The sequence below is a fragment of the Mirounga leonina genome, unplaced genomic scaffold, assembly GCF_011800145.1.
Source record: "Mirounga leonina isolate KUSES-001 unplaced genomic scaffold, KU_Mleo_1.0 Mir_125, whole genome shotgun sequence".
NCBI lineage: Eukaryota > Metazoa > Chordata > Mammalia > Carnivora > Phocidae > Mirounga > Mirounga leonina.
The window spans coordinates 112242-244125 of NW_023270305.1; the positions used below are offsets into that span (position 1 = coordinate 112242).

The window sequence follows — 131884 nt, forward strand, 5'->3', positions numbered from 1 at the left end:
AATGGCTCCTCAGCAACCAGTTCTGGGAGAATGAATAGAATTTTTCCAGGAAAAGGAGGGGGAAAGGTGCTTGGACAGTCCTTGTAAAGTGGTAGGAGTGAGCCCCGCTGGGTGGCCCAAAGGAGGGGGCTGGATGGGATCTGAGATGTGGCTCTGGATGCCAACCCCTGCCTCTAGAAGCTCCTCTCCTCACTCAGAGCAAGGCCACCCGCAGGGGACACCATGTCTCAGCTGCACGAGAGTCACCCAGCTGGTCACCGCAGGTTGGGAGTGGGGGTGGGAGGTGGGGAAGGCAGTGTTGTGTGAAAACAGGGGCCATGTTGGCAGATGGGGTGACCAGAGCAGCTCCCACCCCTGGCCCACAGCGGGGGCCCCAGCTCCCCTCTGGAGAGGACAGTTGGGAGATCTACTTCACCGCTGATTTCAACATGTCCCCCAGGAGTGGTACCCTCTGTGGCCTGCCCCCAAGCCACAGAGGTGTCCTTGCTGCTTGAAGATCAGAATGGGTTGGTGCGCAGGGGGCCCAGCACAGCTCTCTGTTCTAGGAGTACGAGACGGGGAGTCGAGGCCGAGAGAACCCTGTGCAGCAGACCCCGGGAGGACGGCTGCCTGCCTTTAGTGTCCTCATATACCTTCGCTCCTTTTCCATACTTGCCTCACTTTACTCAACAGGTAAGTACTTTTTTTGCCTCCTCTTTGGGCCTTCATTTTCCTATGGGGTTCCCATGTACCTACAAAGATCTGTATGCTTTTCTTCCATTAATCCTTCTAGGTGAATTTAATTTTCAGGCCCCGCTGAAGACCTAAGAGGGGAGAGGTAAAATCTTGCCCCCCCCCAACAAGGGCACAGCCCAACCACAGGGGCTGCATGGGGCCCTTGCAGAAGTCCAGGCCCCTCAGGACCAGGACAGACCTCAGGCCCTGGCTGAGCTGGGAGAGAGCCAGGCTCTGACCTCATTCAGGCTGAGCAGGGATGGGCAGGGGTGGCGCTAGAGGACAGAGAAGCCTGCCAGCCAGCCCCACGCAGCCCAGTGCACTCAGTTCCGTCCTCTGACCGAACTCTGTGGACTCCAGGTTGCCGGCAGCTGGTGGACGGTTGGCAGACAAGGGAAGGAGAGGTTGGGAGCCAGGAGAATGGGGAGGATGTCTCAGGCAGCCCCAGACTGATCTCCACGGCTAATAAAGTCCACAAACAAGCCTGTGCCCATCCATCAGGAGGATGGTTCCCACGAAGCGCCGTCAGCAAGCCAGATCTGCAGTAATGCCAACCCCATAAAAGGCAGCCAGTTCAAGTCCTACACTGCCAATAAATGATGTGGACTTCAGGCACATCAGCTCTCCCGTGGGGCTTTAATTTCCTCCTCTGTGCAATGAGGGGAAGCAGGTTTTCCTCCAGATCTGTGAACATCCCATTTTTAGGCTCTCGGTCTCATACTGCTGTTAAAAATAAGCCATTTCCTCAAATGGCGAAATTCTCTCCATTAAGTCCTTACAGAATATAAAAAGAAAATTAGTCAACAAGCACGGAAATCCTGTTTCTCGGGCATATTTCCTTTGGGTTATAATAAGCAGACCTCAGCGAAAGGGAGCCTGCACGCTGGGGCTGGGAGGCCCACACCGCTTTGCCCCATACATGGGTGCAACCCTTCTGGTGGGAAGGACCCCAGGGCCCAGGGGAGACAATGTTTCTGTTGCCCAGCTGTCGCCAAGGTAACATCAGGCCAGGCTGCAAACAGGTAGAAAAAGCCGGCTCTTCTTACTCACCTTGGAAATCACCCAGAAGCTGATTAAATTTTCTTAGCATCACAGCTGGGAGCCGAGAAGCCCAGAAACTGTCTCCTCCTCAGGCAGCTCGCAGCTGGCTGGAAGCGAGCACGCCTGGTTTCTCATCTCTGTGCTGCCACGGACGTGGCTCAGTCTCCCCACCTGCAGCACAAGGGGTCAGATGCATCTGTGGAAAAGTCCTCAGGCTTTCGGGATGCCCCTCAAAAGGCACTGAAGTCATGAAGCTGACTTGCATCCATTTTCCCCCCAAGGGCGGGGGAAAACCTTTTATTTTGACTGCATAAAATGTAGAAGCCCTTAAGCAGCAAAGAAAACCTTAAATAGAATAAGGAAGGCTGAAAGAAAGTCAAACCCAAGAACCCGATGATGGTAAAATGTTAACTCCCCTCAGTCAGTCTGTGAATTTACAGCGAAACCGTTAAAATGATTGACAGGTTTAGCTGGGGGTGTCATTGTTTGGGGTTTGGGGGGAGTCCCATTGCTTTTAAAGCTCATCAGAATCTACTGAGGTGCCTACATACTTCTTCTAACAGCTCATAGTGAATCGAAACAGTGTTTATTGTTTTATGCGTCTCCATCTGGGCATGTCCAAGTTCCATTATGGTTTAAGTAATAGTGGATCTTTTGTTTCTTTGTTTCTTTCTTTTTTTTCTTTAAAGGAGACAGAAGTTATTGAGTACACGGCAAGGGGGCAGTGGGCAGAACAGCAAAGGGGAGGCTGTCTGCTGGACCTTTGGTTTTAATCAAAATATAATCCTTATCCCATCTAATTGCAGAGGGTCCAATGAAGTAGAAATAACACATTCATAATAATTATATTAGAATCATCTATATTTGAAGAACGCTATCTTAGGAAATATAATTCTATCGGCCTTCATAAGAGCAAGTGTGGCATCAGTTAAATCGCAGCAATTAAACTAAAAATACTGATCAAGATTACTTTTTCTAAAGATTCATTTACTTATTTTAGAGAGAGAAAGAGAGAGTGTGTCGGGGGCGGGGGGGAACCGGGGGGGAGGGACAAGGAGATTCTGGGCTGAGCATGGAGCCCGAATCACATCTTGATCATGACCTGAGCTGAAATCAAGAGTCAGATGCTCAACCGACTGAGCCACCCAGGTGCCCCAATCAAAATTGCTTTTAAGAGAGAACCGGGTCGGGGCGCCTGGGTGGCTCAGTTGGTTAAGCAACTGCCTTCGGCTCAGGTCATGATCCTGGAGTCCCTGGATCGAGTCCCGCATCGGGCTCCCTGCTCGGCAGGGAGTCTGCTTCTCCCTCTGACCCTCCTCCCTCTCATGCTGTCTCTCATTCTCTCTCGCAAATAAATAAAATCTTAAAAAAAAAAAAAAGAACCGGGTCAAACATTCTGCTGTGTGGATGTGCAGTGCCTGCTGCTGTGAATTGCACCCACACGTGGCCTGGGACCCTGAGGAGCCCCCGGAACCTTTGGTCCCCCAGCCTCTGTCCTGGGCTGAGTGGGGGCGAGAGACCACAAGGGAAAAGCTGGACCTTAAATCTGCCTTTGCCAACTTGTATCTGTATGACCAGCTCCATCTCTTACCGTTGAGCTGCGCAGGGCTGCTCACCACCTTTCTGGAGCTTTCTTCTCCTTTGTGAGAACAACGGGCTGTAATAGAAGGAGGTGGTTCTTTCCAGGTCTCCCTCAAGGTCTTCGGCCGTCTTCCCATGGGGATCCCCCTTCTGAGTGGTGCTGACGTTGCCACGCAGGGTGGAAGTATCTTCTCCCTTGCTGAGCAGTTAATTCCCTCCTCAATTGCGGTTCTACTGAGTTCCCTGATGCGTTCTTGGTGAAGTTCAGGCAGGATTTGAATTTTTGGCTGTTTGAAATGCTCACTCTGTTTGGAGACTCTGCGGAGCTGTAAGCACTTTGTTCAGAGAACTTCCCCCACATTTGTCTTCCCAAGCCTTTGGGAGGAAGCTGTCAAGCTGACAGCATCCATGAGTTTCTGCAAACCGACTTCTGACGGAGAGTCTGGTCTCCTTTTCCCAATTCACTCTTTCTGTCTGGTTCCAGGTTAGCAGCATTGGTGTGACGTTCTCTAAAGTGAGCGGGAAAGCATGTCCTCAGCCTGCGTCCCCTCAGAGACCCTGTCTCCCTGCATGCCTTCTCTTCTAGAACCTTCTCCTGCCATCCCATGGCTTTCCCGAAGATGAGCGTTTTCATCCAAACCTCCAATATTTGTCTCTGAAGTTGTTCTACATTCTGAGAGGCTTTCAGGATGCTTTTGGCATCAGGCACTTGGGATGGGAGGGATTTCAACGCATCGTCTGTGTGTGAAGGCAGCAAGCATCAGTCCCTGCAACAAAGGCTCAGGGGCTCACTTTTCTGCTCTTTTTCCAGAAGGTTGACTGTCAGGTGAAGACATGGGTCTGTTAGCATCTTTGCGAAGTGCTCCCCGGCACAATGTATGTGGCTTCCGGGGCCCCCTTGACTCACCACAGCTTTCAACTCAGGCAGAAAGCCTCTTGGCTGGCTGTTTTCCCTCCTTAAAGTATGTTGGCTCTTTTACTATAAAATCAATCATAGCGCTGCATACCAGAAGCTCCCAGGGAAACCCAGAGTCTTGGGCCCTGTCTCAAGTTTTTGAACAAAACCAGCAGAGCACGGCACAGTGTCTCCAGGACCAGTGGGAAGGGGCTTTGGGGGCTGTCCTCAGGCCCCCCTCGGCTCCAGAGGGCCCCACAACTCTGCCTGTGTTTGCCGTGTCCCTCTCTGCCACAACTGACCACAAGGAACCCTGAGGAATGTTCCAGAACTCTGACCCAGACAGGCACCCCCAACCAGGACAGAGCCCTGGTGGGCTAGGGGAGGGGAGGCCAGGTTCTACAAGAGAGGGCCCTCTGCCTTTGCCCTGGCCACGGCCCAAACAGGCCAGCACTGTGTCCAGTGTGTGAGGGCAGTGGATGGGATGCTGCAGCTCGGCCACCTCCAGCCCCACTGGCCCTCCAGGGAACCTAGGGACCAAAGCAGGGCTGCTGGAGAGCACGTCGGGGTGTGTGGTGTGTGCGCCGCAGAGAGGACAAATGTACCACATCCCCTCCTGAGGCTCCTTCTCCCGACCTAGAGCTTCCTTTGGCAGCTGGAAGCCCGGCCTGCCTACCGAGGTGACGGGCCTCCTTCTCCTTCCCTGCAGGCCCTTCCCTTGTTCATGTCTGCCACCTGCTCTGGGCAGAGGACTAAAGGACCTGACCCATGGATTCACTCTCGACCTGCTTCCCACTCAGAGGAAGTCAGGAGAGATTCATCCAAATGGGCAAAGTCTTAACATTTCACGAATGTTCAATGGAGCCCGTTTGCCCTGTTTGGGCCAAACATTCCTGGATGGGGCTCCCAGGTGGGAGGGGGGTGATCCGTGGCCAGGTTCCTTCCCTCACTGGCCTGCATCTTGAGCTCACCGCCCAGCCCCCATGAGGCCCAGTTGTCACAGAGGCGCACCTCTGTGGGGCCCTGCCAGGCAGCAATCCTTCTCACTGAATGGGCTGCCCCTCGATGCTTCAGAAGCATCTCACGGTCTGGTTTCCTCTCTGGTAGGCTCAAGCCTAGTCCCTTCTTGTCCATCACCCAAATCCGCCATAAGTCACTATCCAAAGTGCATTTACCTGTGGCTGGAGATCCCCAAGTGGATACAGGGTTCGAGGGTGGGACCAGGCCTGGAGGGCAGGGGATGAGGGGGTCAAATGTCTGATGGGGGGCAGCCTTCACCCTCCTTTCCCTGCTCTTCTCCCTGTCCCTCCCTGCCCGAGGAGGGGCTGCTGGTCCTTGCAGCCTGGCTCTGGCACTCAGCCCTCCACTGGGCAGCCTTCTGCTTATGATTTCATTTGCATAAATGTTACCTTAGCTATAGAAACCAATCACCACTGAACAGTACACTTAAACATGGTTAAAAGGGTAAATCCCATTTATATTTTACCATAATAAAAGGTCTCATCAATTGCCGGTCCGATCATCTCTAAGGCCCCTCCTGGCACCAGGTTCTACACCCTGTCTGCTCTGCTCTGCTCCTTCTCCCGTCCTCCCAGAGGCCCCCCGCTTCTGCTGAGCACTTTGGAGCAATGTGGGTATTCTGTGGTTAGACAGGGGAGGAGGGCCTGCCAAAGTCCTGGGTACCTGGTAAGCATCGCAGCCTGAGTGGAAAATTGGTGGGGAGAGAGGGGAAGGGGGACGTGTTTGCTAAAAACTAGAGAGCAGCCCTTCCCCTAGGTTTTGTTGTCTCCAAACGTAGTCTCCCAAATAGGATAGAAGGCAAAGGAGTAAATACATACAAATTAAATTCAATTATTACATAACAAGGCAAAAAGGATTTTTTAACATCATTTTAGCAACTGGTATCATAATGCCTCTTGGTGGAGGGGGAAGGACTGTCTTTGTTGAGTGGGGGGAATACCTCAAGTGACCCCTAGGCCCCAGGGCGTCCAGGAGGGTGGAAGCTGTTGTGAGTAGGACAAAGGGGAGATTTGAGATTTTAGTTCCAAAAGGGGAGAAGGGAGTCCAGTGAGGTAGAGGAGAGGAGAGAGGGCAGCCCCCTGAGGTGGGGAAGGGGTGAACAGAGGAGACACAGAAGCCGGAAAGGTGGAAGGGGCCAGGTGGTGAGAGGAAGGGCTCTAGGCAGAAGCTGTCTGAGCTGCTCAGGAAGACTTCTCACCAGGCAGAAGCACAGAGAAGGGCCGAGACTCACTTGGAGGGTCAGGAGCCCCAAGGCTCTTGGGAATCAGTCAGATGGGCAGCACCATGAGCTGGGAGAACCCAGAGGATGTGCCCCAGGCTTCTAGGGCCTGGGAGGCCCAACTGGCATCTGAATCACACCTCAACAAAAGGTGGTGTCCCAGTGCCCTTGGCTTGGCAAGGCGAATGGACCCTCCGCTGCTTCATGGGCCCCGCTGGACACTTTAACATGATTTCAGATGTAAAAGCTCGGGGGGGGGGGGTGGAAGTGAGGGCCCTCCCCAAGAGGGGAAATCCTGCCCCACCCTGACACCCCCTGGATGGCTCTGTTGTTTCCAGAGAGGAAAAGAGGGGACCAGTGGGAAATAGGGGGTTTTCCCAGGCCCTTTCGGGCTTCCTCCTCAAAAACAAGCCAACAGACCTGCACAGCTGTGGCTGGACCCCAAATAACGTCACCACAAGGGCTGGCAGAGCCTCCCAGTTAAAAATAACCTGCAGCCACCGCATCAGGACAGAGCCAAGGTGTCCCCACCCAGAGAAGTCCTCCCAGCCCCCTGGTGCCTGTAGGAGCCTTTGGAAGTCAGTGAGCCTAACAGCTGATGCATATTGGGCTTACAGGGCTAGGAGCCACTCCCAGTTAAACCCTACAACAGCCCATTATTATCATCCCTTAACAAAAGAGGAGGCATCTGCACAGAGAGGTTGATGAAGCAGCCCAAGGTTACACAGCTGGGGAGTGGCAGAACCAGGACTCAGACATGGAAAGCCTGGCCAGATGTTGCCTTTTCCTCCTTCAGAGCCAGGAAAGCAGCGAGGTGTTGAACATTGTTCCCCCTTCTACTTGGGCAAGTTACCTCTCAATCTTATTCTCCTTACCAGAAAAGTCAGGTAAGAGGCTGAGGAGATGGAAGCCTAGGCCCAGAGCGGGCACAGCGTCCCTTCTCCTGTACCCTCCTGGTCAAAGCAGTCACAGGCCAATCCAAACTCAAGGAGAGGAGAGAGATCACACCTCTCAAGGTTGGTGTACTTGCCTCCATCGTACGGATTAGTAGATCAAGGCTCAGAGCGGTGAAGTGTCCAGGGTTATAGAACTTGTGAAACAGAACCAAGGTTCACACCCAGGATGGCAGCCTGGTCTGTGTGGGTCTAAAGTCTGGACTCCTCTGCCCGGCCACCTGCCTGTCTCACTGGGCATGCGCCTTAACAGAGCAATGGGTCAGGACTGACGGCTGACTTCAACATCTAACCCAGTGGTTCCCAGCCCGGGCTGCAGCCTTGCCTGTGCACTTAAAAATCACAGATACCGGGCCCCGCTTCCTGGAGTTCGGCTTGAAATGGTCTGACATTGGACATTGGGAATTTTCAAATCACTCAAGTGATTTTCATTGCAGCCAAGGGCGGAGGACACTTTAAACCAAAGAGGTTCCCTCCCTGCCTGTAGCCTGCATGGAGAACTATCCCCTGGATAATCCTTCCCTGACCCTGAGCATCTGGCTCCAGCCCTGTCCCTGTTCCTCCGTCCAGGTCAGTGGGGAAGAGGAGACTGTCACCTGGCCAGTCAGCTTCCCCCACAGAGGGACGCAGGAGAGATGTCCTGTCCCCGAGCAGGAAGGGGCTGGAACAAGCGGCCACCACCAGAGCAAGTCCAGGCCCAGCTCTGCTGGGGGACTGGGGGACGCAGGTTCAAATCTCAGATCTGCCACTGACTAGTCAAGGCTTCTTTCATCTACAAAATGGAGTTAATAATGACCACCAAGCCTACCTCACAGAGGTTGTTCAAGGCTCCAAAGAGGAAATGAATATGAAAACACTTTGTAAAGAAGAGCAAGGCTTTTACTTGGAAAACTACAAAACATCTTTTAATGAAATTAAAGACCTAAATAAATGAAAAGACAGCCCATGTTCATGGATTGGAAGACTTAATATTGTTAAGATTTAAAATTGTCAATATTGTTAATGCTATGCAATTGACCTACAGGTTCAATGCAACGTTCGGTTTAAACAAATTCTCATGGGCAGAGAATCGGAAGACAGCTGGGTGTTGAATAGAAGATGCGTGTTTTTTCCCACTTTAACATCCCTGAAATCAGTCTATCTGATAAGTGAGGGTGTGTCACAGCCTAATTGTCACAGGGCCTCTCCAGCTGGGGCCCTCCTCAGGGGGTTATGATGAGTCTTCCCAGACCACCCCCCATTTCCAGGGACTCCGTGGGCTCCCCACCCCACCCCACGGGTCTGTCATCCTGGGGCCTGCCCATCCTTTTGCATATACCAAGGGGAGCTGTGGGGGGGGGGAGCTGTGTGTAATGGGCAGGCTGGGCCTACCACGTGTGTGCCTGTCTGCACGTGTCCTCCAGGTGAGATGCAGTGGGGGTGGGGGCAGGAAGAGGGCGGGCAGGGGCTGGCTCACCCCATACCATCGTGTTTTGGCACATAACTCCAAGGAGGCCAAAAATTCTGAACGTGAACCTGGACTTCTAGGTCCCCGTGAAGCTTATTTGTCAAGGTAAGAGGCTGGAACATAGTCTAATAGTTTGTGAGCTTGATTTATAACTTTTGAATGTGTAGACATTGAGTACGTGGACCTCCAATGGCCCTGGGCCCTGTGCCCTGTCCTCTGAAAACACCAGCTCGGGAATTGGTACAGGCTAGAGAACTCTCCCCCATGGGTCTGCCTGGCCAATTCCAATTTTCCCCTCAAGAGTCAGCTCAGATTCCTGACTCCCCAGGGCAGATTGAGGCTCATAGGGAATCAGGGCCTTCTTCCATCTCAGCACTCACTCGCCAGTGCTGTGGGAACTGTGGGGAGGCCCCAACCTTGGCCAACACCCCTAGAATTTCCAGATCCTGGCACAGTTGCTGCCCAGGGAAGGCACATGCATCATCACCCTGCAGGTCGTCGCCCACCTTAGTCCAGGTGCTCAAGACACTCCCACTCCTCCATCTGTAATGTGCACACCGATCAGCCAGACTCTCGGTCAAGTGCAGATTCTGACTCTGGGGGTCTGCTCTCGGGCTCCGGGGTGGGCACGCCATGGCTTGCACGGTGTCCTCAGGTGAGACTCCTCCTCCTCCCGGGCCTCTGCCCTCGTGGGTACCATCTGCTGTGACAATGACAGAGCAAACACTCACAAAAGAAAGAAGGGCCGCTGTAAACGGCACTCACCACGTGCCAAACACAGTTCCACACACCTCTCTTATGCCAGTGCCTTTAACCCTTATGGCAACCCTCAGAGTGGGCACGAGTCTTCTTAGCATCTTACTGATGGGGACAATGAAGTCCCAAGAGAACGGCTCGAGGTCACAGGACACTAAAAGGCCCCAAGCAGCCTGGCTCCAAAGCCCAAGCAAGCACTTAACCAACTTGTCTTGGCCTCTCCAGCGTGGGCCTGGGTTAAGACAGTGGGAAGGGGCGGGACCCAGCCCACTTACCCCGCGGCCCCTGAGGCTCCTTTGCAGACACAGCTGAAAACCTCTCTCAGATGTCCCCTCTGACTCTGCGGCTCTGGAACCCACTCCTGGGCCCTTCCCACCCATGATGGCAGCCTAGGGCCTCCAGAGTGGGGGCTGGCAAAACGCTCCTGGATCTGGTGGGGCCTTCCGCTGGGGAAAGGCTCCTACTCATAGATCTGGGGCTACGTTGTTTAAAAACGGTCCTATTACGGCTCCCCCCAGCCGAGTCCCTTCTTCGTTGTATTGTCAGGGTCTGTTTCTCCTCTAAATCATGTGCTCTCACACACAAGGCCACATTCCTCTTTCTCTGATCTCCAGCTCAGTGCTGGCACAAGGAAGGTGCTAAACTGACCTGCATCCAGTTTCCATCAGACACACAGGCCACTGTGCAGTGGTGACAGTTCCAGATCCTGCCACCAGAGGGCAGGGGCACACAACAGCTGGAGCGCGGTAGAGCCACGGGGACTAGGTGGGGCGAGATGGGTGCCTCAGACCCCAGGGTCCAGGCCTCAGGCCTCCAGAGGGAGGAGGGCCAGGTGGAGCCAGTCTGGGGCGGGGAGCATCTCTGCACTTCCCGTGCTGATTCCAGCCTGAGCTCCAGAGGCCTCCCCTTCCCTTCCTCCCCTCCTCACTCCCCTCCTTCCCTCCTCTCTTGCGTCTCTGCCCTCCAGGTTCCTGGCTCAATCTTGACCTTGTGGGACTTTGGGCCAGACACCTTTCTCTCTTAGTTTTCTCATCTGTAGAATGGGAAAATAATGTGCATTTCTCCCCCTGGGGATCTGGGACCCTCAGCCCTGGCCTCCCACTCCACCCCTGGTGGATGATGTCTCAAGCCTGGCTGAACTGGGGGCTGCATCAGCCACTCAAGGGCATCAGCTGGGTCTGCTCTGTTCACGGACAGTTGAGCAAGAGGAATAAATGGATGGATAAAGTATAAATGAGAGAAAAATTCATGAAATGTCCAGAGCATTGGTAGCAAAGGGATTTTCATACCCCCTGCCTGCAGAACCCTGAAGGCTTCTTAAACTTCTCAGAGCTTGGCTTCAGTAGGAGTCAACTGAGGGCCTGTCCCCCTTTTGAAGCTCCTTGTCTCTTTGGGATTCTCCACGGGCAGGGGTCCTAGGGGACCTTTGGCCTTGGTCTAGACTGTCCCAGGGAGGCTGGGGATAAGGATTTTGAGACCCATGAGAGTTTACTTGTTCTGCTGTAGGATGAGCTGGCCAGATTCAGAGGAAGTCACTGGCCAAAGGGCCAGCCAGAGAGGACCCTAAGATGTTCCGATCCAAGCCCCAGGGGATGGAGGACTATGTGACAAAGTCAGACCTCCAAGCCGGGTCCGGAATCTGGGTGATTCCTAAACTCCTGTCCTCTCCTCGTGCTGCCTCCACAGAAAGAGTTTCTGGGCGGGCACGGAAATGAGATGTGTCATACCAGTGGGTCTGGGTCCCCAGCTGAGCTCACAGCTTTCCTAGAGCCAGGCCTCTCTCTCCTGGCACCGGGGGCCCACCTGTAGGGACTTGCCCGTTGCTGACCCAGATTTCCAGGCCACTCTGTCAACACCTCTGGGGCAGGGCAAAGCCTGGCTTCTCAGAGGCCCAGACAGAACCCATGACCAACATCACAGAGAACCAACCCGCCATGGGAGCACATCCACCTGTCCCGGAGGAGTCCAGCTTCACACGGGGCACAGAGGGCTGCCGTGGGCTTCCTGGTATCTGCCTGGCTCAGCCTCTCGCCCCAGAGCTGTCCTCGGGTCAGCGAATGAAGAACTCTGTGTTAGGTGCTTCTCAGTGAGTAGGGAGTGGGCAGCACCCAACAGAGACATTGGGGGGCATGGAAAATGTCAGAACCTGGGACGGAGGGTGTGAAGTTTGTGTCTGGGGCCAGTTCTTCTTTGTGACTCTTCCAGTCCCAGCACCCCCCCCCCCAGCTCTCTTGCTGCCCTGGGATGACTCAGAGCCTTCCCACTTCTGTTGCACCCCCACCCCCAACTTTGGCATAGCCAATTCTCTCAGGATGGCTGATCTTGTTGCCACACAGCTTAGAAAATTCTGCCTCTGGCTTGGGGCTCCTGTAGCTGAGCCAGGATGAGACGTGACTCATAGGGTTGTGTCAGAGAAGCCACATGCTCAGGAGCTGCCAGAGGCTGTTGGGAACCCACAGGCCTCCGAGCCCGCAGAGCCCCAGCGCCTGCCCCCCCTCCGTCAGGGCTGTGCCCCGCCCTTGCCCTCCCTGCTGGCCTCCCTCGGGCCATGACATCATCCGGCTTCTCTCAGTTCTTGTCAGCCTGCAGCAGGTCCAACAGCCTCAAAGCAAGGTGGGGGCCCTGACAGGCCATGGCGGTCACCCCCCAAGCCCCCCATTATAAGAGCTTTGTCAGGATGGTCCAGAACATGCAAATGATATTCTTTTTAGATTTTTCTCGGATTACAAGTGCCTAATTAAAATTCTTTGTAAAGAGTTCCTCAACTCCTGGGGCACCTGGGTGGCTCAGTCGTTAAGCGTCTGCCTTCGGCTCAGGTCATGATCCCAGGGTCCTGGGATCGAGCCCCGCGTCGGGCTCCCTGCTCGGCAGGAAACCTGCTTCTCCCTCTCCCATCCCCCCCTGCTTGTGTTCCTGCTCTCGCTGTGTCTCTCTCGGTCAAATAAATAAATAAAATCTTAAAAAAAAAAAAAAAAAAAAAGAATTCCTGGACTCCTAAATGGACTCAGGAGGATCGCATTTGAAAAACATTCAGAGAGCAGAAGTCGGTGACTAGGGACAAGCCTAGCTTCTGCTTTGCTGCCCGTTGTCCAAGTGCCTACCCTTCTCTGAGCCTCGAAGTCTCCTCCAACTCAGACATCTTTGCCTCTGTGATTCCTCTGACGTGTCCCAAGCCCTGCGGCCCATCAGACACTGAGCTTCAGGCTTGTGGCTGTGCCCGGAGGGGCTGCATGGCGGGCTGGTCACAGGTAGAGTCCTCTTTGAGCAAAAGCTGGGCTGTGGGGGTGGGGACATGGTCGTGCCTGGGGCGGGGGGGCTCTGCCTTACCTCTCTGCTGTGAAGTCAGGGCAGCACAGAGTGCTGGCCTCCGCTGGAGGCCTGGCCTGGGCCAGCAGGTGGAGAGTCTGTGCACCCAGGAGGGATGCCCACTGGGTCCTCCTGAGTCCTGGCAGAGAAGTCCTGACAGCCTGCTGCATTTATGGTGCCAGACCACCCTGAAATATGGCCTCAGCTTCCTCCCTGACACCAGAATGGGTGTGCATTTGTTTTTTAGGAGATTAGAAAAGGGGGGCTCATCAGCTAGAGCAACGGCCCAGGAGGCCCAGCCCAGAGGTTTCTCCACACACCCTGCAAGTATCAATACTCAGACCAGAAGGTGTTGAGAGCTCACCTGGCCCAAATGTTCCCTGTAAGAGAGGCCTGGCCCCAGCCCAGGGCTTGACCCAAGGCCGTCCGGTCCACCTGGGCCTGCTGGCTCCCAGCCAGGCCTCTGGCTGCTCAAACCTCTGAGCCTCAGAGTCCACATCTGTGAAACCTCTCTGAGAACCAGGCTATGAAGTCAACACACACGGACCTCGGTGGAGGGGTGACAGCCTCTTGAGGGAGACAGGGCTGGATGTAGTTGCTATCTGCCTCCATTCCCTCTTCCTCACAGCTCCCAGTGTACAAGACGGGAATGGCCTCTCCCCCACGGGACACATGCTGGTGGCCCCACCACCGAGACGGCCACTCCTCACCTCCCCACTGCCTCCTGCCTGGCTAAGGGACAGGCTCATGCCTCAAGCAGGCCAGCCACCTGTTCCCTCCTAGAATGTGAATTTTGAATGAGGAACAGAACTGCTGGACACAGTGGGCCAGCCCTCCCAGGAAGCTAAGAGGCAGCTGCTGGCCCAGTCAGAGGGGAGGCCCGCTCCAAAGCCTCTAGAACCACCGTGGCTATCGGCTGTGCCCAAGCCTGGTCCTCTACTCTCCTCTGAATTTATCTCTGTGATGGGTTGAATTGTGTTCCCCCAAATTCATATACTGAAGTCCTAACCCCCAGGACATCAGAATGTGAGCTTATTTGGAAATGGGATAATGGCAGATAGAATAAGTTAAGATGAGGTCCTGCAGGCGGGTGGGACCCTCATCCAGTATGACTGGTATCTCTGCAAAAGGGGAAATGTGGACCCAGGCACACGTATCGGGAGAAGACCCTGAGAAAACATGAAGACAGTTTTCTCTATGAGCCAAGGAGAGACACCTGGGGCACACCCTCCCTCACAGCCCTCTGAAGAAACTAACCCTGCTGACACCTTCACCTTGGACTTCTGGCCTCCAGAACTTAAAATGTGAGAACGAGACAGACTGAAGGAGTTCTCCTCAACTGTCACTGAGAGGGGCGCCTGGGTGGCTCAGTCATTAAGCAGCTGCCTTTGGCTCAGGTCATGATCCGAGGTCCTGGGATCAAACCCCACATCAGGCTCCCTGCTCCCCGGGGAGTCTGCTTCTCCTTCTCCCTCTGTCCCTCCCCCTGTTCTCTATCTCAAATAAATAAATAAAATCTTAAAAAAAAAAAAAGAAAAAGACTGCCACAGAGAAATCCTGCCTGAGTTTCCAGGCTGCCAGCCTGCTGCAAAATCTGAACTTGCTAACCCCCACAACCTTGTGAGACAATTGCTTAAAATAAATCTCTCTCTCTCTCTCAGCCTCAGTCTGTTTCTCTGGAGAACCCAAATACAGTCTCTCACATATCCTTCCAATAAATTAACTTTTGCTTACATTAACCAAAGTTTCACCTCTTGCCATCAAAAAACCCTGATAGGACAGAATGAAAGACTTTTTCTCTTTTGATTGAATTTTTAAAAAATGCTATTTCTTAAAAAGTGTTCATTGGTAGGGCTAAGAGCTTGTTCAAGCATGGAAATAGGAAAAAGAGAAACAACAGGGGCCAAAGCTGGCCACACCCCTCAAACACCAACCAAGGAGCTTAGTTAAGCCAACTCGAGACTATCTGGCTGACCGGCTGGCAAAGTCAACCCCGTCAAGGAACTGACTCCATAGGCTGGAACAGTCTGATGCCATTAAATATCCAAGTGGTCCAACTCCCACATTCTGATTCCATTTTCATCAAGTGAACTTCTGCTTCCTAGAAATAAAAATGCACTAATCACGCCTAGGCAAAAAAGTTGGTCTTTAGGACATTCATTTCTCATTAGAAAAGGATGTGTTGACATTTTATACATCAGTCATGTGAACTGGGTCAGTATGACTCTCTGAGAGAAGGATCCGTCTTGGCAAGTTGACAAATCTGGTTCTGAGCCTGCAAGACTGGCATCCAGAAGCTCTGGTGGGTAAGTCCTTTAAGGTTGAGAGGGCCAGGCCCTGCAGCAGCCTTTCTAGGAGGGAGCATGCCTGTCTGTTCCGGCGGCGCACTGCCCCTCCCTGACCTGCCCGCATTGGCTGTTCACTCAATGTTCCTTCACACCAGAGGATGAGTTTAAGGATGGGCTTTGTAGAGGGTCCCGGCGTGGGCTCTGTGGCTACACCCACAGGCTGCCTCTCCCCACCGTGGTGGTCAAAGATGAATCTTAATGGAACTCTGAATAAATGGGCTCTCCTCTGAGAGTCTCCCACAAGGGGCAGAGCCCTCTGGTCTCTAGGCTTCCCCAAGGAGAGTCTGCCATGCTTTTTTACCCCCCTGCCACTGGGTGGCTTCCTCCACAGGGACACTCCCTTGAGCCCTTGGACGATCTGTCTCATTTTCTTCCTGTTATGTGACCTGTGCTCACTGGTCTCTTCTCCCCAACCCACGGCCTTTGCTTAGCCTCCCCTCGGGCTGCAGTGCCGACGGCCCACCTTGACCAGGAGCCATCATGGAGGGCTGTGGACCAACAGCTTCTGCTCCAAAGCAGAGCTCACCCTCAGTCCCGACCACAGGAGGTACTGCTTCTGCTGCCTCAGCTCCAGGACACCGCCTGCCATGCCTACCAAGCCCCTCACACACCCCCATCTCTCCTGAGGTGCTTGGAGCTCCACGGCTGACCCCCTCCCTCCAGCTTCCTCAGGCCTGCTCATCTAGGGTGTGTCCTGACCCTACAGCCTGAGGCCTGGCCTCCGAGGGCAGCCCTGCCCCACCACCCTGCCCCATCTTCTGTGTGCTCTGTGCTGGCCAGGCTGGCCTGCCCACTTCTCAGGCCGGCCTGGCAGTCACGTGGAGCCTCGGCCCTCCACCCTGACTTCTCACTCAAGCCCTGTCTCTGCTTGACTCAGAACCTTGGCTCCAAACCCCAGCTCCGCTTCTGCCTCTGACCCTGGGATGGCATCGGTCCCAGGCGGGCTGATGGGAGAAGAGTTAGGGCACTGGCTCCCCGCGCGGCAGTGGATTGGGCCACGTGTGTATCACCCACGGTTCCCCCAGCCCCTGGAGGATGGCGGAGACACAAAGACAAAGAGACAACAGTGAGTGAGCGTTCACAGACTGTTTGGAAGCAAACGAAGGCAAAGGGACCGACGTGAAACCAAAGTTTGGCATAAGGGCCCGCAGAGCAGGACGGCAGCCCGGACAGAGACTATCCCCTCCCTTCCACGGGAGTCCACGGTAAGAGTCCCTGGAGAAAACAGCGCAAGAGGCCCAGGCTTGGAGATGGGCTGGCAGGGCATGGGAATAAAGTCAGAGTGGGCGCACACTGAGGTCCGAGGATCAACCTGGCCGGCCCTTGGCCCCTTCCTCAGCTTGCTCCCTGTAATAGACACCGTCCGGGTTCCACCCAGATGCCCCTGGGCCCCCTGGACTCCTCCTGGGTACCCTTCCTTGGCACCTGCTGCTTGTGCTTCTCCTGGCTTGCCCCTGCAGCTCAGCTGGGGGCACTGGCCTTGGGCTCCAGAAGCCACTTGGTGGGCACTCACTCGGTCCCCAGGGTGGCCGCTGGCTAGTGGTTGAGCTCTCCCAGGGCAGGACCAAGGAGCTGAAATCGCCAAGAGGCCACAGGGTGTAGCAGGCAGCCCTGCTCCGCCACTCCCTGGCTGGGGGACCCGGAGCAAGTTACCCAACCTCTCTGCAAAACCAAACAGCTAATTCCTGCCTTGCGCTTCCTGTTGAGTGGATTAGCAACAGTGTCCGTCGTGGGCGCTCCCGTGCCTCACACAGATACTCAGAAATAGTAGTAGATGTTACCTCACCCAGTGAGATAGTGTAACTGAGAAACAAAAGCCTCCCACACAAGCCAGACTCACCCTGATCCACCCAGAATGGGCGCCGCCTTAACCATCTCCTTCCTCTAGCAAATCCCGCCTAGGGACCCCTTGGGATCTGTGGGTGAAAACCAGGGGCTCACACAACCCCCAGACAAAGTCGCTGGCTTCGGGGAGCAAAAAGGGACACAGGCTGCTTGGGCCCAGCCTGGCAACGCGGAGGAAGGTGGGACTAGGCTGCGCACACCCCCAGGGCGGGGACAGGGTGTCCAGGTGTCCCAGCCCGGATTCCCCTGGGGGCTGGCTTGGGAAAGGCGCAGGGCAACCCGGCAGGTGCTCGCGTCGGCAGCAGGTGTCCTGGCGTCACCCTCCCTACGGAGGCAGATTATGGGCGGGGCCTGGCACGACGGGCAATTACGGGGCTGATGGGCGGGGGGAGGGGGCACGCCCACTCAGATGCGCATGCGCGCACCCGCACACTCAGCCGCGCCCACACGCTGACAGCGCGGGTTACCCTGCGCCTCCCCCCACCACGTGCTTGAGGGTTTGCTCCTCTTTAGGGTACGAGGACACTTGCTTCTCCGTGTGTGACTTCCTACCCGGCCAGGGGTGTATGTCCTTCAGTGGCAAATCTCCTGGTGCAGCCAGGTGTCCAGGGGAGGCTTGCTGCTTGGATGGGGGGGGCGGGGGGTTAAGGTAGTGGTGACGCCGCTCTAACAAGGAGCTTCACTTAGAGACGCCCTTGTAGTGACCGGAAACCACTCTAAAGAGAGCCCGCTTCATGATCTTTTAAGCAACCTCCAAATAACAAGCAGAACTAGTAACAGTGCTCCCCCTCCTTCTCACACGGACACTCTGAAGGGCGTTTCTAACCTGAATATTTGGGAATATAATATTTGAAAGTGGTGTGAGTGGGTTTTCTTTTCTATCTTAATGAAAATGCTATGGGTTTTGCCATGCAGAAAACTGTTCATGTTTCGGAGTTCATGGAATTGATTTTCTCCACAAGTATTAAAATCCCTCTCCTCAATGTGGGAATGTTGGGAGGGCACACATGCTCTGTCTCCTCTCATCTCCCCTTGGTCGGATGTGTATAGTAGAAAAGCTGATCGGGCAGCCAGAGAATTGAGTTCTGATCCTGGCCCCTGATCAGTTAGGATGTGACTTCAGCAGCTCATTAACCGCTATGAACCAGTTTCCTCTTCAGTTAAATATACCGACCTCGCTGGGTTCTTAGGGGAACTAAGTGAATTTATGTTGGCTTATACTTTTCCAATTGGGCTATAAATTCACTTGAAAAAGTTCGGAAATGCACTGAAGGCTCATGAAGCCATAGGATAAACATATCCCTTCACCAAAGTGTCAAAGATCTGAAGAGATATTATTTCATACTAAAACAAACATGAACTTACAATAGAGAATGGTGTTAAAAATATAGGAATGTTTAAGATTAAAAACTGAGACTTCAAAGAAACATCAAATCTGGAACTCACAGCTCCGTCCTCTGTGCCTGATCTCCCCACAGCTTAGTTTCTTCCCTATTATGGGTCGGACTGTGCCCCTCGCTCCCGAAAGATATGTTCTTCTCCTGTGAATGTGACTTTATTTGGAATAGGGTCTTTGCAGATGTAGTCCAAGTTAAGATAAGGCCGTGAAAGTGGGCCCTTAATCTAGTGTGACTGGTGTCCTTATAAGAGGAAACGCCGTATGAGACAGAGACACACAGGGAGAGTGGTGGCAGAGACCAGAGTGAAAGCAGGAGGCCACAGAGGGCCGAGGATTGAGAACCAGAAGCTGGCTAGAGGCGAGGACGGATTCTGCTCAGAGTCTCAGAGGAAGCATGGCGGGCCGACACCTTGATTTTGGTCTTTCAGCCTCCAGGACATCGAGGGAATACATTTCTGTTGCTTTAAGCGTCCTGGTCTGTGGAACTTTATTACAGCAGCCCCAAGAAACTAACATACCCCTGACTTCAAAAAGGGTGGGCAGCCCTGAGCTTGGCCAGAGGGAGCAGGCAGACCTATTACCAAACCAGGCATCTGTTCCCATCGGCTGTGTGACCTTGGGCAAGTCACTTCACCACTCTGAGCTCAGTTTCGGTCTCATTTGTGTCTGGCCCTGGGGGGGCGAGCACCTCTTTGCTTGGATCCTGTGGTGCAGTGCTCTGGTCTCGTGGTTGGCGTCTCAACTCTCAGGTTCTCCTGGGAGAAACTTCGGGAGTGCCGGCCACCCCACTTCTCTCACCGACCATCTCTTAGGAGACCTGTGGGCAAACTTCTCATCCATTATATGCTGGTCTCCCAGCTCCTGTGTCAGGACTTGCCTCTGACCTGAGATAGGTGCCAGGCCCTGTGGAAGATAATCTTGTACTTGTCACTGACCACCTCCCAGGCTGGGGGTGGGCGTGGGGGCTACAAGTGGGCCGCAACACAGCACAGCACAACCCAGGTGTGTGTATGACGAGAGCACCCAGGGGTCCTGGCAGGGACTGCGCTCCTGGAGATGTACGGCTGCCATTCAAGTTCATGATGTTAACAGCTGTCATTTTTAGCACCTATTAGGTGCCAAGAGTTTACATCCATGTCTCCAATTCTTAGGGAACCTCCAGGGCATAAGTAATTATCTTCTTTTAAAGATGGAAACCTGGGGCGCCTGGGTGGCTTAGTCGTTAAGCGTCTGCCTTCGGCTCAGGTCATGATCCCAGGGTCCTGGGATCGAGCCCCGCATCAGGCTCCCTGCTCGGCGGGAAGCCTGCTTCTCCCTCTCCCGCTCCCCCTGCTTGTGTTCCCTCTCTCGCTGTGTCTCTCTCTGTCAAATAAATAAATAAAATCTTTAAAAAAAAAATAAAGATGGAAACCTGAGGCCCCAAGAGATGGCAGAGCTGATCACCCCAGGCCTCCCTGCCTCCCAAGCTCACCCTCATCTCCCACCCCACACTGCACTCCCACCCACATTGCACCCTACTTGGTGGCCTCAGAGTTGGTGCAACCCTGGGGTGGGGGGAGGAGGAGGAGGAGGAGAGGCATCATGACCTGTAGGACAAGGACCAACAAACGAGATCTTCCCCTTCCAAGGGCTAAAACCTTCTTTCCCTGGAAGGAGGCCCTGTGCACCCCCAGTGGCCTGTCCTGGCAGGGGTGGGGTGTCAGGACAGGCGGGCTGGCAGAACGGGTCCTCCCAGCCCCCAAGCTTTAGGATCCGCGGATTGGTGAGTCAAGGGTCTGCATTTGGTGCAATGATGGCGAGCGGCCACGAGATGGCACCCTCATCCCTCCGCCAGGGCCAACTGAGCCCACCTGCATTCTGCGAGGAGCCTGGGGGCTGGGTCCCAGGCTGAGACTGCAGGGGCATCCTGGAGCCTTTCAGAATGCTGGGGCTCAGCGAGCCCGGTGATGGGGAAAGGGTCCTCAAAGCCAAGGAAGCCCTGTGAGAACCTGGGGGTCAGAAAGTGTGTCTTGCAGACCGTTCCCAGCCCTGATGGGCCTGAGCCCGGATTTGTGAGAAAGGTCTTAGTTTAAAATCACAGTACCCCAGTCATCGTGATACCGTGTCCTTGTCATTTCACGCGCCTTGATGTTGTTCAGAGAATATTTCTAGGTCTGTAGGCAAAACGGGGGGGCGGGGGGGGACAAGATCCTCGAGAGACAGGCCTTAAAAGCCAGGGTATGGAGTTTGTTCAAGAAGACCCGGGGAGCCTCGGAAAGGCTACATGTGAAGGAAGGATGGGAACAAAAGGCAGGCGACTAGGGAAGAAGCTGTGTCCTGAACTGGGGCACTGGACGAGGAAGGGGGGCAGAGAGGAAGTCAGCAGAGATTGTACCCATCACCCCCTTTCCCAAAGCCCTTTGGTCCCCTCCTCTGAAACTGCTGCCCCATGTCTTCACTAGCTCCACATCCTTCTCTGGGTGGCCACACAAGGACACATCCTCCCCATCAGTGCCCCGATCATTGCCTCTCCAGCCCTGAGCCCAGGTTCAGTCTTCCCATCCAAGTGTGTCCTCTGTACATCCCATTCCTTCAAATCTCTGCTAAGAGCGAGCCGACGAGCCCTCCCGTCAGTCTGTGCCACTGTGTTAACAGGCTATGCGCGCATACAGCACGATCTGGTGATGGTGGCCATTTTAACAGGAACCTCCCTCATGCAGTGTCCTAGTCCAAAGCTGTGACCCATAGTGAAATCTCAGAAAGAATCGCAGGCCCATATTTGGGGATGACCAACTGCAGAAGATAGAAGCCTTCTGAAGGGCCTCAAATCCTATCAGAGAAATAGGTCCCTGGAATAACCAGTAAAAACAGCTTCCTTTGACCCCAGGACTCTTCTCTGCTTCCCAAGGCCATCTCCTGCTTAATGCACAGGGACAGCATGTTGACCAGCTGGCCCCGTGTTAGCATTCAGGTCTGCCCTGCCCCAGATCCCTGTCCTGAAACTGGAAGGTGGTTACACTTTGAACCCAGAGCGAGGGACCATTTTGTGGCTCAGTGTGATGAAGTCACTTACTCAAGTTTCTGTGATAAATCTTCATCACGGCCAGCTCAGAATTGTGTCTCTGTAGCTCTAAGACTGATGATATTTGCCTCCTACAAAGGCAAATATAAATAGGATGAAGTCTTGTTGTTCATTATTTGCCATAATAGTTTCAGACAGAGGAGCATATTAACTCAGGCCAGAATTATTGGCATTTGACAAAATCTAGTGAAGCCAGTGTTATGTTTGCAAAGGATTTAACCAGGATGCTCTTAATGCTTAGCCAGCTAACACTTGAAATATAACCCAGATGAAGTCTTAAAAACCGATAAATCCAACTACATAAATGTTAAAAAAGAAAGAAAAGAAACTTTTACGTGGCAAGTATAAGGAAAGTCAAAATGACACACCAGGAGAAAGTATAATATATATCAAAGATAAAAGACTAATATGGTTAATATTTAAAGAATTCTTTAAAATTTGAAAGAGGAGCACCTGGGTGAGTCAGTTGGTTAAGCATCTGACTCTTGATCTCAGCTCAGGCCTTGATCTTATGGTTGTGAGTTCAAGCTCCACATTGGGCTCCACACCCAGCATGGAGTCTACTTAAAAAAAAAAAAAAGTTTAAAATTTGAAAGAAAGACCAAAATTCCAATAGCAAACAGGGCAAAAAAAAAAAAAAATGAACATATAATTCACAAAAAAATGAAATAAAATGGCCCTTGAAACGTATGAAAAAATGTTCAACTTTACTCATCATGAAAGAAATACAAATTGTAACTACGCTAAAATGGCATCTTTACCCATCAGATTGGCAAAATTCAAAAGCTTGACAATGCACCGTATTGGAGAGGACGTGGAGAAGTTGGAATTCTCATACATTGTTGGTGGAAATCAAAATGGTAAAGACTTCTGGGGATAATTTGACAATATCGAACAAAATTAGATATATATTTAACCCTTGCCCTAGCAATCCCATTTTTAGGGATTTATCCTGAAGATATGTTTCCAACAACATGAAAATACATATGCACATGGTTATTCATTGCAACATTATATGTAGCAGCAAATTCTTGGAAACTGCCTCAATGCCCATAATCTGAGACAGAATGAATTAAATGTGGTACATCCACAAAATGAAGTACTAGGCAGCTGTAAAAAAAAAAAAAAAAAATGAGAAAGAGCTCTAAAAACCATCATGGAATGATTTCCAAAATCTATTAAGTAGAAAAAAATAAAATGCATATGCGATATGCTATCTTTTGTGTAAGAAAGAGAAATAAGAAGATATCCATATAAATCTGCTTATTTTTGCCAAAAAGAAACAGAGGAAGGGTAAACTAGAAACTAAATAAAACAAATAACCTAATGGGGTGGGTCAAAATGTTTTCATTGTGGGAGAAGAGAGATAGAAGTAAGGAATGGAGAAAGGCCAGTGGATTGTTTCCCAGGTGGCCAGAATGAAGTACCACAGAGTGGTGGTTAAACAACAGGCATCTACTGTCTCGCGGTTCTGGAGGCTGGAAGTCCAAGATCAAGGTTGGGTTGGTTCCTTCCAGGGCTGAGAGAGGGAATCTCTTCTGGCCTCTAGCCCAGCTTCTGGTGATTTGCTGGTCATCGTGGCATATCCTGCTTGTAGAAGCATTTCCCTCATTTCTGCCTTCATCCTCACAGGGTTTTCTCTTCTGGGTCTGTGTCTAAATTTCCTCTTTTTATAAGGATGCCAACCATATTGGACTGGAGTCCACCCTAACGACTTCATATGAACTTGATCATCTGCAAAGACCCTCTTCTGAAATCATGTCACATTCACTACTGGGGGATTAGGACCTCAACATCTTTTGGGGGGGAAATAGTTAAAGCCATAATGGTAATGAAAAACCTTGTGATGTTGGATTGGGAGGAGAGGTATCGTAATGAACTCATGCTTTAAAAAAAAAAAAAAATCAATTTCCAAGCTCAGCCTCTAAGTCTCCTCAGCAGTGGCAAGCACAACAACATCCAGATCTTGGTTCCTAAGTACCATTCTCCATTAAAAGGGACAAGGATTTCTTAGAGAAATAAATGATTTCAGGGCTGAGAAAAGAAAAGTACAAGATGAGACCAGACTTTTTGCTACACCTGAGAGTAGAGGAAGTGATATATAAATGGTGGGGGCATGTCAACAGCATGGTCCGCTTAGAGAGGATGATCCTGGCCAAAGCTGGGACAATCTGATCATCCAGAAGGATGACAGCAACGGGTGATAACACATGGAATCAACAAGAATGCACGAGTCCATGCTGATCCTAAAAATGAAACAAACATACAAGTAAGTTGGGGGAGACGGGAAAGCTTTTCTTTATAGCAGAAAGACAACAAATGTAGAAAGATGAGAGCTTGAAAAACAGTTCACAACCATCATCAAACAACGGATTCAAACAAGAATTCTGAAACCATTGAGTGAATGTTGGGTAACCAGATTTTTAGTCTCAAAGTATCTCCCCAGAGACTACTTAGTAATTATAAATAGAAAAAGGGGGTCTTGGCTGGCTCAGCCAGTTAAGTGTCTGACTCTCGATTTCCATTCCGGTGGTGATCTCAGGGTTGTGGGATCGAGCCCCACCTCAGGCTCCACGCTCAGTGTGGAGTCTGCTTCTCCCTCTCCCTCTCCTCCTCCCCCTGCTTGTGCTCTCTCTCTCTCTCAAATAAATAAATAAATAAGAGAAACAACCGATATCTTTGCCATGGAGAAATCTAGAGGGCACCACCTTTGCCAAGTGCTCAAAGTAAACATGAACGTAACAGTCTGACGTCACATGCCTCCTAGGTGTAATGCGTGGAGAAGAACAGGAGGTCAGTCAGGTAGCATTCCTGCCAAAATAACGCAATCTGAATCAAATCATGAGGAAATAATCCAACAAATGCAAATTGAGAGACGCTCTCAAAATAACAGGTTTGTATTCTTCAAATACGTCGGTGTCATGAAACACAAAGAAAGGCTGAGAAAATTCTCCAGATTAAAGAATGAGATATTTTTTACAGACGCTTATAAATTTACCCTAAAATTTACATAGAGGTATAAAAGATCCTTGATTAGGTAAATCAACTTTTTTTTTTTTTAAGATTTTTATTTATTTATTTGACAGAGAGAGCTAGAGAGCACAAGCAGGGGGAGAGGCAGAGGCAGAGGGAGAAGCAGGCTCCCCACTGAGCAGGGAGCCCGATGTGGGACTCAATCCCAGGACCCTGGGATCATGACCTGAGCAGAAGGCAGACCTTAACAGACTAAGCCACCCAGGCACCCCGTAAGTCAATTTACAAAACCGAAAGGAAAGAAGATTGACTTTAAGATTGACCTAAATTAAGACAGACTACAAAGCCATTTTAATAAAAATAGCACTAAAACAGATAGACCAAGGCAAAAGAATGGAGCACTCAGACCCATTAATATTTGGCAACCTAGTACAAGAATTTGGCATCACTATCAATAGGGAAGAGATTATATATGTAAATATGTATTTAGGTAAATGGTATTGGGAAAACTGGTTCCTTATAGAAAAACCAAACAAACAAACTTGTTCCTTACCTAACACCATATAATCTATTCCAAAGATACACTGGCACTTTACAAGAAAGAAACCTGAAAGGCAAGCAAGCATACTGTGTTAAATTCATCAGTAATCAGAGAAAAGTAAACAAGAAAAACAAAATTTTGGTTTCCCACACCAAAGGGCCAAATAAACCAGGCGCTGGGGAGGGGCAGGAAGTGGGTAAAGGCTCCTTATGCTGTGTGGTCAGAGTGTGAATTTTGTGCAGCCATCCTCTGGAGTGATCTGGAAAATTTTTTAAAAAGATTTTATTTATTTATTTATTTATTTATTTATTTATTTATTTATTTATTTGAGGGAGAGAGAGCAAACACGAACAGCAGGGGGCAGGAGCAGAGGGAGAGGGAGACGCAGACTCCCCGCTGAGCAGAGAGCCGATAGGGGACTCGATCCCAGGACCCTGAGATCATGACCTGAGCCGAAGGCAGACGCTAAGCCTCCCAAGTGCCCCTCACCTGGAAACTTTTAATCGAATCGCTTAACCTAATTCTAAATGAGGTTAATCCAGTATACGACCCAGCGATTCCACCTCTCCACTTTTGGACAAGGATGTTCTTTGCGGCCTTGTCTGTGGTCCCGTCCTCAGGGAAGGTTGTGACTGATTCCAGGTCTAGGTAGGTCAGATCAGATTCACAAGCAATCGAAGACATCAGTCAGGTTAAAGGACAACACCCAACCTGAAGAAACCCCTACAGGCCAAAGATAAGACAATTTGCACATTAATAAGGTTGATCACTGCAACCGATGAAAACAATCAAATGTATTTATATTCATGAATTTATAATCATACCAAAAGAACAAACAAGCAAAAACAGTACTGATTACCCCTTAGACAATACTAGGAAACCGCTTCATTATTTTGAAAATGGATAAATAAGGGTAAAGAATTAAGTATTTTTCCTGCTTTCCTGATATGAATTGTACCTGAGTTAAACCAAACAGGTAATGAAAAAATGTTTCTCTTTATTTACATATTCCAACTAATAAACAAACAAGGAATGATAGAAATTAAAATATCACTGTTATGGCTTGAATTTTGCTCCCCCCCACCCCCAAATTCACATACTGGAGCCCTAGCCCTCAGTGTGGAGGTAGGGCCTTTATGGAGGTGATTAGGGTTAGATGAAGGCCTTAAGGTGAGGCTCTAATCTAATAGGACTAGTGTCCTTATAAGGAGAGGAAGAGACACCAGAGATCTCTTTTATCATGCTCACAGAGGGAAGGCCTCATGAGGATACCACAAGCAGGGGGAGCGGGAGAGGGAGAAGCAGGCTTCCCGCGGAGCAGGGAGCCCGATGCGGGGCTCGATCCCAGGACCCTGGGATCATGACCTGAGCCGAAGGCAGACGCTTAACGACTGAGCCACCCAGGCGCCCCAAGAGTCTGTTTCTTGATTTATCTCTCTCTCTTTTTCCCCTTTGCTCATTTGTTTTGTTTCTTAAATCCCACATGAGTAAAATCATATGGTATTTGTCTTCCGCTGACTGACTTATTTCACCTAGCATTCTACCCTCTAGATCCAACCTAAATGAAGCTCCAGAAGGGTTTTTTAAAGACCGATGATGACTGTCTACCACGGACCGAGGAGTGGATCAACATCATCCTCTGCACCTGAAGTCCAAGGAAAGAGAAAAGATGGGAGATGGAAAAGCCTGAGGATGCACAGAAATTCCTGTGGCCCCACCGCTCAGGAAAAAGCATTGTTGACACTTTGGTGTTTCCTTCTAGTGTTTTCTCTACACTTACAGAAATTGACCCTTTCCTTTTCACTCATTCCCAGACTTCAGAGATACATAGAAATTCCTTCAAATTCTGGATTACCCATTTTATTAATGGTGTTATTTGGGGCAAGATGCTTCCTCTTGTCCAGTGTTAGATTTCTCATTCTGAAAAATAGGAACGATCATAACCAGCCTCTTAAGATTGCATGATGATGAAGTAAAATGATCGCTGTGAAAAGCATCGGACATCACTGGGAACCCAGCAGGGACTCGGTAATTCCAGCTGCTTTTCTTCCTAGAGGTTCACTGGGGTAGCTCCACCAGGTACTTGGCACAGAGTCGTGCAGACAGAGGCTGATGATCAGTATTTGTCAAACTGAAGGGAACTGAGTTGTGACAGAGCCAGACCTCACATTTGGTTTTTCATCTCCAAGCATCTCCCTTTTCTGCCAGGATGTAGATACAAAAAAAAAAGGGGGGGATGGCATGCACTCTGCATTTTTTCCTGTGTTCCATTCTCCGGGTTCTATGTGCAGGGAAAAGGAGCTCATTTATTGGGCCCCCCAATTCTCATGGCGGTGGTAAGACACCCCAAAAATGTTTTTGTTTTTGTTTTTGTTTTGTCATCTGCAGTGTTTTCCAGGGAAGAGTTCAAAGATGTGGAAATCGACAGAAATGCTGTGAGAAATCTTGAAAAAGGCTTCCTGGCTGCAAGGAATATGCAGGTTCACTCTTGAGGACGCAAAGGCTCCCAGAGGTGTCCTGTCAGAGTCTCTGTTTCACATGAGCTCTCCTGGAAGCCACCACACGTTGGTAACGTGTCGTTTTCCTGACACACTATGGGGTGGCCGGGGTTAGAGCTGGGGACAGGCGCCCAAACAGTCATGACCCCAGCGTGGCTGGCTGTGGGGCTCCCAGGCCTCTGCATCAAAGCTGTGCTCACCAAGGGGCCAACGGGTCCTGTGAATGTTTTCAGTTCGTGTTTTGCCTTTGTTGTTAGGAGAAGTTGTAGGCTCTGTTGGCATTTGTGAATCGCAGACTTTTTAGAAATTTCTAGAACATGGGCCTTGTGGGTCTCAAGGGCCTGCTTGACATTTGGCTATGAGGTGACGGCACTAGGTCACATAGGCAGGACCCCCACAGCAGGGTACAGGTTAGAGCACCAGAAAGCTGAGGCGGGGGTCAAGGATTCTTTCCTTCCCTCCCAGAAATATCAGAATGGGCCATGAAAGGAGTTCATGGGCATCTATTTCTTCAGTCCTATTTACTTTTATTTTATTATTATTATTTTTTAGTCCTGTTTACTTTTTTTTTTAAGATTTTATTTATTTATTTGAGAGAGAGACAGCACGAGAGAGCACAAGCTGGGTGAGGGGCAGAGGGAGAAGCAGACTCCCCTATGAGCAGGGAACCCGACACGGGGCTCAATCCCAGGACCTGGAGATCACGACCTGAGCCGAAGACAGACGCTTCACCGACTGATCCCCCAGGGGGTGCCCCTGGAGTCTTCTTGTCTCTGTTGAGCAGGTCTTCCTTCTTTGGTGTGTCTGCTCTGCTTGGTTCTCATCATCATGGTGCTCATGGTTGCTTCTACCTGTAATAGAGCCATGACAGCCAATGTTTGTAAATCACTCCAGAGCTTAGAGAGCTTTGGTCCCAGACAGGTGGCTTGGTCTTTCTTAGTCTGGAAAGAATCTTTGCTGAGGGCTGTAGTTGGATCTCAAGGAAAGAGGAGTGCTGACTCGCGCATAGCTGTGTCCACAGACATTCACGGAGGACCAGCTAGGACCAGGCTCTGCCTGATGCGGAGGGGGACAGAGTCCAGTGGGAATTCCTGCTTCCTTAGAGCAACCCCAGCTGACCCAAATAACAAGCTCTAGTTCCAGTGCTAACTAGTTGTTACTAACTAGCATGTGCCCTTGGCAAGCCGCATCCCCTCTTGGGGCTTCAGGAACCCTCCGAGGAGCGAGAAGCTGGACTGGACAACAAGGGTGGCTCCCCTCCGTCTCTCCCGAAGTCCACCCAGTTAATAAAGGCCATGGCCGGGCCAGCCTGGAGGCTGGCTCTATTCTAGGTCATCTCTTTTCAAGAAGTAGACAAGGAATAGACTTTGCCCAGGGCTGCAGAGTGTCTTCAGGGTAAGTGTTGCTCTAGTCTTGTTTCGGATTTTTAATAAACACTGAAGAGCAACCCTCCCCCCACCCCGGGGGCTGTGCCAGAGCCCGTTGATTGCTAACCCAGTGCTTGCTTGCTTATTAAGGCCACAAGTGGTGGGAACAGCAAAGGAAAATCAAATCTCGATAAAAATCATGGGCTCTCTGGAGCACAGACCTTTATCAAATCCTACTCTACTGGTAACATCTCAGGACACAGAGAGGCTTTTGCTCTATTTTTGGAACTGCAGGGAGATTTAAATCAATGGCCATTTGTTGAGTGTCACCTGTGGCAGATAGTTTGGGGTGACTGAGCCTCAGCCTCGTATGGGAATCAGACGTGGCCTACACTTGAATAGCACTTTCCAGTTTACAGAGCATATTCACAGGGTCTCAGTTAATCCTTACTACAACACTGGGAGGAGCTAGAAACTCAGAGAGGTGAGGTGATTTCAGTAAGGAGAGGCCAGTGTTAAACAGGAGGGCCTCTGCCTCTAGAGTCAGGGTGTTTTGGACTGTATCATGCGACACTGATACAATTAGATTGTTTGGGGACACAGCCTGGAGAGTTCAAAAATGTATTCTTATTGTTCTTTATGAAAGGTTCTTGGAGGTGTTAACCTTTGATATAGGTCTTAAGATGAGTATGATTTTTTTTTCCTTTTTTACTATTTGGATAGGTCATCATAGATTTGGAAAGCGTAGTAAAATGCAAGAACCAAACTAACAAACAAAACAAAAGACTTATAATCCCAATACACAGGTGTTGCCACTATACATGATGTACATTGTTCCTTCCAGTTTTTTCTTTGCATTTTTTTCTTTAGTTGAAATCACACTCTTTTTTCTTTTTTTAAAAGATTTTATTTATTTATTTGACAAAGAGAGACACAGCGAGAGAGGGACAACAAGCAGGGGGAGTGGGAGAGGGAGAAGCAGGCTTCCAGCTGAGCAGCGAGCCCGATGTGGGGCTCGATCCCAGGACCCTGGGATCATGACCTGAGCCGAAGGCAGATGCTTAACGACTGAGCCACCTGGGCACCCCTGAAATCACACTCTTGACATAGTTTTAAACTGTTTTTCTCTTTACCTTACATTTTATCACATATAGTTTGAATGGGTTGAACTCCAGTAGGAAGTGATGGTGTGTGATTAGGGAATGCTGTGCTAAGAACTAAGCTGGAGAAAAGGTGTGGGGACAGGGAAAGGCAAGGCATATTCAGGAAACGGTGAGTAATTCTTTGAGGGGACAGGGAAAGGCAAGGCATATTCAGGAAACGGTGAGTAATTCTTTGAGGCTAACCTTGTGGGTCAGTGAGGAATTGCATCGTAGCAGGGAGTCTGGAAAGACATTCAGTGTCAGATGGTGGAGAGACTTGAATGGCCCCTCAAGGAATTTGTATTCTCATTAAAGAACACTACACTATACATTGTACACATTTAGAAACATACAAACAAGAGCGTTTAGAAATAATTCACAATCTGCACAAATAGAATTGCTATTAATGTTTGATACATGTAAAAACTTCCAATGTCTTTCTGTACACAATTATCTTCTTTTTTCCCCAAAGACACAACACACTGATTCTTTTCTAATCTGATTATAATTCCACAGATGTCTTTCTTGGTCATTAAAAATTCTGTTGCAATAATGGTTTTTAAACATTTGATGCACTGGGAACTCTGTGTTTAAACAAAATCCTACCAGGAACCACAAAAGCCAAAAAGGATAAAAATAAGGCTACTGTGATCAGAGCATGAGTGAAGGTCCTGATGCCTGCTTGACCCTGGAAGACACCCTGACCCCATTCTGAAAACCACTGTTCCATCACGTCATTTTTATGGCTGCATGGTAAGAATATAGCACCATCTAGTTAATCAGTCAGCTTGGTTGTTTCCAATTTTCTGCTTTGTAAATTGATACTACATTCTTTGAGCACATCCCGTAATTATTTCCCAATGAAGGTTTTTGAACATGGGCATGACATAATCAGAGCTATTAGTGTGAATGCCAAATACAGTAAAATCTGACTTAACTGGAATTCAGCTAACCACAATCCTTAACTAGCCAATTTTCTTTTACTCAACTTTGGGAAACATAGAGGAAACTCCCTCTCTTCCTCCCTTCCTCTTTTTCTCTCTCTCAAACACACACACACACACACACACAGAGGGAAAGAGAGAAAGAAAATTATGAAATAGGGATAAATTTAACAAATCTGTAAATGTACTCTGAAAACTATAAAACATTACTGAGAGAAATTAAAGATAAGTATAAATGGTGACATATACCATATTCATGGACTGGAAGATTCAATATTGTTAAAATACCAATTCTTACCTCCTTCCTCCCCCAAATGCCAGTTCTCCTACAAACTCATCTATAGATTAAACACGATGACATTCAAAATTTAGCAGGGTTATTTTAAAATTCAGTAAGCAGAATTTAAAATGTATGTGGAAATCCAAAATAATACTGAAGAAGAGCAGAGTTAGAGGACGTACACTATCTAGTTTCCAGATCTACTATAAAGCTAAGAGTAATCAAGATAGTATGGTACTGAACTAAAGGTGACATATAATATAGACCAATGGAATAGACTAGAAAGTCCAGAAAGAGACCCCCACAAAAATATGGTCAATTGATTTTCTAGCAAGATGCCAAGACAGTTAAATGGGGAAAGGATGATCTTTTCAATAAAAGGTGCTGGAATAATTGGTTGGTTACATGCACAAAAATGAACTAAAACTATAAAACTTATTTAAAAAAAAACAGCAGAGAATATTTTCTTTTTATATTGTAGCAATTAAAATTTTTTTTATTAACATATAATGTATTATTTGTTTCAGGGGTACAGTTCTGTGATTCGTCAGTCTTACACAATTCACAGCACTCACCATAGTACTTACCCTCCCCAATGTCCATCACCCAGCCACATCCCTCCCACCGCCCTCCACTCCAGCAACCCTCAGTTTGTTTCATGAGATTAAGAGTCTCTTCTGGTTTGTCTCCCTCTCTGGTTTCATCTTGTTTCATTTTTCTCTCCCTTCCCCTATGATCCTCTGTCTTGTTTCTCCAATTCCTCATATCGGTGAGATCATATGATGCTTGTCTTTCTCTGATTGACTTATTTCGCTTAGCATAATACCCTCTAGTTCCATCCACATCATTGCAAATGGCAAGATTTCATTTTTTGATGGCTGCATAATATTCCAGTGTGTGTGTGTGTGTGTGTGTGTGTGTGTGTGTGTGTGTATCACATCTTCTTTATCCATTCATCTGTTGATGGACATCTAGGCTCTTTCCATAGTTTGGCTATTGTGGACATAAACAGCAGAAAGTCTTAATGACCTTGAATTAGGCAAAAAATTTTTAAGTAGGACACATAAAAAAATCAATACTTTGGACCATCAAAATAAAAAATATGTGTTGTTTTTTTTTTTTTTTTTAATATGTGTTTTTTGAAAGCACAATTAGGAAAATGAAAAAGCAAGCCACAGACTGGGAGACTATGTTAGCAAAACATACATAAAATAAAGGATTTGTTTTCACAAGGTATAAAGAACTCTCACAACTCAATAACAAGAGTTATTGAGTTAAAATTAGGCAAAAGATTTGAGTAGACATTTTATTTTAAAAATATAGATGCCAAATAAGCACATGAAAAGATGTTCAACATCATTAGTCATTAGGGAAGTGTAAATTTAAACCAAAAGGAGATACTACTACATACCCATTGAAGTAGATAAAGCTTAAAAGATTGATAATGCCAAGGTTTGGCTACAATGTGAAACAACAGTTTACATTTACTTACCAAGTTAAACATTCACTTACCATATGACTTAGAAATTCTACTCTCGGGTATTTTTCAAGTGAAATGAAAACATTATGTCCACACAAAGATTTATACATGAAGACTCATAACAGCTTTGTTTGGAGTAGCCCCAAACTGGAAGCAATCCAAAAGTCCATCAGTTGATAAGTAGATAAAGAAAAATCTATATCTTAATGTAATACTGCTTAGCAATTAATAGGTATGAACTACTCATACATACACCCAATACGATGGATGAATCACAAAAGCATTACTAAGTGAAAAAAGCCAGATGCAAAATGAATACACAGTATGTGTTTTTTTAAAGATTTTATTTATTTATTTGAGAGAAAGAGTGAGCGATTGGGGGTGGAGGAGAAGAGGGAGAGGGACAAGCAGACTCTGCACTAAGCACAGGGCTTAGTGATGCAGGGCTAATGCAGGGCTCAGTCCCACGACCCTGAGATCATGACCTGAGCCGAAACCAAGAGTCAGATGCTTAACCATCTGAGCCACCCAGGCGCCCCTACACACTGTATGTATTTATATGAAGTTCTAGAAAAGTTCTAGAAAAGGCAAGTCTAGAGGTGCTGGGTGGCTGAGTTGGTTAAGTGCCTTCAGCTCAGGTCATGATCCCAGGGGTCCTGGGATTGAACCCTGCATCCTCAGGCTCCTCCTCAGTGGGGAGTCTGCTTCTCCCTCTCCTTCTGCCTCCTCCTGCCCCCTGCTCATGCTCTCGCTCACTCTCTTTGTCTCTCTCTCAAATAAATAAATAAAATCTTAAAAAAATAAAAGAAAAGGCAAGTCTATGGTGATGATAGCAGATCAGTGTTTGCTAGGGGTTTGGGGCTTAGAGATAGGAACTGACTGCAATGTTCTAAATCATTTTTTGGTAGTGGATATATACATATATATGCCAAAACTCATCATGTACACTTAAAATTGTGAATTTTATTGTAAATAAATTATACTTCTACTGGCATTTGGGTTCATCTTTGTTCACTTTTTTTTTGTCATTTGTCATTCTTCTAGCCACTTAGCTTCACATGTAATGGTTCAGAATTGCAGTGTCTTCTAATGTCAAGGATAGAGTTTGTGTTTCTGTTTGTTATTTTCTTCGTTGTTTTGAGGTAATTTTTGAGAGAAAAAGAAGTAGGAATGTCTTCTCACCTTCTTAAACTTGGAAGTCTTATAGATGATATTTAAAACCATGGGACTGGAGCTATCCATATTTAATGCATTATTTTACATTTTGAGATACTATACTGAGTTTCTACAATGATAAATAAGGACTGAGTCTCCTATACCTCCCTATTTCCCATTCCCTACCCCCCGACATAGTTATAAAACAATTTTAGTTATATCAATAATCAGTATATATACTTGCTCATGACTGCACGAATGGCATTTACTGGAGAACCACATTAACACTATGCTCATACCAAATTTCTTATTCAGTCTTTCACTTTTACTGGAGTCACTCATTTCCTCCTTTTCTTCCCATGTGCCTGATTTTCTATGCATCATTAATTTTTCCTAATGTTCTAACAAAGTCTACCTCAATTCTATCAATGTTTTCCATAATCTCCAATATGTCATATGCATCTTACTCCTAGAGACCTTCCTTTCAGAGCCTTCCTTCCATGTTCTTCAATTTAGACTGGACATTATAGAGATGTTGTCTGGAAATTTCCATTCACCATCATCATGGGGACTCACATTGCCTCTTATGCTGTAGATCCCTTGCTTCCTCGATTCTGTGGGTTCCCATCTTGGTTTACTCCCTTCTTTTTTGGATCATCACCTCTAGTAGTCCACTAAACGTACAAGGAAAGGGTACAAGGGAAGGAAATGATATTAGTTCTTGCAGGCCTGAAATATTTTACCCTTATCTGATGGATGGTTTGGCTGAATATAGAGGTGTAGGGTGCAGATTAGAACATTGAAGTCATTGGTCTCTTGTCCACTAGATTACAGTGTGGAGAGGTCAATGGATTCTGATTTTCTTTTCCTCCCTAGAAGTTTACAGCATCTTCTCTGTATCCCTCGTATTTGAAAAGTTCACAATGATGTACCTGACTCTGGGTCTTTTTCATTCCTTATGCTAGCCCTTTTGAGTTGGAAACATATGCTTTAGTTCTGAGAAATTTCCTTATGTTATTTCCTTGGTAATTTTTTCCCCTTAGCTCTCTATCTGGCATTTCTAGCAGATAGCTTTCAACCCTGTAGACTTCTTTTCTTGCTTTATCTTTTCTCTGCTATTTTCCATCTTTTTCATCTTTTTGTTCTGGAATGTTCTCTGAATTTATTTTTTATATTAAATTTTTATTTTGAAGCTGTCTGATTTCTCCCAATTCTTTTTTCCACTTGTTTTCTGCCTTTCAAGTTAGAAGCCTTTTCCCATGTCTGGAGGTGCTTGGCCATCAGCTCTCAGGAGCCTAGAAAGCTCTTTGCACATAAGCCAGATGTGGGCCCTAGGGCTTCCACCTAATAGGACAGAGTTCAAACCCACTATGAAGAATCCCAAATGGTAGTTTCTGGAATTTATACCAGAGAAGACTCTCATCTCCTGCCTGGGGAGATGTAAAACTTGCTACCGACATTCTGGAAAGGAAGTTAAGAGCAGTATTCAGATTTTCACTCAGTTATCCAGTTCCCAGACTGTGCTTCCTCCTGCCCCACCCACCCACTCTCCAGCCTCTTCAATTGCCATCACCTCCTCCTTCCATTTCCTTGGTCCTTGTGGACTTGGCCCTTTTATGTGATTGTTATTTTGGTGGAAATAGGAAATAATGCATTATTCAGCCTGCCCTGTGTTGTTTCAGTGATAAGGAGACTGAGATTCAGAGAGGGGTTGCCTTCTTTGTGGGACCCCATGACACCCCAAGTCACTGCTTCTGTCTGCTTCTGTCTGGATCTCAACTTCCTCAGACATAAAATGGAAGAATAGTTCTAGGTGAATTTCAGAAACTTTATATCCTGGAATTGTATGTTTCAAGAGATCAGAACCTGATCTCCATGGCTATTTTTTAAAAAGCCTTATTTATTCATTTTTAGAGAGAGGGTGTGTGCACAAGTGGGGGGAGGGGCAGAGGGAGAAAGAGAGAGGGGAAGCAGACTCCCTGCTGAGCAGGGAGCCCAACTTGGGGCTCGATCTCAGGACCCTGAGGTCATGACCTGAACTGAAACCAAGAGTCAGAAGCTTAACGGACTGAGCCACCCAGATGTCCCTCCGTAACTATTTAATTTGTCCTATTTTTGGTGCTTTCATGATGTCCCACCAATCCCTGTCTTTTTTGGGGGGTGGGGAGGGGTAGAGGGAGAGAGAGGATCTTAAGTAGGCTCCACAGCCAGTGTGGAGCCCAGACATGGTGTTCGATCTCACAACCCTGAGATCATGACCTGAGCCAAAAGCAAGAGTCTGACACTGAACCCACTGAGCCACCCAGGAGCCCCCTCCATCCAACGCCCTTCTAAGACTTCTTCTCCCCTTCTCCCAAATCAAGGGCTACAGGTAAAGGCTGGCTTCATGGGTGTGGAGCCTATACAGTCACATTTGTTTAATGGTCTGCTGTTCTGGCCTGAAAATTTTTATTAATTTTTGAACCAGGGGTGCCACTTTCATTTTGTGCAGGGCCCCATGAATTATGTAGGTAGTCCTGGCCCCAGGATGGTCACCAGCCAGGACTCCTCTTTCAAGGATTTTATAGCCCATAACCAGAGCTACAAGTCCTGTGGCTCTGCTGAGCCTGCTTCCCAAAAGGGAGGGAGGAGCATGGAGAGGAGCGCCTCCCCACTAGAAATGGAGAAACCAGCCCCCAACAGGTTCTGCAACTTGCCTGAGATCTTATCACTCAAGGGTCTGGGAAACGCCTGAGTTATTTAAGGCAAACTCAGAGTACCTCACACAATCTTAGAAGGTTGTTTTGCTTCTGTTTAATTGGGGCCATGCCTTCTGGCGGTTGATGTCCTTTGACAAGGCAATTTTGGATTCAGAGGACTTTATTCATCCATCTACTCATTCACTAAAGAAACCTTTACGAAGCAGGGAGAGTAAGCAGGGAGAGCAGGCTCCTTGGAGTCCTCTTCCCCCTCGTCCTCCTGCTGGCCGCACCACCTAACTTGACCTGCCGAGGCTCAGTTTTTCTTCCTGTTTGATGAGAAGAGAATAATTACCTCCCAGTTCAATGATGAGATGACCTGTGTAATGGGCCTGGTGCCGCGCCTGACACACAATGTGCCCAGCAAGTACTCATTCCTCCAGCCTTCTTCCCAGCACTAGGCAAACCATAAAAGATTTCAGCTTCAGCTGTGGACAGGCCAGGCCACAAGCAGGCTTGGGAACACCCAGAAGGTCCATTCATTGGTGGGGGACATACTAGAGTCTCTCTTCCCTTCAGCAGAAATGTTGATGGGAGCCCAAGGAGGAAGGCTCATGCATCTGAGAAGTGTCCGGACGGCATTTGCTTTCAGGAACATCCCTGTGCTTTGTGATTAACATTTAATAGGTTCCAAGAAAGCTTTGAAGTTAATAATATGTCTCCCCTCCCTTTCAACCTATGATGATCTTTCAACCAATGATCTTCAAGTGATACACTTATGTCTGTAATGAAATTTGGAGGCTCTGGCAAGGAGCAAGCCAAAGACTTGCTCTTATCTTTATTGAAAAAAAAAAAAAAACCTTAAAAGTCTAGTTATGAAAATTAAGCCCACAGAGAGACATGGCCCAGGAATGTGTCCTGAGAAATGCCTCTTCCCCAGGCTGTTCCTGTTCAGTAAGATAGATGGGGGAATGATCTAGTAAATTTAGCCTCATGACAATTTATGGCATTCGTTCTCACTTCCCAGTTTACAGATGTTTGACAAAGTCTTTGCACATCCATCACCTCATTTGTACCTTACAATCTCAGAAGGTGTTTTGTGAAAGTTATTATCCCCACACTGCAGATGAGAAAACTGGGCCCTGGAGAAGTGACCTGTCCAGGTCATGTAGCTACCCCAAACGTATCAGGGCCAGGATTCAAATCTACTCTCTTTATTGCAGAGTCTCTGCTCTGTTGCCTCCTTGAAATAGTATTTAGTTATTCCCACACTTAGTAGAACCTCCTTTACTAAACTTTTAGCTGAGGTGTGCTGGGTTCCAAGCCTGGGGATGCTGGCAGCATCAGGAAGTCGGGAGAAGGCAGTGGGACCAGCTCTAATGTGGCCACCAGGGCCCCCGACCAGGGCCCCTGCCTGGTGGAGTGGTGGTCACATTCCTGGAATTCCCATGGCCTGGTCAGGACAGAATAATGCAGCCCCTCAGGCTCATCAGGGGCCAGATCTGTCCCTCTCACCCACTCAAGGGCTTTGCTTGGACTTTGCCTGTAATCTCCCCTCTCTTTCCTACTAGCCAATATTTCTTTTCCATGAGCACACAAACATGCTACAACTTCCCTGTTTAACCCCACTGTGTCTCCCTATAGGGTTGACCAATTCTTTACTCTTCCTTTCAGCAAAATTCCCATGGGCCTTGTCTTTACTGTCTACTGTTTCCTCCCGTTCTGCCTTGAACCCATGCCAATCAAACTTCCACCCTTCCTACTTGACCAAAATCATCTTGTCTATGACAATTATCTTGCTGGATCCTGGGCTAAGCTCACCCGACTCTTAATAGCATTTGACATTTTTTCTTTCTTGAAACACTATTCACGTGGCTCTGGTCACTGCCCTTCACTGGTTCTCTCCTTCTACCATCTTTGCTGGATTGTTCTGTTCTGCCTGACTTCTACCTGTTACAGTGCCCTCATCTCAGCCCTGGTCCCTTTCCCCTCATCTACGATCTACACTCCCTAGGTATCTGCATTTAGTCCTGGGCTTTAAATCTCATGTTTACACCACAGCTCCCAAATTCACATCTCCAGCCAGAACACTTTTCCTGAATTCGAGACTCATTTGTGCAACTTCCTATTCAGTATCTCCTCTTGCATTTCTTACAGTCATATCAAACTTAACATGTCCCAAATCTAGATCTCACCCCCCAACCTGCCCATAACCATCCCAGTGAAGGACTCCACCATGACCTTACTATGCCATCTTCGATTCCTCTCTTTTTCTCACAACTACACCCAATCCATTGTTGGCTCCACCTTCAAAGTATATCTATTTTCTCCTTGGCCACAAAACCAAGTACTGGTCTGGTCCTCCCAGTGAGTCATTTTCATTCCTTCTTCTCCTCCTTGGTCCATTCCCCACAGAGACCTGAACAATACTTCAAAGTCCAGAGTGCTGACCATTACACCATGGGGCCTGAACAATACTTCAAAGTGTAAATTAGACCATGCTGCTCTTGTGCTCAAAATCCTTCAATGACTTCTCAGCACACTTAGAATTAAATTGAGGGGCGCCTGGGTGGCTCAGTCGTTAAGCGTCTGCCTTGGGCTCAGGTCATGATCCCAGGGTCCTGGGATAGAGCCCCGCATCGGGCTCCCTGCTCCACAGGAAGCCTGTTTCTCCCTCTTCCTCTCCCCCTGCTTGTGATCCTGCTCTCACTGTGTCTCTCTCTGTCAAATAAATAAATAAAATCTTTAAAAAAAAAAAAAAGAATTAAATTGAAATGCCTAACCGTGGCCTCAGAAGGAATATTCAAAACACCCATATTCAGTAATATATTCATGTATAAGAGTCTATATAAGTGGAAATTTAAAATGTATTCCCTTTTATTTTCTAAATAACCCAAACTAAATCTGTTGATAGAATAAAACTGCGGGGCACCTGGGTAGCTCAGTGGGTTAAGTAATCAACTCTTGATTTCGGCTCAGGTCATGATCTCAGGGTTATGAGATCAAGCCCCGTGTGGGGCTCTGTGCTGGGTGTGGAGTCTAATTGAGATTCTGTCTCTCCCTCTCCCTCTGCCCCTTCCCCACCACCCCTGAAATAAATAAATAAATCTTATTTTATTTTATTTTATTTATTTGAGAGAGAGAGTGAGAGAGAGAGAGCACAAGAGGGGGTAGGGTCAGAGGGAGAAGCAGACTCCCCCCTGAGCAGGGAGCCCGATGCGGGACTCGATCCTGGGACTCCAGGATCATGACCTGAGCCGAAGGCAGTCGCTTAACCAACTGAGCCACCCAGGCACCCAAATAAGTAAATCTTTTAAAAAAGAATAAAACTGCCAACAAAATAAGTTATAACAGAGCATTCACCAAATCAGTCTAATAATTTCTAAGTCATTTGTTGGTTTTCAGAAATTACTGGTGTGATCTTTTGATATGTTCTTATAAATTAAATAATGCCCCTATTGACAGAGGGAAATGCATCCAACTTTTCCAATAACTTCCCCAATAAATCAGTAGCTACTAGGTAAGTTGTAGTCTCAAAATAAAGAATTTCTCTCAATAACAATATTATTTGTGGTAATGAATTGTTTCTCAACTGCTATTCAACCAAGAACAATTATATTAAAATATTTTCTGATCCTTACAGTATCATCTGAGATTCTTCCATATTCAACATCTTATTATTGGCTTAGTCACAAAAACCTTTTGTGGAGCACCATGTCTAATGATGTTGAGCCTGATCCTTCCTGAGAGGCTCAGAGAATGGCTGCCAAAACTGCGTGCCCCACTAGGCTACTCAGTTTTGACTCCTGGCTCAGACGCTTACACAAATTTTAGACAACCTTTGTTTTAGTTTTCTTGTATAGAAAATGGGTGAGTTAACAAATTTAGAATGGTGCCTGGCTCAGAAAATGCTAGATATGCATTAGCTCTCACTTTACTAAGAAAACCCTGTTGTTAATGCCCTTGACTAGAAGGCCTGTGGTGGGTTTTGACAAAGGGATGCCCTTCATTGGAAGTAAAATTGAGTATGAATGGTGAAAAGTGGGAGCTGCACTCTGGAATCCTCGGGCTCTTCCTTCCTCGCTGCCTCCCTCCTGTGGAGGGAGTACTGCTATTCCAACAAAGCCCCAAATGCCTGGCTAGTACTTGTGTGGGCCCCCCACTTGTCTGCTCCCCCAGGCTCCCCCAGCCCTCTCTGAGCCAAAATTCTATGAAGGCTATCATCTTTACAGGCTGGCATGGGTTAAGTGGGCAGTACAAGGCAGCCATGGCCTGCTGACTGGCCCCCCCCACTGATCCATGGGGTGCCCCTTCTCCCTTCCCTCTTCCCCAGTTGGAGCCAATGATGGTAGCCAGGAGGTGGGATCTACCAGGGACATCTGGTACAATGCATGGGACAGACTATGGATGTACTGGCTGATATCAGTCCTGTGGGGCCAGGGGACCTCCGGGCAGTCAGGGCCCTGCCCAGTGCTTTCACCCTGAGGCCCACAGCTCTACCTCTTACCCATTATCCTGGCCACACTGGCTTCCTTTTGTTTCTCAAACACACCAAGCCTAGTGTAGCCTCAGGGCCTTTTCACTCTCCCTGGGATACATTTCCCCACATTCCTGCATGGCTCTCGCATTCCCATCTTGGCTCCACTGGCCCTTCTTCAGGGAAGTCTTCCTCATGACCCTATACAAATTCTGTTCACTCCACCCCACCCCAGTCACCCTATAAACCTACCTGGCTTGAAAGCATGAATCACTCCCTAAAGTTATATTTTATATTTATCTGTTTTCTATCATTCTGCCATGATATGGCTGAAACAGGAGATGACAAATACTGCTGCAAATACTGTTAAGAGATGCAGAAACTGCCAAAAATTTAGAAGAAAACGAGTGTTATAATGTCACAGGTTTGCAGTGTGAAGGTTTGCTATCTGGCAGGATAAAATATAGATATTTCTAACAAGTCCCTTCTTGTGGTAGTCACTGGATTCCATTTCAGTCATGGAACATGGGAAGGACTGCTTCTGAGGGGCCATTCCTGGGAAGATGCATCAGAGAACATATATTCTCCACAGTAAATCGTTATCTTTTACACAAGAGCTACTTGGAGGGGCACCTGGGTGGCTCAGTGGGTTAAGCTTCTGCCTTTGGCTCAGGTCATGATCTTGGGGTCCTGGGATCAAGCCCCGCCTTGGACTCTCTGCTCAGCGGGGAGCCTGCTTCTCCCTCTCCCTCCACTGGTTCGCCTGCTTGTGCTCTCTCTCTCTGTCAAATAAATAAATAAATAAAATCTTAAAAAAAAAAAAAGACAGAGATAAACCTGGAAACTGCTTAAAAAAAAACAAAAGAGCCACTTGGAGATACCATGTTCATGGAATCACTGACTAGACCCACTTTGACTAGAATGGCGGAAGAGCTCTGGGATGAGGCTACAGACGGCCGGGGAGATCCACCCGCCGCCTCCTTCCCCAGCAGCTAATGGCAGCGGAGACCGCAGGCAGAGGGGCACGCGTGACTGTGGAATGCCCTGGACGCAGCTGATTTTATAAACACGGGACCTTCCAGATGTCATGGGATCCTTACCGTAACCTGTAATGAGCCGAATACCCATAAACATCTTTGGCTCCACATAGAAGGCTGTCGTCTATCTCGTGGCAAAATACTTAAAAGACCTGTCAGACTTACAGAAGAGTTCTCTTTTTTCTCGTGAAACAAAAAGGCAAGTATTCCTGCAATGACGAGTGGTTGTCAGTAATGGTGCCTGGCAGGTCTTCTTGAAACTGTGAATATACTTAATTTGTCCCTTCGGGGCAAAGGGACTGTTTCAACAAAGTGAGCAGCTGAATGGCTGGGTGTGTTGACTGGCCTTATCTTTGGATTTACGATCTCAGATGTCCAGGGGGGCCCTAAAGGTGCCTGACAATTTAGTAGATTTCTGACTTAACTCTCCCATTCCCCAGAGGTATTACACCTCTGACCTCTCCTTGGACCTCGAGCAACCCTCCCGACTCTCACACTCAGCTCATGACCTCCTTCCCATTTCACCAGAAGCAGTCAGAAGGGCCCTTTCCTCACATCCCCACCATGTCTGTACCACAGGCCCTCCCTTCCTGGTCCTGTCACAGCTGAATTGTCTATGCTCCGGCCAATCCCTCTGCCTGAGCTGCAGACCCATCCCCTCTTCCCAGCTCAGTGATAGCCCCTGAAATCATTCCCTTTCTTCCCACATCTGAAACAAGCAAGCAAAGAAACAAAACCAGACAAACAAAAATCTGCCTTGACTTTACGTTGTCTCCCAGCGATGGCACCCCTGCTTCTGTCTATGATGAAATCCCTCACAAGAGTGGTCTACACTCTTCTGCCCTTCATCCCCAACACTGAAAGCACTCTTGTCAAGGGCAGTGATGACCCCATGTCCAAATCTGACATTCACACCCTGGTCTTCATCTTGCAATTCTCAGGAGCTTTTGAGGAAGCTGATGGCCCCACCTTTTGGACACACTTTCTTTGCTTGGCTTCCAGGATACCACATTCTCCTGGTTCTCTTCTGCTTCTCGGGCATTCATTCTCATCTTCCTTCTTGCTCCCTACTTAAGTATGTTGGAGTGGCCGGGTCTCGGTCCTTGGACCTTTCTGTCCACACACCCTTGATGATTTTATCCAGCCTCTGATTCCCAGATTCCTAATTCCAATCATTAGCTTTCCACCAAACATCAAGCTCACCTATTCAACAGCATCGTCAACGTCCCCACTTGGATACTGGGTAGGCATCATTAACTTTTGAACATCCCAGCAAACTCTTGATTCTTTCCTCCACTCTATCATAAGCCCACACATGTCTCCCTGGCCTCCACAAATGACAACTGCATTCTCATGAGCATTCAGACCCAGAACTTTGCAGTCATCTTCAATGCCTTCTCTCTCACCCCCCACATCCGATCCATCAGGAAGACTGTGACTTTGAAATCTGTCCAGAGGTTGACTGCTTCTCCTCAGTGTCTACACCCTCGCCCTGCCCTCAGCCCACATGTGGGCCACTTCAGTGGCCCCCTAAGTGATCTCCCTGCTCCCCCCTGCTCCCTACATCCCCCTACTCCTTCCTGATCCCCCCTACTCTACACATCCCCAGAGGGACCCTTCTAAAATATGAGTCAGCTGCTGTCACTCTTCTGCCTTCCATCTCACTGAGAATAAAACCTGATGTCCTTCCTATAATCCCCAAGACCTTATCCCTCATCTGGCCTGGCTGCCTCTCTGACCTCATGGCCTCTATCACACAGCTCCTTGCTTTCTCAGGGCCACCTCACTGTCTCAAGGTCTTTGCACCTGCAGTGCTGATCCCCCACCTATCTGCATGGCTCAGTCCCCTGCTTCCTTTAAATCTCCTCTCAAATGTCACTTTTATTTGAGAAGCCTTCCCAGACCAGTCTGTCTAAAACAGCAACTCCCAGCGTGCCTGTGTGGCTCAGTCAGATGGGTGTCTGACTCTTGATTTCGGCTCAGGTCGTGATCTCGGGGTCCTAGGATCGAGCCCCGTGTCAGCCTCCGCACTCAGCAGGGAGTCTGCTTGGGGATTTCTCTCCCTCTCCCTCTGCCCCTCCCCTCTCTAAAATAAATAAACAAATCTTAAAATAAAATAAAATAGCAACTCCCACCTCCAACCTTTCCTCCTGTCTATTCTATTTTTATATTCTGCTTTCTTTTTCCTCATGGAAGTTTTTTGCCACCTGACATATTTTATGACTTACTTATGTATTCATTATGTGACTCTGCCAGCTAGAATGTAAGCTTCACGAGGTAGAGATTGTTTTTGTTTGTTGCTTTATTCCCTGTGCCTAAAACAGTGTCTGGCACCTGCTCAGCACTCCTTTGTCTAAGGAATGAAAAAGTAATCACTTTTTTGGAAGACATATGTGCTATGGAGACTACATTTTGAGAATGAATGTTTACAAATGTTTCCATTGGTATGAAAATACTTGGTTTTCTTTATCTTTGTGGGGTATCTTTTTCTGTTATGGTCACCATAAAAAGGAGTATTAAAGTAAACTAAATTTAGGACAAGAACTACAAATCTCTGTATCACACAGTGTTAAGACAAGATTACTCTAATTACAATAGTACTAATATTTTCATTGAAAGGGAGGTTATTTAATTAATAATTTATATTTTTAGCTTGTTTTGATATTTATGAGTGTCCTATAATATACATCATTAGAACAGTCCTGCATGTGTATAATTTATACAAAAATACGTATCTGTATAATGGGATATATGTTCAAAATTCTTTTCTGAAAGTTTACTGTCTAAAGGAAGAGGCATTTGGATAGGATTAGCTCTGGGGACATATTTTAGGGTTTTGTTACATAACATTCTACTCCGATAACCAATTTCTGTGGCTTACCTATTACTTTGTAACAAACTACTATTATAATAACAAAGTATGTCAGAATTTAGTGTGGCTTAGAAACAATAACCATTTTGTTGACTTGGAATTCTGTCAGTCATGACAGACTTGGGCAGGACTTGGCTGGGTGGTTTTCTGTTCTACCTGGCATGGGGAGAGGGCTGCATGTAGCTAGTGACCGGGCTAGGCTGGGAGATCCAAGAAGGCTTCACTCACGTGTCTGACACCTCAGTCCTCTGCGTTGCCTCGTTAGTACACGTGGCATGCTTGGGCTTCCTCGCAGCATGGCTGTCTCAGGGAAGTTGGACTTCTTGCTGCTGGCTTTCAGGACAGCACATCTGAGGAAAAGCAAAAGCTGCAAAGACACGGCTTAGAAGTTATATAACACCATTGACTCAGAATTCTGCTGCTGAAAGCTGGCCACAAGACCACGGCGATGCAAGGGGCAGGGAGATGGATCACATCTTTCAACGGCAAGAGTGGCAAAGAACGTAAGTCTACTTTAAATCCACCACAGGCTTCTTTTGCACGTCATGATTTTGTGAGATTCATCTATGTTGTTGCCTATATCAGGTATTCATTCTTTCTCATTACTGTATAGGATTCCATGGTATGACTATCGCAACTTGCTATTGATTCTCCCATTGATGGACATTTGGTTGGTTGTAATTTGGGGCTGTTATAAAGAAAGTTTAATGAAAATACTTGTACATATCTTTTGGTGAACATATGTACTAATTTCTCTTGGGTATATATCTAAGGGTAGAATTGCTGAGTCATAATTAGCCTACAGTTAGCATTACTTCCAATTTTCCAAAATATTTCTGCCAATCTTCACTCCCATCAGCAACGTAGAAGACACTGAGTGTATCCATGTTTTTGCCAAACCTCAATATCGTCTTTTTAACTTTAGCCATCCCAGTGGATGTGTTGTAGCATCTCATTGTGGGTTTAATTTGTATTTTTCTGATGAGTCATGATGTTGAGCAGCTTTTCATGTATTCATTGATCTTTTAACTATCCTCTTTTGTGAAATAGTTGTTAAAGTCTTTTGCTTACTTTTTAATTTTTTTTATTGATTTGTAGTGGATATAAATATCTTATAAATACCTTTTCTCAGTCTTTGGGTTGCCTTAACAATTCTGATGAAGTAAAGTTCTTAATTTTAATGAAGTCCAATGTAACAATCTTTTCTTTCATGAATAGTGCTTTTAGGATTGTGCTTTTCGGGAAATCTGTCCCATCTCAAGTCAGAAAGATATTTTCTGATTTTTTTTTCCTAGAAGCTCTATGGCTTTACTTACTATATGTGGGATTGTGATCCATTTCAAATTAATTTTTGTATATGGTGTGATGTAGGGGTCAATATTTTTTCATATGAATGTCCAACTGATCCAGAATCATTTATTGAAACACTATACTTTCCCCACTGAATTTTAGTAGCACCTTTGTTGTAAATCAGTTTATCTTACATGTTTTTGGACTTTCTATTCTGTTCCATTGATCTTTTGGTCCATTCTTGCACTACTGTTTGACTTATATATTTTCTAACGTTAAACCAACTTTACATTTCTAGAATAAACCCAACTTGGTTTTGATTTATTAACCTATTTATATATATTGCTCAATATAACAAAGGACTTGCATTCAATTTGCTGATATTTTGTTTGGAATTTTTGCATCTCTTTCTGAGACAGAACGGACTTTAATTTTTACTTTTCTTCAAATATCCTTGCCATGATTTGACGTCAAGGTTATGCTAGCCTCGTAAGATGTGCTGGTAAATGCACTCACTTTTCCCATTATTTAGAAGTCTGTGTACAGGGGCCCCTGGGTGGCTCAGTCATTGGGTGTCTGCCTTCAGCTCAGGTCATGATCCCAGGGTCCTGGGATCAAGCCCCGCATTGGGCTCCCTGCTCAGCAGGAAGCCTGCTTCTCCCTCCCCCAGTCCCCCTGCTTGTGTTCCCTCTCTTGCTGTCTCTGTCAAAAAATAAATAAAATCTTAAAAAAAAAAAAAAGAATGTGTACGATGTGTACTATTTCTTTCCCAAACATTTGGTAGAATTTACCATCTTTAACTCATGAAATTGGGGTTTTCTTAGTGAGGTTTTTTTATACATAGAATCTATTTCTTAAATATAGAATTGTTCAGATTTTCTATTTCTTCTATATACCTTTCAGTAACTTGTATTTTTCTAGGAATTTGTCCATCTCATCAAAATTTCAAATTTATTGGCCTAGAGTTACTGGCTCTATTACAGAATTGAGCAATGGTTAGTGTTGACTTCTGTGTCTGTCACTTACGTGGAAACTTGGGTATAGTACCTGCTTGTGCATAATAGCAGAGCTGGGGTCCTTGCTAGGATTTAAGTCCACCCTTATTAGGCTAGAAGGGCTAAACATATCTCTTTCTGATGTACACATTCTTTCTTTAGATATGTTAATATGTTCAATTAAGGTGTTCAATAAAATATTGGCCCAGACTCCTCAATCCCTTTAAAGGTTTATTATCTCTGTTCTAATTTTATTTCCCTGTTTCCTCTTCTTGGGGTTACCTCAATGTTGCTCCACCATACCACCTCTATGTAGCTCAACTGTTTTCCAGAAATTTACCCACAGGGCGCCTGGGTGGCTCAGATGGTTAAGCGTCTGCTTTTGACTCAGGTCTTGATCTCCGGGTCCTGGAGCCCCCTGCTCAGTGGGGGGGTCTGCTTCTCCCTCTCCCTCTGCCCTCCCCCGCTCATGCTCTCTCTCTCTCTCAAATGGATAAATAAAATTTAAAAGAAAGAAATATACCCACGTTCAAGCTCACCTGCAGCATAAGGCAGAATCCAGCTCACTGAGCACTTCCACCACTGATCATTTCCATCAGACAAAAAAAAATCTGTGCCAATCTGATAACCAAAAATGGCACCTGAGCCAGAGTTTTAAGACCTGCATATTAAAGCTTCTCTGTTAAAACCCTCCTCTAAGGGTTTTAACAGAGAAGTCTTATAGTCTAAGAAAACATTTTCTTCCAAAGGGCTGACTTTGCTCAAAACACTCAATTTCCTGTGAAAGAATGGCTGGAAAAATCTGTGACTCATTTCTGCGTAACCACACGTCCAAAGTCTCAAATCAAGGTCCGTCAACTGTTTCAACTATTTTGCATATACATGAAAATCTTACAAAGTCATTCATCTATTCAGCAAATATTTATTGATCACATCCTGTGAGCTAAGAACTGATCCAGGCCCTGGACATATAGCAAGAAACAAAAAGACAAAGACAAACTTTCCTGATCTCGTATTTTAGTTCAGTACATTAACTCTTCAGTTGCGCACTCAGTACCGCCCCTTCCTGTTCTAATATTTCAACATCTGAAATCAGGGCTGATCTAGAAAATAAAAGGCTTATGATCAAGCTTTTCTTAGGACAATCCTTAATGCTGTAACGATAGGGAAGGTTTTTCAGTAAGAGTCTGAAGTTGCACAGAGCCAAGCCTGGCAAATGACATGGGCGACACAAATGGACAGAACATTTGTCTAGTGCCATGATAAAATAATGAGACTGACTGCTCCACTGGACTGGAGGGGGGGGGGTCTCTTGAAGGCTGGGACTCTTTATCTCTCATTTCCCAACTGCTGGCACAGTGCTTGGCATACAGTGGGTGTTTAATAACTTTGTGAAATAAATGAATTGACAAGTAAATAAGGAGTAAGTGAATAGAGAGCCAGTCGTTCCCTATTCTCATCTAGTCCGTGACTTTAAATACCATCCAGACAGAGAGAACTTCCAAGTGTGTTATCTCCAGTCCAGAATTCACCTGAGAACGCTAGACTCCAGTATCAAATTGTCTTCTCATCCTACCTGGAGGGTTTTTTTTTTTTTTTTTTTAAGATTTTATTTATTTATTTGACAGAGAGAGAGACAGCGAGAGCAGGAACACAAGCAGGGGGAGTGGGAGAGGGAGAAGCAGGCTTCCTGCCGAGCAGGGAGCCCGACGCGGGGCTCGATCCCAGGACCCTGGGATCATGACCTGAGCCGAAGGCAGACGCTTAACCATCTGAGCCACCCAGGCGCCCCCTACCTGGAGGTCTTACCAGCATCTCCAACAGGTCCAAAATCGAACTCTTGGTTCCTCCTCTGCCCGACTCCCAAACTGTTCCACCCACAGCCCGCCCCTGCTCAGTGATAACTTCACTCTTCCAGAGCTCGGGTCAAAAATCTTGGAAGTCACCCTGGACTCTTTTCTTTCTCCTACCGCCCATTTCCTGTCCATCAAGTTACCCTTATGGCCCTACGTTCACAACGTGTATTTCTAGAACCTCTGTATTTCTCACCGTCTCCAGTGCTTTTACCTGGTTCAAGCTACCACTGGATCTTGTCTGGATTATTTTACTAGTCTCCTGACTCGTCTCCTGCCCTCGCCCCGCTCAGTCCCTTCTCCCCACAAGGGTCAGACTGGTCTGCCAAACATAAGTCAGATCGTGTAACTCACCCAATAGCTTCCAAGTAAAATCCTCACCTAACACTAGTAGTATCCGACTCGTACAGAGGAGGAAACTGAGGCACAGGGCGCAGAATGCACCCGGCTCTACCTCAACAACCGTGTGCTTTCCTCCAGAACCCCATGCCTCGGCCGTGCCAGTAAAAGCCAGACTGGAGCGGACCCGGGGGGCGGTCGCGGCCACGCTGGGGAGGGGGCCGCCCCCGCCTCCCTGGCAGCTCGCAGGAGGAAGACGGTCCTGCAGCGAGCCGAGCCGGACCGAATCAGCGCAGCAGCAGGCGCGCCCAGTTTCTTCCCGAGTCGGCTCCGGTCACCTCGACTGGGGAAGCAATGGAGTCTGGGAGGGGGCTGCAGGGGGTGCGGAGCTTCCCTCCCGGAGCGAGCGGAGACGAACCCGCGGCCCCAGGCGCCCGGAAGCCAAAGCCGCGGTTTCCGTTTCCGCCCGGCCGGCTCCTCCGGCGCTCCCGGAAGCTGCCCTCGCCGCCCGGGTAACGGGCCCGGCAGCGGCGGCGGCGGCGGTGGCGGCGCCGTCGTCATGGACCTGGAGGAGGCGGTGAGGGACCCGGGCGCCCTCCGGGCCCGGCGGCGGGGCGGGAGGGGAGTGAGGCCGAGCGCGGGGGCCGGAGGACGCCGACTGGCTGTGGGGGCGCCACTGGCCCGAGGAGGGCGGGCAGAAGGCTGCGGGGCGGGGAAAGGGAGGGGGCTGGCGGGCCGGTGCGCGAGCATTTTGGGGAGAGACACTGGAGTTTCTGGCTGGGCGAGGCTGTGGGTGAGGGAGGGCGGGGCGTTAGTCCCTGTGGGTGTGTTTCGGGAGGGGTATGGAGTTGTGGGTTTTATGGGGTGGCCACCCACATGGCCCATCCCCTCGCGGCCGGGCCACCCACAAGTTCCCTTTGTTTTTTTTTTTTAATTTTATTTATTTATTTGAGAGAGAGAGAATGAGAGAGAGCACATGAGAGGGGGGAGGGTCAGAGGGAGAAGCAGACTCCCCGCCGAGCAGGGAGCCCCATGCGGGACTCGATCCAGGGACTCCAGGATCATGACTTGAGCAGAAGGCAGTCGCTTAACCAACTGAGCCACCCAGGCGCCCCACAAGTTCCCTTTGTTTTTTTTTTTAAATTTTATTTATTTATTTGAGAGAGAGAGAATGAGAGAGAACACATGAGAGGGGATAGAGTCAGAGGGCAAAGCAGACTTCCTGCCGAGCAGGGAGCCCCATGCAGGACTCGATCCAGGGACTCCAGAATCATGACCTGAGCTGAAGGCAGTCGCTTAACCGACTGAGCCACCCAGGCGCCCCACAAGTTCCCTTTGATGCGGGGGTGGGCGTGGGAGGTCCGGGGTTGGAACCCGCTGGCTCCGGAGCACCCACCCCGCCTCCCCGCCCGTCTCGCTGGGATCCTCGCCGCGGTGGGGTTTGGGCCACTCCGGGGTGATGCTAGTATGCAGTACGGGGTCACTGCAAACGTTACCGACTTGTTGAAATAAACACGGCGTTCATTTTTGACATGCTACATAAAATGCCGCATTCTTTGGCCGTATTAAAGGAATATTGGGCAATTAGATCAACAATAAGGTCAAAGACCCGAGAGTTCGGGACGAGTAGTTTAGTGCCCATCAAGGTAGGGTGATAGAAGGCCTTGCTCATGATAGATGCTCAATAAATGTCTATCGAATGGTGGATGGCTAACGTCTGTACCTGCTAAGTTAATGAAATTAATAATTATATCTCACCATTAACCTGCATTTGCTGTGAGTAGGGATCATGTCTGTTTTGCCCACCACTGAATCCCTGGCACCTAGTTAAATGCCTAATGCATACATAGGTGATTCTCCTTATATTGCTGAATGAATAAATCGAAACTTGGAACAGCCCCCATAAAAATCTGATTCTTTTGTGGTATGTGTTTTTAGTGTCATTGAGAAAGTTCCAAATGGCATGCAATTTTTATTTTTATTTTTATTTTTATTTTTTAAAGATTTTATTTATTTATTTGACAGAGACACAGCGAGAGAGGGAACACAAGCAGGGGGAGTGGGAGAGGGAGAAGCAGCCTTCCCGCTGAGCAGGGAGCCCGATGCGGGGCTCGATCCCAGGACCCTGGGACCATGACCTGAGCCGAAGGCAAATGCTCAACGACTGAGCCACCCAGGCGTCCCCCAATTTTTATTTTTAAAGTCTTTACTTAAATCTTGTCCTCTTTTTTCCTCAGGGCACTTTCCAGGAGTTTTATTAACTCATCCATTTTTTTCCATTTTACCCCTACCACCTTTTCTTCTTTTTTTCCCCCTCACACACAGCGTATTTTAGAAACTTTTTTAATCATTTAATTCCACTTCCAACTATTCAGAAGACTGAACCGTTCTTCTCTTTGTTTATAGTTAATCTCTCTGAACCATTTTTTATTTTCTATGGTTTTTTTTACCTGTAAGGTAAATTGCAGGGAACCCTTTAGGTAGAACTTCAGGGTTTAGGTGCAATGTATTGAATATGGCTTGATGGTAACACCTTTTCTATCTTCTCCGATAGAGAGAGTTTAAAGAAAGATGCACTCAGTGTGCTGCCATCTCTTGGGGTCTTACTGATGAAGGCAAATATTACTGTACTTCTTGCCACAACGTCACAGAAGTAAGTAACATATATCACTTAGGAATCTGCTAGTGTTTTTAAAAATTACAGTTTTAGCCTGGTATGTGGCATAGTTCCCAAATAATGTACTTCTGTCGCCCCTGCAATGCCCAAATTCCAAGAATGTAAGCAGTCTTCAAGTGCTTACACTTGAAGAGTAATTTAGATTTAGGATGGGTTTTTGAAATGATGTTGGGCCGCATTTGTAAATAATTTCATGATTCAGACTGTGTAGTATAAGGGAAACTAATTAAAATTGTACTTAGAAGGTGAGGTGTTTCTTTTTATTAGTTAATACTCATGTAAGAGTTTTTAATACATTGTGGTAGCTTAGAGTTTTGGAAGATGGAATGTTAGAAAGATTGAGGACTATTGGGAGTATTGGAAATATACTTCATTGTCATTTTATCTTGTACAGTACCTTAGAGATTACAAAGTGTTTTCTTTTTTTTTTTTTTTTTTAAAGATTTTATTTATTTATTTATTTGAGACAGAGAGAATGAGAGAGAACACATGAGACGGGGGAAGGTCAGAGGGAGAAGCAGACTCCCTGCCGAGCAGGGAGCCTGATGTGGGACTCGATCCAGGGACTCCAGGATCATGACCTGAGCCGAAGGCAGTCGCTTAACCAACTGAGCCACCCAGGCGCCCTACAAAGTGTTTTCTTATTCCTTATTTCATTTTCTCTTCATAACCACGTGTGAGATATACTATTATGTCTGTCCGTTGATGGGGCAAGTAGGGCTCACGAGTTTGAGTGAGCTTGCCAAAGTCACACAGGTATAAAGTGTTGAGCCATGCTGTGAACCTGAGTCTTCTGACTGCAGTGCTCATTTTACCCCATTACACCTGCCTCTTACACTAGAGCTTGTCATACTGTCTTATGTGTAACCTTGGTCAGTGAGGCCCCCTTTACACTGGGAGTGCGAGGTCCTGTTCCAGTTACCACACATTCAGGGCAGTCTGACCAAAATAATCAAGGCTGTGGACAGTCTGCTACTGGACAGGCTGAACATGCCAGGACTCCTCTCTGGAAAAAGATTTGCTCAAAGTCTACAGAGCCAGGAAGGAACAAGTATTACATTTACCATATAGACTTAAGAAAGGCAAATTTGGGACAGATGAAAGTAACTGTGTAGACTTCAGCTTTTGGCCAAGATGGAGTAACAGGAACCAGATTTACCTTCCTACCATAATCAACTAGAAACTTGAGCAAAATATATAAAACAACTAAAAAAAAAATTTCCTTTGAGGAAAGCAGCTAATTCACCTTGTTGCTCACACAGAGGTTTTTTTTGAAATAATCATTGTTCTTCAGTATGCAGCTGAAGTTCTTATCCCTGGTTCCCACTTAAGTCACACAGAATATTAAAAAAATGCTAGCTGAAATTTTGTGGGTGGTGGATATTTCATTATCTTGTTTATGGTGATGGTTTTGTAAAGATGTATATATATGTATATAGATAAATAGATACACATAGAAGTATATGCATATGTATACATATCAACTCATGCACTTTATTTTTTATTTTTTTTTAAGATTTTATTTATTTGAGAGAGAGTGCATGCACATGCAAGAGAGAGAGCATGGGGGGGAGGAGCCGAAGACAGATGCTTAACTGACTGAGCCACTCAGGTGCCCCTACACTTTTTTTTTTTTAAGATTTATTTATTTATTTTAGGGAGAGAGGGAGAGAGCGTGTGTGAGCATGAGTGGGGGGAGGGGCAGAGGGAGAGAATCTTAAGCAGACGTCTCGCTGAGCGTGGAGCCTGACTTGTGACTCGATCCCATGACCCTGAAATCATGACCTGAGCCGAAATCAAGAATCAGACCGCTCAACCGACCGAGCCCCCCAGGCGCCCCAACATGTGCACTTCAGACACGTGCAGTTTGGTCCTCTGTGCCTTGATGCATGTGAGGCGCTAACAGTTTTACCCAGGATTGTTTTTGCGCAGCAGTGCAAACGTAAACACAGCGAAGGGTGATTGTGTCTAACTGGACTGTTTGCCATTAGTAGATGAAGTCAGCATGCTATTTTTGTGGAAATTAAACTACATTAACTAATTGCCTCTTTTATTTCTCTTTTTTTTTTTAAGATTTTATGTATTTATTTGAGAGAGAGAGACTGAGAGAGAGAGAACATGAGAGGGGGGAGGGTCAGGAGGGTCAGAGGGAGAAGGAGACTCCCTGCCGAGCAGGGAGCCCGATGCGGGACTCGATCCAGGGACTCCAGGATCATGACCTGAGCCGAAGGCAGTCGCTTAACCAACTGAGCCACCCAGGCGCCCTTTATTTCTGTCTTTGATAATGTTCCTATTTAATTCTGTCTGATAAAATCTACTGCAGTCATTTTAACTTGAAAGATCCTAATGCCACTACACTACCTAGTTCCACATTTGAAAGACAACCTATATAGAGTAACTTGTCAAGAATGTAGCATTCTTTCTTTTTTTTAAAGATTTGTTTATTTATTTTATTGAGAGAGAGAATTTGAGCAGGGGGAGGGCAGAGGGAGAGAATCTCTAGCAGATTCCGAGCTGAGCGCAGAGCCTGGTGCCGGGCTTGATCTCATGATCCCGAGATCATGACCTGAGCTGAAACCAAGACGGTGACGCTTAACCAGCTACCCCACCCAGGTGCCCCAAGAATGTAGCATTCCTGAAGATGGCAGCATCTATGTATAGGCCAAGAATCCAACTCAGTGCCTTCCCATACGATAGGCAGAGCTGTGTATTGTACAACTTACAGTGGTTATTCTTGGCTTTATGGTACCCCAGGCGTGTTCTTCATGTAGGGTATGATGTGATCCATGCTGCCTGGTTTGTGGTGCTGTAATGTGGCAATGTTGATATCCAGTGGGTGGAGGATGGCCAGTGGGACGTAGTTCTAGCTATGAAGAGTAGAGGTCATGATGCAACTTTCCCTATTTTTCTGCACCCTCATTGCCCTCCAGCTCTTAGCCTGTTTGTAATTCTCAAGCTATGAATACTCGCTATAATCTGGAAAAAGGCCTTTTGAATTAGTAAAAGAATGAGAGTGTTTCATTGGTGTATTTTAAACAGGAAAACCTTTTTCAGGTCTTAAATCTGGCCAATTTAGACAGTAGATGTTCTTGTAGGTATTTCATAAATGTGTAGGCTAGAATTATGTGAGTTCAATAGATTTTTATGATTATAACATCAGATTTATTGTAGAAAATTTAGAAATTAATGAAGATGAAAGCTAAAATCACGAGTCATCTTGGGGCACCTGGGTGGCTAAGTGGGTTAAGTGTCTGCCTTTGGCTTGGGTCATGAGTCCAGAGTCCTGGGGTTGAGCCCTGCATCGGGCTCCCTGCTCAGCGGGGAGTCTCCTTCTCCTTCTCTCTTTGCCACTCCCCCTGCTTGTGTTTTCTCTCTCTCAGTCAAATAAAATCTTTAAAAATAATAATAGAAATAAAATCACCAGTAATCTCAGTAAACAACATTTTAATCACTTCCTTTTAAACTCTTTTTTGCTATGTATGGAAGGGAAAGGGGATGTGGGTGAGCACTTTTGAATCTTCTGTCTTAATTAAATGTTTTCCTGTGTCATTCTAAACATTTGTGGACAGTTTTATTGCCTGTATATATATCCCACAATGTAACCATTTAGTAATTTAATTATAGATCCAGTTTTAGATATTTAGCTTTTTCTAGCTTTTAGTTATTTCACATTTTATTTAGTCCAGATTTTAAGCCTTTTTATCCCTGCCTACTCTTTATACATTGTACCGTCTTTGTAGGGTAACTGCTTTGGTATGTATTCTGATGTGTCTTATGTTTTCAGTGTGGCCAACCCAGCCCACCAGACTGGCTTCAAATGTGGTTTCTGTGACTAGAGGAAATACATTCCCCAAATCCTATTGTTAAAGATGTTTCTTTTACTCTTAATGAGGGCTCAAGATAAACTTCATCCCAATCTCTAAGTTTAGAGAAATATATAAATGTTGCCTGTTGGTTAAAAATCTTCACTTCTCTTCCCTCATTGAGACTTAATTCTTTTATTTTGGTTATGAGAGAAGCAGAATCTTAGGTACCAGCCCTTGAGAGCACTTGGAGTTGAAGACTATGGGATGAATTGTACTCATTATTGAGTCATTCTAAAATTGTGTAGGTTTGATTAAAAATAAAAAGTAGTACTTTTATAATTTCAGAAATGAAAACTGTATTATTCAAATACATAGAAAAGGAGGATGAAACGAATCTGTATGTAGCATAGTGATTGCTGGTTACAATAAACAGTTCTCCTAATTCTGGAGTGTGTTTGGATGGAGGAAAAAGGGAACAAACTTGATTTTACCATTAGGTTTCATTTGAAAAAATTAGAAAGTGACTTAAAATAAAAGTTTATTCATTTGCCAGACTTTTATTTAGTGTTTACTGTGTTCCAGGTACTGTCTTGAGTAGTGAAAAATTTTGAATGAAAAAACAACGTAAAAGTTAACCAAAATGTTACAGTTGATATAATTTTCCCAAAATGTTACTGTCCTTGGTCCTGGCACTCACAGTTTGGTTCACTGTACTTCCCAGAGCATGCTTGGAAAAACCTTTTGGGAGATGTAAAACTATCTTTTTAATGGTCTGTCTGTCTCCTGCAGAGATCTAAGGAAGTCATAAACACTGAGGCTATCCCTAATACTAAAATACAAGCCATCAGCCGGGGACTTAAAAGAAAAAGAAAACCTGGTAAGCCCTTTCTTCATATGTGCTTAGGGGTGTGCAATGGAATCTTAAGTAGATTCTCGAGAAGTTGTCAGAGTTGTAAACAGGTCATCCAAAGTCGACTTAAAGTGGGTAATCGTTGATGGTAAAATTGGAAGTAAATGTCTTTAAGCATATCCTGTTTTTATCCTGCTTATGGTTTTGAGTTGCTTTTCCAGTGGAGCAACTATTATACAAAAAATCTTAATGGAGTGTATTCCTTCTTATCTGTCGGCATATGTTTCTCTGTTCTATGTCCTCTATTCAGAATATGATTTTCTGTGCTTTTAAAGAAAAATGCTTACTTTCTGAAATGGTTCATGTATGGAATTGTCAGGTTAGGCAAGTTCAACGTGATGTTCAACTTTTAGAAATCTATTTCTCACATTGAATTTTGAACACACCCTTTTAAAATAGGAAAATTATGTTCCTTAAAATAATCTCAGCATGGGTGTGCTTTGAAAGGTAATCTACTTCATTAATCCAGTGAGTACATATAATTAACCATTATTGAGAAGATTCTGAGGTGAAGTCTAACTGATGCTTTTTATTTCTGTGACTACCTAGGGCCAGATTCTCCAGTTTGAAACCAGGCTAATGGTAGTGGTGGATTCTTATAGGTGAGGTAGCTTTAAGGACACACACACATGAAATACAGACATAAAAGTGTTCGTGAAATATCTCTATGAAATACATTGATATTCTTAGATGAGTAATAGAGAGAATGCCTAAATGGCAATTCGTGTTTCTGTTTAACCTTTAACAGTGACTGTTTTTATTAGGCTAGAAGCTGGTTACTTTTTAACTAAATTTTATTAGCGTAAAACTTGATTAATTTGGATTTGACTTAAGTAACTAAAATGTATAGTTTCAACTTAAATTGCTGCAGTAAATTTAGGTGCTTCAAATTAGCTGTCAAGAATCTTACATTCAACTTTCTGACCCTGCATAGTTTCTTCATCTGTAAAATGAGAATGTAATACCATTTGTCACGTAAAACAGAAACTCTGAATTCAAAATACGACTTTACCAGTTTATAAGAGCCGTGTTCTGGAAGAAGAGTGCACACAGGTACAGTTTGAAGAGTTTAAACTTGCGCAACTTCAGAATGCATCAGAATTAGAGGCTTTCTCTTTTACTGATATATAATCCAAGAAATTGAGGTAGTCAGCAGGGTGAGGAGTAGGAGTCCTGTGACATTCTGCAGGGGAGGGGGATCTTGGGGTCCTAGTAACAGACTTCATAAGCTAAGTGTAAAAGGTGCTGGTAACATGTTTTTCAAAGAGTTGTAATATTTATCCAGCAGGGAGGAGTAAAACATTGGGCTCTTAACAGATGTTAACATTTTCTTTACCTTCTAGTTCTCTTTAAACACGTAGCTCTGTCTGTGGTGGTGGCACATTTCTTCACAGTCTCTTAGGGTTATTTTGAGGATTAAAGAAAAGGACGTGTTTAAAATACCTAGTACATACCTGATGCCTAGGCAGGGCTCAGTAAGTATTAGTTTCCTTGCTTCCAATGTCTCCCTGTAGCCTAGAACTATTTCCAGAAAAGCAGAATGACATCGAACAGTTTATTTTCTCTGTATGTTCTTGTTGCTCTTTCCTGCACTCCTGGACCATCACATCTTGGCTTTTGTTCATTCATTCTCTAAATACTCATTGTTCCCTTTCTTTGTGAGTTGGAACAGAGGAGGGGAGAACCAGAGGCTGAGTATTGAGCACTCTTTCCTTTAGGATTCTGCTGGGTATTGTCCAGTACAATACATTTCATTGTTCAGTACATACTTTTAAAACTTTTCATTTTTTAAAATGGTGACTATTCATTTTTCTGCCCTTTACATTAATATTTCAGAAAAATTGTAGACAATTTAAAATATTTAAAATCTGAAAAATAAAAATGGGGTTTAGCTTTAGCATTTGTGTACATATTTGCCGGATTGGAAACAGGAGTATAAGGATGGAAACCCTATTCAGGAATACAAGACAATTCCAGCTGTAGTGTGTAAAACACAGTTATAACTCTGTAGTAGCATGTAGTAAATTGGAGTGCAAATGTCTGAACCATGTTATTTGTCATTTAGAGAAAGGCTGGGATTGGTATGTGTGTGAAGGTTTTCAGCAGATACTTTATCAACAAGCAGAAGCCTTAAAGACCCTTGGGGTAGGCCCAGAATTAAAGGTAAGTCCATTCGTGTCTAGATGTTAGCCTTACATTCTGTTTGAAGAACAATAAGATTTGGAGTGAAACTAAGGAGAAAAGTGGGGTTATCAGTAATGACACTAGCTCCTGGAAGAATCATTTTTTTCTGATGTTTTTGCTTTAATCCTTTTATTAGACCATTAATTCCCAAAGTGTGTTCTACAGGATAAAAGTAAGCAATACAACCAAAAGAAAACCAAAAAGGTTTTAATCTTCAGATATTTAGGAAAGATTGGGTTAAATGAAGTAAAATAAATAACTTTGCAGACTATTTGGTGTCTTTTCTGTGTTAATGTGCTTGTTTGATTTCCAAAGGGATGTAGTATACAGTATTCACAATTTGAGAACAAAATCCTTTAGTGTGTGTATATGTATGTAGCATTGATCAGGACTTGAGTTCCAGAATGCGCTTTGGGGAATAATATATTAAACCAGTGGTTCTCAACCTTGAAAGTGTACCGGAATCACCTGAAAGGCTGGTTAAAACAAGATTACTGAACCGCATTCTAGAGTTTCTGATTCAGTATGTCTGGAGGGGCAGCAAAGTCCAAGTGTGGTCCCTGGACCAGCAGTCTCAGTGTTACCTGGGAACTTGTTAGGAATGCCCTACTCCAGAGTACCACAATATCCCTGCTGTTGTGTGAATTTCATGTTTCTTCATCTGGTTGAAGCCATTTCAGGAATTCCTTAAAAAGCCAGTTATTTAGGGGCGCCTGGGTGGCTCAGTCATTAGGCGTCTGCCTTTGGCTCGGGTCGTAGTCCCGGGGTCCTGGGATCGAGCCCCGCATCGGGCTCTCCGCTCGGCGGGAAGCCGGCTTCCCCCTCTCACACTCCCCCTGCTTGTGTTCCCTCTCTCGCTGTCTCTCTCTCTCTGTCAAATAAATAAATAAAATCTTTTTAAAAAGCCAGTTATTTAGCAACAAGTGGTTATTGCACACTTACTTAGTGCCCATTATTGGAAACCAGGTGCTAAGAGATCCAGCCTAGTTGGAGAGAGGGTTTTATGCATATGTGGAATGAGTAAACATGAAATGATAGGACAATGTGATCATAAGTGACATTAAGGGCAAAAAGAGAAGGTAGAAAGATCAATGTGGACTGAAGTCACCAAGGAAAGATTTATAAAGGAGCCTTTGCTGTTCAAACCAGTGTTTGGGGCAAGCCAGCAAGAATGCCCTCTAGGTTGATGCATGGCCTAGGAGAACTCTGGGCTGACCCTGAAAAGTATTTTAGGATTTAAAAATACAAAAACATGAGAGACCAGATGGCACCCATGGTGGTAGTCTGGGGGTTTGTGAAACTGATTTCTTTCAAGTCATCCTATGTTATAAATGCTTTGTAATTTATAATTTCATATAGTTATACCAAATAACTACAGTAGGGTTTATTCCTATATAGTTTTCTACCCACTTCATCAGGGTTAATTCTGAAAACAGTTTGTCTGAAATTAGCCGATGAACATAACTGTTTAGACCTGACCATTTAAATGGCACAGGAATGGCATTATGCTAAGAACACAGACTCTGGAATCAAAACTAACTCCAAATCCTATTAATGGATTTTCTACTTATTGGCTGGGTCATTTTTGGCCAATTTACTCAGTTTCTTTAGTGGTAAAATGGAGATAGTGGTTATCTTGCAGTGTTGTATTAGAGCTAATGGATGCCTAATACCTAGTAGGTGATGAATAAATAGAAAAGTTGTTTTGTTTTGTTATCTTATTTTACTTCCACTTGGACCCAATAGCAGCTCTGCCTCTAACTAGAAGTGTGGTCATATATAAGTTGCTTTCTTTCTCTCATTCTTAATATACTAAACTTACAAAATTAAGCGATTCAACTAGGTGATCTTTATGGAATTAGTCTCTTCTTTAAAAATCTAAGATTATGAAGAATTTATTCAGTGTTTCCCATATACCTGATTTTGTGATGATAATTCTTTTTATAGGTAGAAAGGTAAGAATACATTTAGATGGAGGGCAATATATAAAGTATAAGTGGTATAGATGTACCAGTGTATTTGTCATAATCACTACTCATTTCCCTTCTACCTTAGGATGAAGTTTTACATAATTTTTGGAAGCGCTACCTTCAGAAGAGCAAGCAGGCATATTGTAAAAACCCAGTTTATACCAGTGGAAGAAAAGCTACGGTAAGTCACAAGTCTGAGAAGCAGGATGAAAAGCCATTTCTAGTGTGAGGTAGAGATGAAGACAGGTTCAGCCTCATCTGGATTTATGATGCTTGTCAGAGAATTGTCAGTGAAGAGGTTTCTCTTATAGTCCAGAAGGACAGGGTCACTGATCTAGACATTGGAATTAATTTTGACTTCTTACTTGACTAGTTGAAACAAATTTGTAGTTAAGTTCTAAATAGAAGCTTAAGGACTTTCCATTAATTTATAGTATTAGAAAAAAAATTTTTTTGCGTGTTTTTCCTTTTGCTTGGAATACCCACCTCCTGGTATTTCATGATTCGGCTCAGTTATCTCTACTCAGCAGTCTTTATGTGAAGAAAATAAGTCTGGATGCCTCACCACCCCCTCCCACATCCCCCAGAGCATTTATATTTTTAGTTTGCATTTAACTGCTTTATGAATGTGCCATGGGACATTTTACTTGGGATAGGAGAAGATTCCACCACTGAGAAAGGCAAGTTTGATAAACTGATAGGTTTGATGTGTAGTGCTTAGTCTTCAGGGCTGACAAGAGATTCTGAATCTATTTGACACACATTTCTTAAGAGCTTGGAGACTTGGCCCAGTGTTTCCTTGTTTGGTTGGGGTTGCCTAGGTTCCGCATGCAGAGTTGAGTGATCCAGGACTGAGAAACCCGGGTCTGGGAGAAAGGAATAAGTTCTGAGAATGAGAAGTTTAGAGGAGCTAAGCCGTGAGAGAGACAATGATGGAAGGGGGACTGACCTAAGCGATTAGTGTAGGAAACTTCCTTTTTTAATCTGGGACAGGGCATTTAAATAAACTCAAGAGGAATAACTTGAATTTACTAGAGCAGACAATTTTATAATGATAGAGTTATGAAACATTATCCCCTCTTGATTCAGGAGGCAGGTGCTTCTCAAGAAAAACAAAAGATATGGGGCTCCTGGGTGGCTCAGTCGTTAAGCGTCTGCCTTCGGCTCAGGTCATGATCCCAGGGTCCTGGGATCGAGCCCCACATCAGGCTCCCTGCTCCACGGGAAGCCTGCTTCTCCCTTTCCCACTCCCCCTGCTTGTGTTCCCTCTCTCACTGTGTCTCTCCCTGTCAAATAAATAAATAGAATCTTAAAAAAAAAAAAAGAAAAAGAAAAACAAAAGATGCTATGTGGTTCTCAGGTGACACTTTGAAAGAGAATAGAAAAGAAAGAGCCATCCAGGCTATTAAGAATCTGATCTTGGGGCACCTGGGTGGCTCAGTTAGTTAAGCATCTGCCTTCGGCTCAGGTCATAACCCCAGGGTCCTGGGATGGAGCCCCATGTCAGGCTCCCTGCTAAGCGGGGAGTCTGCTTGTCCCTCTCTCTCGGCCCCTCCCCCCCCTTGCACACACACACACACACACACACTCTCTCTCTCTCAAATAAATAAAATCTTTTTCAAAAAATCTGATCTTTAGAATTACATAGCTAAGGTATTGGTTGGTTATATTTGTACATTGGGGGTTTGCCTAGCACATAGAAAATTTGAATCAGAACCTGGAATTCTCTCTGACATTTTAACATTTTTAGGTTAACTTAAAATATTTAAAAAGGTTTTGTTAACTTGAATAAACACCTGTCTAAAGTAATATTAGCATCACACTAAAATCTTCTTGATGAATAAATAAGCAGTAAGCACAATTTTAACCTGATGTACAAATTGGTAATATAGTGTTTATTGCAGAATACAGCTATTTTGAATATACTCTATTTTGGTTTTTGTTTGTTTTTTGTTTTTTAAGATTTTATTTATTTGACAGAGAGAGCACAAGCAGAGGGAGAGAGAGGGAGAAGCAGGCTCCCTGCTGAGCAAGGAGCCGGATGTGGGACTCAATCCCAGAGCCCTGGGATCATGACCTGGGCCGAAGGCAGCCGCTTAACCGACTGAGCCACCCAGGTGTCCCATACTCTATTTTGAAAGGAACAAGTACTTTTAAGTTAGAAGCTTAGTCTTTGGGGTGCCTGGGTGGCTCAGTTGGTTAAGCTTCTGCTTTCAGCTCAGGTCATGATCTCAGGGTCCTGGGATTGAGCCCCACATCAGGCTCCCTGCTCAGCAGGGAGTCTGCTTCTCCCTCTCCCTCGTCTTGGCACTCTCCCTGCTTGTGTGTGTGCATGTGCATGCTCTCTCTCTCTCTCTTTCTCTCTGTCTGCCAAATAAATAAATAAATAAATAAATCTTAAAAAAAAAAAAAGAAGAAGAAGCTTAGTCTTCTCCAGTATGGTACTGGCACCAAAACAGACACATAAATCAATGGAACAGAATAGAGGACCCAGAAATGGACCCTCAACTCTATCGTCAATTAATCTTCGACAAAGCAGGAAAGAATATCCAATGTATAAAAGACAGCCTCTTCAACAAATAGTGTTGGGAAAATTTGACAACCACATGCAGAAGAATGAAACTGGACCATTTTCTTACACCATACACATAAATAGACTTAAAATGGTTGAAAGACCTAAATGTGAGATAGGAATCCATCAAAATCCTAGAGGATAACACAGGCAGCAACCTCTTCGATCTCAGCATCAGCAGCTTCTGGCTAGACACGTCTCCAAGGCAAGGGAAAGAAAAGCAAAAATGAACTATTGGAACTTCAGCAAGAGAAAAAGCTTTTGCACAGCAAAGGAAGTAGTCAACAAAACCAAAAGACAACTGATAGAATGGGGGAGGATATTTGCAAATGTCTTAATCAGATAAAGGGCTAGTATCCAAAATCTATAAAGAACTTATCAAACTTAACACCCAAAGAAAAAATAATCCAGTCAAGAAATGGGCAGAAGACATGAACAGACATTTCTGCAAAGAAGACCTACAGATGGCCAACAGACACAGGAAAAAATGCTCGACATGAACAGACATTTCTGCAAAGAAGACCTACAGATGGCCAACAGACACAGGAAAAAATGCTCAACATCACTCTGCATCGGGGAGTGATCAAAACCAAAATGAGATACCATCTCACACCAGTCAGAATTGCTAAAATTAACAATTCAGGAAATGACAGATGTTGGCGAGGATGTGGAGAAAGGGGAACCCTCTTACGCTGTTGGTGGGAATGCAAGCTGGTGCGGCCACTCTGGAAAACAGTATGGAGGTTCCTCAAAAAGTTGAAAATAGAGCTACCCTACCACCCAGCAATTGCACTACTAGGGATTTACCCCAAAGATACAAATGTAGCGATCCAAAGGGACACCTGCACCCATTGTTTATAGCAGCAATGTCCACAATAGCCAAACTATGGAAAGAGCCCAGATGTCCATCAACAGATGAATGGTTAAAGAAGATGTGGTGTATATATATAGAATGGAATATTACTCAGCCATCAAAAAAAAAATGAAATCTTGCCATTTGCAATGACGTGGATAGAACTGGAGAGTATTATGCTAAGTGAAATAAGCCAATCAGAGAAAGACAATTATCATATGATCTCATATGTGGAATTTAAGAAACAAAACAGGATCATAGGGGAAGGGAGGGGAAAAATAAAACAAGATGAAATCAGAGAGGGAGACAAACCATAAGAGATTCTTTTTTTTTTTTTTAAGATTTTATTTATTTATTTGACAGAGACACAGCGAGAGAGGGAACACAGGCAGGGGGAGTGGGAGAGGGAGAAGCAGGCTCCCCGTTGAGCAGGGAGCCCGATGCGGGACTCCATCCTAGGACCCTGGGATCATGACCTGAGCCAAAGGCAGACGCTTAACCAACTGAGCCACCCAGGCGCCCCAAGAGATTCTTAATCATAGGAAGCAAACTGAGCATTCCTGGAAGGGAGGGGTAACTGGGTGATGGACATTAAGGAGGGCACGTGGTGTAATGAACCCTCGGTATTATATAAGATGTTGAATCACTGAACTCTACCTCTGAAGCTAATAATATACTATATGTTAATTAATTGAATTTAAATTAAAAAAAGAAAAAAAAAGAAGCTAAGTCTTCTCAAATATTCAGTAATTTCTTCATGCTTTGAATGTGACTGCACCAAGAATAGTAAGAGGCCTGCATCTGAATCCTGGCTCCACTACTGTGACTTGTGTGATCTTGGGTGAGATAAATTACTTAAAACTTCCAGAAAAAATGAACAAGCAATTATTATAAATCAGGGTAGGGTAAGGGAGATAGAAAATGGTGTGGCAGGAAAGGGTGCTATTTATGATGTGATCAGGGAAGGCCTCCCCTCCCTGATCGGGAATCTTAGGTGAGAGTAAGCCATGAGGGATATCCGGGGGAAGAAATGCAGAATTTCAGGCCTCACCCAGACCTACTGAATCAGAATCTGCATTTTTAACACCGTTCCAGGCGCTTCCTGTGCACACTAAAGTTTGAGAAGCCCTCTTCCAGATAAGACATGGTGGTGGCTGGGACAAGGTGGTAGCAATGGAAATGATAAGTGCTAGGATTCTAGATAAACTTTGGATAGGGTCATCAGAATTTCCTGATGGGTTGGATGTAGGGTGTGAGAGAAAGAGGAGTCATCAAGGATAACTTAAGTTTGGGGCCTGATACAACAGGTGGAACCGGAAGATCTACAGTTCCATTTTGGACATGTTAAGTTTGAGACAGCTGGTAGACATCTACGAGGAAATTCCAAGTACTTAGATTTATAGGTCTTCAATTCAGGAAAGAGGACTGTGTTAGAGATAAAAATTTGGATGTTAATGTACATTATAATCATCACATCTTAAATGCCATTGTTTGGAAGATACACCATTATTTTATTTATTTATTTTTTTATTCTTATGTTAATCCCCATACATTACATCATTAGTTTTAGATGAAGTGTTCCATGATTCATTGTTTGTGCATAACACCCAGTGCTCCATGCAGAATGTGCCCTCCTCAATACCCACCACCAGGCTAACCCATCCTCCCACCCCCCTCCCCTCTAGAACCCTCAGTTTGTTTTTCAGAGTCCATCGTCTCTCATGGTTCGTCTACCCCTCCGATTTCCCCCGCTTCATTCTTCCCCTCCCGCTACCTTCTTCTTCTTCTTTTTTTTTTCTTAACATAACATATATTGCATTATTTGTTTCAGAGGTACAGATCTGAGATTCAACAGTCTTGCACAATTCACAGCGCTTACCAGAGCACAACCCTCCCCAGTGTCTATCACCCAGTCACCCCATCCCTCCCACCCCACCCCCCACTCCAACAACACTCAGTTTGTTTCCTGCGATTGAGAATTCCTCATATCAGTGAGATCATATGATACATGTCTTTCTCTGTTTGACTTATTTCACTCAACATAATACCCTCCAGTTCCATCCACGTCGTTGCAAATGGCAAGATCTCATTCCTTTTGATGGCTGCATAATATTCCATTGTATATATATACCACATCTTCTTTATCCATTCATCTGTCAATGGACATCTTGGCTCTTTCCACAGTTTGGCTATTGTGGACATTGCTGCTATAAACATCAGGGTGCACGTACCCCTTCGGATCCCTACTTTTGTATCTTTGGGGTAAATACCCAGTAGTGCAATTGCTGGATCGTATGGTAGCTCTATTTTCAACTTTTTGAGGAACCTCCATACAGTTTTCCAGAGTGGCTGCACCAGCTTGCATTCCCACCAACAGTGGAGGAGGGTTCCCCTTTCTCCGCATCCCCGCCGATACACCATTATTCTAAATATCCCCAAGAAAGAAAATAATGCTGCAAATCAAACTGTGACATGCCCTTGGTTGTAAGATACACCCTGATGTCAGGGATACTAAAATATGGGGAAAAGGCAGTGCATTTTAGAGTCGAAAACAACATTGTAGGTAGTGTTTAAAACCATAAGACCAGATGACATCACTGAGGAGTGAAGACAAGGGGACCAAGGACTGAGCTCTGGGCCACTGTCGGATGAAGATGTCTGGGATAAAAGCAGAACCTACAAAGAACTCTGAGGAGCAACTGGTAAATTAGGAGGAAGCCTGGAGAGTGAGGGGGCATTCTGGAATCCAAGGAGCAAAATGTTTCAAGAAGAGGGGATTGATCAACTGGGAAATGCTGCTGCCTGGTCAGGAAGGAAAAGGGCTAAAATTGGATGAGTAGAACAGTGGAGTCACAAGTTTGATTAGAATGAGGTATGAGATAGACTGGGAAGAGAGAAATTGGAGACGGTGAGTCTGGATAACTCTTCCAAGGCATATTGCTGCAAAGAAGTACATAGAAATTATATTATAGCTGGAGTCAAGGAAAGTTTTTCTTTTTTTAAGTGGATAAATGATAGCATATTTGTGTACTGATAGAAATAATACAGGAGAGAAGAGATTCTCAATGCGGAGAGGGAAAATAGAAATGAGGGATAGATAATCTTTGAGTAGAAAGGGTGGGATTGGGTGCCCAGAGGGAAAAACTGGCTTTTTTTTTTTTTTTTAAGATTTTATTTATTTATTAGAGAGAGCATGCACAGGTGGTGGGGAGGGGCAGAGGGAGAGGGAGAAGCAGGCTCTCCACTGAGCAAGGAGCCCGACGCAGGGCTTGATCCCAGGACCCTGAGATCATGTCCTGAGCCAAAGGCAGTTGCTTAACCGACTGAGCCACCCAGGCGCCCCAAAACTGGCTTTTTAGATGTCAGCTTGGATAGTCCACCAGAAGAATCAGACAGAGAGTAGAGTATGTGGTCAAATTCCTGGCAGATGGTTGTCTGCATAAGCTTGTGGACGTTTTCTTCTGTGATTGCTTCAAATTTCTCAATCAGTCCATGCTTGTCTGCCAGTTTTATGGTGTACCTTGTTTCATATGCTCACCTTTAGAGAGGGGAGGTACTTGACAGATGACACAAGCATCTCATCCCTGATTTTTTTATTTTTTATTTTTTTGCTTTATTCTCTTGTGAATTTCCTTAACATGAGTCTTACCTCCTCTTGATAAGTTTGAGTTTCTTGGTCTGTGTGGCTGATAATGTGACTTTTTAACTGTGATCAGTTTCCCCAAGGTTATGTCAGCTAATGAGGCCTTTAGATAGCCAGCCAGCTGACCTTTCTTAGGAACACTGTGACCACCATTTCAACAATACATGTGTGAAAAATTAAACAATGGTATCAGTTAGTATATCCTTGTCAGTTAAGTGTTATAAATAGTAAAGTGCCACAGGAGTTCAGGAAATCGAGAACTCATTGAAGAAGAGTTGGTTGGAAAGACTGCATGATAGAGTAAATAATGAATTGGAGAGAAAGAGAAGAAAGGCTAGTCTGGGCAGGAGAAATGGAATTAACAAAGATACAAAGCAAAAATTCCCAGGTAGGCTCAGTGAAGAGAAGCCAGCATTGTGCAGGAGTCATTGTTGATGTTTTTATTGGTGTGGCTACTAGGGCTACAAGAGAGATGTTAGTTAGAGGGAGAAGGAAGCCTAATGTGTCTGCTGGCAGCCTGTTCCCTTGCTCACCCTTGTCTGTAGCCTTTCTCCAGAAGTGTTCCAGGAACAGCTGGGGAGCACATTGTAGAGGTAAAAGTCTTTTAGTTTTAGGAATGGCAGATAGTTGCAGTTCTCTAGAGTAGTTTACTTTATGGTGTTTCAGATAGGCAGGACTTGGAAGCTCATGGAAATTAATTGCATTTTAAATTCCAATGTAATAACTTTATGTGTGATATTTTGCAAATAGGTATTAGAAGATAACCCAAGTCATTCAGACTGGGATAGTGAGCCTGACCTGCTGAGTGACTTTAGCTGCCGTTCTTTTGTTGAAAGTGGAACAGACTCTCAGCCTGATGGCCGCACTCAGAAGCCTTTCCCCATCAGCAAAGCATCACAATCAGGTAAAAATGAGAATCAGACTATCTGGAATTTTAAAGCTGATAATGCGCCTTAAAAATAGTTTAGTCTAATCTTTTCATATTGCAAGGAAAGGAACTTGGCCTAGCAAGAAAGAATGATTTGCTAAATCATTTGGCTAGGAGAAAGGTAAATTAAATGAAATCTCAGTGCAATTTTTAAAAAGGTACATTGTTTCCACATGAGTATTTTTGTGTGATTTTTAAAGAACTTAAATAATATGTGGATCCAGAGAGAAGGAAGCTAGCTAACAGAGATCATATATATGTGGGCTCAGAATTTTCAAAGAAAAGTTGCAATAGCGAGATGATAGATCTTAGCCATATGGTCAAATAGGTAAGAGTCAAAGACGGTATGTCCAATTTCTAAGCATAGACTGAAGCACAACTTACCATATCATGTGTATGTGTGTGAGTTTTACTCTCTGATTTAATTCCATAATCTAAAATAGATAAGGAGTATGTTTAAGGTAACAGATACAGACCTTCTCAAAGTATTTATTCATGGTTTTTGTTGTTTCCACGCTACATTTTTTTTTTTTTTTTTAAAAACAACATGATGGAAAACAGACCTCTAAGAACAGACCAGGCTCTTATTATAGATTACTAGAATCTTGATGTGTGCTGACAGAGTTCTTTGGGAAATAGCTTCCAAACTGTCTGGTGTTAGGGATTGTGGAAATCTGGATTGTGTGGTTATATAAAATTTTCAACAAAACATTTTTTGTATGGACTGCTGCTTTGCAAGCCTCTTGCCCTCCAAAGAGTAAAAATTCCTTTTATCAGTATATCCGCATTACTTGCTGGACTGCACAGTGACACAGATATCAGATAAGTTACTTTCTGTGTCCAAAGAAGTAAAGAAGTTAGGATGATAGAATAATTGGGCAGCAGTGAATCTCTGGAGTTTCTGGCTCCATGCTTTCAGGCAGGCCTGAACTCAAATTGTCCCAGACAACTAGGACTCTCAAATCGTCGAAGCCTTTTAGAGCACCATGATTGTTTACCTATGTTAAGAGTTTTTGTTTGTGTGTTTGTTTTTTAGTAAGTGATGATCCTTACAGTTTTATTTTAGTTTTTACATTTAAAGTAACTACGAATATAACCCAATCAAAACTCTAAAATACAAATAGTCACAAAGAAAAAATCACCAGTTACTGTGTCATCCAAAAATAACCACATTGCTGTGGTAGATCATTCCAGAAAGTTTTTTATTCATGTATATATAGAGAGAGAGGGAAAGAGTTTTATTATTTGTTTTTACAAAAATGTGTGCTATTCTTTACATTTTTAATCAAAATCCTACATGCATGTAATTTAAAAATATTTATAAAGCTTGTTATGAAAAGGTTATAGTCCCTTGTTCCCCTAAATGTGCTGTTCCCAAGAGGCATTCATTTTCAGCTCTTCGGCAACTTCCTTAGCTCCATATCATATGCTTCTAGTACTACATCTTGATTTCTGCTTTTGGACATTAGCTGTTAAATTCCCACTATAAAAGATGAAGTCTTGGCTATTTCACACATTCCTCACTGCTCCTCTCCCCATGTAGTCACCAGCACACAATTGTGCATTTCTTTTTCTCTTTCTTCCCAATATAATTATAATTTTTTACTAGCCCAATATTTAACGTGAGCCATATAGCTTACTATGATTACATTTCTATACATATTTTTGTTTTCCCAGAGTTGATAATTGCCTTGTTATTTAGTTTTCTATTTATTTTATTACCAATCTATAATTTATTAGTAGTGTATCTCCACATTTCCTCCCAGTTCTGAAAATCTCTCAATTTCTTAGATATTCTACCAATTTCATATTCTGGAAGAAATCTTTGTGGAACTTCTGACCTACTCTAATCTACAAGGATATATCTCTAAACCTATGACCCAGCTATCTTTGGGATCTCTTTACCAACATCCTGAAAATTTTCTTATCCCTCTTTTGTTAAATTCCTTATTTCCTTGACTGTGTTTCATCTTTTCCTGGTTTACTCCATCATTTTTGTAGTGCATCTTTTCTTATTTTACTGAGGATATTGATATGATATTGATAATATTCCCCCTTGACTTGATCCTTTTGTTCTCTGCTTTTTGTATTAGAGGGTTTCTTCAAATGTTTATGAGCCTATTATAGCTAGTCTTAAGAATGGAGACTAAAAAATTGAGTGAAAGCCTTCTACCCATGGAGAGTTTTGTTAGTTGTGCTGTGCATGATCTAGCTGGATTATTTTCTTAGCAAGCCTCCAGCATTATCGTCTTTAAATCTTTTCCCCCTGAGCTGATAGGATTTTCAAGAGAAATCTCTTTGAGTCATCTGTTTGGAGGGTGTAATCCTGGCTGTTTAGGAACTAGGTGGGTAGAAGGCCTGAGGGGTGTGTGGGGGTTGGGGGCTGTCTCAGTACTCAATATGTACACTTTCACTTAATCTTCCCGTTTTTAATAATACACCCTATTCTCAACTGTGTATATGATTGACATGCCCTATTCCAGAGACCCTTTGTTTTACTCTCTCCAGAGGAGAAACTTCTAATTTCCTGCCCAGATTAGGAAGTGGGGGGCAGGCATTTGCTGCACAGAGTTGGGGCAGGAGTCTGAGTATCTGACTGCGTCTCTCTCAATCAACTTTCGAGCAATCTCTCTTGTGTTAGACCTACTTTCACCCAATTTCCAGGATTTAACCAATTCTGGAGCTTTCTTTAGGGGTCCCCAGGGGAAGGTTACATTGGTTTATAGTTTTCCCTTCTGCTGGCTTTGAATCCAGCTTTCTCAACACTGCTAAGGCAGTAATCACCTGTACATATGCTTTCCAGCTTTTAAAATTTTATTGCTGTTGTCTCCTTCTCCATGTTGTTAGTTCTTGAGTTTATATCTATCTTAAAAATTCCTGTATAATTGTTGTAGTGGGACAGAGCAGAGGCTACTATGTGTTTTCAATCTGCCATCTTAACTGGAAACCTCTATATGTTGGAGAGCCTCTCTCTATTTTATATATATATATATACATATATATATTAACATAATACTTTATTGAAATCTATATATATATAGATTGGTAGGCTCAGTAATTTGCATCTATAATAAGTTCTCAGGTGATGCTAATACACCTGTTATAGGGACTATACTTTGAGAACCACCAACTTAAGCATTGAGTGAATTGGTATGTAGTATTCCATTGTGTAGAGTTAATTAAATTTCTACTCCTGTCACTTTGGTTGTTTTAAATTTGTTTCACATTATAAACAGTACTGCCACAACATGTCTTGACCTTGAATCTTTGCATATTTTATTTACTTATTTAAAAGATTGTATTTTATTTATTTGTCGGAGAGAGAGAGCATAAGCAGGGGGAACGGCAGGCAGAGGGAGAAGCAGGCTCCCTGCTGAGCAGAGAGCCCGATGTGGGACTCGATCCCAGGACTCTGGGATCATGATCTGAGCCGGAGGCAGATGCTTAACCGACTGAGCCACCCACACGGCCCTCTTTGCACATTTTAAAAATCTTTTCACTCTGGTGAAAATCTTGAACTGCTAGCCTCTTTGTCACCAAATATTTATTGGGTTCCTCCTTTGTGCTAGAGCCTGCTTGGGGCCCTGGGGACACAGTGATGAGCAAGGCTGTCTGCCTTCAAGGTGCTTAGATTGTTGTAGGAGGAGCTGGACAGTAAGTGCACACATTTATTAAAAAGTTCAGTTATTGATAAATGCTATGAAGAAAGGATTTATAGGATTTGGAAAGAGGGATTTTGAGAAATAATTTGGAGAGTTTTGTCCAAGAAAGCATGGAGTCTCTTGAGGTCATTCTTAGTCCTGCTTTCTACTTATCCTACTTCTGGCTTTAAATATCAGCTACATCCTGATGACTCAGAAATTTCTATCTCTAGGTTCTTTTCTGAACTACAGATTTTTTTTTTTAACTACAGATTTTTATATTCAACTACCTACTTACCATTTCCATTTGTACAGTTAATAGGATCTTACATTTAACACATGCAATTCTAAAACCTTGATTTCTTTCATCAAACCTGCTCTTTTGCTATCTTCCGTGTCTCAGTAAATGGCATTTTCATTCTCCTGGTTGCTCAGGCCCAAACTCTCAGGATCACACTTGACTTCTCTTTTTCCCTCATATTTCACATTCAGTCCACCAGCAAATTCTTCTGACCCTGGCTTCAAAATATGTCCAGATTCCAGCCACTTCTCACCACCTGCACTGCCACCACTCCAGTCCAAGTGTTTGTCATTGCTGTCCTTAATGGTGGTGGTCTGTGTCCACTCTGGCCCTCCTATAGCTCCATTCTTCCTGTAGCAGCCAGAGAGAGCTTTTTAAAAATACAAATGAAATCAGGTTGTTCCTCTGTTTAAAACTCTCCAGAAACGTCTTATAATATCCAGAATAAAATCCAAAGTACAAAACGTGACCTACAAAGTCCTGTGTACTCTCCTAGCTAGTGTTTTGGAGAGCCTCTCAGACCTTTAAAGGGACATGTGGGTTGGGGCCTGCATCAAAGCAGTTACATACTTTTTGCTTTGCTTTGTAATTGTTTATTCTTGTATTTATTTGAAAAATTGTTCCTATTCACTATAAGAAATTCAAGCAGGTCACATCCCTCTTTAGAATCTCAGCCCATCCCACTCCCATAAAGAACCAACGAGTACCTTTTTGGTCAATTTCCTCTAAGCCGTCATTGCACTTTATTGCCAAATTGTTCTTTTAAAGATTGTATCAATTATAACTTGATTTTAAGATATTGAAAATGCTTCTTTGGATTCTTCTTGTTGTTTTTCTTCTTTTGTTGTCCAAATAGTTACCTGCACTTAAAAAAAAAAAAATCTTCATTATCCCCTAAGAAACAGCATCCATCCGTTCTGGATCTCTCGACGGAGTCGAATATTCACTACGAAAGGAGAAGGGAATCGTGAAGATGACGGTGCCAAGGACACTTGCTTTCTGCCATCTGTCATTACTGTGGCAGAGAGAAACAATTACTCTTTCAGATCTTTTGAGGTAAGCTCGACCTCTCGTATACTGATGTCTTTGCTGATTATCTGTGTGAACTAGGGGACAAACTTTGGATATCTTGAATTTTACAAGGAGACTTAAATTGAGGGAGAGACAGGAAAGATTGGGTAGCCTGAGTTCTAGTTCTGAAATGTAATCTTCTTCTGGCTGGTAACTCATCTCCTTGGTTTCCTTATTCATATAGTGCAAAAATGGTATTTACCTTACACGGGGTGTTGGAAAATTAATTGTCTAACGTGAGTAAAATGCTCTAAAGATGAAAAGTGACACTGAAGTACCTTAGTGGTAGTATTAAGTGTTTTGCATTTCTAAGAGAGAATATGAACAGATGACCTTCATATTGGCAAATGGTTATTAGTAGCTCCACAGTAGCTTACATTGGTGTCGGTAAGAGCTAGAATATAGGTTCTCTGTGTTTATAAGATAAGCTGAAAACAGAACTATTAGAACCTCTTAGTAGATGGTCAGTATTTATGTTTTTTCAAGATAATTTACAGTGTTTTATAGTTAATGAGTTAATTAGGGCACTGTGTATAAGACTTTCTCATTAAATAGAAGATGTGCCAAAATCATTAGTGTGTTCATATTTCCCTTGCTTTATATGTATTCTAAATAATAACATTTGGGTTTAGTCAGTGTGTGGAGTGATTTTAAGAGCACAGATTTGGAACCGGACTTCTGGATTTGAATCCTAGCTGTGCCACTTATATGTGACCTTGAGTAAATTATTTAATTTCTCTTTGCCTCTGTTTCATCCTTGGTGAAATGGAGCTGATAATAACATCTACCTCACAGAGTTGTAACTACTTCCAGTAATTACTACTGCATGAAAAGCACTCAGGACAGTGCCTAGCACATAATAAGAACTCAATGCTAGTTATTATTGTTTTGTTTTCTTCATCATCATCATCATCAGTACTAGGCCCTTTGATTAAATAAAATGCCTCCAGTAAATGATGATAGTGCCTTTGAATTTGGCCACATCAACCAAATAACAAGGCTTTTCTCAGAGGTGATTAATTCTGCATGCAGATAGTCCATGATTCAGTGAATTTTACTGTTAAGTTAAAAACCTCACCTTGCTCTATATGCCTTCATTGGGTGATCTCATCTTCTCCCAAGGCTTTAATTACCATCTATATGATGATGACGACGCCCAAATTTATTTCTGCAGCCCAGACTTGTCTAGTGAGGGTCAGACTCATATATTCATACATACAACTGCCTGTTTGTTGGACACTACTTGGGTGTCTTTATGATATCTCAAAATCAGCATGATGAAAAGAAGTCCATCTTTCATCATCTTTCTCCTTAATCCAGCTCCTTCAGTGTTTTCTTTCCTCTGTAAATATCACACACTCCATTTCTTCCTATCCAGAAACTTAAGATTCATCCTTGACTCTTTCCTCTCTCTAGAGCTACAGTCAGTCATTACATCCTGTCAATTATACTTCCAAAACAACCCTTGAAACCATTTTTCTCCCCATTCCCTCTATATCTTCACTTGGATTACTTAGCAACCTCCTAAGTGGGCCCTGTGCCTACAGTCTTGTGCCTCTCCTATCCATTTTCCTTTCCATAGCACAGGAATCTTACAGAAACAACAATCAAATCATGTCACTAGAGCTGGGTAGAGGGGCCGTCCAACTACCCAGGGCAATCTGTAAGGGAGTAACGAGACTCCTAGAAACCTAACAAGATGGAGAAAATAATGTTCACCTGTAATTCTTCCTAGGGAGAATATTAGATGTGGTTGGAAGGATGGGGGTAAAATCCTACACATTTGTCTTTCTCTCTCTCCCTTTCTGTTCCACCTTCTTCCTCTTTCCTCCCCTCCCTTAAAGGAGAATTCTGAAGTGCCTTCAAGGAGATTGGATCTAATTAGCTGGAGGGCTTTTATTTTGCTCTGTGGGATACACATTTAGGAACTGAGCCTAAGTGCTTGGAGCAACAGGAAAGGGGACTGTTACCACTGATCCACTTTATTTTTCTCAGAGACGGAGCTCTAAGTCACAGGTTCTCAAAGTGTGGTTCCCTGACCAGCAGCATCAGCATCACCTAGGAACTTATGAGTATGTAAATTCTAACCAGATTCTAACCCATTCTAACCTGAATCAAAAACTTGGGGGTAGGGCCTGGTAACTCTGTTTTAATAAGCCATCCAGGGGATTCTTATGGATGCTAATGTTTGAGAACTACCACCAAACTGGGAAAAAGTATTTTAAAAACATTGGTGTGAAGGAAATACATTATTAGTCTGGCCCCAGTACCCCTATATCTTATACTCATCCTGCATGTCATTCCCCGGGTTAAATCCTTTAGCAGTACCCATAGTCCTTAGGATAAATTCATAACTCAAAGTAGCCTTTAATTAACCCTGTCTGGGGAACTAAGTGGCTCAGTTGGTTGAGCATCCGGCTCTTGATTTCGGCTCATGTCATGATCTCAGGGTCATGGGATTGAGCCCTGTGTCAGGTCTGTGCTCAGTGGAGAGTCTGCTTGGGATTCTCTCTCTCCCTTTGCCCTTCCTCCTGCTTGATCACTCTCTTTCTCAAATAAATTTTTTTTTTAAGATTTTATTTACTTGAGAGAGAGAGAGAGCACAAGCAGGGGGAGAGGCAGAGGGAGAGGGAGAAGCAGGCTCCCCGCTGAGCAGGGAGACCGATGTGGGGCTTGATCCCAGGACCCTGGGATCGTGACCTGAGCTGAAGGCAGACACTTAACCGACTGAGCCACCCAGATGCCCCTCAAATAAATAAATCTTTAAAAGAATAAAAATAACCCTGTCTACCTAGTGATAACAACAATAATAAATAAGAATAGTCAACGTGTATTCATTCCACAAATATTTATTGAATACCGACTAGATGCAGGTGTTTTTCTAGAGTCTAGACCCTTGAATCACAGTTGTGAACCATAGAGAACAAGTTCCTGCTCTCGTAAAGTTCAAGACTAAAGGAGGAAACAGACAAGCATTTCAATAAATAATGATTAAACAGTGAAGTGCTATGCAGAAGATTGGCATCAAGTGATGGCTCTTTTAGACTGGTCATTAGGAAAGGCCTCACTGAGAAGCTCTCTGAATGGAAGTAGAGCTGGCAGGTGAGTGTCAGCAGTACTAGGGCTCCAGGTAGAAAGAGGCTGCTAGTGTCAAGCCCTCAAGCTAGAGCAAGTTCTGTGATCAAGGAGCAGGGGAGGCTCGTGCAATAGGAGTAAGAATTTGAAGGAGCAGTAGGAGGGTGAGGACAGAGAGATAATAAGCAGGGGCCAGGTACAGGTCTTTGTGAGCCAGGCTAGTTTGGGTTGTTTTTTTTAATTGAGGTACAATTCATATATGGTAAAATTCACCCTTTTAAATGTGCAAGTTAGTGGTTTTCAGGATATTTACAAGGTTGTGCAACCATCACCTCTATTTTCAGAGCATAATCATCACTCCAGAAGGAAACCCCTAATATTCATTAGGGATTTGGCTTTTGAGTGTGATAGTAAGCCCCTGGAAGATTTTAGCAGGGAAGACATTCTCTGACCATTCAATCAGCTATAAGGAAAATGGATTCTAGGGAGGCAAGGGTGAAAGCAGAGAGACCAGGTAGTCTTTTGCTATATTTCTGGCAAGAGATAGTGGCTTGGAGTAGGATGGTGGCAACTGAAATGGAACAAGGTGAATGGGCTCTGGGTGTGTTTGCAGGTAGACACGACCTAACTCCAGTGCAGTACTTCTTAAATTATCTGTGATAAGAACCAATTTGTTAAATTTCCAATCTATCACAGATTGAAACTTCTGAAAAATACAACAAAATTATAAATAGAGACTCTGTTTTCAGGGGACATGGCCAGGCAAGGCATATGGGATGCTTTTAGTCTATGGCAAATCCTCTGTCAACTTGCTGGACTGATTCAGAGACTCATCTGACAATACTTAACAAAATGAAATCGATTATTTAGAGCTTTGATTCAATAGCTATCTTTTGGAAGAGTATATATTTTTCTAAAAGGAAATTTTTTAAAAACCCACCAAACTTGAAAAGAGATTACGAGCAGCACTATTATAAATGGTAAAAATTGTTAAAACCCCAGATGGCCAAGACCTGCTCTGCTTTCCCTGGCCAGGTTTCTCATTCCTTCCTCTGCTCCTACAGCACTGTGCGTGTCTCTGTGGGGCACTGTCTTTACTGACGCATCCACTGCCCGTCTGCCGGTCCTGCCAGGGCCGGGGTGGGGCTTTTCATGTTTTATTATAAGACTCTGAACTAACCCTCACACAGGGCTGGCATATGTGTATTATCATATGGGGGCAATGACTATGTAAATTATGAATATATTAACATCATAGAACACTACATAGTTATGAAATGATAAGCATGCGATACATAGTGTATATGAAATAATATTAAACCAAGAATGTAGTTCTAAAATAATATGAATACTGATTACGATGCACACATACTTTTACGTAAATGAAAGAAATGAATAAAAATCTAAATGAGGATGGTTTTCCCTATAGCGCTGTTCTAAAGAAGCCTGCTTTATTGTTAAACTTCATACAACACCCTTTTTACATATAATTTACTTTAATTCTCAACTTTCAGTAAACTAAAAGAAATCATATTTTTAATTTGAAATTAAAGGTCGTTCACACACACAAAGCTAGAAGCTAGATGTCAGTTTAGCTGTAAGAACAACAAAGATTTTAATGCAAAACATTTGTATACTAAATTATTCCCGTCTTTATCTTATTTTCCTTAACTATTTTCATATTTTAAAAATCTAATAGATAGGGGTCCCTCAGTGGCTCAGCTGGTTGTGTCTGCCTTCTGCTCAGGTCATGATCCTGGAGTCCTGAGATTGAGTCCCACGCCGGGCTCTCTGCTCATTGAGGAGCCTGCTTCTTCCTCTCCCTCTGTTCCTCCCCCCTGCTCGTGCTCTCTTTCTCTCTCTCTGTCAAATAAATAAATAAAATCTTTTTTAAAAAATCTAATAGAGATATATATATATGGCCTAGGTTGCAATACCCCCATTCCTCACTCCATGTTCTTCCCTGCTTTATTGTTCTCCTTACCATCTTTACCCACTTAACATACGATAGATTTCATTCATTTGTTTTGTTTGTCATCTCTTTTCATGAGAACATAAAACTCCTTGGGAACAAGAATATTTTCCTATTTTGTTCATTGCTGTTTGCCCACAGCCTCAAACAGTGCTGCATTTTAGTACTTGATAAATTTCTGTGACTTAATGAATGAATTATAAATAAATATATATGTGTATTTATTTATATATATATACTATTTTCTCCAAACTCAATTTACTCAAAATATTTGATCAGCTGCTATGTACTGGACGTTGGGATGGAGTGGTAAGCAGATGGGCAAGGTCCCTTCCCTGAATTATCTCTAGGGGCAGGCATCTCCTGTGCACTCTCGGAGGGACTGAGGACAGGCAGGTAGACAAGGGAGGTGTTCTAAAAAGGAAAATGGACCCAGGGAGGTCTCCTCGAGAGAGTGATTTAGAAGAAGAGTAGATGCTCATCATGTGAGGGGAGCTAGGGATAGAAGGATGCTGTGTCTGCAAGCCTGGTAGTGAATTGGCAAATAAGACACATACTTCATAGAAATATTTCATCTAGTTAGTCAGAAACTTAAGGTATCATTAGATAATTGGCTCCACATGGGTGTAGAGAATAACTGATCTTTTCAGATTTACCCTCCTTAAAAACACGTGGGAGATGCAACGTGCTCAACTGCTTCTCACCTGGTCTTTGAAACACATCTTCAGCTCGTTTGTCCCACTTTGCTAAATCCGTACATATCTCTTATTTCTTTTTGAAAATACAGATTCGTTGAAGAGGGCCATATTCCTTACTTAAATGCTTTTCAGCATTTTCCAGAAGAGATGAAATTATATGGGCGTGACAAAGGAATCTTTGCTATAGAGGCAAGTTACTTTTCTTTTTTACTTTGTAGTCCCTAATAAGATGCAAACGTGGTATATGGTGATTTGTATTCCTTTCCTGACTTATTATTTGGTGTTGGGGGTTTTTAGAAATGGCATCTAGTTTTTGTTCTGCCCGTATGTAGAACATTAGTCATAATTTAATGAGTAATGGGATTATTATTTTTTATTTTCCTCGTGTGGTCTCTTCTAATCCTTTAGGTTCTCCTGAACCTACAGCTATGGTGTGAGGTGTGTCCACTGTCAATAGATGTTTGGTTGGGACTAAACTTTAGAAGTTTTCTATAGAGGGCGCCTGGGTGGCTCAGTTGGTTAGGCGACTGCCTTTGGCTCAGGTCATGATCCTGGAGTCCCGGGATCGAGTCCCGCATCGGGCTCCCTGCTCGGCGGGGAGTCTGCTTCTCCTTCTGACCCTCCCCCCTCTCATGTGCTTGCTCTCTCTCATTCTCTCTCTCTCAAATAAATAAATAAAATCTTAAAAAAAAAAAAAAAAGAAGAAGTTTTCTATAGAGACCTTTAGGGAATTTCAAATTTTTAAAAAATGTTTTTTGTTATTTGCATACTATATTGCTTTTGAGAAAAGAGAAGAAAGTTATTCTCTTGTTTCCGAGGTGCTATTTTAAGTCCTTTGCTTCTTGGTCTTTTCTAGATCTGTTTTCAGATGTCTCCAGTGGGAGGGCTTCTGTCCTTTAATTATGAGTCCTTATCACTATGTGTAATACTCAAAGATTATCTTCTCTTTGTTCTTCATCAGGTTTTCAGTATGCTAAATAGTAACATTAAATATTATCCCGTTTGCCCACTTAAGGAATTATTTTTATAGGCCCTCCTAACCTTCACAGCCTTAAATTATTTGTGGTTTGATTCAAGAGACATTTGTGACCCCTACCAAACCCCTGCATAAGCGTGGTTCACTGTCATCCCAGTTGTACGTATGAGCAGACACCTCAGGGAGACAGAATGAATGCCAAGGCCATACGGCCGGTGACCACAGACTTGGAGCCTTTTATTCCTTGTATCATCTTTGGCTCTGTCTGCCTGCCATTCTGCCCTCCTTTTTACGCTAGTTCTTCTAAACGCTTAAGTCGGTGCTGTGAAAATATATTTTTGAAGCATTGAGCCAGAAGTGATGGATGATTGGCAATGCAGATAAACAAGCTTGCAACATTCCATAACCTTTTACATCTGCATTGAATTTAGAGTATTGGCCTCTATGAATGATTTGTAGGGAATGTTAGATTTTTAAACCAGAAATGGCTCTACTTTCAGAACATCTCGTGCAGGAGCCGTTCCTGTGGGTTTAGAGAGAGGAAGCAAGTTTGGAGGCGGGTCCCCAGGGCTGCTTCCACGTCGTCACCATTTACCACACAGCCAGGAGAGCTGACGGGACAGCTCCACGTGCGCTTGCACTCGGGCTGCACAGGGAAGGGGGGTGTCGCTGCAGCTACCACTTAACCTGGAAAAAACAAAGAAGAAATAATAATAATAATAATAATAATAGTGGTAGTGCTTATTCTGTACCAGGCCCTGTTTTACATATTTTATAAACTCTTTTTATTATTCATATCATCCCTATGAAGTATGTATTATTATTATTTTTTAAGATTTTATTTATTTATTTGAGAGAGAGACAGATGGTGACAGAGATAGCAAGAGAGCACAAGGGGGGGGAAGAGGGAGAGGGAGAGGGAGAATCAGGCTCCCCGCGGAGCAGAGAGCCCGACGCGGGGCTCGATCCCAGGACTCTGGGATCATGACTTGAACCGAAGGCAGACGCTTAACCGACTGAGCCACCCAGGCGCCCCCGTATTATTATTATGCTTATACTACAGATGATGAAACTGAGACACAGAGAGATTAGGTAACTTGCCCGGTATCCTCACTCTGAACGTAGTCCAGCATGGCCGAGGCAGCCTTAGTTTGGAGGGAGACAAAAAAAGTGGAACCATACCAAGCAGTAAGGGTGGGGTGAGGGGTGGGGCAGGGACAACAGGGGCAGGAAGTGGAAGTAAGTTATTGAGGCAATAAAGAAGCTCCGGACTTGGTCGGGGAGTCACGCCTGGGTGGCTCGGTCAGCTAAGCTTCCGACTCTTGATCTTAGCTCAGCTCTTGATCTCAGGGTCGTGAGTTCGATCCCCTCATTGGGCTCCGGACTGGTTACCAAAACCAAGAGGTGGCCCTGTGATAGACATGGCAACCAGAACTGGAAGGCAGGGGATAGGATCCAGCTGGAGGATGGTCCAGGCTAGAAGTGACAGTGTGGGTACATGTGTCCTGGCACGAAGCACAGGCTAGGTAGCCGGAAGAGTCTTCCTGAAAGATGGGTCTTTATGAAAATTTTCTTAGCTTAGGCAGGTTGTGATTATTTTTAATTTTAATTTTAAAAAATTTTAAATTTGAGTAGTTGACAGACAATGTTACATTAGTTTCAGGTGTACAACAGAGTGATTCAGCGTGTCTGTCCGTTTGCGCTGTGCTCGCCACCCGTGTAGCTGCCGTCTGTCACCATACAGTGCTATTACAGTATCACTGACTAGAGTCCCGAGGCTGTACATCTTACTCCGGTGACTTAGTCGTTCCGTAACTGGAGGGTTGCAATGATTTATTTAAAGGACTAGGGACACAGAGGACACATCCTGTTTTTCTAGTCAGCACTCCAGACCCCAGCTAATTTTTCAGAGATGTGGTTGGAATAGCTGAACTTGAGTAAAGTCGGAGATATTTACAAAGTACAAGGTGCCCCTACCACCTCCGGAGCCCTGTTTGCCTCTAGGAAAAGAAAAACACAAGTTTTTAGTTTCAGAACTAGGCTGCATTCAAGGTTGATTAGTTTTTCATCTTTTTATTTTTATTTATTTAATTTTTTTTTTTAAAGATTTTTATTTATTTGACAGAGACACAGCGAGAGAGGGAACACAAGCAGGGGGAGTGGGAGAGGGAGAGAAGCAGGCTTCCCGCCAAGCAGTGAGCCGGACGCGGGGCTCGATCCCAGGACCCTGGGATCATGACCTGAGCCGAAGGCAGACGCCTAACGACTGAGCCACCCAGGCGCCCCAGTTTTTCATCTTTTTAAATAGCATCCTGTGCTCAATGAGACACATATGGATTTCCTGGGTAGGCCTCGGACAATACAGATGCTACCCTGAAACTGTCGTGTAGAAGGGGTTTTTGCTTAATAATTGGTTTGAACATCCGTATAATTCACTAATTAGCAGTATCAAATTTAGCTGCTAAAACATTGTTCATGGCTAGACATTTAGTTCAATAATTCTTGGTGTGTGTCTTTACAGTTAAGTATTTCTAGAGGGACCAGTGGAACTCAGTTATCATTTTTGCATTAATCTCTCCAGTGTCTTGGCTAACAAAAAATTCTCTGTCTTTCCTCTCTTTCCCTCCCTTATCCTCCCCCGTCCTTCTTACCCTCTCCTCCCACCACCCCTTCCTTCTCTTCTCTCTTAGCTTCCAGTCTGGTCTGTATCTTACATTCTAACTGCCTGGGCTTTAGCCTGATTTCTCAGAACCATTCATGACTCAAGTTATATTGATCATTTTTGCTTGGTTTAGGTTATTTGTACTTTTTGCTGGTGACTAAACTTACTTATATTTAACTCCCAAGCAAATTATAAGCTTCTAGGGATAAACACCAGAATCTTTTACATGGAATCATGAAATATTAAAGCTGAGGGAAATTTAGACATCCCTTAGTCCACATTTCTTAGTTTTTCAGTAAGGAAGCAGGCTTAAGAAAAAAATATGATTTGGGAATAGGTAAACCTCTACCTCATTAGGGTTTTCTTGAGGATTATTTGAGATAATATCTTCAAAATACAGGTATATCATAGACATTGAAATGGACATTCCTTCTAGGTCCCAGGATGGAAAAGCTTTTCCTCTAAGGAAAAGATTAACGGTTATCCTCAAGCTACTCAGAGGAAAAAAATGTATCATTTTTGGAAATTAAAATTTTCATTTTAAAGCTCTGTTATAAACAAAACAAAAAACCTTTGCATAGGCTCATTTCTGAGTTTGCTACAAGGAGGTGCCAGGAAGTTCATGGATATGACTCTTGCTTTTCATTACAGTGTTTTATAATTTTGGTTACCATAAATTCAGCTTCTTGCAAAGGATATTGCTCCCTGGGCTGAGTTTATATGCTTGGGAGTGGTAGCTAACCAGTAATTTCCTTTTGAATTAAGAAATTTGGTTTCACTTTATACTCAAATAGACCCTCAAATTTCACTCTATAAAAATAAAAATAATTATTTTAAAAAATATATACCTTGTCCATTCAGATAGTAATGGATCCCATTATTGCCAAATGTTGAAATGACTGTAGGAGTGACTTATAATGCACAGAACCAAGGGACTGCTACAGTCATGGCCAGTGTGGCTTATGTTTCCCAGAAGCCTGGCTCAAGCCTTTAGCCAAGATTGGCTTTGCCCTCTTACAGGCAGTGTGGGAAGGAGTGCCTGCAATTATAGTCACATTTATTTCTGGTGGTGATTCGGGGTTTCAGCCTGAAATATTATGTTCTCACTATGGTATCAGATCTAGACTATCCTCTGCCCCTCCTAAATTTTTGTAATTTGAGACTTAAATTTTGTAAATTAAGAAACAAAATTCATTATTTTATATTTACTTTCATGTTTTATTTATGCTCTGAAACCATTCAAATACTAATTTTTACTCATCCTATCAGTTACTGAGAGAGGTGTGTTGAAATCTCCAATGTCCTAGGATTACAACTCTTTCTTTCACGTTCTATCGGTTTTTGCTTCAAGTATTTTGGAGCTTAGGTGCATAATAATTAGGGTATTTTGTCTTCTTGATGAACTGACTCTTCTTACTATGTAATGTCCTTTTCTCCACTCCAGTAATATTTGTTCTCGTATCGACCTTGTTCAATGTTAATTTAAAAAAAAAAGTTTGCCTAATATACCTTTTGGAAATCTTTTATTTTTAACCTGTGTCTTTATATTTAAAGTGGCTTCCTGGTAGACAGTTTGTAGTTGTCTTGATTTTTTTTATTTATGCAGTAGAGAATATGCTGATATTCTTTGCCTTAGAATTATATGTCTGACCATTGGCATCTAATGTAATTATAAATCCTGCTGTTATTTGTTTCATCTAGTCTTTATTCTGTTTTTCTTTTCCCACCTTCTTTTGAATTGACTTTTTTTTAATGATTCTATTTTATCTCCATTACTGATATATTACCTATACCTCTGGATTTTTTCGTGAGATTGCTCTGGAGTTTATAACATTCATCTTTAACTTACCACAGTCTACCTCAAGCACTAGTATACCAGTACATGTATAATGTAGGACCCTTTCAACAATATACTTTCATTGCCCTGCTCCCATCTTCTAGTGTCAAACATTTTACTTTTTTTTTTTTTTTTAAGATTTTTATTTATTTATTTGACACAGAGAGAGACACAGTGAGAGAGGGAACACAAGCAGGGGGAGTGGGAGAGGGAGAAGCAGGCCTCCCGTGGAGCAGGGAGCCCAATGCGGGGCTCGATCCCAGGACCCTGGGACCATGACCTGAGCCGAAGGCAAATGCTCAACGACTGAGCCACCCAGGCACCCCTTTGTTCTTCTTTCTTAAGATTGTTTTTGCCTATTTGGGGTCTTGTATGATTCCACACAAATTTTAGGGATTTTTTTCTATTTCCGTGAAGAATGCTATTGGAATTTTGATAGGAATTGCATTGAATCTGTAGATTGCTTTGGATAATATGGACATTTTAACAGTAGTAGTCCTTCTGATCCACATGCACAGAATATCTTTCCATTTACTTGTGTCTTCAATTTCTTTTATTGGTGTTTTATAGTTTTCAGTGTGCAGATTTTTACCTCCTTTGTTAAATTTATTCCTAGGTATTTTATTCTTTTTTTTTTTTTTTTAAGATTTTATTTATTTATTTGAGAGAGTGAGAGTGAGAGAGGGCACAAGCGGGGTGGAGAGGAAGAAGTAGGCTCCCCTCGGAGCAGGACCCTGGGATCACAATCTGAGCTGAAGGCACTTAACCGACTGAGCCATCCAGGTGTCCCTTATTCTTTTTGATGCAATTGTAAATGGGATTGTTTTCTTAATTTCTCTTTCTGATAGTTTTCTGTTAGTGTATAGAAACACCACTGATTTTCATATATTGATTTTCTGTCCTGCAATTTCCTGAATTTCTTTCCTAGTTCTAATAGTTTTTTGGTGGAGTCTTTAGGGTTTTCTATATGTAATACCATGTCATCTGCAAATAGAGACAGTTTTACTTCTTCCTTTCTGATTTGATGCATTTTATTTCTTTTTCCTGCCTAATTGTTCTAGCTAGGACTTCTAATACTATCTGGAATATAAGTGGCGAGAGTAGGCATCCTTGTCTTGTTCCTGATCTTAGAGGAAAATTTTTAGCTTTTCATCATTGAGTATGCTGTTAGCTGTGGGCTTGTCTGATATAGGCCTGCCTGATTTCTGATTCTTATCTTTTCTATTCTGTCAGTCTTATCTTTTCTATTCTCTATGAAATGTGTCTTTTTTCCTCCAGCTGCTTTTAAAAATTTTCTTTTTATCACTGTTTTTCATCAGTTGGATTGCGATGTGCCTTGGCATGGTTTTCTTTATGTTTCTTCTGCTTGGGGTTCATTGACCTCAGATCTGTGGATGTACAGTTTTCATCAAATTTGAAAATTTTTCATTCATTATTTCTTCAAATATTTTTTTCTGTCCTCCCCTTGATTTTTTTTCTGGGATACCAGTTACATGTTATACCATTTGATAGTGCCCACAGCTCACTAAGGCTTCGGGGTTTTTTGTTTGTTTTTTATATCTTCTTTTTCAGTATGTTTTGTTTTGGACAGTCTCTGTAGTCATGTCTTCAGTTTCACTGATTTTTACTTTTTGAATGTCTAATCTGCTGTTAAACCCAATAAGTGTGTTTCTCATTTCACATCCTGTGCTTTTCATTTCTAGAAGTTTCATTTTAGTTTTATTTTTTCCATTTCCCTCATTATGTTTGTTTTCTTTTACATTCTTGAGCATATTGACCATATTTATAACAGATGTTTTAAGGTTCTTGTTTACTATATTCTATTGTCTCTGTTATTGCTGATATGTTTCTATTGATTGGTTTATCTCTTGATTATGTGTCAAATTTTCCTGCTTCTCTTCATGCCTGGTAATTTTTGATTGGATACAGACATTGTGAATTTTATGTTGTTGAATACTGGATTTTTGTTCTGGTGTATAATTAGGTAGTATGGAGATCAGTTTGATCCTGTAGAAGCTTGGTTTTAAGCTTTTTCATTGCTGGTCCAGGGCCTTTATTCTAACTTACCCTTGCTACTATGGCATGTTCCCTCAGAAGTCTCTATCTAGTGCCCCCAATGTTATGCAGTCTTTCCACTGCAGCTGGTGCCTTGTATGAGCTCTGGGAATTTTTTGGATTAATTGGGAAAGAATCCAGTGATTTTATTTTTCCCCTTGGCCTTAGGTTTTTCCTTACACAGCATGAATCAGTACTGAGCCAAAGACTTGAGAGGACCTCTTTGCAGATCTCCAGAGTTCTCTCTGTGTATGGTTTTATCCTTGCTGGTACTCTGCCTGCAAAGTGTAGCCCCCTCAGCTTTCAGGAGCTCCAATCTCTGTCTCCTCAACTTGGCAAGACCACAACGCTCCATTTCACTCCCTGGGTCCCTGCACTGCAGCCTGGAAACTGCCTCCAGGCAGTAAACTAGGCCATTTATTTCTCTTCTTTCAGGGATTATAGTCCTATGTTGTCCATTGCCTGAAACTGTTGTCTACTGCCTGAAACTGTTATTTCATGGATTTTTCCACTTCTGTGTTTATGGTGGGAAGTCAGTTTCCATCGTATTTAATCCTTGACGGGCAGAAATGGAAGCATGCCAGATACTAATTTTTAGACATTTAGAAGTAGACTCAATATTCAAATTTTTTTTTAGGGAAGTTTTACCTAAAAAAAATTATTTCTTGAATGCCTAAAGTATCTCACTGCTCATTCATTCTTGGATTTTTTTTTTAAAAAAATTATATCTATTAATGAATGTTATCACTAGTCTGATCTTTGCTTAAAAATTTTCCCCTGGCTGGACCATATTATTGGAAGGTCATGGTTATGGGCTTTTGTTTACACAAAATACTTGCCCTAGTGATAATATCTTTTGTTGACTATTTTAAGTTAATCTTGAGTGAGGGGACAGGGGTAATATAGGGGAGTGATTTCTTCTAGAGATTTTGGTAGAAAGTATAAACATAAAAATAATATGAGATTATGTCTTGGTAAAAATAACCACTGCACTTTGCCTTTTCTGCTTATATCTTGGAGTATCTTTTTGAAATAAACTTTTCATTTTGGAATAATTTTAGATTTACAGAAAAGTTACAAAAGTAAAAATAGTACAAAGGACACCCATATATCCTTAACACAGATCAACTGCTGTTAACATTTTATCCCATTTGTTTTATCATTTGTGCTGTTCTCACTGTCTATTGGTCTATCCGTGCAATTCTATTTCTGAATCATTGAGGGTAACTTACATCTATCATGGCCCATTACCCCTAAATATTTTAGTGTATATTTTCTAAGAATAGAGATATTCTCTTATATAACTACAATTTAGTTAACTCTTCAGTTTTCTAAGAGCTGCACTATACAATATGCCACAGTTTACTTAACTAGTTCTTTATTGATGGAGTTTTGTACTTGGTGATAAAAGGCTAAAGAAGGCAGCTAGGTAATGAAAAAAGCAAAGCAAACAAAACTAGAAACCATCTAAATGTCTGTCAACAGGAAAATGGATAAAATGGGACAGTCAGACTCTGGTATATTAAACAGCTATAGCCATAAGCAATGTGAATGAATCTAAAAGACATTCTGTTGAGTGTAAAAGGCAAGATTCACAAAACTACACACATTATGATGTATTTGTATTCAGTTCAAAAAGAAGGTAAACTATTTATTTAGGTATGTTTGTGTGTATGATAGTATTTTTTAAAAAGTAAGTTTGTGATGAGCAAAATTCAGGATACTAGTTATACCTCGAAGGGGAGGAGAGGCAGAGGGAAGGGTAGGGAATGGGTGTACTGGTCGATACAGCAGTGTTGGTAATGTTCTAGTTCTTAAGTTCGGTAGTGGATTCATGGCTGTTCCTTTTATTATCATGCTTCAAGATTACAGGTATGTTACATGTGTTCTCTTGTATTTGTCAAGATTTTAAAGGCAACTAGAGGATGTTGTCCAAATAGAATTTCTAAAACAGGAGTAAAAGAAAATATGTGGTGCGTGGGTTTGTTTGCCTATGTCCTACATCCCCAACTACTCTTTGAACCACATTTAATGCTTCTATTTTTTTATCCATAAGACCTAATATAATTCTGTATACATGGTAAGGATTCAGTCTGTGTTTATTGATTAAATTATTTGAAATAGCTAAAAAACAATAAGTTTAAATAATTCATTTTCAGGAGATTTCAAATTGATCTACTGGGGGCTTTTTTCCACCCGAGTAGGAAACTTTCAGATGTATTTATTACATAAAATATGAGGAGGCCATTAAATAGTGGCATTTGATGGAAAAAAGAAAGCATTCTACTAATATTTTTGAGTGTATAAGGGACATAACTTCAATGTGTAAGCAAGGACATTGAAAATGTGAGTTATGGGTGTGTCAGTAACACTCAAGAAAACCAGTGTGTGAGATAAATAATCTCATCAGTTAATTTGTACTGCCCGCCAGTATACTAAAACCAATAATGAATTACTCTGGTCAGAAAACACATGTGTTAGGCTATGTTGAGGATACTTCTTTTGGGAAAATCACACTTCATATTTGCTATGTGAAACTGGTGATTTCATGTGGATTATCTGTAATTTAGTTTGATCCTCGGCCAGTACCCCCAGGACCCAGCACACCCAGCCTGGGTCTCCCCTCTCCTCCACTTCCCAGGAGAAGAGAGATAGGACCTAGGTTTTACACTAGCCAAAAGAAAACTGGGTAATGACAAAAGTCAATCTATGGCAAAAATAATCACATAACCCTTCCAAAATCAAATAGAAATTACTTGGGGGTCATCTGCTTTCCTGGATAATAGCTTTTAATCTCTGTTAGTACAGATATGTGAAGTTTGAACAGAGGTGTGCCACAATCAGAATATTTGGACAACAGACAAATCTTAAGAAGGAGGACTCCAATAGGTTTTCCCCAGCTCTCATCCTGGGCCCAAAACAAATTGCAATTCCCTATTTAGTTGGCAAGTCCTCATTCGTTATCATTTCATAAATTTGTGTTTGTTCATAAGGTTTGTCTTTGTGCAAGTTGACAACGTATTTCTAAAATAATCTCATCCCCAGGACCAAGACCGTATTTCACATAATGTGTTCACCACAAACTTCCAGATTAGACTTTGAACATAAAGTATTTTATGTTACTACATGGTAGATTTGCAACCATTAAGATAACTCCAGCAAACAAAAAATGCAAAGTGAACTGTTTTGTGAATCATGATACATGTGGAAATCATTTTATCCTTCCTCCATAAACAATATATTACATGCTTTGTCATTACTTCTGACATTACTTTTATTTCTTACTAATTTTCCTTTGTAATAAGAAAGTCTTGGGGTTTTTTTGTTTTTTTTTTAAGATTTTATTTATTTATTTGACAGAGAGAGACACAGTGAGAGAGGGAACACAAGCAGGGGGAGTGGGAGAGGGAGAAGCAGGCTTCCCGCCGAGCAGGGAGCCCGATGCAGGGCTCAATCCCAGGACCCTGGGATCATGACCTGAGCGGAAGGCAGACGCTTAATGACTGAGCCACCCAGGCGCCCCAAGAAAGTCTTGTTTTAAGTTTGGACTAACAGGTGCATGTAGCATTAACTTTTTCTCAGCTGAATCTTTGCTTCAAAACAATTATAAGAATAAGGGTGAGGCACCGTACTCTTTTTTTTTTTTTTTTAATAGCTAAGCAGGAAGTTCACCTCTGACAGGGTATTGTAATCAGGTTTATCACCAGAGCCTGCTGTTGTGTAACAGAAACTCCAGCTTGTCCTTACCTGTCTCAAGGCATTGCTTCATGAAGGAAAATAAACTCACTGGAATATTTGTGAAATTCAATAAAATGCTTTCCCAAGCACTTCGTTTTTAATGCATGCTACAAGAATTTATTATAGCCTTGTGGTCTTTTAAAGAACATATTAACCTTGTGATTTCTTACTATTGTAATTAAATGAATTTGTCTCACTCCAGAAGCCCTATGTATCATATTTGCCATACCTTTTAGACACATCTTCGGCCATGTCTAGTGATAGTTCACATTCCCTCTCTCCTGTCCCCTCCTTTTTTCAAGAAAAGGGGGGAAGGTTTGGGATGTCTTCAAATGACTGTTTATTTAATTGACAGGCAGCTTTTCTTCATTGTATGCTTTGCCTTTGCTCACAAAAGTGCATTCACTGTTCCATAGTGTGTTGAAACTTTTCAATGGAAATAGCTTTTTGTTAACAAAGGAAGCATTTTCTTCCCTCCTTCCATGTCTTTGCTTTCTCCAGTAAGTCTTGGCTTCTTCAGCAGCTGTACCTCCACCAGAAATGACAAAAGGTGCAATTGTTCTAGGAGATGGCGGTGGAGATAATGCTGGTGGAGTGTTTTGTGTGTGGGCTGCTGGGGACTGTTTTTCTTGTGTTTGGTTTTGTTTTGTTTTTGTTATTCTAGAAAGTTGAGCACACCTTAAAAACAAACCACCACTCCCAAAAAGAGCTTTAAAGACCCTTAAACCTTTATCCTGGGTGACCTCTTTTTTTTTCCATTAAGTTGTTCTGTTAGTATTTAAGTGGGCCCCTCTGTCCCGATGACAACAAACCTGACAGAACTCACTTAAAACCGAGGGGAATGGAATACAGAATACGGAGTATTGATGTGGTTTGTTTTCTTTTTCCAAGCAGGCCATGAAGACTTGAGTATTCCTGCCATTACCCTCCCTGAAGAGCAAAGCTCAGGAGAAGAGGTTAAGGTTTAGTGCGAGTTAAGTTTTAGTGTTTCACACCATCTCCTTTTTCTGAGTTATGATTCCCAACTCCAGGTGGATAGGCTCTTCATCTTATTTACTTATTTAATTTAAAGATAAATTTTTTCTGCCTCTGCCTCTTCTGCTTTATTTTTGACTTAAGTTTCTGGAGTATGGTGCTGATTCAAAGCATCGTTTAAACTTCTAGCAAAAAATCTTTCAGTTCATCTGGTGGAATAAGCTAAAAATATAGTCTCTTTCAGGAACCATCTCTATGCAGAGTCCCAAGTAATCAGATTGCAGCTCGACCAAAGCTGGGCCTAGACACACTTGTGTCTCTGTTATAGATACTGCTTAATCTGCTGAGGACTTACAGACAGTAGGGTACATATATCTTTTCAGTATTGATTTTCTTTATTTTTAGATATGTTAAACCCACAGACCAGTTTCTACACAGAGAACATGTCATATACATATTATTCACTGTGGTCCTTGACAGTGTTTCTAAATCCTCTCAAGAATTAGGCATTTTGTCATCCCTCACTAGACTCAGCAAGAAGGGATAAGAAGGAAACTGGAAATTCGTTTTGAAGTACATCTCCAGTATTTTGAATGTTGATCAGCAACATTCTGATCTTCTCTCTGAATGAGTAAAAAGAAAAGATGTAATGCTGGTTCGGCCAAACCCACTGAGTGGCACTTTGCCAAGATGATTCATCCTGCCTCGGAGCAATCTTACACCCTTTGTGAAACTAGGTCCCTGTCGGTTGAAGGAGGAAAAAGACTGCCCCAGAGCTGTCAGTCACTCCTTGAGCACCTCCAAGTGAAGGTCTTTGAGTCTTCCAACTTCACTCTAGCTTTGTTCGCGGTCTTACTCTGTAGGCCATATGCAGCGTTTCAGATTGTTCGCGCAACCTTTGTTAGAATATTTAAATCTACCAGAGGGAATTGACGTGCTTGTAATAAGAACAGGTGTTCTCAGTTTCCCTCACTCCCACTCCTCCTTCCAGAGTCACCACTGCCAGACAGCATGAATAGAAACCAACTGATGTTTTCTTTTGTTCCTCTCCTCCCACAATATCCTAACCATCACTCGGATATGTGGGTGCACTTCTCTTTTCAAGCTTGTGGAATAAAGCCATCTGAGGCTCTCTTCTAGGCTACAGGAAAAATGAAGATGGGAAGCCATTGCATTTTACTTTATTATTTTTTGGGTGCGTGCATAAGAATATCCTGGAGAGCTTGTGTAAAGCACAGATTCTTCGACTGGATGCCAAAGATTGATTCATTAAGTCTGGAGTGGGATCTAGGAATATGCATTTTTAACAACTGTCTTGCAATGATTCTGATAAAGGTGGTGCTTTGTGCGGCACAGACTAGTCTTATCTCTCTGCCTCTTTCTTTCTTTTGTTATTATTCCATCTCGTTGCACAAAAGATTCCAGCTAGAATTAGACTAGTTAGATAACCAAAGGGCCAGTATCAAACAAAATGTCATTATACTGTGCTACACCTGCAAAGTTTTAAACAGGATTCTGGCAGTCCTCTTATTCCACTTGAATACACCAGAGATTCCACACACCAAATGAAAATACAGTACGACTACCAGCAGCTTCGGTGAGACCCTTTCCTTGGGTGTGTTCTATACATGAATGCATTTTCTGAGTCAAAATAAGACTATAGTAACACAGCCATTAAATGTTTACGGTAATTATTATATGATGGTTATCCATGTTTTAGAATCCTATCAAAATTCGTGGGCTGAGGACAATGGGACGGGAACAAAAAATGTTCCACTGTGGTCTTATTCTGTAGAAGAGTGCCATGGAACAGTGCTCCCAGTCTCCTGCCTGAGGTTAGGTACTCTGCTGCCCCGCAAACTAGCCTGTCTTAGTTGGAATGGGAGCAGATGTATAGGGAGGTTAGTCCATAGTCAAGCCCTGTAGGGACAATTGGGCCACCACTTCAAGTGTTGTTGGGAGCAAAGGGTAGCATTCTGGTCCTTTTGATGACATCCTCTGGGACAGGAATGGCACGCAGTGGTCACGTTCAGTTCTGACTCTTCCCTCATTTGCGGCGCTAAGAAGACAATCCCTTTCGGTATTGTACTAGAACCATTGAGTAATCATTTCTGTCTAAAGAGACCTGGAGCAAGAGATTCTGCAGATACTATATTTTCTTCTTTGCTCAGTATATTCTGTCTTCTGGGAAGGCAGACCCATACTTTAGTGTTATATATCTAATAATTACAGTTTCATAAACTCCATCTCCCCTATGTAGGGTTCTTTTGTTAAGGTATTTTATAGAAGATAAAAGTAGATATTAGCAAGTAGTTATAGATTTTGAATGTTTGTAGTAGATTTTCTATATGTTGATTTTTTTTGTCATCTTCATCATTTTTATTCTAATTATGACTTCTCTAATATGTTGTGGGTTTTTTTCCCTTTAGACGGATGTTATTTAGGTTCTTCTTTTATACTTTTTAAGAATTGTGGCAAAATATACGTAACATAAAACTTACCATTTAAGCCATTTTTAAGTGTGCAGTTCAGCGGAATTAAGTACATTCACATTGTTGTGCAACCACCACCACCGCCATCCATCTCCAGACCTTTTTCATCTTCACAAACTGAAACTGTCCCCATGAAATCCCAGCTCCCCACTGCACCCTGCCCCCTAGACCCCCAGCCCCTGAGGTCCGTCATTCTACTTCCTGTCTCTGTGAACCTGACTATTCTAGTACTTCGTGTAAGTAAAATAATACAGTATTTTTCTTTTTATGTCAGACTTATTTCACACAGGATAATGTCTTTAAGGTTTATCTGTGTTGTGTAGTGTGTGTCAGAAAGGAAAATTTCTTTTTAAGGCTAAATAATATCCCACTGTATTTATATACTACATTTTGTTTATTCATCCATGGGCATTTGGGTTGTTTTCACCTTTGGCTATAATGAATGATGCTGCTATGAACCTTAGTGTACAAATATCGGTTAGAGTCCCTTCTTTCAGTTCTTTTGGGCATCTACACAGAAGCACAATTGCTGTATCATATGGTGATTCTATGTGTAATTTTTTAGCCCACTGTAATACGTTTTTGAATACTTATTTTTTTTTTCTTATGAAAGAAATATATTCAGGGGCGCCTGGGTGGCTCAGTCATTAAGCGTCTGCCTTCGGCTCAGGCCATGATCCCAGGGTCCTGGGATTGAGCCCCGCATCGGGCTCCCTGCTCAGCGGGAAGCCTGCTTCTCCCTCTTCTACTCCCCCTGCTTGTGTTCCGTCTCTCACTGTGTCTCTCTCTGTCAAATAAATAAATAAAATATTTAAAAAAAAAAAGAAAGAAAAATATTCAGAGTGATTAAAAGAAATGTAGGAAACAGTGAAATGTATAAAGAAGAAAATAAAAATCACCCACAATCCAATTTCTCATGGATGCCATTAACATTTAACATTTGGTATTTTTGATTGTCTTATTTAATGTACATAAACATATTTGCAAAATTAGGCCTGAAGACTATATACAAATTTCTCTCTTGCTTTTTTAAACTCAGAATTGTACTATGAAAATTTTCCTAAGTCATAGAACAGCCTATGAAAATGCTTTTTAATAACTGCTTAATATGTATGCATGTAGTGTGTATCTAACATGGATGTCCAATAATAAGGAAGTGATGAGTTCATAGAGGGGAATATTTTCCAGTCACTCAAAATGATGTTTTCAAAGGCTATCTCCTGACATTAGAAAATACTCACAAAATGTAATGTTAGGTGAAAATAGGAGACAAAGCCATGTACATCTAATTCAGTTTGTACAGCGGTTCTCAGACAGATGGGAGCTTAGCCTAAGAGCAGGGTAAACTATTAGATTTTAGTAGAGGAGTGACATACCAGATGTGCATTTTGAAATATCACTCTTGGTGGTAGCTAAAAGTGGCAAAAGCAGATATAGGGATACTGTTTGGTTGGGAGTCCAGTCTGGGGTGATGGAGGCTTAGAGTAGGACAGTAGTTGTAGATGTGATGAGAAATAGCAGCATTCCAGACCCAGCTTTGAGGTAAACAGTCCGTATTCATGTAGTGTGCAGGGAAATGGAGCTGCCAAGGATGATTCCTCAATGTTTGGTTTTTGTGACAGGGTGAGGAACCCTGATGGAGGGATAAAATTCAGGGGTATGGGAGATGAAAAACTCAGTTTGGAACATGTACTTTTGACATAGTGGAAAGATATTCCCAGTGGAGGTGTCAAAGAGGCTGTTGAATTGAAATCCCAATGTTATAAATGTGGATATGCCCCAAAGGGCTAAAAGTCCTCCAACATGCTAACAGTCGCCTTCTCTAAGTTATGAGCAATTTTTATTGTCTTTATTATAGTATTTTATATTTCATAAATTTTCTGTAATGATCATGTATTATTTTTATAATCAAATTTAAGTGTTGCTAGAACACAGTCATCATGGCATTATTTATAGTAGTATAAAAATTGGAAACAACTTATATGTATAACAATTATAGAAGATTGGTAAAAAATAAGTAGAATGATCTTGAAAACCCTGTAGCCACCTTTTTAAAAAAAGGTTTTCAGTGTTATTCAAAAAGGAAAAGTCTGTTTAAAAATAAATGAAAAATTTAAAAGTGAAGTCTACCAAACTGACTTGAAACTAAGAGAATCTAGAATCTATTATAAACTGTAATATAAATCTATAGACTTGCATTATTAATAATTAATAATTATTTTATCCTCAGATCATACGTGAAAGAATGGTAGCCTGTTTGTCACAAGATATTTAGTTTGACATACCAGCTTTTAGTGTGGACACTTGAAAATATATTAAATCTTTGTAGTTTGCCAGATTCCTTTTCCTTTAAGGAGCTTACAATTACTAGTCATGAATTTATCATACATTAAATTGGTTTTTTGAGATGATTATTTTTCTAAGGGGAGCATTCACTGCTCTAGTGTTTATTTTGTTTGCAGATAAAAGAGCTCAATTACATCTCCTGCCTTCATTATTTGAGAGGATTAGAGTTGCCATGAATCTTGTCAGTAATGTTGAAATTATTTTAACTTTGATGCTTCAAGTCTTGTGCAAAATGAAGCCCATTTGCTTAGCGCTCCATCCAGTCTTCTAAATGAACGAATTTTATGAAGAAAAAAGAAGACTGCTTCTTCCCAAAGGTCTCTGAGAATTTGTTTTCCTTTTTTCACTTTTAAATTAACAGATTAGAATACAATGTATAGTGCTTCAGTGTACAAGTAGAATCACTCTGTCTCCACATTAAAAAAAAAACTTAAAAGGCAACACTGCTGCTTTGGATTGACAGAAATTTACTTTGTAGTCTTCAGCTCAGGTTAATCATACATATGTTAATAATACAGCATAAACCAAAGGACTTTTTTTTTTTTTTTAAGATTTTATTTATTTATTTGACAGAGAAACAACGAGAGAGGGAATACAAACAGGGGGAGTGGGAGAGGGAGAAACAGGCTCACCGCTGAGCAGGGAGCTGGACTCTGGGCTCGATCCCTGGACTCCGGGATCATGACCTGAGCCTAAGGCAGACGCCTAAGCCACCCAGGCGCCCCCCAAAGGCCTTTTTTTCTAATAAAACTCAAAATAAATATAATACAAATGAGATTGTAGCTTCAGGCAAAGTAAAATCAAGCATGGTTATAATTTCTAGAAATTAACAGTATGATTATCTTCCATAAGCATATCCCTGCACCATTAATAAAGCATTTCCTTGTGCTTTACAATTGCATATGAGCTGAATTTACCAAAGTAAAATTTAACAGAGAAATATTCATTCCTTTAGTTGGCTCCCAAACACACTCACACATTTAGAAGATGGGCAAGACATGATTTAACAGCAATACTTTCACAAGCACCTGGGGGGATTTTAATTAATTATTAGCTCAAATTGGGAAAATTTTTACTTAGAATACAGAAGACCTTTCTAATGACTAAACCCATTAAAAATAGAATTGACTACCTTCGGGGAAGGTATTGAGTTCCTATCCCTGGAGATTTTTAAGAAGGACCAGACATCTGCCTGCTAGGGATTTTGTAAAGTTGGACCATAAACTTCTAAGGGTGTTTCCAACTCTGAATATGCCAGTTAGATTATTTCTTCTACACAGTGATGTATGAAGTATTTCTATTACACGCAATGGTTTAACTGGTGTTATCTTTCTTGCCACTTTTTGAGGTAAACTAGACATACAGAAAAGTGAACATATCACAAATGTACATAGCTTGATGAATTTTCACAACCTGAACCAGTCCCTAGAGGGAGGAACATTACTAGCACCCCTGAAGCTCCACCCTGGTGCCCACTCCCGTCATTACTTCCCCCCATTACTTCCCTCACTCCCAAGTGGTCACTACTCTATAGAAGCTTGGTGCTGAGTTGCTGGGCTTTGTACTTTATATACCTGGGATCGTTCTCTTTTGCATCTGGCTTCTTCCAACGTGATGTTTTGAAGATTCATTCGTGTCGTTGCAGGCCGAGCATTCATTTCCTTGCCATGTAGTGTTCCATTATGAGACTATATCAAAATTTACTTATCGTTAATGGCGTTTGGGTAGTTTCCAGCTTGGGACTTTTACAAAGAGTGTTGTTAAGAACGTTCTAGTACATGTCTTTCCGTGGACATCATGCACATTTCTGTTAGGGATATGTAGCTAGGGGGTAGAATTGCTTTGCCACAGAATGTACACACGCTCAGCTTTAGTACGGCCAAACAGGTGGCCAAAATGTTTGTCTTCAGGCCCAATTTTAATAGGGTCCTACCATATGAGAAATGTTAGTTTTTCCAAAATTCCATAAGCTTTGTAAAAAAAAAAAAAAAAAATCTTACTTGAGGTACTTGATAACTTTCTATTTTGTACTATATTTTCACATACCTTATCTCCCTTTCTAGGTTATAAACTCCTTGAAGGCATTGTTTTATTTGTCTTTATATTTCCCAAAGTACTTTGCATAGAGTAGACTCTAAATTTATTAGTTTTATGTGAATGGATGAGGAAATGAGGAAAATTATATGTAGTATTAATTTCAAGGATGTTTATAAATTGCAAAAATAAAAATAGCATACCAGATAAACTACAGGGGTGATCGTGAACAGAATACATTTATTAATGGTAGCTCATAGATTTTCCTGGATTCTATAAAATTTTACATGCGATTATATGGGAGAATATGAAGTTGAATTGTGTATTTTCAACTATTAGACTTAAATCTTGGTGTTAGCTCCCACATAGAAGCCTGTGAATATTGTGAAACAGGGAGGTAAATTTGTTAGCCATGAGCTTGAAGGTGAATGGGAGGGTGTGGTGAGGGAGTATGAGAGGGAAGTCGTGCGGTAGCAGTCGTGACGGCTCTGGAACTCCAGTTTGGGTCACAGCTTTGTCCCTTCCCCTCGGTGCTTCTGCGACTGGCAAAAAGTAATGATTTCCCTCTATCATGGGGAAGGCCAGTAAGAGTTTTATGAGCCAAATGGAATTTTAGTGGCTTCTTAATTTAGCATTACCACTGTTTTAACCTGCTAAGTTAGGATATTAGGGATTTATGGGTGGTTTTCCCCTTAATGCTTTTTTCCACATTCCAAATTTCATTCAGTAAATACATACTACTTTTAAAATCAGAAAATATTTTTAAAATAATTTATGTTGCAAAAATTGCTACCTTGCTTATTTTTTATTTCAGTCTTGGCCTGCCTATGAGGATATCTATAAAAAAATGATTGAAATTGCCAAATTCTTAGATTTGCCCCGTTTTCCAGACATAACTGAAGACTGCTATCTTCATCCAAACATCTTGTGTATGAAATACTTGATGGAAGTCAATCTCCCTGGTAAGTGTGGTGTATGTGGTGAGGAAACTTTTATAGAATTGTAAAATCACAATGAGCAAAATATAGAATTCCTCTTAGATCACAGACAGTTAGAGCCACCTGACAGGGTCCATCGTAACATGAAGCTTAATTTCAGAATCCTTTCTTAAAAATATTTCAGGCTACTTAAAAAGGTTAAAAGGACATTGTTCAGAAATAAAGAATTCTGTTTTGATGTGAGGGATATGCTTGGTTTTTACAATAAGTTTGCTGAGTGCAATTAAAGTAAAAAATGTTTCAATATGTGTTATTAATGAGCTGGATGCCCCCCTTCTGGAAAAAAAGGCAGTGCTTGGTCATTTGTAGGATCACAGTGAACTCTTTAAGGCAATGAAACACAGAATGTGAAGAGAGCCTCACTAGACCTTGTTCACAATATACCAAAACACAGGTAACCCAGTGGAATCTGCCAATGGAACCCATTCCTGAATTTCTTGCAAAACTAGAAATGTGAGAAATTCAGGACTCATATTCTTAAGAGAAAATACAAACATGGTGTGGTTAGCCTATTGCTTTAGCAATATAAAAAATGTGATTGGATATATTTTTAATAGGGAAGGAAAATGTATATGTTAATGAAGAAAGCAATATACAAAACTGTATATATATGTATAGTGTAATTCCAATGATAAACATAAATATGTAATAACATATATATATATACACACACATATATACATATACACACACACAAATCTAGTAGTAGGAAATAGAAGGAACACAAGGGATTACCAAAATGTAACTGACACAGGCTGGCTCCTGGCAAGTGTCTGGTTCCTGTGCTTGCTATTGGATGGAGAGTGGGAATAGAGTCCACAGGACATGGTGACTGAATGCATGTAGGAAATGCAACTTAATTCAGTACAATTTATTATGCTCTTATAAATACTAGCTGTTCACTTAAGATTAATTAAAATAGAATATTGTGCATCTTGGGTACTTAGATTAGTGAGTAAAGAAATTTGCTTAGTGGGCGCCTGGGTGGCTCAGATGGTTAAGCGTCTGCCTTCGGCTCAGGTCATGATCCCAGCGTCCTGGGATCGAGTCCCGCATCGGGCTCCCTGCTCCTTGGGAGCCTGCTTCTCCCTCTGCCTCTCTCTCTTTCTCTCTGTCTCTCATGAATAAATAAAATCTTAAAAAAAAAAAATTATTAAAAAAAGAAATTTGCTTAGTAATTTAGAGTTTTCAAAGTATATTCACTATCTTATTTCATCCCACAACCCATTTTACAAATGAAGAAACTGAGGTTAAGTGACTAACGCAGAGTCACAAAGCTAATGATTGGAAAGCCTAAATATATAGGCCCTAGCTAGGCTTTCTGTTTCCAAGTGCCACATTATTCAGCCTTGACTAATAGATGGAGGCCAAGCTGACCATATAATTTCTTTAGGAAAGCAGTACATCAAGTTTAATATACACGGAGGCTTCTAGTGTGCTAGCCAGGGTGGCAGCCAGCGAGTTAGTGTACATTCCTAGAGAAGCTCTTGGTCTTACAGGAGATTTCGTTTCAAGCAAGTGCAAATTGCTGTAGAAACACAGACAAGAGAGTTGTATGAAATGATAGAAAACTAGCATGTAGCTGTGTGTCAGGTACCAGAATGTGTCCTACACATAGTAGATGTTTTAGGAAGTCCAAATAGGAAAAGAGAGACCTTGCCAGGATTCTACCATTAGTGTTTCTATGTGTTAGCCATTTTTTGGTTTATTTTATTCAGAAAATGTGTGTCCCTCAGTTCTAGCATAGTACCATGTTTTAAGATGATAAGCTTATCTTACAGCGGTACACATTAGTATGGTCTAGTTAGGCACAGAATTTAATTCACATTTTACTGTTTTTGTTCTTCAACAGATGAAATGAATGATTTAACCTGCCAAGTGGTAAAAATGACTGGAATAGGAGAAGTGGATTTTCTGACATTTGATCCCATAGCTAAAATGGCAAAAACAGTTAAATATGATGTGCAAGCTGTCGCTGTCATTGTAGTAGTATTGAAACTGCTCTTTTTATTGGATGACAATTTAGAATGGTAAGTGTATGTCAGTTTTATGAGGAAAAAATTACACTGTTTTGTTTTTACCTAATTATTCAGAGTAAAGGAATCCTTGTATTATCTCAAGAGAAAATAGAGCCTCTCAGTTGTAGAACACTGACTAGTAGCAACAATTACTTGTTACATGAATTTTGACTCAGCTAGTGTCAGAGAGTTAATTCTACCTTAGTAAGTTGTTTGTCTCATGTTTTATTCCTATTTTTTAAGTACATACTCATGTTCTCATTGCTTCACTGATTCCCAACTTTAAATCGTCATACACAAATCCTAAAGAATCTTGTAGCAGTTGCCTAAAGGCATCTTTCTGTATGCCTTTAGGCTCCTGGCACTATGTGACTTCAAAGATTATTGTGGAAAGTAAATGAAACTTAAAGTGTCACTCCTCCCAAATGCCAACAAACAATGGCAGTATGTATAGTGATTGCTTCTCCATTAAAAGTTAGCATCAGTTTCAAGTACTATTCTATACTTTTCTTTCAGAAGAATTCAAAATTTAACTGTCTTCAAATAAGTGACTTCCAAAAAATTGACTTGCTTTTTGGTTTTTCCAGGACTTTGTCTAATATTGCTGAGAAATACAATGAAAAGAACAAAGAAGGTACTTAATTTTTTATCATTCAAATTCAAAGTCATTGTAAGTGATGGATTAAAAGATGCAATAAACGTAAGGAAGACTTTGAAAAATATATAAGTACACATATACAAACACTTGTATACAAAATGTGCCTTATACCAGAATTATTTCTTCATGTGATTATCTAATTGTACATCTAGGCTGCTAAACTTCAATGATTTCCTATGATGTGTAAAGACCAGCCTGCTTTTTCATTCCCGGCTTCTCCTCACTAGCCATGCTAGACCGTGAGCACACTGGCAGTTCCGTGACTGTACCATCTGTTGTGATGCCTCAGCCTTTGCTCACGCTGTTCTTCTACCTGAAATGTTTTCTGTCTTACCCCCTGACTCCCTCAATCCCTGACAAATCCACCTTTATTCTTCAAGATTCTACCTTCTCTTCACACCCACTCCCAACCTTACCACTTCCCAAATCAAAACCAATCACTCCTGCGACAGCTGCTCCTATCCAAACACCTGTTAGAGGTTTAGCACACTGAATTGGACCTGGTGGACTATGTATGTCTATCCCAATTAGATTGTCAGTGTCTGTAAAGTGCTAAGAATAGCTGACATAGAGTAAAGCACGACATAAATGATAGAAAGGTAGGTTGTGAGCTTCTAGAGGGAGGGACCATGTCTTTCTTATTTATTTATTTGTTTTTTTCATGGATCTTTAGTGCCTAACATAGTGTCTGGCCTAAGAGCAGTTCAGTGAAGTGGGTAGGTATATGAATTCTTAAATTCAATTTTAGTTCCTTAGTTCCCTCATTAGTATTTATGTTCATTGTTGTTTTTTTTTTAAATAATTCAGCTTTTTTGGGGTATAATTGACATATAGAATTGTAAGATATTTAAAGTGTGTATTTTGATGATTTGATATACATGTACACTGCAAAAGGATTCTCTCATCTGGTTATACATTTATCACCTCACATTTTAATCTTTTGTGTGTGTGTATGTGTGTGTGTGTGAGTGAGTGAACATTTTAGTCCTATTCCCTTAGCAAATTTCCTTGATATAATACAGTGGGATCAACTATAATCACCATGTTTTACATTAGATTCTCAGACCTTATTTATCTTAGAGCCAAAACTTTGTACCCTTTTACCAACCTCTCCCTATCTCCCACCCCCCAGCCCCTGGGAACTACTTTTCTACTCTGTTAGAGTAGAAACTACTGTTTCTAGGAGTTTGACTCTTTTCTTTCAAGATTTCACATATATGTGCACTGGTTTTAAGAGCTCGGATTTAATGGTAGAAATCAATTTGTGAGTTCTTTCCAGAATATATGTGAAATACTTCTTTCTACACATTGCTTTATGTCAGCTTCTACACAGAGTGAAAGGTTGAACAAGGTGTCTTCTAATGTCCCTTCTCATGCTCCTTCTGTCTCAAAAAAAGATGGTTTTAGTATAATCTAGTTAGGGCCACAATATAGATAGGAACTCAGTGACAGATTGCTCAGGAGTCATGTTGAAGTATGGAGACAGTGACTCCATAATTCCCATAATGTTGACTCCATAATGTTTAGTTGTATCAATGAATGAAGACTCAAATGAATAATGTATATGGTTATAATGTGACTTATTTGGTTACTAATCATAGATTTCATTTCTTTCAGATAAACCCTGGTTTGATTTCAGAAAATGGTACCAAGTGATGAAGAAATCTGTTGATGAGAAAAAACAAAAGTGGGAGGAAGCCAGGGCAAAGTATGTTGTCTCTTCTGGTTTTAGGTTTACCTGCTTGATTTCTAAGTCTCTTACCTTATATTTGAAAGCTGACATTTCAGCAGTTAGACCCCTTAGCATTATGACATTTTTTTTTAGAAATATTAGCCCTATGTTCTATTTGACATTTTTTTTTTTTTGGTGTTACTATTAAATAACCTCCAGATTTTATTTGGATTTCATCAGTGTTTCCATTAATGTCCTCTTTTTAATTATTAATTTTTTATAATTTGTGTGAGTCACACCTACATTTCTAATATTCCTTCTCCTTCCCCTTTCTCAAAGTTGATCATTTCCCATCTGCTTTCCGTATTACGAAGATTACAAGTATCAGCTTATGACATATGTAATTGTCCCCCAATAAAGTGAATGTTCCCCCAAATAAAGATCCCTACAAAAATCAAAACAGAGGAAAGCACAAAGAGAGGATATTTAATTCAGTCTCACCATTTGACTCTGAACTCTCGTTCTGATGTAGGTTCATTGTAATAGAGTGGAAGGAGCATACCTATAGAGACAGACAGTGCTGGGTTTGAATCCTGATTGCACTACGGACTAGTTGTGTAACCATGGCCAAATTACTTGATTTCTTAGCCTCGGCACACTGAAATTTAGTTTGCTCATAAATTTTCATAGACACTATATCTTACATAACATAGAGTATATTTCTATTGATGTCTGATTTGAACAGTTTTGTATCTATTCTTAGAACTTTGAGTCTTTACAAGACTTTGAAGAAAAAGTTAACGTCTCTGTATTTTAGTAAATTTATAATAATGCTCAATTGATCAACTAATTTTATATATTTTGAGAAAAATCAAGGCTCCTCAAATTAGTTAAAATAATTCATTCAGCTCTAAGTTCCTCATCAATGAAATAGGGATAATAATGCCTGCTTTGTGCTCTAAGAACTAAATTTCAGTTTTCACAGGTAGAACTGGATTATTTTTCTTCTACATTTAAGAGAGCTTTTAAATAGAAAAGCAGACTTACGGGGATGAATAAAGCACTGTGGGGAAGAGGATCCTTGCCAAAAAGGGGAGAGGTGTAGTAGTTTCTCACTATTCAGGTTTGATACACAATGATGAAAGAAAAGAGGTGGGGTGTGAACTTACTCTGACAGCCTGTGGGTACCCAGGAAACTGGGTCCTTCCTCTTCCTTGTCAGAGAAGGAATGTCTCTTTGGTCATTGGATCTCAGTGGTTACAAGAATATCAGGAAGAACAGGAGTTCATTCTGTTGTCTTAGGTTATCTTGGAAGTACAAGCCATTGGGCCTTCCTTTTTATGGTGCCAGCAGGGGTTGTCCTGACTGATACTGAGAGGCTAGGTATTCAAGGACCATGCCACTCAGGCATCTCAGTAGTAACTAAGAATTCATTAGCTCAAGCCAGGCACCAGCCTACACTGCAGACATAGCTATTAGAGCCCAAATTGATATTTCAGCATTCAGTTACAGATCTTAGACTTACTGACTTTTAGGTACTTTAGGGGAGAATTTAATGACCAGAGAGAGTATGTCTATTTCCAAAATGGCATCTTCCAGGGAGAGACCAGGACTCAGGGAAGAGATTGTCCAGGGGATACATTACCAAGATACTTCTGTATGGAGTAGGTGCTTTGAGCTGAGTGAAATACCGTATATAAATCACTACTGACTAGTGCTTAGGCACAGAGCCCCTACCCGACCCCCACTGTTGACATAAATTTGTAATTTTTTCTCCCATTATTCTGAACATCATCTTCCATGTTGTTAGATGAAAATTATTAAAGCATTTTCCATAGCTAAGTGTGGGTCCCTATGTATGAGATTATGAAAAACATTAATAAACAGTAGTTGAAAACCTAATAACAGCTTACGAGGTGGCTTTGATGACTTCCAGTTGTCATGGAAGATGCTGGGAGGAACATGGAAGAAAATTTAACAGCATGTGTAGAAAATCTTTTTAGCCTTTTGGGTTAGGCAAAATTTTGTAGATATACCAAAAGTATGATCTAGAAAAGAAAAAAATTATAAATTGGACTTCATCAGAAGAAAGAATATCTGCTCTTCAAAAGACACTGTTAAGAGAATGAGAAGCCATACAGTGGGAGAACATACGTGCACATCACATATCTGATAAAAGATTTGTATCCAGAATAAAGAATTCTCATACAGTAAGAACACAGATAAAAACCCAATTTTTTAAATGGACAAAAGATTTGAGCAAGTATTTCAGTAAAGAAGATGTGTGGAATGATGCTCAACATCATTAGGGTTAATAGGGGAATGCAATTTAAAACTACAATGAGATATCATTACACACCAGTTAGAATGGCCAAAAACAAAGCGAAATGAACAAACAACTGACCATACCTAATGTGGGTATTTAAAATGGTGCAGCCATTTTGGAAGTTTGACAGTTTCTCATAAAGTTGAACATACATTTATTACACTACCTAGTAGTTTGCTCTCTTACATATTTACCCAAGTGAAATGACAACTTCACGTAAAAATCTCTATTTGAACGTTCATAGTGGCTTCGTTCACAATGGCCAAAAAGTGGCAACAACCCAAATACCCTTCAGCTGGTGAATGGATAAGTCAAGTGAGGTAAATCTATACAATGCAATACCGTTCAGCAATGAAAGGAACAAACTTCTGATACATCCAACACTATGAATGACTTAAATGCATTATGCTGAATGAAAGTCTCAAAAGGTTACACAGGGTATGATTCCCTTTATATGACATTCTGGGAAAGGCTAAATAATCGGGATGGAAACAGATATCAGTAGTTTTAAGACCAGGAATCTGGGAGTGTGGAGAGGGCTTGACTGTGAAGAGGCATGAGAGACTTTCGGATTGATGGGCCTGCTCTGTGTATTCACCGTGGTGGTCATTACATGACTGTGTGTGTTTGCCAAAGCCAGCAGAACTGTACAATGAACAGGGTGAGTTTGTGTGTAAATTATACCTTAACTTTTATTAGTTGGGAAACAAAAGCATATGGGAAAACTGGAGAGAAGTCTGCAGGATTCCTGCAGAAAACATTAGGACTTTGTGACGTGCCTCCATTTTTTGTATCTTTTGTAGTTTGGGGAAGAGGTAAGCAAAGTAAGGTACATTTTTAAAGAAGGAGTATCTAGACAGAATGTTATTTTAGATCACTTTTCCCATTTTCTGGGCATACGACCCTGAGGAAGTAATGCCTCCTTGCCTGTAGCATAATTGCCACCTGTGTATGCCTTATAAATGCATAAGAGATTCTGTCTAGATTAGGTATTTGCAAGGGATTTTTAATAGTGGGTTTACCCACTGATTGGGATTGGACTATATAGGAAACTTCTTTATTATTTTTTACCTTGAGTATACTGTTACATTTATTATTTAAGAAAACAAATAACAAAGATATTTGAAAGAATCACAAACTCCTTTACCATAGGGTTCAATGACAAGTTCTCTGATATATTTTAAATGTGGTATGTTCACTAAAATTTAGTTCACACATAATTTTCAGGAAAACTGTAATTTATTAACATTGATTGCATCTCTACATCAGAAGACCGGTACTTACTGTTCGTTTTGTATGAGTTACCAGAAGTACCTCTGATTTAATCCTCAGCAAAAGGGCAGATGGGCAAGGGCAAGGAGGAACAGTTGTTCCTTAGGTGGTGGTTTCACTTCTTGAGAACAGACAGCAAGAGAATTTTATGGTGAAGGAAACCATTTCTACATTTTTGTGTAAATAATATCTTCTTCAGGACCTCATGGCATCTGGGAGGCTTTTGGGATGAGCATGTCATTCTGTTGGCTTGCTGTCTCCTTCAGTGCTGCCTGCTTACATCTGTGACGTAAGCTCTACAGACGCATGTCAGTGGTCATTCTAAGGCAGAGCAATTACACCGAGTATCAGGAATTTCAGACGTTGCTTCAGAGAAACTTCTCTGAAATGTGTTTAGGTCCATTTCTTCTCCATTCTGCTCCAAATGTTTTTCTGCATTGTATAGGTATATGTGGAAAAGCGAAAAGCCACTCTACCACTCATCCATTGACAGAGCAGTGGTATATAAAAGAAGAGGTGAGTTGTGTTGTCTCTTAACGCCATGTAGCAGTACTATTGTAGAAAAGCTAAATATCTTGACTTCTTAAAGAGTGCCTAGGGGCACCTGACTGGCTCAGTCTATAGAACCTGCAACTCTTGATCTCGGGGTTGTGTTTCAAGCCCCATGTCAGGTGTAGAGATTACTTAAATAAATAAATAAGCTTAAAAAGTGTCTAAGGAATTATTTTACTTCTTCAGCAAGTGTTCCAGTGCCCATCCAAAGAAATACCATCCTCTGTAAGAAATTTCCAGAGGAATCTGTTTCAGGAACACTGTATTCTTTAAAACAGAACTTAAGTTCCCACCAAAATCTAAAATCATCCTATTATTTCTATGACTTTCAGAACTCTTTCTGTGGAGAATTGCCTGTAAGTTGTCTTGCTCATTTTTTTTCCTAATTGTGGTAAAAATACATTTTACCTTTTTTAAGTAGTTCCCCAATGCCCCTCATCCAGTTTCAGCTCCCCCTGTTGTTATCCTCTTGCATTATTGTGGTGCATTTATCAACACTAAGAAACCAACATTAGTACATTGCTAACAAGTAAACACATCTGTGATTTAACATTAGTTTTTATTTTATTCCTTTCCTTTTTCCCTCTGTTTCCAGAAATGGTGGTGAGTCTACAAAAACAATTTAGCACACTGGTTGATTCAGCACCAACTGTTGAAAAGAAAAGTCCTTCAAGTTTTCAGTTCAACTGGACTGAAGGAGACTCTGCTAGAACCTGTTTCCATGGACATGGCCTCCAGGGGATCCTGAAGAAGAAAGACCAGTCACTGACAACCAAGAATTCACTATATTGGCTTAGTACACAGAAATTCTGTAGAAGGTATGTGATGCTTTTAGAAATCAAAGGATAAAAAATAACATGAAATCTCTAGTTTGTCATGAAGTAGTGTTCTTTTCGAATTTAAAGAAGTCACATAAAATTACGGTTGACTATAATAAGAACTAGATAGGTTATTTGTTGGAATTAGAAGAAATGTTGGGCTTATCATCAAGAAAATTGGAATTATACATTGAGTCTTGTTTAAGAGTTTTAGATGAACACTAACCTTACTGTGACAATCATTTCACAACATATACGTTGCACACTTTAAACTTAACATATGTTATGTCGATAGTATCTCAGCAAAGCTGAAAAAGGTTTTAGACTATAAAGACTTTTTTCATTGTGCCTTTATATTTTTATACTAACTTCATTTTATACTAATCTCACTCTTTGTACATAGAAACTGTTTATAAGGCAGTTTCCCAGTAGTGAAGAGGACGTGCTAACGAATTGGTCTGTTCATATCCCAGCTCTGCTACTTGCTCCTTGTGGGCAAGCGATTTACCATCTCTACAGCTCTGTTGTCCCAGTTGTAAAACCAGCATACGAGTGAGTTGAGGGGGAGCTTATATCTTTATATTTTCCCCATGGCACAGACAGCGTGTAATACTGATCTTCTTCCTCTTCTGAAAACCTCCGGTGGCTCCCATCTCACGCAAAGTAAAGTTAAAAGACCCTAAGGAGCCTACAGGCCCCTGCAGTTCTCTGACCTTCCCTGCTTGCCTCCTTTGCTCCACGTTCACTGCCCCTGTTCACACCGGCCTCCTATCTGTTCCTTGACCTTGCCGAGCGCACTCCCCACACAGGCCTTTGCACATGCTATGCCTCCAGCCTGGAATGCTCTTCCTCCACATGTCCACACAGACTTACTCCTGCCAGGTTGTTGCTCACATTTCACTTCCCCATCCTGTCTAAAATAGCACCAACTCTCCCCTCACCCTCACACGCACACCTCATCACTCTCTACCCCCCTTGCCTATGTTTTCTTTCTCATAGCTCTTGTCAGTATTGAGTAGATTGTTATATATTTATTTTGCTTATTTGTCTGCCTTCCCCCACTAGAATAGAATATAAGGTCCTTGAGTGCAGAGACTGTGTCTTAATTAATGAAAAATCCCAGAGGCTAGAACAGGGCCTAGCACATAGTAGGTGCTCACCAGTTATGTGTTGAATGAATGCATGAAAAATAGAGAATGAGAGGGCACCTGGGTGGCTCAGTCGTTAAGCGTCTGCCTTTGGCTCAGGTCATGTTCCCAGGGGATCGAGCCCCGCATCGAGCTCCCTGCTCAGCGGGAAGCCTGCTTCTCCCTCTCCCACTCCCCCTGCTTGTGTTCCCTCTCTTGCTGTGTCTCTCTCTGTCAACTAAATAAATAAAATCTTAAAAAAAAATTAGAGAATGAGAATTAAATGAGATTTTGGTATCTGTCATATAGTAAATCTCAATACATGATAACTCTGATCATTACGTTAAATAAAACTAATTTTCTATTGAAGAGTTTCTCTTCCTAAGTTGAGTATCAATGAAAGATAAGTAAAATGTAGGAACTACAATAGGAGATAACAAAATGAAGTTATCTGTATGAAAATTTACTACTCAACAAAAGTTTAGCTGAGTCTAGAATGACTGTAGAGCAGCGCTGACTTGGCAGCAGCAACAGGGAGAGTAACTACGTATTTAAGTAATTCCAAAAGTCTGGAACCCAAACCCCAGGCTCGGCACCACGGCTGACGTGCTCCATTCCTGTGCAGTGGTCAGTGCAGTGGCTTTTTCCGATGTGAAGATTTCATCAAAAGGAAGAGAAAAGATTGTAGTCCCGGCCGGTGAGGAGCACCCGCATGAGACCAGTTAAGTTAGAAAGTGGTGCTCTCTGCCCTTCTGTCTCTCATGCCTGCGGAATCGGTCCCGAGTTAGTTAGGGGGGAGCTTACACCTTTATGCTTTTCCCGTGGTGCAATCAGTGGATTTCCAAATCTTTCTAAATCTTCACAGATTTAATACAGTAATATAAGACAGTTAGTTACAAATAGACCTTGTATACTCAGAGATGAAACAGCTGAGAATTTTTTTTTCTCTGCATGAACTATAAGGCTAAAAATTATAACCTATAGACAAAGCATCAGTGATACCATGACTTTATGCACCAAAATTCTGTCAGCCTTGCCTATTTAGACCATAGCCTAGAACCACAGAGTAAGCAAAAAAGGCTTCCACCAACCAATAAAAATGTCACAAAGTCCATGACTAGAGCCAACACACTTTTCTCAGAAAGCCCCTTAGCCCCTCACTCAGAGCCAGCGCACTCTGCCTTCAGGTGTGTTTCTGTCAGGCTGAGTTGTCTGATTTCCAAACTTCTCATCATCAAAAGAAACAAAGCAGGAGGGAGACTGAGAGGTGCTCTGCTGATAGTCATCTTGACAGCAAACATAAATGACATCTATTTGACAAACGAGAGAGGAGCCAGCATCAGAATCAGAAGCAGACAAAAGAACTCAAATTACAGCAGTCTGAAGTTCATTCCTGACACACTTTTTAATTGCTCCACCTAACAAAACAAGCCTGATGGGGTCTCAGCTTTAACACAGAGCATGACCCAAAATGCTGTGTGCATTCTCTTTGGCTTTGTTTTTCTAAGCTGTATTTTCTAATATTTTTACAGTAAAAATGAACAACTTGTAATAATATACTTTATATTTTTATACTAATTTCATTTTACACTAATTTATACTATACTATAAATTTATAATTTATACTAATAATGTATAACTCAGTTTTAAAAGATGTCCATACAAAATGGTTAAAATGAAGTGTTTTGATGCTTAGGAGAGCAGATCTTCAGCTGTATAGAGAATTTTGTTACACAGAAGGACTCATGTCTGAGGGTTCAAGAGACAAATGTTGTACAGTAAAATACTTGTGAGAACACTCAGGCCTTGAGAACTAAGCAGAGAAAGGCCATAAGAGCACTTCAGATATGAGAGGTTGTTTATGCTTCTTATCTGAGGCAGAATGAACAGTCTTCATGAATTTGAATGCCCTTAATATTCCTCACATTTATAGAGTACCCATCTGTAAGTAGGCCAGTTACTGACAATTAGCTGGGTCTAAAGACCCGTTGTAGGCACTGGCTAATCAAGTATCTGTCCCTGGCCTCCCTGAGAGGGGCAGGTGGTTCCTCTCTCCTTCCACAGGAAGAGGAACAGCCGAGGTACTTCAAATTGCCATCCACAGGAAATGGGAGGCTTTGGATGTCCCCCTACCCCCCCATACACACACAGTTTTCTTGAGGGGTCCCATAAAAATTTGATTTGAATTTTAAGAATTTTATTTTAACTAATATTTTAAATTAGAGTAAAAAAAAAAAAACAGTACTCAAATATGTATGTCATATGCCAAATTTGAACATCTTTCAGACCACCAAAACTTTAACTTGTTTTAGCAGGTTTGTTTAATTTTGTATGTATACAGACTTGAGAGACTATTCTTTTTGCATACATTCCAACTTCTCACAAGGAAGTTCTCATAAGGAAGTTTAAATGTACCTTACAGCCCTCTTTTAAATGTAAACCTGTGCTTATCCCTTCACATAAAATTGTTTGTATAAACATATTCTTATAGCATCCATTTGCCACACTCATTTATTTTCTGTGTCAGAGCTCAAGGAACATCCGTTGGCACATATTCTACTCACAGCAAAATACTTGGCAATAACAAATTATTGTATGTTATATTTGGTTTTATGGCTTATAACTCTAGGAGAGTTTTCTGAGTTTGTGATAAAGAATATAATCCTTATAAGGTATTGTTAATGATTCAACTTAAAAATAAAAGTACTTATGGGAGCAAATAATTTGTATACCTTTTCTTATCTTTCTGGTGTAGAGCTTCCCTAGGTAAGAGAAACAATACTTTTTGCCCTTTTTGTTGTAACCATTTGTCTGGAAGAATCTCTCTTACAATAGCTGAAATTGAAAAGAAAAGAAGAGCAAGAGACCACCAGTTTGTGTGAATTCCTGTAAATGGCTTATATTTGATTTCTGTTAAACCAATCAATGAGTATTTGAGGCTTTTAAATGTCCTATTAGTGAATACGTGGAGTTTTGGCTTTATTTTAGATTATTAAAGTAGTCTTAAGATTTTAAGTGAAAACAAAAATCAGTTTTAAAGGAGTAAAGTGGAGGTGAACATTTTTGAGCCCTTTAGAAAATATATATTTTCATTCGATACTTCTGTTCACTCTATGAGGTAGGCACTGTTATTTTTTCCTGTTTTACAGGTGAGAGAACCAAGGCTAGTTATCCATAGTCACAACTGATGGAGGCAGAGTTTTGTGGTGCACACACAAACTTTCTTTCAGGAACATAGGACCATATATAAATCCAATATCTAAAAGTTTGTATCTTCTATATGTTGTTTACCTGTTTTTTTAAGCTTTTTACTCTGGAACATTTCAAGTATATTCAAAAATAGAGAGAATGGTGTAATGAACCCCCCTATACCTGTCATTCAGCCTTAACAATTGTCAACATGACTAGGCTTGCTTCCACATGCCAACCCACTCCTCCACTCCCGCCCCCAGATTATTTGGAAGCATATCTCAAATGTCATAATGTTTTTAAAAACAAAATCATAATAAACATCAATCAGACATTAAGAAACAAATAGTAATTCCTTAATATTATCAAACATGCAGTCAGTGTTTAGATCTTCCCAGTTGCTATGAAATTTTTAATATAATTCAATCCAAATAAGGCCCATACATTGCAAGTAACTAAGATATCCCTTAAGTGTTTTGGTTGGTAAATTCCCCTTTTATGTCTTTTTTTTTTTTGTCCCCTTGCAGGGAAAAAATTACTTGTTGAATAATCCGGGTCTTGTGTCCTATACAATTTCCCATAGTCTGCATTTTGCTGATTACAACCTATGATACCATTTAACATGTTCCTCTGTCCCCTGGATTGCCTACACCTTGGTATAGTTAGAGATGGAGTGTTAGAGTTAAGAGATTCGTAATTAGAGATTTGGTGGTAGTTGGAGACTTGATCTACTACTTTTAAGATAAGTAAAATTGCTTTGTAAACTCTTCTTTCTATAATAGGTACAAGATTGTAGGCTACATTATCAAGTCCGGTGTCTTATTTTGGGTGGGGATTAGGGATTATTTATTTTCTTTTATTTTAAAACTATGCCCAGGGGCGCCTGGGTGGCTCAGTTGTTGAACGTCTGCCTTCGGCTCAGGTCATGGTCCCAGGATCCTGGGATCGAGCCCCACATCGGGCTCCCTGCTCGGCAGGAAGTCTGCTTCTCCCTCTCCCGCTCCCCCTGCTTGTGTTCCCTCTCTCGCTGTGTCTCTCTCTGTCAAATAAATAAAATCTTTAAAAATAAATAAATAAATAAAAATAAAAAAATAAAACTATGCCCAGAATCTCTTTCTGTATGCTATTGTTTGCTTTGAGCATGGTAAAAAGAAGCAGCCCATCTGTAATGGAAGGACTTCTGGGCAAGGAATTGTGAGTCCTGGCTCCAGTACCATCTGTTACCCTGGTGTGGTAGCTAACCCCTGGATGGTGCTAGCATTTTTTCTTCTGTAAAAATAAGTTGTTTTGCTAAATTGTTCCAAGTTTCCTTCCAACTCTGAGTACTGTTTTAAGCCTAACCATATATATTTGCTAGTTTGGGGGATGTTTCAGGGATAGATGCATACATTTTAAATTGTCATTTTAAGATAACTTCTTCCTTTTTCTTCCCTTTCTAGCTATTGTAAACATGTGACAACCTATGAAGAATCTAATTTTTCTCTGAGTTATCAGTTCATAATAAATCTCTTCTCCTTCCTGCTGAGAATAAAGACCTCTTCCCTCCATGAAGAAGTGAGCTTAATTGAAAAGAGACTTTTTAAATCAAAATATAGTAAAACGAAAAAGAAATCAAGATCCAGGAAAGGGAGAAAATACTGAGAAAAATGAAATAGAAACTTTCTTGGGAAAATATTTTAATAGTGATACTAATGTCAAATTATAATATTCCAGAGAATTATGGGAAATAGAATTTGATTATATATCCACACATACATAGATACATATATATGTATCAAATGTGCTTATAAAAATGTGTATTGGAAAATAAGTGAATTGTGTTTGAATTTATTTTTTAAATTATGAATATTCTTTGAGAAGATTAAACAGTAAGTTTTATAAATGGTATCCAGAAATTTGTATTCATTGTATTTTAAAGCTAAATTTGCTTTTTTTTTTTTTTAGGCTAAATTTGCTTTTAAACTAGATCACTTCCTTATTCTTTATGCCCCAAAGGAAATCCCAGATGGATCAAAGATCTAAACAGCATAATTTTTTACATATACATATATTACAGTACTAGAAGAAAACAAGTATGGCTGCTTTGATGATCTTGGAACAGGGAAGGACTTTCCAAACATTCCCCAAAACCAGAAGCCAAAAGGGAAAAATTGGTAATGTGACTGCAAAGTCACAGGCAAATAGCAAGTAGGAAAATATATTTGTAGCATATGACAGACAAAGGAATAATTTCTTTAATGTATCAATAGCTCTTGCAAAGCAATAGGAAAAAGACAGGCTGAGCCAGGAATATGAGAAGATAGCTTTCTGGAAAAAAGAAATACAAAGGCCAACCCCCCAAAAATGATATAAATTAAAATAGGTTACCAAAGATATATAAAGGTTTATAATATCTGGTGAGGATACTGGAAAATCAGGCATTCTTGTTCAGTTTATTCATGCAACAAACACTGAACAACTGTGTTCCAGGCATATTCTAGGCACTGGAGATATAGCAGTAAACAAGGTCCCTGCCTTTAAGGATCTTCGGTTCTAATAGGGTGGGGGCAGATAGTCAACAAATACACAATAGTGGGGCTGATGAGGTGCAATGAAGAAAAAGCAAGGTAAGGGTGATAAGGTGGGCCTTTTTATAAAAAGTGATTGAGGAAGGGCCCTGGGAGGTGACCTTGAGCAGAGATCAACCGGTATGGAGCAAGCCATGTTGCTTTCCAGGGGAAGGTTATTCCAAGCAGAGGAAACAGGCAAAGGCTCTGAGGCAAGAGTATGCTTGATGGAGTCAAGGAATAGCAAGTTGTTCAGGGCACCTGGAGTGTTAGGGTTGTAGGGGAGAGTAGTAACACAGGAAATGGAAGAATTTGCATTCGGGGCCATGGTAAGAACGTTGGCTTTTGTCCCAAGGGTGTCATGGGAAGCCATTAGAAAATTTTGAGCAAAAGAATGGTGTGATCTGGGGCACCTGGGTGGCTCAGTCGGTTAAGCATCTGCCTTCAGCTCAGGTCATGATCCCAGGGTGCTGGGATCGAGCCCCACATCGGGCTCCCTGCTCAGCGGAGAGCCTGCTTCTCCCACTCCCTCTGCTGTGTTCTCTCTCTCTCTCTCTCTCTGACAAATAAATAAATAAAATCTTAAAAAAAAAATGGTGCGGGCGCCTGGGTGGCTCAGTTGGTTAAGTGACTGCCTTCGGCTCAGGTCATGATCCTGGAGTCCCGGGATCGAGTCCCGCGTCGGTCTCCCTGCTCAGCGGGGAATCTGCTTCTCCCTCTGACCCTCCCCCCCTCATGCTCTCTCTCTCTATCTCATTCTCTCTCTCAAATAAATAAATAAAATCTTTAAAAAAAAAATGGTGCAATCAGACCTATGTCATAAAAGGACTACGTTGCTCTGTGGTGAATAGATTGCCGGGGGAAATGGGCAGAGGTAGAGACCACAACAGAGACTACTCTTCTGGTTTGGTCAAGAGGTGGTGGTTTGGACTACAGAGATTATAGTGGAAGTGGTAGGAAGGGATTAGATCCCAGATATAGTTTACGTATGAAATAATAAGAATTTGGTGATGGGTTGGTTGTAGGTGTGAGAAATCAAAATGCCCCGATTTTTTTTCCCCTGTACCATTTATTAAGATGGGGCTGCTTTAATTTCCCCCTATTCACCCTGTTTGTGAGGGAAGTTAACTGGGTTGGTTATATATAGGGCTGTGGGAATAGCCAAACACAGGGTACCCAAGATTGAATAGATGAGATTGACAGCAGCTAATTAATCACATATACTTACCACCTGGGAGAGGATGCAGCACTCTATGCAGGGCCAATAGGGTCACATTCGGGAACCGAGAACAACCAGGGACAGGGAGGCAGGCTTTGTATCAGAGGGATGGAGCAGCCCCTGGTTCCTGCACGAGGGTGTGATTGGCTTATTTGAATAATCCCATGGGCAGACAGGAACTCTTCTGGTCCTCTTAATAAGGTTAGGGGACCCTATCCATCGGAGCAGAGTGGGGAGGGGAAGTCAAAGTTAGGCCACTTTGGGGCCCTCCCCGTTTCACCAGATGTCAAAGCAGCACAAGATAATCAGGCCTTAATTTTAGGCTGTACACCACAGGGGAACTCAAAAGAGTGGTATTGGGAAATCAGTGTTATTTGGGGCATATTGAGTTTGAGATGCCTGTTAGACATTGGAGAGACGTTGAAGTCTGAAGTTGGAGGGGCAGGGGTCTGGGGTAAGGTAAATGTAGGAAACATCAGAATATAAGTACTATTTAAAAACCGTGAGGCCAGATGGGACCTCCTAGAGAGTTTGTACAGATAGAAGAGAGGTCTCCATGGTTGCGGTTTGTGCTTCAGCAGCACATGCCCTTCTACTCCTGGATGGCAGAGGGTTTTTTTCAATCAGGAATTAATGTTGGTTTGTTTTTGTTTTTGTTCTTTTGTTTTTTCAGATGCTTTTCTTGCATCTATGAGATGATGGAATGTTTTTTCTTTTTTAGCCAGTTAATATGGCTTTCATACTATGGTTAATAGGAAATTCAATTGAGTTTCAAATGTTAAACTGGCCTTGCATTCCTAGGATAAACCCCACTTGGTCATGATCTATCATCCTTTTCACATATTGTTGAATGTGATTTGCTGAAATATTAAGAATTTTTGCATCCATGTTCATAAGAAATGTTGTTCTGTATCTTTCTTTTACTCCATTACCACAAGGAAGATTTGTGGACATTTCAGTAAAGATAATCCAATTAATACCATGTTGGCCTCTTGTTCTTCAGCTTGCTACCTCATGTCCCAGAATGGATGCTACGATTCCACACAAACAAATCCTGGTAGAAGGAAGGAACTGTGACTAAACACTTTCTCAAGAGTGTCTTTGGTGAGAAAACCCTTTCTAGAAACCCCCTGGTAGAGTTTCCTTTACATTCCATCGGCCAGAACCGCACCAGGGGAACCATAAAGGGGAATAGGATTACCATGACTGCTTTAGATTATCATGATGCATTCCTACCTTCCCTAGGATTAAGGATCTTTCTCTAATATTTGAGCAAAATTGGGGTACTATTAGCAGGGAAAGGCGGGGGGACTGTCTGTTGATAGGCAATAAGCAATGTCTGCACATGGGGTCTTTCCTCTCTAGTTCAAAGTCTCAACATCTCATATGTGCAAAATATCATGGTATGGTATTATGGGTAAAACAATTCCTAACATCTATTGATCATCTGCCGCCGGGGCATTCTGTTAGAAACTTTATAACTATTAGCATCCGGATTTGTTCTAGTCTTATGGAATGCCCTAATAAATGCTTGCATAATGTCTATTATGTGCCAGACATTTTTCTCAGTGCTTCATATATTTTATTCATATATATTAACAATGGAGTTAAATTAATAAATGAGTTATTAATTTATCCTCACAATAACCACATGATGTAGGTACTATTATTCCATTTTACAGATGGAACCTGAGACACAGGGGGAGTTGAATAACTTGCCCAAAGTCACACAGCTAGTCTGGAATAAACTGCTGCTCCACACTATCTCTCCCGAGACTTAATCAGCCTTTGCTCCCAAGGAGCTTACAATATTAGAAGAGTCAAAAAAAATTTTTTTAGGGCACCTGGGTGGCTCAGTTGGTTAAGCTACTGCTTTTGGCTCAGGTCATGATCCCAGAGTCCTGGGATCGAGTGCCACATCGGGCTCCTGGCTCAGCAGGGAGCCTGCTTCTCCCTCTGACCCTCTCCCCTCTCATGCTATTTCTCTCTCTCTCAAATAAATAAATAAATAAAATCTTTAAAAAAAAATTTTTTTTTAAAGATTTTTATTTTTAAGTAATCTCTACACCCAACGTGGGACTCAAACTCACAACCCCAAGATCAAGAGTCACATGCTCCACCGACTGAGCCAGCCAAGCGCCCCAGCAGAGTCAAAATTTATTTCACCACATTCAATATACAAAATTAATGCCACTTGATTTTATTATCCGTAAATTTTCCCTAGCCTCCACCCTGTTGAGTAGGGGTGGAGGGCAGCCAAGAGGGCAGCCAAAATACTGCTTTGAACCTTTAATCTTACCAATTAAAGATATCTTCATCTCTTCAGGGTTAAAAAGCCACTTTGGAATAAATATTTAGCAAAGTGAAACTTGAAATCCCTATTAAGGCTGTTCCTCCCATCCATCTCCTTCCCTAGATGGCCTCTGGGTTCAAGAGTGAGGTGGAGGAAGAGCCCCGACCCTATCTGTGTCCTCTAGGTCCTTGCCAGGCTCTGACGCAGATGGTTGTGGGTGCTGATCGCCCCGCTCAGCTCCCACTGGCTCAGGTTGTCCACAAGGAATGCTGGTGCTCAGCTCCACCGGCGCCCCCCATGCTCTGTGAGAATGAAGGTGCTTCTGGATCACCTCCACTCTCAGGGATGCCTTAGTATAGGGGGCCGTTTCTCCTTTGCTGCAGGACCCTGTAGGTGGGCTCCTCAAGTCCTATCTCTGCCTGAATACTTGCCTCAGCTATTTCTAAACTAGAAAGGTGCGCAGTGATGAAATAAGGCAGAAGTAGGCTGAGTGCCATGACGGATGGAGCGCCCCAGGAGCACAGAGGAGGAAGAGAGCACAGCTGGTGGGGGCAGCATGGCGGAGCTGGGCTCCCAGGGAGGTGTGCCCCCGTTCCCAGGCTGCCCCCGCCCAGAGCAGGAAGCAAATTTTTAATCTACTTTCGGGGGAAGCAATAAATTATTTTGCCACTAGAGTGACTTGTGATATTTGTTGATTTGGGTGGAATCTTTTTTATGAGCAAAACTTTGTTTTTTTTTTTAATTAAAATTCCTTACCACTGCAGTGAAACATAATTTTACAAATTATGTGACCACCCCAAAGGGAAATAAAACCAAGTAATATTTCACATGGTCTCAGCTCCCGTAACTAGTGTAATCTTGTGAAAGCAGATACTTCCGGGGGGGAGGGGGTATGAGTGGAATGCAATAGGTACTTCTAGAAAAAGAGTCTTTACATTGTGTCTGTCAGTGATCAGTCTAAGCTCAAAGCCATGCCAATACAGCATATATGTGCTAAAGTGGAGAGAATGTCATGTTCTCAGTTATCTGAGTATCAAATTTGGATCATCAGAACCTCATGGAAAACACAGCTGTGAAGTACCCTTATTCCGCACCTACCTACCTACCTACTGAAACTTTTGCATGTTTTCTCATTTACTATATCTAGATAAATCTATCCATCTACATCTGTGGCAATTAAAAAAGTTTGATCATAGTAGATTAACAAAAAAACTCCTAAATTTTTAAAATTAAAAAATTAAGCCAGTAAGTTATGATGAGAATCTTTTCCCATAAGAATACAGAACACTGGCCTAAATATTTTGTTAATCTACAAGGATAGCTCATAAATTTTGAACATAGGTGTTGGGTTTTGGGGGGTTTTGGGGGGAGGCGATTTGGTTTTTTTAATCCTTCAAAAAATGTGGATTTCTTCAGGCAGTTTGAGATTCTGGGTTAGACTTGAAAAGGAGGGCCTTCCACCTGCCAAATTTGGCTCTTCTTGTACTGGGTAAATGGACATCGTTATGGGAATGCAATGCTGGTTAACAGGGTGAGGAGCTGCTGTGTGCCTTACCTCGCCGAAGGGTAGTATTTCTCTGGGGCCACAAAAGGCTTGTCTTTGCCACACAGAAGTGGAACCTTCTATAGCCCAAAGGAAGGAGGAGAGGAGAGCCCAGGGCTGGGGCAGGGCCTGCACCTTTACCCATTGGGTTTCTGTAGTTCTTTGTTCTCTCTTTGTTTTTGTTTTTGTTTTTTCCCTCCATTGGCACAAAGCGGAGGAAAAAAAAAAAAGCAGTATTAATCCAACCCTGTATTTATACAGAAAGTGTTATTGCTTAGGAGAGAAGGAGCATTATTTCCAAGTCTTAAGGAAAACTTTGAGTAGAATTTCCAAAGTTCTATGAATCATTATATATTGCAGATAGTTAAAAGTATATATTTTCATGTTGGGCATAGAGCCAGTGACTTTTTTTTTTTCCGCTTTAAATACCTCTCTATACTCAAAAGCTAAGTAAATTCACATAGTATTAAGTCTCTCACAAAATGTTTTCAAGAAGCTCTTAGTGTGTGTTCCCTTGTTTTGTGCCCTCATGAAGTATTTAAGCATAAAGTGATTTTAGTGCCAGACTTACCTGATAATAGGCTACGACTTGAGAAGAACTTACAAAAGAGTGCTTTTATTGACTTTATAAATTAAGAACCTGGTATTTCAGCTCACTTGGCCTTTTGCCCTTCTGCAACAATTATTTCCTCTGGAACAATTAGTACATGTTTTATGGATATTTGCGTTGAACCAGGTGACTCACAGATATTTCCAAAAGAATTTTTAAGCTTGAATTCCACTTAAATGTAATTACCTTTTGTCACCATTGTTGTCTGCATTAATTCAGATTAAGTGATTAAGTTAAACATTACCTAAAATGAAAGAGGTGGTCTCTGATTTTAGCTCGAACGTTAAAATTAGGAAAGAAGTGTTCCTTACCACGTTGGGGGGTAAGAAAATATTATAAACATGTTTACTTATTTTTACCTTTCTCTCCTTAGATATTCACACCAGAGTAAGTCTCCCTGGGAAGGTCTCCTCTGCCTGGGTCCCTTGTCACCCTGCTTGGGCCCTCTCCTCCCACTCCCCGCTTGGCCATTCTGCCAAAACACAATTTGCATATGTCGACCCCTCTCCACTTCTCCCGGTCTATCCACTGAATTTCTCCAAGTACAACCCAGGGATCTGTGTTTCATCAAGGTGGTGCTTGTTAAGACTGTTCCTGACTCCCCTGCCAGCCTCCTCCTCAGCACAGCCGGGGCTCCAGGTGGGTGGGGTGGCCTGAGAGTCTGCATTTTGTCACCTGGCCACCCCCACCCCCACGCACCCTAATTCTGCTCTTTGTTCTGCCTCCCGGTCCCCAACTCACTATGTCCCTTGAATGATCTCATCCTCCCTCTGTCTGAAAGGGCACCAAGTCCTTCCGCAGCATCAGGGAGAGCTCTTTCTGTTCCTCAGCACATACAACGCATCCCCATCCTATGTTTGGCATTTAGGGAAGCCTACTTCTGTGCGCGTCCTGTTGTCCCAGCCAGGCGGGAAGCCTTTGAGACCAGGGGCCATTTCTCATGCTCTGCGTATAGAACCCCACATCCCACAGATGCTCAAGAAAGGGCTCCGATGGAAGGAATGAGGATAAAAAGGGAAAGATTATGAAAACCTTCCTACTTTCTTATCGGCTATGCACTGCAGGGATCACTGCTTGACGAATGAACCCGGTTGTCTGCCTTCCAAATGTTGGATTTGAATCAAATGGAAGTTTTTTTTTTTTTTTAAGATTTTATTTATTTGCGAGAGAGAGAATGAGAGACAGAGAGCATGAGATGGAGGAGGGTCAGAGGGAGAAGCAGACTCCCCGCTGAGCAGGGAGCCCGATGCGGGACTCGATCCCGGGACCCCGGGATCATGACCTGAGCCGAAGGCGGTCGCTTAACCAACTGAGCCACCCAGGCGCCCCTCAGATGGAAGTATTTTTAAAACAGAAGGGGGAACACGGCCTCACTTTTGCTCGAGGTATACCTGAGGCGATACCACAGAGATCACATGTCCTCGCAGTGCTGGGAATATGGCAGGCACTGGTCTCAGCACTTACATATCCCTCTCCTCTCCTCCCCTGACTGATCCCATGATGCACTACGTTATTTGACAAAGACACTGAGAAGTCCTGATCCCAGGCAAACTAGCTCCAGAATCTGTGAGCTTCGGCTTACAGCCCTGCCTCTCCAAGCTCCCAGCCCTGGTGATGTCAGTTTGGAATCAAAGGAGCCTTCGGCTTGGGTCATGATCCCAGAGTCCTGGGATCGAGTCCCACATCGGGCTCCCTGCTCCTTGGGAGCCTGCTTCTCTCTTTCTGTCTCTCTCTCTCTCTCTGTCTCTCATGAATAAATAAATAAAATCTTTTTAAAAAAAGGAGCCCAAATGCTACCACGAAGAAAAAAACATTAGCGTTTATGACTGACGTGTTTCCTCACCACCCCCTCCTCCAAACCTCCGCCCTGAACCTGTTCGTCCTTCATGCTCCCTGGCCCTCAATTACGGCACCATTCACCTAATCACCTACGCTATAAATCGCCAACCCCTCCCAGTCTGTCATCCAACATCTGTGTCACTCAGCCCTGACGGTTCCACCACCAACGACCTCTCTGGCCAGTCTCCAATCCTCTGACAACATAGTCACTGCCCAGCTCAGGCCTCATCATCTCCTTCCTGGTGTATGCAAAACCACTCTCATTTCCAAGTATCTGTCCCTGTCCTGCCCCTGCCAGTTATGTCCCCCAAATAGATCTAATGACACTCTGAGGCTCAGCACCCTTCAATGGCTTCTTGCTGAGTGTGGGTCCTACACAGCACCTCCCTCACCTGCCCCGCTTCCTCCATCGCAGACAAGGGGATCCTGAACAACCATGACATCTCCCACCTCAGGGCCTTTGCCCATGCTGTATTCCTTATCAGAAATGTCCTCCTTCATCTCAGGAGACCCCTTATTCTTCCTTAAAGACCCTGCTCAACTGTCATGTCCTCCATTTCCCCTCCTCAGCTCCCCCAGCCAGAATCCATCATTCCCTAAGCATTCGACACACATCCCCATTAGGGCATTTGCAACATTTGTGCGAATGTGCCCAGGTCTCCAGATCAAGCAACTTGTGTGTCAGACCATGAGTTAGTCATGGATACATGCTCCTGTGGGCTGAGTAGGAGATTTGGAGGGTAAGAAGCCTGAGATCTTATATGAAAAGTAGAGTTCACAAAGGTTAAAAAAATATAGGTAACATGTCAAAGAAGAAGCTCATTTAGGAGATTTCACACACCTAATTTATAATAATGAACTTCATACAATTAATTTCTTTTTTTAATGCAAGCATTTATTTATTTAGAGAGGAAGGAGAGGGCAGAGAATCTTTTTTTTTTAAGATTTTATTTATTTACTTATTTATTTATTTGTTTGTTATCAGAGAGAGAGAGAGCACAAGCAGGGGGAGCAGTGAGGGAGAGGGAGAAGCGGGCATGGGGCTCCATCCCAGGACCCTGGGATTATGACCTCAGCCGAAGGCAGACATTTTGCCATCTGAGTCACCCAGGCGCCCCATACAATTAGCTTCTACTTGCCACCCACCCGAAACTTCATAGGGTCTCTCTTCTATGCATTCTCAATGCGATGGCAGTACGTTGTTTTGCTTTGTTAAGGATCATGTGCGTTCCAAGAAGCACTCTTTTTGCTTTGCCTACTCTGTCTCCATGTTAAAAGCCCTCTGATTTCCTGTCTCAGAGTTCGTGTCCCCATCTGCTGATCCCCACGATGGCCCCAGAGTAGAGTCACCTGGAGTTTTGTGATGCCCTGAGGAGCTTTGACTAAGAGGATGGCAGATTCCTGAGGAATATTGTCCCACTGCCTCTCAGTTCCAAAGTGATAGAAACGGCGTGGTGCTCGAGGTGGTTTCAGACCTCGCCCACAGCAGCCCTGTCCCTTCATGAGAAGCAATCCCGCAACTCCGAATCCTGCTTCCACGTCATTTCTCTCTCTTGATGCTTATGGTGAAATTCTCCTGATTTTTTTTTTTTTGTCCTGTTCCTTTTTTCAACCCCTAGTTCTTCCTTTTTCTAACTATCACCAACAGGAGTAACTCAAAATTCCAGATATTGGAATTGACAGTTTTGCAATGTTTAGGAAAGATAACCAAAGGTGAGTCACAAAATACTCGAATTTCAAGTAAAAAGAAACTCAGCTGGGGAAGAATTACTAGAAAAATTGAGTTAATAAAATGTCAACTTTGGGCAAGCAACTTAATCCCTTGTTTCCTTCCTATAAAGGCAGGATAATCTCTCGTATTAAAATGTGGTGAGATGCTACAATTTTAAATATCCATTTTATAATGAAGATGTTTCCCCACTAGTAACCTTTTCTTCGAAGAGTGAAATATGCCAGTGTGAACCAGCAAGCAGAGCCAAGGCCTCCCACTCCAGAGCCTGGAGCACTTTCTTGAGATGGCTACAAAGCATGATGGCTCCTCCCCATTCAGTATTAGTCACGGACAAGAGAGGTTTACTGAAGGGTAAGGCCAGCGTGTCTAAGCAAAGGGCTTTCTGGCAGCCGTGTTGCAACTGTTGAGCCTTCGCTGGAATGATCGATCTGTGTGAAGCCACAAGAAAAGAATGTGAGATATCTGGGTTCCAGTTGCCAGCAAGAGGGTGACACCCAACTTGACATAGCTTCTTCTGCCTCCATTCAGAAATGGGGAGAGAGTCTGGATCAAGTCCCAGGTATTTAACAAGACTCACCTGAGACTGCAGTCATCCTGGCGTGACAGGCAGACATGGTAGGGAAGGGATGAAGCCTCCGTGAACAAGGACATCGGAAGATAGACTGTCGATACCACAAAATGGAGAGAGAGTTCAGGGAGTCGCCATGTTCTCTAAGTTGGAGAATCAATTTAGAGAATACTCAAACGCCATCCCCTACACCAGGTGTTGTCACTAGAAGCCCCAGCCATGGCTCTGCCGCATTTAAACTGTCCAGGCTGCTTTATAATGGGGCGACAGGCTAAACCCAGAATGTCAGGCAGAAATACTCTCATATTGGTGGTACCACCACCTAGAAGGGCAAGTGTGGGATTTGGAAATAAGGGTCTGGATTCAAGTCCTGAATTCACTGACTATGAGACTCTGAATACATCATTTGATCTCTCTGGACCTCAGTTCTTTATCTGCAAGGTGGGACATAGTCCTGTCTACCTCAGAGGCTTGTTTTAAGAGTCAAAGTTGCTGAGGTATGTGATCTCTGATCAATGAATACTGCCCAAAGAAGGCTAATGTCATCACAGTCCTGAATAACAACTATCAATACTCTAGAATTAGCTTATTGCTATGCTAGATGATGAGGGTTTTTTTTTTTTTTAATATGAGATATAGTTTCTGTCCCTTAAGCAGCTTATAATAAATACAGTAAGGAAAAATGGGAAGGTGGAACGCTTCATATTTATTGAATTCCAATAGGTCTGGCATAGTTCAAGACACTTTTCACAAAACAAAACAGATAATTCCTTTGGTGATAGGAATTAGTACCTCATAACCCCCAGTTGTGGAAACTGAGGCTCAGGGTTAAGTAATTTTCCTAAGTCACAGAGCTGGGAGGCGAGGGTGGGGATTCCACACTCTCCCTTCCACACCCCGTATCTCCAGAGCGGAAGGCTTTCATGTCACAACCGTGAGAGACAGGATGGCTCTGGTACGCTGGGCGGGACCGACTCTCGGATGGCAGGCATGGAGGCCCTACCATTGCAGCTACTTGAAATGTCTCTCCGAAACGGGCTGTTTCATCAGAGTGAGGTCCCTGCATGTGATGAGCCCTGCAAATGGCTGGTCAGCTGATGGTGAGGTGGCGTGGCCAAAAAACAGGCACGGGGAGGAACCAGACTAGCTCCCCAATCACCTAATCTCTAAAGAAGATGGAGGCCAACCATCAGGTGTCTTTGTGCAGGGGATTGTGGGAGCTTCTTTAACCACATGATCTTATTTAACTCCACAAAACTTGATATTGTTTCCCTCATTTTACAGCAAGGAAAGCTGAGGACTGGCCGTGAGGTAGACTGCTTGGGTAAAAATATGAGGCAGATCTGAGATTTGAATCCAGATCTGATGGCCTTGAAGTCATTCTCTCGAACTCATGCAGAGCTGAATGAACTGAAAGGCAGAGCAGCTTGTGAAGAACAGTTTAATAACGGGATAGCTGAGGCACTGTGGGAGTCGTTCAGATGGGATGGGAGGGATGCCTGGAGGAGCTGGCATTGCAGGTGCCCCAGAAGGCAGAGGTGGGATGGGGGTGGTGAGGTGGAGAGAAGGAAAGGAATAGCAGAGGCAACCAGGGGCCGAAAATTGTAGGACATATTCAGGTAACACTGTGAGGGGGTCCAGAGCACTGGGGGCTTTTCACTGGGACATAAATTCGGAAATGTATGTAGTGGCCAGATAGAGAAGGAACTTAAATGCCAGACCAAGGAGGTTGAACTTCAGTTTTATAAATGGTGGATAGCTAAGATCAGAACTACTCCTAGCAACCATCCTTTTGAGTCATGAGACGTTGGAGCTGGAAGGGACCAGATGGCCAGTCCAACCTCTTCCTTTTTCTGAGGCCAAGAAAGCAGAAGAACCTGGGCTAGAACCCACTCGATCTATTCAGCCTGCCTCTTAACTTCCACATTCCCTACTTGGAAGCCCATGACTTGAGAAGGTACCTCAAAGATCCTCCTTCTCTTAAACACACACACACACACCCATCCATGAGCTAAAAAGAATTATTGCCAAACAAATACAAAGATGCTAAGCTTCACTCATAATTTTCAAAAAATGCGAATCAAAACAATGAGATAGTATTTTTCATCTAACTGACTGGCAAAACAAAGTTTGATAATGCCCGTGGTTGGTGAGGGTGTGGCACTTCAGGCTGTCCAATATCCTGTTGGTTGAAACCCAAATGGGGCAACCTTTTGGAAAACAATTTGGTAAGATCTATAAAAGTTGCAACTTTGCATGCCTTTTTCATGGAAGCTCCAATTCTAGGATTTACCCAATAGCCATACCCAGTCAAGTGTGCAAAGTATATATAGTTAGAGGGCTGTTTATTGCAGAACGTTTATAAATGTGAAAAACTGAGGAGAAAAACCCTAATTGTTCACCCATAGGGTCTCATTGTCACACATCAATACAAAGAAATAATATGTAGCCATTAAAAAAAAAAAAGGCAGTAGATATGTATACACTCACATGGAAAATGTTTAAGACATAAGAGATGGAAGCAAGCAAGCTGAGGAGGGTTGTGCACAGTGTGAATCCCATTTGTGTAAGAAAATAAGACATATGTATGCTTACAGATACATAGGCATTATCTAGGAAGAGACATTAAAACTGTTCACAGTGATATCTCCGGGGAGAGGGACAGGATGGAGGAGGGAGGGACTCTGTGCTCTAAACACTCTGGGTTACTTAAATTTCCTTTTTTCCTTTTTTTTTTTTTTTTTTTTTTTTGTTCCTTTACTTCTCCCTTTCTTTCTTTTTTCCTTTTTTAAAAAAACTATGACAATGTATGATTTTTATAACTTAAAAAAATAGTAGCAAAAATAAAGGTATTTCCAACAGATAGATGGATCGCTCATAGATCTGGATTTTAACTTCTGTTTTAGAGAACTCTTACAGACAAGCTCAATAAGCCTGTATGAACATTTACAAAATAGACCCAGTGTTTTTTATTAATACATCTAAGGTCTAACAACCTCGGGCCCTTACCATTCTTGTTTTTGGTTTTGTGATTTGACATTTATTCATTCATCCCGTATTTATTTTGTGCCTACCATGTATCAGGCAGTGGGACTGAAGCATGAGGCCATTAGTCTTTGTAACAGGAAGGCCGTTTAGATCAATCCGCAGACATGGTCCAGAAGGGAAGAGAGGCAGGACCAATGCCTGCAGAGGATCGGACCCATTCAATGAACACTTACTGGATGTTTTCTATGTGTATCGCATGAGGCCGGGGACATTCAAATGGAAGCAGTACAATCCCCGCCCTCTCATGAAGAGCGCCCACCATGGTAGAGCTGGACACAAACAGAAAATCGCATATTACAAACAGAATCTGGTAAATGTAATGGGGTGATGCATGGGGGACAGTGAGTGTGCACAGGACACTTGATCCAGCCTAGGAGGTCAGGGAGGTCCCCCTGGGGCAATGGGGAGTCCTGGCTGAGTCTGGAAGGTTGAGCGAAGTGGGCCAAGTGGGAAGTGGAGGGGCAGGGAATTGGGGGCAAGGGTGGTTCTCAGTACTGATCAACAAGGGAAGGAGAATAGCGAAATGGCAGGTTGAGCTATTCATCTACACACCCGGCTAAGGAGTTTGAACTTTATCTTGAGTGTACTAGAGTGAAATGATCTCAAATGTGTGCTTTATAAAGCTCAGCCTGGCCACAGCTGGAGATGCAGTAGAGGAAGAAGAGAAAGAAAAGTCGAGGTAGAGACAGGGTCCCGCTGTGAGTCGCTTCAAGCAGTGCAACGTTGATGATTTCCACCTATACTCTTATTAAAATTTTCCTTAAATTATCTCATTTAAAACAATACAATTTATTTAAACAGGAAACTAGTAAATAAGAAAAAGAGGACAGGCTCCATGCTCCAGTGTTGTACCCAGGATTAGGGGATGGAAATGGGAAATGGCAGAGGGGATAGTGAGAAGTGTCTGTTGATGCTGATTCAGGGCCCAAGGGGCCTGGAGAACAGGGAGCAGGAAACTGGCAAGGATGCTGAGGGACAGCGGGTGCTGAATGAAGGCCCCGGGGGCCTCCATCCTGCTAAATCCTCATCTTACTTGACCTCCAGGCAGCATGTGCCCCAGCTGACCATGCCTTCCTCCCGTCTCACTTTCTCTACTCAGCTCCCATGCGTCCGTTCTCCTCTGACCTCAGTGGTCTCCCCTCTTCTGCCTCCTCTGCTGGATCCCCTTCTTCCCAGCCTTCCTGTGTTGGGGGCTCCAGGATCCTGTGTTGGTCCCATTTTCTCCTCCCTCACCACGGTGGAGATTGAGCTTATCCTCAGGCCTTCAAGACCATCTTTGTGCTGATGACTCCCCGATGTCCATTCAGCCCCTTCATCCCTGGACTCTACACTCACATCCAACCTACTGATAATATCTATTTGGATCTCTAATAAAAATCGTGAATTTACTTGCAAAATGGGACTCCTGACCTCCCCCAGACTTATGCCTGCTGTCTTCCCCATCTCAGTGATGGCAAAACATTCCTTCTAGCTTTTACCTTTAATAGCTGTCTTTGAATCTCTTTTTCTCATACTTTATGTCCAATTTCCTGGAAATCCTGCTGGCTCTATCTTCAGAAGAGATCCAACCATGTCTCACTCTATCACCCTAGGCCACGCTACTGTTATCTTTGGTCTGGGCTCACTGCGCCCATCTTTGTGCCCCTACCACCCACATTATTTAAAGACAGGGGTGAGATCAGGTCACTGCTCTACTCCAAACTCTCCATCTTACTCAATAAAAACCAAAGTGGACACAAAGTCCTACATCTCCCCATCCTCCCTCTTTGTCCCCCTGTGGTCATACGGGTCTCCTGACGTTCACAGTTCACAACTTATGCAAAGGTGTGCCTCTGCCTGTACCCCCCTCCCTCACTTCCTTGAAGGCCTTTCCTCCTCCAGCCTTCCAATCCCGTCTCCACCCCATGCTCTCCAGCTGCCTGCTCTCCTTTTTCTCCTGCAGAACTTGCCACTCTCCAACACACCATATCATTTACTCATTGTGTTTATTGTCTATTACCCCCTAGGATGCTGAAGGCTGGCAGGGAAACTTGTTCACTATCTCCAGCATCTAGAACAATGCCTGGCATATAGGAGTTCTCTCAATATATATTTGTTGAACCGGCGAGCAGACCCCAGAGACGAAGAGAGTTTCAGCTCAGAAGGACAATTTGGGCCAGAGGTAGGGGTGGAAATGAATGGCAGCCGGGTGGTAAGCACAGACAGACTGCAACAGGGCTGCTAGAAGGCTCAGCAGCGGGTTAGAGATGGAGCCCGAGGAAGCAGCTCTGGGGTGAGGGAAGCGAAGGGTGAAGGGGTTGAAGCCCCGACGGGGGTCCTGATAAAAGGGTGCGCGGGGATTAGAGGTGGGAGACAGGCGGGGGGCCAGCGGTGAGGGGGGGCGCAGAAGAGGAGGACGGGCAAGCCCTTGGCACCGGGCGGCTGGGACTGGAGTCTGATGCCACCACTCGGCTGGTCTCCACCCCGGCCGCACGAGGGGAAACAACGGTTGCCCAGTGGCTGTCACTGAGCGGCCAATGTAAGAAGGATGCGCACGAGGTTCTAAAGCCGGACAGCTGCGGTGGGCTCGGCGAGGAAGGAGACATCTGAGCTTTCTCAGGGAAAAGCCAGAAGCCTCATAAATAAGTGGCCGCGGACTGAGAGGCGGCACGAGGGCGGGGAGCCTCACAGACCCGGGGAGGGAAGGTGCCCGAGGCAGCGGAGCGGCCGACCGCGGGCGGGGAGGCTCCGTCGCCGGAGCGGGGAGGGCTTCGGTGGGCGAGCGGGGGAGGAAGGACCCTCAAGGCCCGAGAAGGCGGCGCCAAGGCACGGCCCGTCCCTCAGGTGGGCCGCCGAGGCCTGCGACCGCGGCCGGCGGCGGGGCGGGCGGTGCGCGCGGGGAGCCGCGCGGCCACGCCCGTCCCGGCGGGGGGCCGGCCGAGAGCGCGGGGCGCG

General features: G+C 43.0%; 1 protein-coding gene and 1 long non-coding RNA gene across 5 annotated transcripts; one reads left to right on the top strand and one right to left on the bottom strand.

Moving 5' to 3' along the window:
• Nucleotides 1-28179: 28179 nt before the first annotated feature.
• LOC118007581 lies at nt 28180-49934 on the bottom strand. Of its 4 annotated transcripts, none has more exons than XR_004678432.1 (4): nt 49549-49934; nt 45258-45396; nt 34542-34639; nt 28180-28448 (listed from the first exon to the last, which is right to left on the bottom strand). It is a non-coding gene; the product is annotated as an uncharacterized LOC118007581 (long non-coding RNA). The 4 variants fall into 4 exon arrangements; XR_004678431.1 differs by lacking the exon at nt 28180-28448 and adding an exon at nt 32512-32957; XR_004678429.1 differs by lacking the exon at nt 28180-28448 and having other exon boundaries at nt 34618-34639; nt 45258-45379.
• A 101-nt stretch (nt 49935-50035) lies between these two features.
• Nucleotides 50036-115439, top strand: TAF1B (TATA-box binding protein associated factor, RNA polymerase I subunit B). The gene is made up of 15 exons (XM_035000567.1): nt 50036-50083; nt 52061-52159; nt 56779-56866; nt 58965-59062; nt 61139-61234; nt 68872-69025; nt 73891-74047; nt 79897-79996; nt 99737-99884; nt 101773-101950; nt 102526-102572; nt 104214-104304; nt 108312-108382; nt 109014-109236; nt 114992-115439. The coding sequence occupies exons 1-15, from the start codon at nt 50066-50068 to the stop codon at nt 115191-115193; spliced, it is 1770 nt and encodes a 589-aa protein (XP_034856458.1). The 5' UTR covers nt 50036-50065; the 3' UTR covers nt 115194-115439.
• The last annotated feature ends 16445 nt before the right edge of the window (nt 115440-131884 follow it).

Bases quoted from the DNA above. Each gene is read 5' to 3' on its own strand.
- TAF1B (XM_035000567.1), top strand. The intron at 52,160-56,778 runs GTAAGTAACATA...TGTCTCCTGCAG, and splicing joins CTTGCCACAACGTCACAGAA to AGATCTAAGGAAGTCATAAA. The intron at 74,048-79,896 runs GTAAGCTCGACC...TTGAAAATACAG, and splicing joins ACTCTTTCAGATCTTTTGAG to ATTCGTTGAAGAGGGCCATA.